Source organism: Ictalurus punctatus, chromosome 24 (genome assembly GCF_001660625.3).
Source record: "Ictalurus punctatus breed USDA103 chromosome 24, Coco_2.0, whole genome shotgun sequence".
Lineage (NCBI taxonomy): Eukaryota > Metazoa > Chordata > Actinopteri > Siluriformes > Ictaluridae > Ictalurus > Ictalurus punctatus.
Genome location: NC_030439.2, coordinates 15,973,599 through 16,117,777, shown reverse-complemented (window position 1 = coordinate 16,117,777; position 144,179 = coordinate 15,973,599). Strand labels below are relative to the sequence as shown.

Genomic DNA, 144,179 nt, shown 5'->3' with positions numbered 1-144,179 from the left:
TACACATCAATGCAACACATCTCTAGTAAACTTAAAAAACTTGTAAAATTTCTAGTAAACACCCCGTCGTCAATTATTACTTACGTATTTCTGGAAAATCGAAAATGCCTGTCAACTTGACGAAGTGATCTGGAAATCTAATGCGGTCAAGACCTGACTGGAATTACTTTAGCTGTGCATTTACTGAAAAATAACTGCACACCTCAGAACGCCTGTCACCCAATCAGAATCAGGAAATCAACAGCGCTGTGGTATAATGAAATAATCTTGTGGCATGCCTTTAATGATTTTAATCCATATCAAACCTTACAGGTATGTTCATCGCTCCTGAAGCACTGCCTTCTAAGATGCTTACTTGTGCGACAGTACACTTAGCAAGGCATCAAAGAAACTTCACCAAGTGTGAATCAAATATCTGGGTGTATATAGCAAAGAAACTGGAAACAAAAACCAGGTGACTTTTCATGCTGCGTTACAGCGTAACACACTCCGAGTAAAGCACTTTCTACCCTCTTCCGTATACAGGAGCTCATGGAATCCAGCGGTTGACTAGTGCCAGTTTTACGCCCTTGTCTCCCGGGTGAGGACAGCCGTGGCATTACTGGGGTTTTGACGATTTCATGATCTCCCGACGACGGTGATTGTCCAACATCCACACATCATCCTGTCAAATTTACGATCCGAATAGAGGCAACGTAAATCACAGCAGTACTTTACGTTATGTTCTAGGACAGGATGCTGCACACAAATGTTTGAATAAATCCTGATTTTCAGTAGGGTCTCTCACAGAGGGGTGAGATGACTAATATGATAGTATGTCACTGGGATAAGTCTTGAGAGAGGGTTTTAAGGAAGAAAAAGAAATAAATCCACTCACCTGTGTAATAGGAAATTCGTGAAATATCTGGAGAGAGAGAGAGAGAGAGAGAGAGAGAGAGAGAGAGAGAGAGAGAGAGAGAGAGAGAGTGTCAGTGAGTCAGTCATTTTAGCTTTTAGCACATTTGTAATAGACATTTGGTAGCATGTGGTTTTGTGGGTCAGCCTTAATCCATCAGGGGAAGCCTACAGCCAGACTGGCCTGGACACACAGCACCTCCCCCCATCCCACCCCCCACCTATGCTCACACTCACAAATCTGGGACACACCCACCAATTCCCCTTATTAGTTATGGCATTATTACATATAAAGATACTGAGCACAGTAAATAAATGTTCAGTATATAAGCTGCCTGTGAATACTAAACTGCACAGGCAGCAGGTTAAATGAATGAATGGTTGAGGATGGACGCCAAGTGTGGCTATCTAATGTCACTGTGGCTTAGCAACTTGGAGCTTGTTTATAAACGATTCAGGATGAACCCGAGCTACATGGACAGGAAGAAGAAGAAAGAAAAAAAAAACAGGTTACACAAAAAGCCAAAATAACGATCAGCCACAAACTAAAAGCCATGAGTGAAGAGTCACACAGTAACAACCTTCAACCTGTGTAGGTATGAAAGAGAGAGAAGCGTATAAGTGTAGGAAAGAAATAGTGTGTGTGCGCATGTGAGTGAGAGTGTGTGTGAGTGTGTGCGAGTGTGTGTTGGATAGAGACGGGAGGCAGTAAAACATCCATAACACATCCAAAACACATCCATAACACATCCATAACCCCTCCATACTGCAACCTTAATACTACAATAACTAACACAAATAAAAAGTACAAATTCTGTTTAATTATTTCATCCGGTTCAATTTAACAGTTATGTATCATTCTTTCTTTCCTTCCTTCCTTCTCTTTTCTTTCCTTCCTCTTTCTTTATTTCCTTCCTTCCGCTTTCTTTCCTTCCTTTACCTTCCTTCCTCTTTCTTTCTTTCGCCTTCCTTCCTCTTTCCTTCCTTCTCCTTTCTTTCCTTCCTTCCTTCTCCTTTCCTTCATTATCTCCTTCCTTCCTCTTTCCTTCCTTCCTTCTCCTTTCTTTCCTTCCTTCCTTCTCCTTTCCTTCCTTCCTTCTCCTTTCCTTCCTTCCTTCCCCTTTCCTTTCTTCCTTCCTTCTCCTTTCATTCCCTCCTTCCTTCTCCTTTATTTCCTTCCTTCGCCTTCCTTCCTTCCTCTTTCTTTCCTTCCTTCCTTCCTTCCCCTTTCTTTCCTTCCATTGCCTTTCTTCCTTCCTATTTCTTTCCTTCCTTACTTTCATCTTTCCTTCCTTCCTTCCTTCCTTCTCCTTTCCTTCCTTCCTTCCTTCTCCTTACTTTTCTTCCTTCCTCCAAGCCTGCCCGTTGGACTTCTATGAATGAATAAATGGTATGTTGACACATTAGACAGAAAAGAAAAGCTTTTGTAAATATGGAGATCTCTTCTCAGACCCTTGTGTCTACAAATCAAAACGAGAGTCACATGATCACGGCACCTAGTAGAAAGAAGAAGAAAAAACTGGGTCATACTCCAAGTGTAATAAACCACGCTCAACTGTTTGTTTAGCCCCAGCAGTAAATAACAATTTACATCTAAAAACACAGTGAAACACGTTACAGTGTACGTTAGACCGTGTGATGGAGAAACAGCATATTAAAGGAAAACCTGGGGATTTCTGTGCAGCACATCTGTGTGCAGCACATCTGTACTGGACATGTGAACACATTTCAGTGAGAAAGGAAGAGAAAGCTGCTCTCCGTAAACATACTGATAAAAGAAGTCCAAGCCACTCCACCCATAAAATACATTTCAGATCTAGGAATGTAATGCCAAGTGAAAAAGTTGCTCTCTCTCTCATTTTGTTGTTCTTTTCTCATCTCTCTCTCTCTCATTCTCCCTACTGTTTCTCACTTTTTTCTTACTCTTCATCTGTATCTTACATTTTCTTTCTTACATGCATTCATTCTTTCCCCATGGTTTCTTCCTTTCCCCCCATTGATTCGTCCATTCTTTCCATTATTGTTTTTTCTACAATACCCCATTCTTTATTTTTCCTTCCTTCATTTTTCCCCCTTTTCAATCCTTCCATCCACCCATCCGTCCATAACCCATCTTTCCTTCACTCGGTCACTTCCTGGTCCCTCTAAGCACTGTGTATTTCCTTCAGAGAAATGCAAATCTAGTTGTTGAACCCTTTTCAGAAAGGAAGAACGTATATTGTAGGCTTCTAGATAGACCATTTAAAGGATTCCTTCTGAGGGACAAAACTAAAGAAGCCTTTAGGTTTCTATATTTAACTTCCACCTCAGTAGAAGGACAGAATAGTACAGCAAAAAGCGGAGTAACAAACTAAAAAGACCGTTTGGAGAGAGCTGGTGAAGCTGCTGCATCCAGGTACATCACCATGTCGAAGGCTAAAGAAGGGAGGCTGTTTGCAGGCAGAGGCTGAGTGGTAAGTACGTGCACCATGAGACAGGTCAGGACTCTTTTCACAGACAGGATGGTCAGGCTCATTTCCTAAAACCTGCTATCTATCACACACGGAGCACTACACCACCATATTAATGGAGCTGAACTTACATTAAGGTGCCTCAATTATTTATTACGCAGACTCTCTCAGACTTCTTTATGAGGTCTGATATGGAGGCCTAATGGAAGGGAGTTTCATGTTCAAGCTTAACCCCATGTTCACCCTGCATGCAATAAAGCAATAAAGTGACCATTCATTTCCTATGCAAGTTGAAAACATGGAAGTGACGTAGTGATGAATGAATGATTTTATGCAACACACTACATGATAAAACAACAAATACTAACGGATTTCCTCAAACAATTTTTCCTATGACGCAGGTTTTCAAACAGCCCTTTAGTTCCCCATTCTCACAGCTTAGGGTTCCTCAAGAATTTTTCAGATAACTAATGGTTCTAGCTTATTAGCTGTTTACCACATTTTCTTCCACAGAGAACAATAATGATAATAAAGATAAAAATAATCAAGACATTTAGCCATTTCATTGAACCATGTGAATGGTTCACATGACCGTCCACAGCTCACAGGATTAGCTTAGCTATTATGTAGTGAAGATCTCTGACCCTCAGGATAGCTTTCCTTAATCAACTTCCATTACGGTTTGGCGTGTGCTGTGGTCTCCCTGGTGCACAGGCGAGGCGTGATATTTAATAGACTGATCACCGCTCTCAGAGTATGAACCCTAACCCCTGGACCCCAGATTGGCATATACATCAATAAGTGAAAACGAGGACGCTGACTCAGGGTCAGAGCAACACCCCGCCCGTCTGTTTGCCTCCCAGAAATCTGTCAGACTGGCTGAAACCCAAACAGCTGCTTCACAATCTGTCAGCAAGAGACCTTTCTTATACTCTCACATATTCTGTTTACCCTCCACCTCCATCTGATCCACACAGAAGGCATACGGCCGGTGAGCTTGGAAGTGTAACCGAGCTGGGGGAATACATGCTGAATACAAGCACGGCTTTGTCTTCGCTGTTGGAGCGTTCGGGCTTAGACTTCAGAAAAGAAAAATGCTGGAAGTATGAGGATCTGTGTAAAATAACTCGATGCATTTATCCTAGAGACACTCAAAAGCAGTGAAGTGTTTATCTGACAAATCTTTAAACGACTCATCATATGCAGCAAGACTAACGGTTAGTCCTCTGGGAGCAAGTCAAGCAGATGTCGGGGAAAATTTTTTTTAAAAATCAGTGAAAAATTGCAGTGATGTGCCAGCAGGGATGCAGTAGTTCCACACGGCAAGTGTTTGGCAGAGCAGCAAGACAAAAAAAAACCTCTTGCTAGTCCACCTGGGTTTTATAAGTGGGCCTAGTGATGGGCAGATATGGCATCTGGACAGAACTGTAGTTCAGTTATAAATGGTAAGTGGTTTATCCAAAGCTTTACACTGTGTCTCATTCACCCGTTCACACACATACCAATGGTAGCAGAGCTGCCATGCAAGGCGCTAACTTTGGGTTCAGTGTCTTGCCCAAGGACACTTCGGCATGTCACGTGGGCCGGGAATCGAACCGCCAACCCTACGATCAGTGGACAACCCGCTCTACCACCTGACCCACAGCCGCCCAGTTATATTAACATGAAAATGAATGATGTATGAAAGGTCCTCAGGCATGAACTACATGTAAACTGTTTTGCTTTCCCCCCCCTCATATTAGGGGTGGGAATATCTAGCCACCTCATATTTTTAACCATTTTTATTCCACGTACCACAATGCAATTATAACACAAGTATGAAGTATGAATTGTGTTGCATGTTTGTTTTTCCTCCTATAACATACACCATGATGTATCCCAGTATAACCACTTTTAAAATAAATTTCCACCCGTTGTAAACATACTAGGCATAACGCATTTTCATTAAAAAGCTGTCAGAAGGAGTTTTGCTGTATACTAGTTGAATTTTCACATTTACATATTCAAAGGCAAAAACAAATAAATAAATAAATCCACATTTCAATGTTCATGCTCTCATGTTCATGCTCTCTGATTATGTCATGTTGTAGTGTGATGCAGAATCAAACAAGAAACAGTTATTTTTCACAATTATAAAGTGAGCTAAATTTGAAGTCACTGTCCATGCTTTTTATTTATTTTTTTTATTTTTGAATTTCCCTCTTTTTGTTCCTAATTTGATCACCTACCAATTCCCTCCCACCAGCCAGCTCTCCTCACTCACTCAGAGAAAAGTGCTATCCATCCTCGTCCACATGCACGAGTTTCGAGGTGGCTCTCTTGGGCCTGTGACTGTACGTCTTGCCCGATAATATTTCCACCTGATAATCTTCTTCCCATTGCCAACATAACAGCTTTACACTACATACATACAACGCTATCACTAAGGCAATGTTTACAGGAATGCATGCCACCATCAGTCACATACTATTGCTACTTACCCATATGTTTACAACACCAAGATATAGCGTTAGCTAATAGTAGGCAAATGTAAAAAAACACAAAAAAACAAAACCCCACTAGTGCATGAAAACCATGAGTTAACTAAATACTCAGGTAACAATACAATTCTTATCTCAGTACAGATTCTACAAGACCTGGCTTTGTTAAATTTGTTAAATTATATAATATTATTATAATTATCTTCTCAAGTATTAGCAAGGGCCGAATCAGTGAATCCCTTGTTTCAATCAATCACTTGGGCTTATTTCAGGCTCAAACATATTTCACCCGTCTGCTCTCTCAAAGGATGCTGTGTGAAATTTTAGATAAAGTACAGCAAGTGACATTTTAATACACCACTTACAGTCAGCAGCAGCTTTCTCTGTGACCACAGCTTCTTTTATATTTTTCATTAGAAAGGGCCGGGTTGAGCTGAACTATTTTCTGTGACCTTCATAATGCTGATAATTTCTCTCGGACGCGTCTCTTAGGTATGCTGCTTAACATGTTCCATACAATTATAACACGATTAACCAGGACAAATTTCTCAAGGTCTCTTTAAAAAAAATTTTTTTAAATCCTTTTTGATTCCTGGTGATCAACCTGATGGTTTTCTGAACATATTTTTATATTATATATATATATATATATATATATATATATATATATATATATATATATATATATATATATATATATAAATAAATATAAACACCTTTTCACAATACGCCACGCAAAACATACAGCCGTGTCCTAATCGCACCTATATTTTACAGTGAAATACTACGAAACAAGGAACACTCATTCTCGTTCAAGGTCGTTTAGCCCTTTTCCAAATACAAGGTGCCAAAACTAATGCTTGATCTGGAAGCGTTCTGTGCTTTTCAACTTGGAAAATAGGTTGGGAGCGTGGAGATGATCATTTTGTCAGCATGAACCCACTCAAGCAAGTTTATTTTCATGGCTGTTGTAAAAACTTAAAAGAATAACAAAATGGAGCAAAAATTCAAAAACAGCTAAATGAATTGCAAATAAGGGTGTAATAATTCTTTTTTTTTTTTTTTTTTTTTTGATGCATTGATTAGAATTCCTACCAGAATCCCTAATGGCAAAAATCAACTTTACATACCACAGAGGCTATACAGCATTCGAGTGGTCCAGGTACCATTTACAGGCTAATAACAGATTCATAAATTCAGCTGATCAGCAATGCAGAAATATGCCTTCAGAATACATTTAAATACACTAATATTTTGTTGCACTGCCTTTAGCTTTGATTACGGCGTGTATTCGTCATGGCATTGTTTTGACAACCTTATGCGATGTCAACATTTATTTGCGTCCAGAGCTGCCGATCTCGTATTGAGGGTGGGAGATTCAAACCCCTCCCTAAAGTCTTCTCCAGCACATCCCAAAGACTTTCAGTGTAGTTAAAGCCAGGACTTAGAGGCCAATTCATGTGTGAAAATGAATCCTCCTGCTCTCTGAACCACTCTACCATAAGATTCATCAGATGAATCTTTGCATTGTCATGCTGGAATATGCCTGTGCCGTCAGGGAAGAAAAAAAAAAAAAAAAAAAAAAAAAAAACTCCATCGACCTGGTGTGTTCAGGTACAGAGCTGACTTCATTTTATTGCTGCATAATGTTTCTGAGCCTAGACCTGAACAATTTAAGCAACCCCAGATCATAACACTTCCTCCAGAGGCTTGTACAGTAGGCACTATGCATCACTTCATGTGCTTCTCGTCTTATCCTGATGCACCCATCGATTTGGAACAGGATATATCTGGACTCTTCAGACCACATGACCTTTTTCCATTGCTTTTTCCACAAATCCAATCTTTATGCTCCGTAGTAAACTGAAGTCATTTTTTCCCGATTAGCCTCACACTGATTAGACTGATTTAATCACCGATTAAACAGCTGTTTAGTCCCAATCCTGTAAGTTCTTGTCACATTGTGCATGTGGAAATGCTCTTACTTTCACTATTAAACAGAGCCATGAGTCGTACTGTCGATTTTTTACGATGTGACTTCCCCAAGCGTTTTAAAGGCCTTCGATCACGATCATTTGAGATTTTTTTCCGACCGCATTTCCTCCGCCAAGTTAACAGTTCGCCGCTCTCCGTCCAGGTTTTAATAATGCGTTGGACAGTTCTTAGCCCAATCCCAGTGACTTCAGCAATCCTCTTAGTTGTTTTCTTTGCTTGGTGCAGGCCAATAATTCTTCTGACATAGTTGTTTAAAAATGAGAAGCTACACACTGCATCAGTTAGGGTTAAAAGAATTGTTGCCAACTAAAACATAGCAAATCAGTGCAATAATGACTCAATCATAGGCTCTAAACTATTTGCTTAGTTAAATCCAAAGAGCGACCTTTTTTTTTTTTTTTGGCCAGGTGGTGTATTTCTCAAAGAAGCTTGAACCGCTAAACCAAACTGCTGTTCAGTGTACTGAATCGAACTGAATCTTAATTTACAAAATCGCTTCTGAATCAAACTGAAAGCCAATTCATCATGAATCGAATCAATTTTCACACCACTAATAGAAATGAACGCTCCGTGGGAGACATACTGGTCTTACTGGAAGATGTAACAAACTAAATAAGAGCTTGACTTTCAGAATGTGTTCAGAATGATTGTGAAGAGTCGATTCATGATTCATCGGTCTCAATCACGAATGTCTTGTCTTAATTGTAATCTAAGATAGAACGACGATGACTGACTTTGTACAGTTCTCATAGCCAAAAGTGCAATTTCACGAAGGGAAAAAAAAAAGGCCCTTCACAGTTTTTATTTTTTTTCCATTTAATAAAACAGCTCTCACCCCAAACAAGCACTGGCTCCATCAGCAGCACTGTGTCGATGAAAAAGTGAGAACTGAAAGGCACTCATTAGATCCCTCATTACTGTCCAGCGGCATGTTGCTGGCCTGAAAGAGCTAGAAACTAATAGCTCAGGGCAATTTAAGCAGCCGTGATTGATTCTCCTTTTGCGTTTGTAGACAGCGAGAGGCTTTGTTACTGAAGACAGTCTCCTACTTTGTGAGAGAGTGCACAACCCGGCAATTTCAGAGCCGAGTAATTACACAGGCGCACAGGAGAGCACAGGAAGAGTGAGTGCACACATGAAGCATGCCGTTGGTGATTTCATCAGCCTTTCATCGGCCAAGACGGTTTTGCAGGCAGAGGTTAAAACCTTCATTTTCCCCCCTCCCCTTCCCTTCCTTTGCCCTCGTCCTCTCACCCACTACAACAGAATGTGGATATTGAGACACAGGAATTCCCCTCCTCCTACCCAGACTAGCACTGCTGCAGAAGAGCACCATGTGGATCTGTGGAGATACCACAGGACTGAGCTCGGATACTGCAGCCTCCCGTGTGTGTGTGTGTAGGTCGCAGATACACCTCAGGTACACCTCACTAATCATCGATTCGATACATCTTACATGCTCGATGTAAAACTCTCTGAAAATTACTATGTGCCATCCAGGATATGCTAACTGAATGCCTGAGAAGCTCAAGGTGAAATCAATGCCACTATCGGCTACAGCGATGGTCCTTTTAAAGTGCTGATATGACACAGCGTATATATTCAGGAATTATGTTATTCAGTCATTGGGTCTCTTTCTGAAACCTTCTGGGCTTTTTAAATAAAGATTTAATTCAAAATCTTTGGATTCACCCCTCCCTAGTTTGATGCAGCCCTATCACACTCTTACTTTAGAATAGTAAGCATTCCTTTACAGATTTGTGTGTCTACAATCCAAGATCTCCGTTCTTGTCGAAGTGGTGGAGCAATTCTTCAAATATCTGCATCACAATGGCGCTCTGTACTTTTATGGCCATGAGAGAGTTATTACCAAGCTAATGAAATTTTCAATATTAGTCTTTTCAGCTAATAATGTTTAAACATACTGTGGGAACAAAGTGCTTGCCTCCATGCTAAGTGGTGCCTGTCCAAACCAAGCATTTTGGGTGACAGGGTGGTGTAGCAGTTAGTGTTCATACCCTACAGTGACCCTGAGCTTGGGTTACTGTCTGTGAATTTCTGTGTATGTCCTCCAGGTTCTCAGTTTCCCTTCACCTCCCAAAAACATGACATTAGGTAGACTGGCTACACCGAATTGCCCCTAGGTATGAATGATGGTAGGTGCTCTGCGATGGACTGGCACCCCACATCCGGTGTGTACTGCGGCTGGCGTACTGCGGCTGGCGAAAAAAAACGAAGAAAAAAATTTCAGAGCATGTGATAAAGTCAGCTTAAATGTTACGGCTCAGAGCAGAGCCGTGGGCCAACTGAACTATGACCGCAGCACTGAACTGCTCTGTAAATTACAACGTCCGCCGTGCCATCAGTCTCTCTCCATCTCCCTCGCCATCCATGCAGGACGCACCACAGAAGCAGTAGGACCCAATTTCCCAAGATCCTTGACCACAGAGGAGTGCTGAACCACCAGAGCTCTGACAAGGTCAGGCGCCCGAGGCCAGCGGCTCTGCGGCTGTGTACCGATCCACTCGGAGGAAGTGAAGAGACGGCGTCCTTCAAACAGCACAGATCAGCAGCTGCTACATTACACGTCATAACAATATCCAGGGTATTGAATTAAAGGATATTACTGTGACATTGCCTGAAATAGGACACTGCTGTCTACAGCAGAACGTTCGTCAATACTCCATGACTGAACTGCGCGATTTATTCCATTCACTCCAGCCCTGTTTTAGTCCAAATTTAGGTGACAAGAAAATACAGCAATTTTAGTCAGCAGCTATTGATCTTCAGATATAAAACCTACACATTAGACGATGCAGCAGATGTGTTTAACTAATATGCAACACAAACGGTCTTTCATCTCTCAGGGTATGTCCCAGAGGACTGTCAGAGTACATCTGACTATGTTAAACAACGTTTAAAAATGAACACACTTACAACCATCTCATCATGCTGGAACACTGATTTCATGTAACTTATCAGAATGGGTAAATCTTCATTATGGATTTGTGACACACACACGAGTGCGCACATGCGTTCGCACACACACCTTCCTCCTTTTGAGTATCTCTTTGATTCCAGTCCTTGAGGGCAGGAATGGGGGTGGATGGTGTGGTGGTAGAAGCATGCCTCATTCAAGAGACCTCCGACTGCTACTCCCACACTACCCTACAGGCTCCTAACACACACACACACACACACACACACACACACACACACACACACACACACACGAAGCACCAGGCAAGCAAAAGTGAATGTCATTACCCGGTCCTGTGCTTTGGGGCCCAGTGATCTTTTAACAGTTACTTGAACAGCAAAGAAAATGACGCTACATTTAACCGACTTGATGTGCATAAATACAACATGAAGAAGTCAACACAGCCAAAAGTGTTTGTGGCATTTGTCTAAGATGTGAATTCCTACATGAAGTTAAACGGTACATAATTTGAATTATGTACAAGATGAATTTCTCGTAGGGTTTTGAGGACAAAAGTTGAGTTAAGGTATGTTCATACATACAGTGGTTTTATCACTGCAAGTCGCAGTACTATAAAGTCACCAGTAGGCATTCCTACTACAGGTTGCCATTGTAACATTTATCAGTGGATGACACAGCTAGCATTGTACTTTTGACAACAAATCAGCTTTCTTCTGGCTAAAATTCAACTTTCTGGAGGGAGAGTGTTTGTACAGGGCATCTCAAAATATTAGAATAAAGAATTTATCATACAGAAATGTCAGCCATCTGAAAAGTATGTTAATTTATGCTCTCAATATTTGGTCGGGGCTTTAATCCTTTTGCATGAATTACTGCATCAGTGCGGCGTGGCATGTAGACGATCAGTCTGTGGCACTGCTGAGGTGTTCTGGAAGCCCAGGTTGCTTTGATAGCGGCCTTCAGCTCGTCTGTATTGTTGTGTCTGTTGTCTCACAGATTGTCTCATATGGGGTTCAGGTCAGGCGAGTTGGCTGGTCAATCAAGCACAGTAATACCATGCTCAGCAAACCAGTCACTAGTAGTTTTGTCACTGTGGGCAGGTGCTGAGTCCTGCAGGAAAAGGAAATCAGCATCTCCATAAAGCTCGTCAGCAGATGGAAGCATGAAGTGCCTGGTAGACGCTGCATCGACTCTCGACTTGAGAAAGCACAGTGGACCAACACCACCAGATGACATGGCACCACAAATCACCACTGACTGTGGAAACTTCACACTGGACTTCAAGCAACTTGGATTCTGTTCCTCTCCACTCTTCCTCCAGACTCTGGGACCTTGATTTCTAAATGAAATGCTAAATTTATTTTCATCTTCCCTATGATTGTAGTTGTGTGTACTGAACCAGACTGAAAGATTAAAGCCTCAGGAAACCTTTGCAGGTGTTTTGAGTTAATTAACTGATTAGAGCTTTTCTCAGGTTGACATTTCTGTATTATTAATTCTTTATTCTAATATTTTGAGATACCGGATTTGTTATTTCCATGAGCTGCAAGCCGTAATCATGGAGATTAAAACAACAACAACAACAACAACAACAACAACAAAAAAGGCTTGAAATATTTCACTTTAGGTGTAATGAATCTACAATATATGAAATCTGGACTTTTTGTATTAAAATACGGGGAAAAAATGAACTATTCCAAGATATGAAAGTGCAGGCGCTTGACTGTCTGGGTCCACAAACCAATCTGGAATCGCAGGGAGCATGACGCATCACGGATCCTGCGCGTTCTACTGTCTTCACTGCCATCGGTAGTCACTGCACCAAGTCGCTCCGAATTTAAACTTCAATTTAAACAAATTGAAAGTTAAACTTTTCTCAACTTTGTTTTGTCACTGGACACGCCCACACCTAGTCACCAACGATCGCTATCGCAGAAGTCGGCAGCTCTCATTGAAAATGAATGGTCTCCAGTAGCTTCGTTGCGGCGAGTCTCTGTAGGTCAGAACATAGCTTTAAACTTGGAGTATTACCCTGAAGCTATGTCATATGAGCGATCACATCTTATAAGCTAGCGAGGATTCATTTATGTTGTGTTAGCTAGCTGGATACATTAGCACCAAATAAAAGAAGTGCCATTTAACTTAATGAACAGTAATATAATTGAACTCAAAAGTCAGATGTGCATGAGGCAGTAACAAGAAACAGTACCCATGTCAAGGTACATCACTTCACCAAAAAGCGCAGGAAATAATTCACACAGTTACATTCAAAAATACATATCGAATGTTTAGCAAACTGAGAAATATGGGTTTTTCCTGATGGATAAACCACTCGGAAATACCCGTCCTATCCAGTGAACCGACTCTCTTCAAGCTTCTGTTAGTAAAACGTCACAAGTGTAACTGCGGTACACTTTGAGACGAGCCGTGTCCTGTTCGTGTGTAGGATCTGTGTGTTATAAATCACCGCACAGGTTCACGGCATAGAAAGTCAGTGGATCAGATCATGTATAATGTCAAATCCGGTACCATAATCTGGTGTTTCACTCCAATAATGCACTCCAGACTGCACATAAACACACACATTACCTCACATATGGACACGGATATGAAATTAAGATAAGATAATAAGATAATACTTAGGGTTAGGGATGATGGAGAAATTGCATGATGGAGAAATTGCATGATTCATAGCAGTTTTTTTTTTTTTTTTACTATAATTACAACGTAAGTTACTTTATCAGCACGGCACAAACGGCATTACTCGCACACAGCATCGGTGTGCAATAAACCCTTTGCAATAAATAGATGTTTACTGATATAATTTTACACTTCTCTGAACGATATTATTTTGTTATAATAACACCATCATTTCTATCAATCGCTACCAAAAATATCAAACCCTTTTAGTATCTGTATTTTGCAGACAAAGTTGAAACTTTAATGTGACTATCACGTCTCAGAATTTCTCGTCATGATCTCATTATGTGAATTCATGTCTATATTATCCATCCCTACCTGAAATGCAGTGCATTTAAAAGTCAATACTTTTTCCAAACAGCAGGTCTTTACCGTGTATTTCATAACGCACACGATACCTTCAACGTCAAGACTTTCATGTCTCTTACCTACACTCCTATGGAAAGCCACAGCTGCTGAAAAGCAAAACCATCAAAAAGACCGCTTGTTTTGTGAGAAGGACAAGTCTCCATCGAAATGTCAAAGAGAACAAAACAAGAAAAGCAGCATTAAACATTAACCAGGACAGAGAAGGATGCCGTGACTCGCCCCGTTAACTCCGTGTAATGCTTAAGAAACGAGAGAGGCTATCGGTCACGGTGACAGACTATTATTCACAGAGGTTGTAATGATGTAATCGCCACTTCAGCAAAGTAGATGTTACACACTCGATGGCACCGAGCCAAAGGAGGACAGATGGACGAACGAAGCAAGAGAAATCATCTTGCCACGGCTGGAGTTTTCCCACATCTACACTACTGAAGTGAGAAATCGAACAGTGGTGACAATCAGAGCTGGAAAAAGGCTTCAAATCCACATGAAAATCACCTTAACTGTCTGTGTTTGAACTGTGAGAAACACATTCAATCCTTCTCCGCACACACACACACACACACACACACACGGTAAAGCCATGGTCATGCTTTCACCTATATTCAGATGCGTCCCTTTCAGTGCGGTGCTGAGTGGGAGGGGAAAACGCTTACCGTGGTATAGTCCTTCCATTAAAGATGAGAAATCCGTTTGCTTAGAAATCCACCCCTCGGTATTATACGATCCCTCCAAAGTGTGCTTCTATACACACACACACACACACACACACACACACACACAGAATCCACGTTTCTGCACACAGCCTTTATATTCCACACGCCTTCACACTGCAATAACAGCAAAATCCTGCCATGCAGAAAAACCCCCCGGTCGCAGATGGACGTGAAGGTAACAGAGTGTATGCGTGTGTGGAGTTTGTGCAGCAAATGAACAGTCGGGAAAAGGGGAGAAAACGGTAGGGGAGGGGGAGGAGGAGAGTTGGGGTTGGGGGGGTGGGTAGCTGGCTCATTCAGTAGCAAAGAGGGGGGAGGAGAAAAATAGAAGGGGAAGAGCAGAAAGAAGAGAGGGAGGAGAAATAAATATATATATAAAACACACACACGGAGGGTGGAGCGCACCGGAGGACTCTAGGGAGACAAACAGAGCATAGCCTGGGGTTAATAAGAAAGACAATACAATGAGACTGAGGGACTGAACGTGTAAAAGCAAAAAAACGTGGAAATAATGCTAATTAATGCCAACCCATAAGGAAAGATGGATGAGTGTAATATTACCAAAAGCCATCACCTACAGTTTAGTCATTACATGAGTGAGACTAACACACATCTGTACGTGTGTATGAGTGCATAAGAGAGAGAGAGAGAGAGAGAGAGAGAGAGAGAGAGAGAGAGAGAGAGAGAGAGAGAGAGAGACAGACAGAAACAGAGGTGGTGTTTGGGCCCCTGCTCAGACAGTCATATAAATAAATGTGTCATCTGCAACGGCGGTGTCTATGGTAACCAACGGAAGCCATCAACATGGTGATGGGCTCTACGCCATTATCAACCCCCGGCGCAAACCCACAGAGACACAACATAACAACTCAAACAAATTAAAGCAGATTAAAGCAGTCGGGTGTCTAGGTGCTTCACCAAAATTTCCCTTACTCACCCTCCTCTCTCTCGCTCGCGCCCTTTCTCTCTCAGACACACACACACACACACACAAACCTTTCTGTCAAAGAGTTGCTCATGCATCAAGAGAGCTGAGCTGGTCAGACTGAGTGGAGGTTTGAGAGAGAGAGCGAGAGAGAGAGAGAGAGAGAGAGAGAGAGAGAGAGAGAGAGAGAGAGAGAGAGAGAGAGAGAGCGAGAGAGAAGGAGAGAGATAATATCAGTCTTCATGAAGTCTGCTGGAACGGGCCATACAGTGACGGATGACGAGAGAATAAATCACACACACACACACACACACACACACACACACACACACACACACACACACACACACACACACACACACACACACGGCTCGGGTTAAAGCGAGGGTGAGACAGAGCTTTGCACTGTGCATAAGCAAGAAATAATCGGTTTGGTTGTGAGAGTAACTCCTTCTTCTCTTCCTCCTCTTTCAGACTGGATCTGAAAATCACATCTTCAAATCAGTCATAAATATCAGCTGACATCAGGATTTTCCCCTCACCACTCTTTTACTTTTCATAATAAGTTATAAACTATTATAAGTTTATTATATGTAATTAGTTTTTCCTCGTTCCGAGAGCAACTCGGAGCTACTCGTATCTTGATGCACCTAATCTGAGTGAGACGGCACGTGCAGTCATTACTCTCACACCCTTTTCACTTCTTTCATATATCTAGTAACGATTTGTTTATGAATTGGTAGTTGAATATTTAGTAAATCTAACATTTGTTTAGGACAAATGTATTACTTCTCACTACAAGTGATCATTTGGGTCATTCAAAAATTCACTCACAGCTTCCCAACGTTGTTTCCCCCTTTTTTCTCCTGTAGACTCACTGAGCTTCGGGTGTGTGTGTGTGTGTGTGTGTGTGTGTGTGTGTGTGTGTGTGTGTGTGTGTGTCAGGTGGTACAATTTCTATGTACATTAGTCACAGTGGAGTGATGTGAAGGAGGAATGGTGGGGCTCTGTTTTATATAAATTATGGCTCAAGTGCAAAATCAATTTTTCTTAAATCAAAATGCATGGAGACATGAACAGAGATCACGTGAGATGTTTGATCATTCGATGAAATGAAATCCTTCAAATTTGAGGTCAACTGACGTCATACTGATTGATTTTGACATTATAAGAGCTTTAGTAAAGAAAATATTCACATTTGTCAGACTAAAAGGCTTCTCTATAGCAAAATATGTCTTTCTTTACAAACTCGTCATTTAACAGATGAACCTGAAGACTCATTTAAATTGTCCTTATCACACCCGAGAAATTAGAATCATTTCCCATATCATCCATATGTCTTTAAAATAATCGTAATGACATAATTTGATAAATGCCAAATATAAAATATGACAAACTGCGTTGATCTCTTATAGTCAGTGTTAGCTCTTCATACGGCCTAATGCTTCTCACTTAACCAGCAGCATTAATCAACGATAATTAACACGAATTATGGTGAAGATTATAGCACTGCATATTCAGCCATGCTCCAGCTCTGGCTCATCTTATCCCCAGCCTTCCCACAATGCCCTGCAGCGAGACAGAGGGGAGGATGGTAGACTCTTCTGTAAAAGCACATCAAAGCCGAGCAGCAGGAGACCTGTGACCTCCTTGCAGTATGGTAATGAATGAAATTGGGCACTCTACATATTTAATAAAAGCGTAAGATTCCAGAATAAATGATACTTCTCACTACATTGCTCTTTAAAGAACCATGATACGGGTGTTTGTTCCCGGTTTCTGGGAGCCAAACATTTGGTCTAAATAACATCCCACAGTGTCATAAAGAGCAGATGTAAGGAGGCAGCCAAACATCTTAATCCGGCATTCACGGCTTTTTTACGAGCATCTTCATTTCCTCAAAAGTCACTGTTTGACGTTCAACAGAAAGCGCCGACGTCCTGGAGCATTTCTGAAGCACATAAACAATGCATCAAAATCCACATCTGCAGATTGACCATCACATGTGGCTTCAGTTATACATTTCCACGTAAGTGTGTAATCTGCACACAAACTGACAGCAGACGTGAGGGTTTAGCGAACATGAGGTGAGGAGAGTAAACAGGAAGGAGGCACGGTTAAACAATACAAACTCCAGAGACGGTATCCACAACACAAGTGCCCTGGTTTTTACCTCGCCGTGGCCATCGCTGAGCTTTAATTACACACAGGCTGCCACAGACTCACTGCACAGTGCCAGAGAGCCTCAACATCTGCTACTCGCTCGACCTGATCCGGAACCAAACAGAGAAGACCTCAGAGAGAGAACGCCAGCCCTCTCCCATCCATCCATCTCTCCCATCCATCCATCCATCCATCTCTCCCATCCATCCATCCCTCCCTCCCATCTATATCTCCCATCCATCCATCCATACATCCATCCTTCTCTACCCATCCCTCCCATCCATCCATCCATCCATCTCTCCCATCCATCCATACATCCATCCTTCTCTACCCATCCATCCATCCATCTCTCCCATCCATCCCATCTATATCTCCCATCCATCCATACATCTATCCTTCTCTACCCATCCATCCATCTCTCCCATCCATCCATCCATCCATCTCTCCCATCCATCCATACATCCATCCTTCTCTACCCATCCATCTCTCCCATCCATCCATCCTTCTCTACAAATCCATCCATCCATCCATCCATCCATCCATCTCTCCCATCCATCCATCCTTCTCTACCCATCCATCTCTCCCATCCATCCATCCATCCATCCATCCATCCATCCATCCTTCTCTACCCATCCATCCATCCATCCATCCATCCATCTCTCCCATCCATCCATACATCCATCCATCCTTCTCTACCCATCCATCCATACATCCATCCTTCTCTACCCATCCATCCATACATCCATCCATACATCCATCCATCCTTCTCTACCCATCCCTCCCATCCATCCAATCCATCTCTCTCTCTCTCTCTCACCCCCCCAAAAAATCAAATTTTTAGATGCTTTTTTTTTTTTTTTTTAAACTCTGGCATGCAATTATAAAGCTGCCTGATGGGAGACAAGATGAAAGAACCTTGAAATGAGATGAGATTTTCCTAATATGTAAATTACCTCATACATTTTGGCACCATCAGAAGACCCCATTACTGAAAACGATCCGATTCTATCAGCCGTAAACAGTCACATTATCTTAAAAAATTAAGCATGATACAAAACTTTTATGGCAAATCTGTGAACTTAATAAACCTATAGTTTCATCCTAAACAAGCCTACAACATCTATGTAGGGAATAAAACACGTGGGGATGTGATGTTACGAAACGTGCTGGACGTTCGGTTAAGAAAATAATCTATGTTAAATACAATCTAATGATTAGAACATGAAACTTAACTGTGAGCACTTCATACATGCACATCATCATCATCATCATCATCATCATCATAGATCATACTCGAATCTTCCTCCATATTTACCTAAAGCTGGCCATGTAATGATTTATAACACAATCATCCAGTTCCTTTTTAACAGAATTAGACAACTAGTATAAATTTTTCATCCTTAAATCACCACATCAGATCACAGGACAATCCGATTTAAATTCCTCAAGGATGTGATGTCACAGAAGTGATGAGCTGAGGGAAAACAGACTAAAAGGTGTGAAGCTGCTGGATATCAGAACGCAAATGGATCTCTGCTTTACCAATGATCAAGACTTGAGGGGGGAAAAAAATAATAAAATTCAGCCACTCATTTCAGTCCAAGCTTAACAGCTTGTTCAGCACATTTGACTCAGACTGCTTTTTGTTGTGCAAGGCACAACATACTGCAGGGCGGGCTGTGCCAAAATGTAAAAAAAGAAATAAATAGAAACCTGATCACAAACTGATCTTCCCCTACAGCAATCCTGCACTTTTCAGTATGCGTGCTGATCATGAGTCAGCTTTACCTGGTGTATGGGATTTATAGATTAGAAAATGCACTTTGCTGCTTAAAACCATAATTAAAGGGGAAAATAATACAACCAGAACATTGTACAAGATGCGCCCAATATCTACATACCGCCAGATATTATACCACAATATCAAACTACACACATAGGCCGTTATCACAATATCAACTAGGTTTGGGACACTGAAGTACAACAGCGTCTAGTCGTGTGGATGGATTAGAGTATTGCCAGGAGCTTGGGCATGATAAAGGATTTATCCAGTGTGTTTTGAGGCTGGAGGTTTCTCATCATCGCACTATATAAAAAACATACTACTACTACCTTTATATAAAGAACGGCTTTGCATTCTGTACATTATACAGGCAGGAGAACTCTCGATGTAAACAGTGCATGCTCGCTGTCCATGTTCCACAATGTCAAGAAGACAACATTTGAAAAACACCAACAGCAGCAACACGAAAGACGTGGAGAGACGGAGAAGCAGTCTAGTCCCAGACAGACCGCCACATATCCTGTTTATGGGGTCGTATACAGCATACAAGTTGTACAACGTGTATTTTCTCAGTTTAGTAGAACGTATGTGCACCTCTAGTACGACAGACCGGCTTCAAAGGTGCTCATAGAACTTGTAAAGAAAAAGCCCTTTCTTCAAGCAGGATCAGGAGCACAAACATTTGTGCATAGGATTAAGAGCATAAACCTATTTTCAGTTTTAGTATATTGCATCTTTTCATGGCACAGGATTAATTCTTTTGCTCAAGATTACACTACCATCAGCAATCATTCAGATTCCAGTCTCTCGACAGAACTCACGTCAAAATTCTAGCAACGTTCTTTTCATCAAAACCCCTCCTAGTCCCCAGTGAGACAGACGTCTATAGATACATAGAGGTTAAGCGTGATCGTGAGAGACAGAGACACACTGCACGCACACTGCCGCTTATCTGTTTCGGTAAACCTCTGCCTGCAGGCAGTTCATCTCTGATTAAAGAGAACCTTGTGGTGCTTGGCTGGGGGTGTAGCGTAAACCCGCAGCACCCACTAGTGGCTACTGCAGCTGCGCTTTAGCTTTCTACAATCTGTCGGTCTCCTCCGGGTTTATCCAGCTTCAGCCTTGCCAGTCACAAAGAGCAGCAGAGCCAGACAGCTCAGAGGCATGTAGCAGACAGTGAGGAGACCGAGCAGAGCTCTGTTGGAGCCCTGAGGAATTCACTAGGTTTAACTGGAAGTTAAGTACTTCAACAGGCTACACTACCAAGCTCCAGAAAGAGTATGCTATACAATATATCACACCACCATCCACGAATAAGAACAGTGGAGTTAAGTATTATAATTATAAGGCTATGCTTTACAGTACATATACATAGTAATCAATGTAAATGGGCATGCACACACGACAGGCAACGCTACAGTTTTCGGCAAAGCAACCGTGTCTACTACAGAACAACAACAACACGGAAAAGGTTTTCATGAAATTTACTTACAATAGTAAGTCTAAGGGTAAACATAAAACTACATACAGCTGTTACACACTGTGACTCCTTTCACACCTGGCATGAACATGAGTCCTGGGTGATCTGATCATACAGTGCTAAGTACAGTGAACACGGTCCAATGTGTCTCGGATATGATCAGACTCAGACCACCTGCGTGCACTTGACCACATACATAGTGTGGATTCAAAAGCATCTCGAGGCATCCTGGACAGCGCAGAAGGACCACCTAATTGAGGGCATCATTGCTCTGCTTTTTCTAGCTCCTTTCTCGCAGTTACGTTAGCAGGCTACATCATCGAAATGTCAAACAGCCCATACATCCAGGTACATGAAATTGTTGGTTAGCACGTACGCCTCACACCTCCAGGGTCGGGGGTTCAAGTCCCACCGTGGCCCTGTGTGTGTGGAGTTTGCATGTTCTCTCCGTGCTGCGGTGTTTCCTCCGGGTACTCCGGTTTCCTCCCCAGTCCAAAGACATGCACGGTAGGTTGAATGGTATGTCTAAAGTGTCCGTAGTGTATGAATGGGTGTGTGAGTGTGTGTGTGAGTGTATCCTGTGATGGATTGGTACCCGGTCCAGGGTGTACCCTGCCTTCCTGGGATAGGCTCCAGGTTCCCCGTGACCCTGAAAAGGATAAGCGGTACAGAATGGATGGACGCGTTGGGGGACATTTCTGCACAAAAACAAACGCGGTGGAACTGGGACTGATGTGAGGAATGTGTAAAAATGATGTATGAAATGTACGCATTCATAGTGTCCGCTGTAAAAACGTTTCGGTTGTCCGGTTGTGAGCCGATCGCTCAATGACGGATGTTAGTGCCGAGGGTGAACAGGGCCTAAGGGTTGGAACACCTTGTATTTTGAAGTCATCTAGCACAGCTTGCAGTCAACGAAGTTCAAATGGGCGGCTTGGTGGTTAAAGCTCTGCGTTACTGATCGGAAGGTCGGGGGTTCAAGCCCCAGTGCTGCCAAGCTGCCACTGTTGGGCCCTTGAGCAAGGCTCCTGAAGCGCTGTATCATGGCTGACCCTGCACTCTGACCCCAGCATCCGAACATGCTGGGGTAGGCGAAGAAAAGAATTTCACTGTGCATATGTATACGCGATAAATAAAGACTCATCATCATCATCATCATCATTATTTAAAATCTCAGCACTGCCAAACTGCCACCTTGAGCAAGACCCTTAACTATCAACTGCTTAGTTGAATAACTGAGTTGAAAATTGATAAATGTAAGTTGGTCTGGATAAGGGCATCTGCCAAATGCCATAAAATGTAATAAATTGTTACTAAAATTGGCACAGTTGGCTTCGCTTGGGTTGTTTATTGCACAGGGCTCCCCACAAGGCTCCATTCAAAATAAGCCACCAAAAAAAAAAAAATGCAACATCTTATCGGTGTACAAGATATTCACTAATCAAAAACCATATTAGTGAGTATGTGCTTTTTTGAGTGCCATAACAACGCTCCTGAAGCTTGCTGTGCTATGTTTACATGCTGATGAAGGTGGTGGAGCTGTTTACCACACGCATCTAGGTGCAGTGACGCAGAGGAGCGATCAGGTCACTCATAAAGCCCCTAGTGTTTCTGAGAGCAGAATGAGAGACAGCCGTGTCATCCTGCTAAACAAATGAGTTACAGTGGAAAGACCACAAAATCCACACAGATAATCTCCACTCTTTCTCTCCCTGCATTAACATTAACAATGTCTTGCAGTGACAGCTTCCCTACCTCTATTACTTCTTTCTCTCTCCATTACTCATTGTGGAGTAATTATGGGGTCTGAGCAGGACTGAGTCACATGCTCTAGTGTACGGGTTGTTGGGAAATGTGGAGATACTGATGTTTCAGGGAGAGATGATGTGAGCGCAGATGCCCCAGAGACCTACTTTACACTGCGGATCATGTCATCAGAGAGAGACAGAGAGAGAGAGAGCGCGAGCGCAAGAGAGTGAGAGAGGGCGAGAGAGACAGAGAGAGAGACCATGAGAGAGAGCGAGAGAGAGAGAGAGAGCGCACGGGCAAGACAGGCAAAAGTAGGCAATTTAGTTGACGCTGATCTTCGTTAGTGTTACCGTACTAGTGTTACTAATCTTTTAAAACCCTAAGCAGGAAATGACACTTGTTTATTTGACCCAATCAGCTTAATTGCAGATGCATTACACATACTGACACAAAAAAAAAATGTATACTTAAAAAGCAATACTAACATCGTTAATTCCTGTTATCGCGACCACCACACAAAGCATGATGGCACATCAAATGTAGAAATGTAGAAAGACTCTCCCCTATAGTCGGTAGATGATGGTCAGATTATAAATAAAAAAAAATATTGTAAAGAATTCCATCAGTTTACATGTAATATAGAAAAAAGAATCTTTAGTCAGTTAGAGCTCACTGGGTTCTGTGAAGGTGAATTAAGGCCAGGGTTATACCCGTTTTTAACGATGCATGACCAGCTAAAAAAAAAAACATCTCTCTGTTGATGAGATGGGTTTAATGGCCAGATATACCCATGTTCTCAAGATACTCATTATCACACCCTCTTCAACACCTGCCATCTTCAATGTTTACCTTGTTGTGCAAAATCAGAACATGATCAAAAGAAGGTATTTTGGCTCGAGCGCGCATTGCTTCTAATCATCTAGATGTACAAAAGTCATGCAGGCGAGTGAGTTAACAGTCGTGCTGCTTACAGAGCACAGTGCTCCCTGACCATCATGCCGGCATGTAATGCATGTTCATGTTACACGTTTTTTAAATATATAACGGTGGTAAGGTTAAATGGTGGACTGTACAACTAATATTTCAGAGCACATACACGTGTAAACAGTTCACTGAAATGTGCAGCCAGAATAAATCCATTCAGATCGATAGAAAAATCTGAGTGTAAGCACAGCCTCTGGAAGTTTTCGAGGATGTTTCTCCATTCCTGGCTGATTAAAAGGAACATTTTTCCAGACTCTAAAGTAAAAGAAACCATTCTTCAATGAGAAATGAATGTTAAATTGGCAGTATGGAAGCCAGATGATGAGCTGGACTGTGTGGCCTCCAGCAGAGAGGCTGAATCTACACAGTAGTCCAGATGATACGTATCATGCAAAAGAAGTATCATGCAGAGACGAAATAGATGGACTTGGACTTATGTGAAAAACTCAATAACCACACAGACATGCTGACTCTGAGCATTGTATCTTTTTAGTCATGTAGTCAGCAGTCTCAGTGGTGCAGTGAAACGCGTGCACAGTCGCTTCATTCATCATGAGGGAGGGCCGCGACACGGACGCACTGATGGATTCTCTCCATGTCTCTCGCGCTCTTGCTCATCCATCTGTCTGTCTGTCCTTCACACAAAGCCACACCCCGAGACCACGGCCTTGCAAAGATATGAGACGGAGGTGGGGAAGGTCACACATGTACTGCCAGGGTGTTGGAGTGTGGAGTACAATGTGTGTGTGTGTGTGTTTTCAAAACCACAGACCAAGCAAACCCCTGAAGACATGGAGCGATACACGATGAGGTCATTTCCTCCCATTGTGATGAAGACTCATGACTTGCACCGACACACTGGAATGTGTACTAGCGATGCTAAACACAAACTAAAAAATGGAGGACGCAGATTCCTGCAAAATTTGGTCATTCCTTGCTCCCCTTCTTGGGTAGAGTTTGTACGGCTGAACGTGACAATAAAAATTCTGCAATTGTTGACACTTTATTTTACACCATCGAATGTGTTGTTAGTGCATATTAATAAATAAATAAATAAACAAATAAAGAATAGCTCTATGGCTCGAATAAATAAAGTATTATTACTGTACACATTTAAATACCATTCATGAAGTTTATCTGTACTGAGGGGTCCATGGAATAAGTTTTCCAGTTAAACGGGTCCTTACTCACAAATAGTCTGAGAACTTAGCTTTAAACGGGGTTTTAGCACAAAATCAAATGTTTATGACTATAGTGACACTTCCTTATATACCCACATTAGGTGTTATAGTAAAGTGAATATTATCTTGAGAAAGAATTGTGGAGAAAAAGAAGCGTGTGTGAGAGAGAGAGAGAGAGAGAGAGAGAGAGAGAGAGAGAGAGAGAGAGAGAGAGAGAGAGAGAGAGAGAGAGAGAGAGAGAATGACAGGATGTTTGGAGAAGAGGAAAATACCTGTATGCTTTCTTATCTCCCCAGACACACACACACACACACGCTGTAGTTTCACACTGTGCTGGATGAGCGTCTCATACCGATACATATAATCTCTACACACACTCCCATGTCTATCAAACACACTGACAGAGATAATGCCCTAAAGGATCTGACTGGACCTTTTGGGGAAACGTTGCCAAATGCTAGACATTATAAAAAGACACACACAAAAAAAGATAATAATAGTGATTGTGTGTAAATTCTAAATGTGATTTAACTGTAAACAAGAGAAGTACATGATAAGTTCCCACTGGAAAATTAAAGACAAAAACAAACCCTCTATTAGGCCTATGTCATTTAAATTTCAGCACACAGTTTAATCTTGCTTTGTAAAATTATCACCTGGTTTTCAGACTCAGTTTCCTCTTGCAGCAGTTCCTTTTATTGATGGATCTTTAACGACTTTAGCAGAAAACACTTTCACAGCAAAAATGTGGAAGGACCTTTGTGGTGCAAAATGCTTACTCATGGGGTTTTTTTTTGGTGGCTCCAGCATATGATGGTTAAAGCACTATGAAACAAAAAGGGTTTTAGGGAACTAAAAATGGTTATTCAGGTACTGAATCCCGGACTATTCACTACAATATCAGCACAGTCTAACTGCTTTACAAGGTTTCGGTGATAAAATCTGTCTAACTTTCACTCAACATTACTGTAATCTTTATTATTGACAGACGAGTCCTCTAGAAAACCCCTGCCGTGACTTGTCGCAGGTTTAGGAGCCGTTTTTAACATTAAAACCCTTACGAATGAGAGCTAGCATACCATTTTTAAGTTTCCTCTGAGTCGGACAGTCAGGAGCTACTTTTAGCTTTACGGTTTATGTTAACACAAATTCTGTTCTGAATGTCACCATTTTTCGTTGATGATCAATTTTGTGTTCAAAGATTATTTTCTGAATATTGGTGAAGACAACATTTTATCTGTCTGCACATTCGTCCTCCCTTCTCATAACTGCCTATATAAAGAAGAGGAAAGGAGGATGCATGTAATCGTGAAGGTGTCACCGATGGAACAGAGGCTGCTGGGTAAATCTGGATGTTGTGTGCGCGTGTGTGCGCGTGTGTGCGCGCGTGTGTGTGCGCGCGTCTTCTCGGCATCCTGTGCAGCTTTTATTTCAACAAACTGTCAGGGATCCAGCTCTGGACAGAATAGTTACAGAATACAACTGTCATCTGTTCTTCACGCGTAGCTGAGCGCTAAGCTTCTTATGGTCATTGCAAAAAGCTTAAAAATAAGGTTTCACCACTTGGCAAAATGACAGTTTCTTCACTGTCAAGCGTAGCAAGATGTTTCAAAACATACTGAGGCCAAGAACATGTCTGATCCAATGCTGGACATGAGAGATGTGCAAGAATGACACTGAAAAGTGCTAAACCTAGAGCTGCAAGAGGATCTGAGACATGATAACAGAGACCAAAGCGATGTGCAGTTTTAGAGAAATAATGACGGACTGATTGTGTGATGAAGACATAGGACGCAGGTGTGCATGGTGGTTTGATTTTAGTCGTCAACATGCTCCGGTACAAAGTCAGTCCGGTTTCTAAGGCAGCATTACCATGCACCCGTTTCCTATAACTTTTCTAGCCAAATTCGAATCCAGCTTGAAAAAAAGAAAGTAATTTTACACGATTTAACAATTCCAAGCATGGGGGATGAGACAATCAATCAAAGCTGGCGTGTAGAACCTGGTTCACGCTACGGTTTCCGTTTGTTGTCTTGTAAGAGTTATGGATGGTCATGTTGTGATATTTGAAGACATTACTGGAACTACTCGAACAAAATTCCAGTAGTATCACAATTACAAAACTATTAAATGAATCTATGGTTTCAATGATATTAAACAGGCAAAGAGAGGAAAATTATGCAACTGATACCAAAAGTAATATTAAAAATCTGTCCAATCCAATAAAGTACTGCTATAACTGATGTTACAAGCAATACACTTGCCTGTAAGTATATTACAACACATCACAATATCAGTATCATTTCATATATTGCTGAGGCCTACTGATAAGTTCATGAAAATGGACCAGGCAATTATTGTAATCTTATATTATAACATGACCACCATAATGACCATCACATTATTATATAAAGGTATATGAGTAGCTCCTACTTTTCATATATTTCTCAGTAAACAGGTACGTAACAGCATAAAGACCACAGCGTGATCACCGTTTCACAGGGTGCTTTGCGTGTGCGTTCCTCCACAGTGCTGAATGTGAACGTCTGGCTCTGTTGAATAAGTCATGCCGCATGCAGGTGCGAGGGCTCTTCCCACAGGAGCCATTGTGTTCACTACTACACTGTTATGCTACTCTTTATAGCATAAACGTAGTTCCTCCTGTTTCCTACAAACACCGTGATAAAAAAAACAAAACACCAAAAAAAAAAAAAACCAAAGCACCATGCCCAGCGGGAAAACTCAATATGCTCAAGTGGAAAAACAACCATAACAGAGAGGAAATTATTTCTAATTGTTATTGCAGGTCTTTCAGATGATGTAGTTTCCTCTTAATGATGGCAGGCTGTGGCAGCAGCAATACTTGGTTTTGTTTACAGATTCAATTAGAAAACCTTGGTAGTCTTGTTCTCGTTCGTTTATTTATCGATGCGTGTATGCACAGGTATATAGACAGAGGGACAGATAGAAGGACAAAGATATGGACAGAGGGAGGTAGGAACGAGCATGTGAATGGACAAAAGGCAGGTGAGACAAACATCTGGATGGGTGGATGAATAAATGTGGATGGACAGGTTGCCGTAAACATGTGAAGAGACATCTTGACGGAGGAAAACGAACAGACAGGTAGACAAATGTTATGAACATGTAGCCAGATGGGAGGACAAACAAAACGTGTATGGATGACCAGACAAGTGAACATGTCACTGTATGAACAAATGTGTGGATGAAGGAGTGGAAAAACTAACATACTGGTAGACGGACTGTTGGACAAACAGGCAGACAAACTTATGGATTAATGGGCAGACAACCATGATGACAGGATGGAGCACCTATATGTTAAGGGACAGGAAGACAAACATGTAGCCAGATGGGTGAAGAAAACATGTAGGGAGAAGGACAGGCAAGCGAACATGTGGATAGACAGGTGGACAAATGGATATGTCAGTGGACAAGCAAACGTGGATAGACCTGTGACTGACCAAACATTTGGATGAGCACATAGACAAACGTTTACGGACAGGCGGATGAACAGACAGACAAGTGAATTTACACATTTCGCGGTAATAGCACCGAAAACGGAAAACGAGCGTCCGAGAGAAATGCATGTATTTCGCCTACTATAAAGTAGGTAAGTATGCGGTATCGGACGCAGCCATGGTAACCGGCGGAGCTGCTGCTTTGGCTCTTGTTGCACGGTGCACCCATGAAAAGTTCCTGACTGACTACCTGTCTGACCCAGTACTACTGGTACTTATGAAACTCATGTACCGTCGACTTTTTTCTTTTTAGTACCGACTTGGTAGCGAAGTACCGGTACTTTTGACAACCCTACAGTGGACAAACAAACGTGGATAAACCTGTGACCGAACAAACATTTGGATAGACAAACGTTTACAGACAGGCGGATGAACAGACAGAAAAGTGAATATACCGATGGACAAATACACAGATGGATGAACATTCAGATGGACAGAAAGTGTATGAATGGATGGCTCTATTGATATATTAATATGTAAACAGTATGTATGGATGGACTTCATTAACCATTAGGGAGAATAATCTGTCCATTCAGTTCTAATATTCAATCTACACATGGTCCAATATAAAATATGTATAATACAATACCTGTTTAAACGCTCCACATGCGCCTGTTTGTCTTGAGTGACTTTTTAAACAAAAAAATGATCATCATATTATTAAATGTTATAGAATTTCTAGCATCCCGTGCAGGCGTGTGTGTGTGTGTGTGTGTGTGAGTGTGTGTGTATATTCACAGTTGCTTGTTAAGTTCTCAGCTTGTATAAATCACATTTTAAAAGAAGTAGCTCTTCTAGCAAAGAGCAGGTCTGCATACACAAATATAGGACTCCTAATCAAAACATTAGAAAACATGTGAGCAAAAATACAGGCAGTTAAACCGAGGTGTTTCGATATATTGGAGAACTAATTACACGCACATGACTGCATGCGAAATAGGTAGAGACAGAAGTGGCTGGATGTGAAGGAATTTCTTTTCTCCATCCTGTGTGTCATTTATTGTCACTTGGGTCACAAGTGTAAGCAAGATGGAAAGAGAAGTCTTTAAGCAACGCGCACACGTGCACACACACACACACACACACACACACACACACACACACACACACAGCCATCTCATACAAAGCCATGCCTCTCTCCATAAAGGGTCTATTTATGAGCAGCAATGAACTGGGCCATCATCTTGAATGGCTGCATGGTTACAGGTTTAAACAGTACTAGGTGATGCTGAATATAAGCTCAGCACAGGCCTGCTGTACATGAACACACTTTCCTAACTGAAAACTGAACATTAAAATGCAGCTATGCTGCCCGAGCACATCTACCCCAAATCCACATCACGCTTGTAAAAGAAACATTTGTGTAAGATGTTTGTGTAAAAATTCGGAGTGGTTTTAACTGCAGCTCGGAGTGTTAAGCTGGTGGTGAATGGAGCATTCATCAGCTTGGACACTGCAAATACAGCTCGATCAGGCCAAGGGGGGCTTTTCCATCACGCCAAAGCTCAATATACTTACTGCTCTTAGAATCACACACACACACACACACACACACACACAGTTAAAGGAATACTTCAGTGTTTTTGTGATAGGCAGTGTTCTTAAAACGGGCAATTGTTGATCAAATTTTTTTTTTTTTTTTAATTCATACCAGATGTGTCGTAGAAGGTCACAGCTGTGTCACATCACAACTGTCTATTCAATCCAACCTGCATGCATTATGCACATGCCATACAGGCATACCAGCACACCCAAGTATATAAACACATCAATGCAACGTAGACAACAGCCTTCAGGCCTGCAGTAATTACAACACAAACCCATGAATAAACAGTTTTTCTTCTGTTTGTCCACGAGTGTCACTATTGTACAAGCACTTTTCTATGAAGCTACAATTATGCTTGCACAATTGTATGTGTGTGTGTATATATATATGTGTGTGTGTGTGTGTGTGTGTGTGTGTGTGTGTGTGTGTGTGTGTGTGTATATATATATATATATATATATATATATATATAAAAATTCATAACCAAGTTCACAGCATAGAGAAATTGTATTTGTGTAAGTTTGATGACTAAGGTTTACACTTCACTTATACAGGCAAGTAAAAGAAAATAATAAAAATTAGAGATGAATATAACAAGGGCAGTGTAAGACTTGGGCTCAGGCTAATGCAGCTGGCATCGATCAAAATGCTTACTGATATGTCAAAAAAGTCTTAGGAGGAGACAGACATGAGATACGTTCTGACCAAAAGCCGTCCTTATGGAGTTCAGACACTGGAGCAATAAGTCATTTCTGTATAAATATAAAAATTTACAAAAGACATTTGACTGAAACATCCATAAGCATTTTGCATAACAAACATACTTTGACTTCTATCACTAACTTCAAGCAAACAGGCTCTGTGCTTTTCCCGGTGCAGGGAAATGTGCCAAAATGATCGCTTGTGCTTATCACCTACACATACGCTACACACACACACAAAGGATAGAGTATGTGTTTAAGAGCTCATATAGCTTAGGATACGTTCTGGGATATTAATTCAGCAGACTTTGATTACAATTCTATATACTGACACCTTCGCACACCGAGCCTTATTCTGAGTTTACAGTTTGTGTTTAGTGAGGACGCCTATTGAGGAGATGATAATTATGTCGACAGACTGTCATCTGGAATGATTCACAGCATGTTCACTTATGACGTGTGCATGTCAGGACTTTGAAAACATATTAAACAGAGTTTCCAGGCAATACACCGCAAAAGTCACTATGAATAGAAAACAACTGGAGAGGATTAGATTATTCTTGGAGTGAAACGCTAAGTTTTTATATTACACCCAGAGCGGCAATAGAGAAGGAGGAGGAAAGCTTTTACACTCCAAGCTAAATAAATAAATAAATAAATAAATAAATACTGCAGAAATGTGTAAGCTTCTGCCGGGCACAGATGTGTGGTTAAAGTTTAAAGCTCTGGCTCGAACACGTGGGGCCGTGCCACATGATAAATCTGTGCCACTTATTTGTTCAGCACATTCATTGAAGAAAAAAACAAAACACCATGACAGGACGAGACCTGAACTCAGAAAAGCAGATTTACTTCAGCTGTGTTAGGAAGATCTGACTCAGTTGTATAAACACACCCTCTTTCAGTCACACACACACACACACACACACACACACACACACACACACACACACACACACACAGTTGCCACGGCTGCTGGAAGGAAAAAGGCGTCTTCCTCAAGCATCCTGAGGGACACAGTGAGGGAGCTGAACAATTCAGAGTAAAATGCACCACTTACTGCACTACCCTACCCCCCCACACAGTCATTTAGACTTCCTGTTGTAAACACAACCCTCTTCCTGTCCATTTATAATCAATGCAACCTGAAGGATGCTTTCTCCAAATGAGTCCTTATCCTTTCCTTTAGGCTACACACTGAGCCAAGCCCTAAATAAACACCGTAAATAATCTCCATTGACCATGAGTTTTAGTGCAAAACTATAATTAATCTTAAACTCCATTCATGCCTGCATGTTTCATGTGTATCTGAATGGTCTCCTCATAAAGATTTTACACCACGTGCATTTACATATTTAGTGCAATACGTCTTTGGTTATCCAGATTGAAAGTTGATATCCATAATATATCTCATATGCAAATTAGGTCCTTATCAACTTTCTGTAACGTTCCTGCAAAAAAAAAAAAAAAAAAAAAAAAAAAAAAAAAAAAAAAGCTGCTGCATCCAACATTTTAATTTTGCATACTGTATTTAAATTTCATAAAGATGTCAACTTCAGCGGTCATAAACCGTGTGTGATCTGATGCAATGCATTGGGAGAACTTTAGCTGTCGAGATCTGGCTTGGACAGACGAATGTATTTGCACTTAAACACGTTCTAATTAGTTCGAGAAATCCGTTTGGCCTTCCGTCCGTCCACAGTGAGACAGAGTATTATTCCAGCGAAAAAGGGGTGGATAAATCTGAAAACACCATTTTCACGTTGTAGTGTGGACTGAGAAATCAGAGGTATTCAAAAACCATGATATATTTTTAGTCATGTGCCCCATTCAACTTAAGCAAACAAGATAGTGGGTGATGAACCAGAGTTATGCCATGCCTGCTATCCTGTTTCATAGACTTGTTAAAAGATTACTGTCACTTTGTGCAACCTTCAGATTCCCTTTTTTTTGTATTTCCTCATTTGTAAGTCGCTTTGGATAAAAGCGTCTGCTAAATGAATAAATATAAATGCAATGTAAACACAGGACGGAAATGACGCAGGCCAAATCTTCTTACCATTTTTTACGCATGCGCAGTATAGGGGTGCAAGCATTTTTTTTTTTATTATAGACGTTTCAGTGTAGACAAGCAATTTTGAAAACGCCAGTGTAGACAGATATGTATCCGGATTTTCAGATCTATCCGGATTAAAGTGGATGTAGACACAGTAACCCGAGCTCAGGATCGAACCAGACACATGACATACTATTGGTTAAAATAACAAATTTAAGAAAATTTGTATGAGGAACGGTAAAGATTTAACGACATATAATCTTTGTTTACGACATAATACTAACAAAGTTTTAAAAGTCATTTGCTTTCATGATTTCAGGTTGCCTTTACATGCAGTTTTGGGTGCATTCACACCTGCGGTGTTTGGGGATTGTGCTGATTTGGATATAATCCTGATACTCAGTATGAAACACCTCGTGTTCTATCAATCATTAGTATTTGTCCACTTTAATACTTATCAGAAAATACATATACAGGAAGCAAATTTTGACGTGTGGTCAGACAATACCCAGGCTATGAATGTATGCGTGTGTAAACGTCTAGTGCGCATGCGCAGAAACCCTTAGTAGGACGCCTGCACAAGCAAATTGTCATTACACCTGGTGTAAACATGGTCTAAAAGTGTAAGTGAGAATCTCAGGATGAAAATGACCCTTTTTGTGTCAACAGTCCTTCCAGTGGAGCTATTTAATAACTACTTTTACTTGATGGAATCATAAACAGAGTAGCAGAGAGCTTTCCAGGTATGAAATATACATTGAGTGGGAAATGGCAGGACTGGAGTGAAACCTTGAACGCTTAAGGCTATAAATAAAGCGGGCCTGAGTACAGCACCGCCCCGGGACACGAAGGAAAAGCAGGCGGCTTTCCGGCTCACATATTCACTCAGACTTGGAGAGAAAGAGGTGCCAGAACAAACCCGAAACCAACAGCTGAAGAAGGAGCTCGTGAAGAAAGAGCTTATCTAACTTTTACCTAGCGACAGGATTGCGCTCGTGACGGTTTGGGGGGGGACGTTATTCTGAATGACTAGGCACGCGCCTGGCTCAATTTGAAATGTTCTACAGTGTAACGGTTATTTAGAAACGACACACATTTACTACAGTGACATTCCATGAAAACCCAAACACACCGTCCATATTTTCACTCAAACTCTAAAATGGTTCAACAATGTTACAAAACAAAGTCCTGATTGTGTATTTCAACGCCGCTACTCAGGTTCCGTGATGTTACAGTTTAAAAAAAAAAAACAACAAACAAATAACAGCGATTCCTCAAAATCCACACATGAACTGAACCACTTTCTTTTCCATGGGTTTTCCCAAATAAACTACTTCTCTACTCACCCCCGTTTCCTCAACGCCCAGCAGGTATTCGGTCACCCCGGTGTCCTCTCAGGCTGATACAAGTGTAAAAGCAGTGATTAAATTCCAATATAACCCAAACCTGTGTGCGCTTCTCCAGCACTCCCGACTCACACTCTTCCTTCGTTCCCCCCTACTCTTCATCAAGAATCGAATATTCCAAAATGGCGGCCGGATAGCAACCCATCCTCTCCAGCTACACCCCTCTGAACAGCACACAGTGGACGCGTCCTATTTCTGATAACCTGGCTACTTATATTGTCATCATTCTTCAATGTTCATTATTCACATTTATACATCATTAATGTTAGGATACTATAATAAATGCGTTTGTTAAATAATTTTGAGGCAGGCTAAACAAAATGTCAATCTGAAATAATAATGTGTATTTCTAATTAAATAGTTTTTTTTATTACATTGGGGAAAAATCAAATATATATATATATATATATATATATATATATATATATATATATATATATATATATATATATAGGTAAAATGGTGGTGTATGGTTTGCTCCAGTTACTGTCTGTGTGGTGTTTCGCATTGTTCACCCTGTGTACATGTGGATTTCCTTCAGGTTCTCTGGTTTCCTTCCACATCCCAAAAAATGCCAGTAGGTGGACTGGCTATGCTAAATTTCCCGTGAGTGTAAATGTGTGTGCATGGTGCCCTGTGATGGTTTGGCGTCTCATCTATGGTGTGTTGAACACCTGTGGCCGGTGTTCCCACTATCCACTCTGACCCTGAACACATTGATTGCTGAATATGAATGAATGAAAAAAATATGCATCCTGTAGTACACAGCCTGTGTAGTAACACACATTTGGATTTCAAAAACAGTGTTTGACTAGCAAGTGTATTTTAATATTCAGTTAAAATCAGTTAACAAACCAGGTAAATAAACATACATGTTCTTACACAACAGCATCCTGTGATACAACTCAATCAGTCTTTCATGTGGTTTCCTTCTGTTTCACTATTAATCATAATAAAGGTGTGCCACAATCTTCCAGTAATTACTATCGAATGTTGGCAGTGCTTTCTTGATGTACTGTGCCCTACAGCAATTTGCTTGTGTTGGCTGAATTTAGTTCACTTCTATAAATCTCTGCTTATAACTGACCTCAGATCAGCATTATGCATACTCAACGGACTCAAATGACGGCTCAAAATAAAATAGTGTGGGTTGTAATCCTGCTGTAAATCCCATTATAGTATATAATATATACACATACAGGATATATATACACACACACACACACACACACACACACACATACACACACACAAACACACACACTAATCAGCCATAACATTAAAACCACTGACAGGTGACTGCCCATGCTGCCCTGTCCACGGCTGAAAGCACCTACAATGGGCATGTGAGCATCTTAACTGGACCGTGGTGCATTGGAAGAAGGTGGCCTGGTCTGATGAATCTGGTTTTCTTTTACATCATGTGAATGGCACAGTATGTGTGTATGTGTGTCACTTACCCTGGAAGAGAGGGCACCAGGATACACTATGGGAAGAAGGCAAGCCGGTGGAGGCAGTGTGATGCTCTGGGAAACCTTGGGTCCTGGCATCCATGTGGATGTGACTTTGACATGTACCACCTAAATATTGTTGCAGACCAAATACACCCCTTCATGGCAACGGTATTCCCTAATGTCAGTGGCCTCTTTCAGCAGGATAATGTGCCCTGACACACTGCAAAAATTGTTCAGGAACGGTTTGAGGAATATGAAGAAGAGTATAAGGTGTTGACTCTGCCTCCAAATTCCCCAGATCTCAATTTGATCGAGCATCTGTGGGATGTGCTGGAAAAACAAGTCGGATCCATGGAGACCCCACCTCACAACTTACAGGACTTAAAAGATCTGCTGCTAACATCTTGGTGCCAGATACCACAGTACACCTTCAGAGGTCTTATGGAGTCCATGCTTCGACAGGTCAGAGTTATTTTAATGACACAAGGGGGACCTACACAATATTTGTCAGATGGTTTTAATGTTATGGCTGATGGGTGTGTGTGTGTGTGTGTGTGTTGGCCTCTTTCACCTCATATCTGGCTGTGCAAAAGGCACCTGTTGTGTGTAATGCTATTCTTACTTTCCCATGGGAAAATCTAGCCAACATTTTATTTGTGTTCTGTCCCTTTCTAGCCAAAGCAAACAAATACTGGTATGTCCTTTCATCTATTAGTATTAATATCTCTGGCTGTGTGAGTGTAGTTGTGTGAATACAGTAATAATACATTTGTAGAGGTCAGCATTTTTATTTTCTTTCATTTTATTTAAGAAACAAAGTTTGACACAGGAACTACCTAAATCTAGCCCTTACCCTTAGTGACAGAGAATTTACATGAAGGCAGTAAACGAACCTCACCAGGAAAAAGTCAACTGGTATTTTATAACTTTTAAAAATATATATATAACTGGTATTTTGTAATTACAATATGCACGGTCATTTGAGAACAACATTATTAGAAAAAAAAAAAGCTACACTGACAAGCAAATAATATTCACTTTTATTGTATCAGTCACCTCAAAAACAGTATATTAAAAATTGTAGTGATTTTATTTATAGCTTGCTTGTAAATGAGATGAAATTGGGATGTCAAAAGAATAGAAAGAAACCCACTGCACAGAAGCATTGGCAATGCAGAGCCTCCTACAATTCAGAGCGTTTTAAATATTAAAAGAATGGATGCTATTAAGCAATGGTTCACCACTTACCACTTCAAACACACCACTTCCAATACCATTCCATCCCACACATCGCTCATGGCACACCCTCTCTCTAAAACACACACAAATACACACACACACACACATATAAATACACAGTTCACAGCACACCCACTCGGGTGGGAGTCTATTTACAGTATCAAAGAGACTCAACCAGCCTCAGCCTCAACACAAAGCAGTCATGCATATTCACTTTGCTGTTTTCTGTAAATATTCGGCCCAGTTCAGGACACTGTCTCAAAGATACAACTAGACTTTGAACTCAGCTTTGACAACCACAAGGTTTAATTGGATTTTTAAAAATAGTATACAACTGAAAAGTTAAAAAATACAACACCTTGGGTTGTATCACGTGGCATGAATTCATAGTGTAAAGCTTAATATAAACTTGTTTTCAGTCTGTTACTTGAGACATGTGTATGATCTCTTAAATTCTTACTATATAATAAAACCTGGATTAATAAAGATGGGACTAAAGAGAGAAAACATGATTTTAAGATCCATTATATTAATCATATATCTTAAACGTATTAGGTAAAATTAGCCAATTGTTTTCAAGGTTAACTCTCTATTGGTTAAGTAGACAGCTTAGACATTTGAATAATTTTTAAACTCTTTAAATCCCCGTCCACCAACTATAACCCAAGACCACACATTCACACACTACAGACACTTTGGACACGCCAATCAGCCTACCATACATGTCTTTGTACCCGGGGAGGAAACTGGAGTACCCAGAAGACACCCTGGCTGCACGGGTAGGACATGCAAACTCCACACACGCAGGGAATCGATCCCCCAACCCTGGCAGTGTGAAGCGAACGTGCTAACCATTAAGCCACCGTGCAACCAGAGTAATATTTATGTATTTATTTATTTATTTGTTTGTTTATTTATTCATTCATTTATTTTCTTTAATCATATTATGTAACAAACATTAATGTAAGTATGTGCTGCAGATCATTTCATTAGTTCAATTTTACATTTTAATTTACTGTAAAGGGCTTTGCTAAAATTGCCTATGTACACTTTTTTTTTTTTAGTTATCAAAACTAGTTACTTAATTGGTAATTTTAAAAGAATTACTAACAAGATTAACTTCTTCAATACAAGTTTACATTTTATTCGATACTCGAACATACCTAATTTCTATTCAAATTCCTGAAATAAATACACGTAGGTATACACTCCGTCCAAAAAGACAAGAGAAGAAATTATTATTATTTTTTTTAAACAAAACTGGCACCTGAAATCCCATCACAATAATACAGAGGTGACTTTTGAAATAACCTGTATATAAAACAAGAAATATATATAAACACTTTCATTACATTAAAATCCATCCTCTCAAATCAAAGTCCATCAGAGCCACAAAAACAAATTCATTATGTTTTGTTACACAAACACCCAAGATTATACTGGAATAGACCACTGAAATTAGCTTTTAAACCAGGATGGGATGAGCAATTCCAGTCCTGAGGACCACTGCACTGTCCTGCAGAGTCCAGCTCCATCACTAATCAAACACACCTGAAACATCTAACCAAAGTCTTGAAAATTACAGTCAGGTGTGTTTGATTAGCATTTTTATGAGTAAAATAACTAACCAGCCCCATAAATGAACAAATCAAACTTTCCCTGATGATGACTACATCACATCGTTTGTGGCAGAATGCCAGAAGATAAGCAAGGATTCTTTTAGGAGCTGACAAGCTAACATGATCTATCAAATCTGTGCCAAGTAAATTAGATCTGGAAAATGGGATGTCCTCACTAAAACTAACTAACTAACTAACTAACTAAATAAATAAATAAATATCCACATGCGACTCATTAACACTGCGATAAGTGTCAGCCTGGTGGTTACAGCACCTCAGCTACAACGTCGTATAATGAATTCCAGTCTTGACTGCAAGTCGAGGCCTCCACGTGGAGAAGTGAAGGGAAGAGGAGCACAGAAGGGGCGGGGCTTATGACTGAAGAGAATTCGCAGGATGTTTTCGCATCAGCCTTCATGTTTTAAATCATTCAAATAATGCAAATGATAACGGCCAATGAGTAAGAAAGCCCATTTTCTGATATATCTACTGTAATCTATCTTGTAAGACAATGATTTATTATGAAAATAAATCATTGTCTTGCCACGCCCATGTAGTTAACTCTGTAGATTAGAGAATCCGGTGGATTCCCCCCCCGTTTTATTTATTTACTTAATTAAGAATCTTTACACAGCGCGTCAAGAGCCTTTTAGTATTCTGCTTTATGGAAATCTGTTCCGCTTTTACGTCAGCTGTTAAGTGAAAGACCACGCCCCTGAGATTGAGCTCACCTGTTATAAAGTTAGCTCAGATGATTAACTAGGCAGAGCTGTTGGTAAGTAGCAATTTACGCTCATGTGTATGTGGTCTCTGCTATCCCTTGTATCGTGTGTGTGTGTGTGTGTGTGTGTGTGTGTGTGTGTGTGTGTGTGTGTGTGTGTGTGTGTGTGTGTGTGTGTGAGTGTGAGTGTGTGAGTGTGTGAGTGAGTGAGTGATTTTGCTTGGATTTTCTCATTTGTAAGTCACTTTAGATAAAAGTGTCTGCTAAATGAGTGTCTTTTTATTGTTTTGTTATTTTGCAGATCAATGAAGTTATTTCTGTTCTCTTTCACTTCATCACTGAATAAAATGGTAACATTACACATTTGATTATTTAAAAAAAAAAAAAAAAAAAAAAAAAACCTAATCCAGGTATAAATATTAGTACAAGTCTGACTGGTTTGTAATGTCCTGTATTTACAGAGGGAGTGTATCTCAGTGCACATTGGTCAAGCAGGAGTCCAGATTGGTAATTCCTGCTGGGAGTTGTATTGCCTGGAGCATGGCATCCAGCCTGATGGGACGATCAGTTCTGGCAACACCTGCTTGGTTGATTCTTCTTTTGGTACTTTCTTCAGTGACACCGGAGCTGGAAAATATGTTCCACGAGCTGTTTTCATTGACCTGGAGCCAACAGTTGTAGGTAAAATGTGTTACTGAGTCTATTTGCTTTAACTTTGCTTGGAGACATTTAAGTGACTTAGTTTTGTTCTGTGTCACCATGATGTCCTTTCAGAAATGGATTTCAGGGTTCTATATTGTTACATGGTTATTTTAATTTGTTGTAGTATTGATCTTGAAGCAATGCTTAGGTTCTGTATTTGTGCTAATAGACTGTTGTATCTGCTTTCTTACAGATGAGATCAGGAATGGACATTATCGTCAACTTTACCACCCAGAGCAGCTAATCAGTGGCAAAGAGGATGCTGCCAACAACTATGCCCGTGGCCACTACACCATTGGCAAAGAGATTGTCGACTCTGTCCTTGATCGGATGCGAAAAATGGTGAGTTGTGGTTTTATTAAGGCACATCATAAATCATTATTTAATGATTTTGAATGACCATACACAACACTCTACCTTCATTTTCCTGAAAACAGAAAATGCATCACAAAAATGCATTTTTTTTAAAAAGTTAATTCATTTAATTTTTTTTTTAAAAAGTGCACTCAAGACCATGTGACCTGTCAGGCAAAGTTTAATTATTATTTTGTCCTTTTGTAGGCTGACCAGTGTACAGGTCTGCAGGGATTCCTGATCTTCCACAGCTTTGGAGGTGGGACAGGTTCTGGCTTCACCTCTCTGTTGATGGAGCGCCTATCTGTTGACTATGGCAAAAAATCAAAGCTGGAGTTCTCCGTTTACCCTGCTCCCCAGGTTTCCACTGCAGTAGTAGAGCCTTACAACTCTATCTTGACCACTCACACCACCCTCGAGCACTCTGATTGCTCATTCATGGTGGACAACGAGGCCATCTTTGACATTTGCAAGCGTAACCTGGACATAGACCGTCCGTCCTACAGCAACCTGAACAGACTAATTGCGCAGATAGTTTCTTCCATCACTGCTTCTTTGCGATTTGATGGTGCTCTCAATGTGGATCTGACGGAGTTCCAGACCAATTTGGTTCCGTACCCTCGTATCCATTTCCCACTGGTTACCTACTCCCCTATTATATCTGCCGAGAAAGCCTACCATGAGCAGCTGTCTGTGGCCGAGATCTCTAATGCTTGCTTTGAGCCAGCCAACCAGATGGTGAAATGTGACCCTCGTCGTGGCAAATACATGGCCTGTTGCTTGCTCTATCGTGGAGACGTGGTACCTAAAGATGTCAATGCCGCTATTGCCAGCATCAAGACCCGTCGCTCGATCCAGTTTGTGGACTGGTGTCCCACCGGCTTCAAGGTGGGAATCAACTACCAGCCTCCCACTGTAGTACCTGGGGGAGATCTGGCCAAGGTCCAAAGGGCTGTATGCATGCTGAGTAACACCACTGCAATTGCAGAAGCTTGGAGTCGCTTGGATCACAAGTTTGACCTGATGTATGCCAAGCGGGCATTTGTGCACTGGTATGTTGGTGAGGGAATGGAAGAAGGTGAGTTCTCTGAGGCCAGAGAGGACATGGCTGCCTTGGAAAAGGATTATGAGGAGGTTGGAGCAGATTCTGTTGAAGATGTTGATGAAGAGGAGGAGTACTAAAATTGTTCTGTTGTAATGGAGGTATTTTTTTTGTAAGAATGTTGAATTAAATAAAAATTAGCATGTAGTCTGTGTTCTTGATTTACTTCAGTTGATTGAGGTGGCATACATATAGAGTTCAAACTCTGTTTACATGTGAAAGATTGGCTTGAAGTCTTGTTTATGGCCCACTGAAGAACCACGTACAACCATAAACATTTTGTCCAAGATTAACCAAAATCTAAACAGGCTGCAATAAGGTGTTGGTGGTTTTTATTTATTTTTTTTAATTATTACTTTTAAATAAATGACTTTGCAATTGCTGTTTAACTGGCATTGCTAATGTTCTTTGGCACAGGATTTGAGTTTTGGGGTGACTTTTATTTTATATATATTATTTATTTATTTATTTATTATATATATATATATATATATTTATTTATATTTATTTATTTATATATATATTTATTTATTTATATATTATAAAAAAAATTTATACCACCTCTTCCAACAGTTGAGTTAAGACTGATCCAAGAGAACAGTAGGTCTTCCTCTAATAGTTGTGCTTTGGCTGGTCTATACTTCTGTAGATCAAATAGTTATGGCCCCCTTTGCTTCTATAACTGCCTACACTCTTTTGTGAAGGCTTTCCACTGGATTTTTGGACCATTGCGGTGGGGATTTGTGCCCATTCAGCCACAAGAGCATTTGTGAGATTGGGCATTGATGTTAAGTGAGAAGGCTGGATGCACAGTCAACATCCCAATTTACCAATCCCAAATGTGTTTAGTGGGATTGAGGTCAGGGCTCTGTGCATGCCACTCAATTCCTTCCACACCAACATTGGCAAACCATGTGTTTATGGACCTTGTATTGTGTGCATCAGCATTCACACTAGATAAGCTTTGGGCCTTTTAATTCCAATGAATGAAAAATTAATGCTACAGTCTGAATACATGGTAGACAGTCATACTCCCAACTTCATAGTAATGGTTGGGGGAAGGTCCACATGTGACTGTGATGATCAGGTGTCCACATAAATTTGGCCATATACTATGAATCTGACCAAAAATGTTTCATGAACAAAGGACAAACGGTGACAAAGGAAAAGGCAATTGTGTCTTACTAAGATTGAGGACCACAAGTCTTCAGAACAGCTTCAATGTACCTTGAAATAGATTCTATATGTCTCCGGAACTCTACTGGAAAGATCAACACTGTTCTTCCAAAAGATTGCAACCACCACAATATGATTTACATGACTTTCATCCTTTATAAAAACCATTCATTGTGCCTGCATGCTGTGTACATGGGGACATTATCCTGAAAAAAGACAACTTGCATCAGGAAATAATTTGTTTCATTGTGGCACAAAGGTAAATCAGTCAGAATAACTCTAAATAAATAAATAATTTCTCTCCACTGCATAGAAGAGCCACAAAACTTTCCATTTAACTTCTCACCTGTTTGTATATAGGTTCTGTTTTAAAATTATGTTGACATGAAGTGTGCACTGTTTGTGATATGTCTGGTTTGTTCAAACTCAATTTACCATATCTGCTAGGTGCTGATCAGAGTTATATATTTCTTTTAAGATGTCAGAGAAGTAGCTTGCACAGTATGACTACAGTTAGACTGCACTGGTATGGTTTACCACGTCCTTACGTAAAAGAGAGAAAAAAAGTCTAATAAATGTAGTTATATTACTATGGCCCCTAGCATCTTCACAACCTGTGTCATTTTTGTTGGACCATTGGATATCTGATCACCCATACTTAATGCAGTAACTATATCTAATTTCACTATTTTTTATAAATCAGGAAATTGTATCTGAGGCTTTGTTTCAGGCAGTCAGTGTTTTTTTATTTATTCATTTAAAATATCTTTTATATTGGGAGACTATACATAGGTTGGGTATAGCTAATCTATTCCACACATAGCAAACAGTGTCTTCCAATCATTTAAGTGAAGCTACAAAACCTGTAGCTGTTTAAATAAACCTGGAAATGAATCGCCTGGAAGTCGAAACAGTACACTCTTAATGGTGAGCTGAGCCGATTGCTGTGACTCACTGGAATTATTACTATAGGAAAATGTCGCTCTTAAAGACATTTTCTATGTGGAGAACTAAAGATAAATCCCAAAAGGCTCTCTGTTGTACATGTAGAGTACCATGTAGACTATAGAAACCAATATTGTTTACTTTATTAAGAGTATTTGCATATGAAGTAAACGTTTTGGGATTTTGCCTTAAGAGACGCAGTTCCGCTTTTACTTCCGGTGTTAATTGAAAGACCACGCCCTTATAATTGAGGTCAAGTGTTATAAAGTTAGCACAGGTGGCTAACTTGACAGAACTATTTGAGCTAATAGCAGAGTTTTTTTGTTGTTTTTTTTTTGGTGTGTATCTGTAGCGGTTTAGCGAACTGTTTTTGTTGGCTTCTGAGGTGTTTGTGTTGCTTTACTTTGCAGATCAAATACTTTTATTTCTGTTTTGTCTTACTTCATCACTGCAAAATATGGTAATGTTAAACAACACTGGTTATTTTAAAAATATACAACACTTATACTTTGTGTATGGTTAACACAGAGTTCAGTGGTTTGTAATGTCCTGTATTTACAGAGGGAGTGTATCTCAGTGCACATTGGTCAAGCAGGAGTCCAGATGGGTAATTCCTGCTGGGAGTTGTATTGCCTGGAGCATGGCATCCAGCCTGATGGGACGATCAGTTCTGGCAACACCTGCTTGGTTGATTCTTCTTTTGGTACTTTCTTCAGTGACACCGGAGCTGGAAAATATGTTCCACGAGCTGTTTTCATTGACCTGGAGCCAACAGTTGTAGGTAAAATGCTTTTTGATTAACCAATTTGCTTTGAATCTTCCTTGAGACATTTAAATGATCCTATTTAACTCTGTTATGTTTCCAGGATGTCTTTTCAGAAATAAATATCTGGGTTCCACATTACTGGTTACATGATTGTTGCAGACTTGATCTCAAGGCAATGATTAGGTTCTGTATTTGGGATAAACAGATTATTATATCTGCTTGCTTACAGATGAGATCAGGAATGGACATTATCGTCAACTTTACCACCCAGAGCAGCTAATCAGTGGCAAAGAGGATGCTGCCAACAACTATGCCCGTGGCCACTACACCATTGGCAAAGAGATTGTCGACTCTGTCCTTGATCGGATTCGAAAAATGGTGAGTTGTGATTTGTTTTTTATTAAGGCTTTATTGATTTGAATGTCCATGCACAACTCACTTTCTTTTGAAAGTAGTAAATGCACCATTTTGTCATTGAGGGGTTCTGCTGTCTGAATTTTGCAATAATATTCACAAAGTATCAAAGTTGAGACTTGATTAGAAATCAGTTGGGGGTGGTTTGCTTTTTACAAAAGCAACGAATCTTTGCCGTTATCATTGGAACAGGTACACGTTTGTTAAATTATTTGCTTAGTTGGGGTAATCTTTCCCAAAAGGACGATGCTTTGTGGTGTTTTATATGGCACCTTTTAAGGCGGGGGTCTTCATCTGTAAAGGCCTGATGTGGCTGCAGACTTTCATTCCAGACAAGTAGAACATACACCGATTGTTCATTTGGAGACCAAGATGACCTGATTTAAACAAGAAGAATTGGACTTGGTCTTGCTTGCTTATTTTTAAAAAAATTTTAAAAAGTGCACTCAAGACCATGTGACCTGTCAGGCAAAGTTTAATTATTATTTTGTCCTTTTGTAGGCTGACCAGTGTACAGGTCTGCAGGGATTCCTGATCTTCCACAGCTTTGGAGGTGGGACAGGTTCTGGCTTCACCTCTCTGTTGATGGAGCGCCTATCTGTTGACTATGGCAAAAAATCAAAGCTGGAGTTCTCCGTTTACCCTGCTCCCCAGGTTTCCACTGCAGTAGTAGAGCCTTACAACTCTATCTTGACCACTCACACCACCCTCGAGCACTCTGATTGCTCATTCATGGTGGACAACGAGGCCATCTTTGACATTTGCAAGCGTAACCTGGACATAGACCGTCCGTCCTACAGCAACCTGAACAGATTAATTGCGCAGATAGTTTCTTCCATCACTGCTTCTTTGCGATTTGATGGTGCTCTCAATGTGGATCTGACGGAGTTCCAGACCAATTTGGTTCCGTACCCTCGTATCCACTTCCCACTGGTTACCTACTCCCCTATTATATCTGCCGAGAAAGCCTACCATGAGCAGCTGTCTGTGGCAGAGATCTCTAATGCTTGCTTTGAGCCAGCCAACCAGATGGTGAAATGTGACCCTCGTCGTGGCAAATACATGGCCTGTTGCTTGCTCTATCGTGGAGACGTGGTACCTAAAGATGTCAATGCCGCTATTGCCAGCATCAAGACCCGTCGCTCGATCCAGTTTGTGGACTGGTGTCCCACCGGCTTCAAGGTGGGAATCAACTACCAGCCTCCCACTGTAGTACCTGGGGGAGATCTGGCCAAGGTCCAAAGGGCTGTATGCATGCTGAGTAACACCACTGCAATTGCAGAAGCTTGGAGTCGCTTGGATCACAAGTTTGACCTGATGTATGCCAAGCGGGCATTTGTGCACTGGTATGTTGGTGAGGGAATGGAAGAAGGTGAGTTCTCTGAGGCCAGAGAGGACATGGCTGCCTTGGAAAAGGATTATGAGGAGGTTGGAGCAGATTCTGCTGAAGACGGTGAGGAAGATGTAGAGGAGGAGTACTAGAATTGTTCTTCTGCAATGGAGGCTTTTTGTACAATGTTGAATGAATGAATAAATGACAATTAGCATGTAGTCTGTGTTCTTGATTTAAGTAGTTGATTGAGGAGGTGGCATGCATATTTAAAACTGGTGTGGGACCGTCTAAAATGAAGTTTCATCAATTTCAAGTGTGCACGTCATGGATGCTTTGATATGTTGAAGGATCATGTCATCTTTCTAGCACATTAACGAACCAATGTACAATTGTAATCAGTATTTAGGATGAACCCAAAACTAAGGATGAGCCAAAATGAGCATGGTTTTTGATATTAGAAATGTTTACTTAAAAGGCCAGCAATGCAACCTACAAACCATACATTACAATCCAACATATTGATCATGTCCTAATTTCTAGATGTCATGTAAAGTTAGCTATTTTTATTTATTTATTTATTTATTTATTTATTTATTTATTTAGGTTATATTCAAATGAAAATATGCATGTTTATTAAGTACTATAAGATTACATAAGAAGTGCATGTTATTGGCATCTAGGGTTGTGCCAAGGTCCTTTAAATGTAGCATTTGATTTCTTAGAACAGCTAAGCTTCAGAGTGAAAAGGACAGGCTGATGGCTTACTAAAAATCTTTTAAAAATTAACTTATCTTTTAAAAAGACTGTTTAAAAAAAAAAAAAAAAAAAAAAAGTTTGCATTACTATGGGCAGGTTCTAATGTAAGTAACTGAGTTACTATGCTAATGTTAAGGTGCATTCTGATGTATGGCAAAATGTTATCCTGTAACCATGACAATGCTACTGTTATCTGCAGGATTCCCAATCATTCAGGTCCAGTTGTCATTTCCAGTAGGAATCAGACAAAAACAAACCCTTTTTGCTGTTAGTTTCACAGGTGTTCCCTGCAGCCTAACATTAAATTTTTTTTTTTTTTTTTTTTTTTTTTTTTTAAATATAAATGTCAGCGATTTTAAGATTTGGATGTAGCTATTTTCTGACATATTGGCAGATGCTTTATTTAATCTTTTGAAGTGCATTTTTATTTAAATTATTTTTTTTTTAATGGAGGCTCCGATCTTTAAGCCATCCATTTAAATGGTTATATTCTTTTGTGTACACAATGACTGATCAGGGTATGGACCTCCAGATCATGCTAACTGGTCAAGCTCACTGAGGCATTTGTTCATCAGAAATGTTTTGTTGCAACAGGCCTACCATAATTTCCCTAACTCTTGGTCTATGGTTTCTACCTGCAATTTCTTTTTTTTATGACCCTGACCTTGGCCACATGTTGCTACAATTTCCATTCCGTAGTTTCCATGCACTGAAAATGTCAATTTATTGGTCGCAGTAGACTCAGTCTGATATCTAATGCAGCCACACCAGTGAAGGTGGTTCCCTTTTAAAGGATTTTTTTTGACACTGGCTCAGAAAAACAGCCCACGTTCCAAGAGTTTTTAAGTGTACAACTGGTATATCGTTCATGATGGTCAGTATCTCACAATTATCTGCACTGGTCTGAGAATGGGAAGAAAGGAAAAATGCTATACAGTTCATGTTAAAATGCAAGATGCTCTTTAAAAAGGTCACTTTTTATGATAAAATCTGCAGAGGTAAGATGCCAAATATCAAACATTGTTTATATTCTATATCTCTCTAGAATTAGAGGTCACACTATCAAAGAGATTTTACATCCTCCAGTGAGCTTCAGAGTGGGTTTGAAGTCTCCAGATGGGTTTTTACTAGCAACTCTCTAATGCATAAGCCATGATGACAATCTTGTGTGAGGTGATTTCAAAACGGATTTGATCATTTACAGAAATTAAGTGGCATCGGGTTAAGAATATTTGTAAAGTCTGTGTAAATATAAGACAATTTAATGGATATTAATACTTAAGACTTTTCATTTACGATGGTTGGGAAACACTATTTCAAATGCTAAGACTTTTATTTAGTACCTGCATTCTTCTAGTCATTTATCTTCTGGTCCTGGTCAGAGTCGTAGTGGATCCTGCTCCTGGATGAGAATTTAGAGCTGCCAATCAACATAAGAGTTTGTTTTTGGAGGTGGGAGGAAACCCAATCACCACAATGTGCCACCATACTGCCCAGGTCCTGCATACACTCTAGTGAAATATATCACAGGTAAACTGCATTTAAATTAAAATCAATACATTTATAAATAATGGTTGCTAAAGTGTTAGCTAAAAATAGAAGTGCCTTTATTAATCAATCAACACCAGATTGATACTGACACCCAACAGTGAGAAAGATCATTCATAGAACAGTTCTACTGAGACACAACCTGTCCGACTGCAGCCTAGACTTTGCGGTCCTGCTACTGAAAGCTTTTGCTTTTATACTTATAATTAGTTAAATTCCATACTTTTAGTGGAATTAGAATAAGCTCAATATACATATAAATAATATTTTAAATGCATGAGTTGTAACAATATCTACCTAGCAGTTATAATGGTACATAAATAGCACACTACTGCCCTCTGGAGGTTTAAAAAACAAACTTGTTGAAATGCAGCTGTCTGGTTTTGTTTTCTTTACACGGTGTCCAAAGAATTAAGGCCCAGAATTTGGTTAACACCATGTCAAAATGCAGTACAATAAATAGATGAATGTAGTCTAAAACTGAGCCATTATGAATTAATAACCCTTTTAACCTGTGAATTAAAAAAAAAGACTACTCAAGTACATATAAATGATAAAGAATGAAAAAGATAAAATGTAAGTTAAATATACAATATAGTTTACAAGACAAAACTATAGTTTACAATATTAGCAAATATGAGTGAATATACAGTGCTTTGTATATGAAAAATTTCAGGAAACCAACAGTTTCTGAAATACTCAAACCAGTCCATCTGGTACCAAGAACCATGCCACAGTTAAAGTCGCAGAGATCAACTTAACTGAAGCTCTCGGCCTGTATCTGCATAACTTTATGCATTCTGCTGCCACATGAGTGGCTAGTTGTATAAATGATCAGGTGTACATGTGCTCCTTTTAAAGTGTACAGGGTCCAAGCACAGAATATACTGGAACCCTATTGTAATTGTTAGGATCTTTCTTCATTCTTCCTCCCTTCCTCCCTTCCTTGTTCTCTCAGGGTTATGTGCTACAGTTTGGTCTGTGGGGAGAAAATGTGGGCAGCAGGTGGAACGGTGGAGTGGCCACGATTGAGGAATATCCAGATGAAGATGTCTGGGGTGTAGTGTGGAAAATGGCGACAGAGGACATCACGTCTTTAGATAAGTATGAAAAGTTGTTCTTTCAGCCTGCTCCAGTTTACACAGTTTTATACAGATCCTGTATATAAAGTGCATTATTGGCAGTAAAATCTCAAATTTGGTCAAAACTCTTGGTTTCTTCAGTTTTGGCTGTTTGTCAGAATTAATCCACAGTGACATCTGATGGGTTTTCGCATTGCTGATGAGTTACTGCGTGGTTTTGGATGAAGCTAAACAAACAAGCCTGCTATTTTCATGTTCCTGTGAACCTGTTCTGAAGGATTACTTGACCATTTTCTTGGAAAAAAAAGCAGCTACAGTTAGTTTATCGTCCTATTGTTTACTTTAATTTCTCACATCCGTTTGTCTTGTCCTGTAATGATTCATGGCTGAATAGTCAATTAGTGAATCCTGTCTCCTGCTGATCTTCACACCCATGTAACATGCTCAGAGTGCACTCTGTGCTCTAAGTCATTTATGGATAGCGAAAATTATAACTCAAGAAGACTCGTTTTGTTTTATCCGTCAGACAGGAGAGCGTAGACAAGGGTGTCTACAGCCCCATGGAGGTGACAGTGGAGGCAGAAACTGGACCGCTTCTCTGTAGAACATATAAGATGAACAACTTCAGACCCTGTGCTCCATCACCACAGTACAAAGAGGTACATTTAACTTCAAACAATGAGTAACCAAACATTTTCACACCCCTTCCCTGATGTACATCATCAGAGCTTAACATAAACAAAAGTAACCAAGGCAAGTTTTACATGTGTAGTGTCTAGAATGACCAGTTCACCAAAAAAATCCTTAAATAAGATAATGTATTGTGTCTACTAATGATTGACTAGATAAGAGCACTCATGTAAAAGTGTAAACAGTGAGGCAGTTGCTTTCAGCTTGGCCTTGTAATCATTCAGTCGGTCTCCTGCACCTTCTAATAGCTCTAGCTAATGTTTCTCCACATGGGCCTGCCTTCATAAGATGGTTTCAAAAATACAGTATTAATTCTTAAGCATTTTTGAACTGCATATTGCTTTTGGAAGAGCAGGTCACGGTTGTTTCAGATCTAGCAATTATTTAATGAAACGATGTGCAGTAACAAAGACAAATTCCACATTGTGTCATTATGTTTTGTCAGCTGTCCCTCCCATACTGTAACTAAAAACTAAAAACCTCTGCTGTTACTCTTCTTGGATACTTGATAGGTAAAGAACTTATAGGTAAAGTTAAAACGGTGCAGACCACTGGCTGGTCAAATGCAATCATTACACATTCGTCCTGATTTCTGTCTCGGGCTACACTCGCTTTTCCACCAGACAGTACAGGAGTCTTCAGTAGTGCAGTGACTACCTGACAGCATTTCCTTCTCTTCTTATTTTCTTTTTCTTGTGGCTTTTGGAGCCCAAATTTATCCCCAAGTCCCATTTTATTATAGAAATGAATGTTTTAGACCCATTGAGACTTCCTTGTGTCTGTTTTATTTTATATCTTATAGCTACTGTATATAAATATGCATTTTTCTTCTTCTTCTTCTTTACATTAGTATTATTATTATTGTTTTGTTCCTCATCCTTTGCTGCTTTGGGACAATGTCCGTAGTTAAAAGTGTTACACAAATTGAATATCACTCAGCACGTGTGTCGTGGTGTGTGTTGCACTGTTCTGTGCAGTCAGTGAATAAGATGTTTAGAGCTGGGTGATATGATGATTAAATATCAGTGTCATGATAAATAATGTTAGTCCATTTTAGAGATATGTCATGGATATTGAAAAAAAAAACAATTTGAGCACCTTTAGAGAAGAAACTCTAGAAGTGTCTGATTTTGTGCTGAAGTTTTAAGCAATGTAAAAAAAAAGAAAAAAGAAAAAAAGATATAGATGTTTAGTATAAAAAGTTAAATTAGTTCAAATAAATTATAGCATCATCAAACTATTTTTTTCATTTATTTTAATTTAAGTTCAACACTTTGTTTTTGCTGGCAGTTTGATCATGATACTTGGACATTTCTATGATATTTTGTCATGTCACTTGCCCCAAAGTCGTTTTTCTTTTGATCTAATGCTGCTGGAACAGCTTTAAAACTATTAAAACTAGCCTGTAGTATAATAATGCCATTACATGGCTAATAGTTGTGATTAAATGATGAATGCTAATATTTTATTAATCCACATATACATTCACTCAATCGTGCCTTTCACATCTTCCTATTAGTGCAGCTCATTCCAATCTCTGTACAAACTTTATTTCACCTTAAAGTCCCTGTGAAGTGCCTTGAAACACCCAGCATCATTTGATGTGTTGACAGTTTCTAGTGAAACAGGAAGCAGGGTGGGACACTGAGTGGCTCCTCCCCCTTTAAAAAAATAAAATAAATAATAGCCAGTTGTTCAAGAACAGCAATTTCGTCAAGGTGATAAAAAAAAAAAATATATATATATTTTTTAAATGTTGGGGTGGGACACTTCAGATTCTAGAGAGCATTTGATTGGACAGAAAATCCGATGAGAAGCTGAAGTGCAAAATTGCATATAGATAACCTTAAGTCTAACATCTTCATACTAAAAAGTCACAAAACTTCGCTTTTGATTTCATGGGGACTTTAAAGACTGAATATAACTGCTGTTCTGTACGTCAATGTTTCGTTTTATTTGTGTATCTGTGTTTCTTATAAGTGCTGATGGTTTTAACTGCCCAGCTCATGGCCTGTACTGAAGCTGTTAAGTTAAACTCTTGTCCTCATCACAGTGGCTGGCCGTGGACGAGGGAGAGGACGCGGCAGAGAAAGAGGACGTGTCACAATTCGAGGTTGAGCCAGAAGCAGGTGCAGATAATGACATTTATTGAAGGAAACGTACTAAGAAACGAATACACTGACAACTTGGAAACACACAGCCTGAGACACTGAGACACACATGAAACAAACACTGAGACATAAACATGAATCTAAGACTACTTGGCAGAATACTGTGGCAAAATTAAACAAACTAACAAGATCAAGAAACATGGAACACAGGGGGTCTAAGACAACGAAAGACAAGCTAATGGTGCCGACAAGGACTATATACACATGAGTGCTCATTATCCAAAACATCAGGTGCAGGTGGCCATGTGACAACTAGAGCAGTGCAGTGGCTGATGGGGAGTCCAGAGTTTCCCGATACGTGACAGAACCCTCCCCCAAGGGCGCTACTCCCGGAGCGCCCAAAATTATACCTCCTCCATCTGGTGGTCCTGACTCCCTGGAGAAAATGTCCCCCGCAAAACCAGGAGGCCGGGCGGCTTCTACAATGGCACAGGGAGGCTGAGATATTTCCTCGGCAGAGCATGAAAGCTCCACGGCGACGTGCTCCACGGGACAGGAGAGGGGAGCGAGGTTCTCCGCGAGGCCCGGGAGAGGAGCGACGTCCTCCGCGGAGCAGGGAGGCGGAGCGAAGTCCCCTGTAAGGCCAGGGAGAGGAGCGTGGGTCTCCTCGAAGCAGAAGGGGGGAACGCTATCTGCCATGGGGCAGGGAGGCTGAGCGACGTCCATAGCTGAACAGGGAGGCTGAGCGACGTACTCAGCAGAGTGGGCAGGCTGAACGAGAGCCATAATAGGGGAGGGAGATGGTATTAGCCCCGACCACAAACTCCCACTTGTACCTGGCGACCTGCTGCTTTCGTAGCGCAGCTTGGTAATCTTCCGACTGTTGGCGTAACGTGGCAAAGTACTCCACTAACATCGGTGGCATCCTGACGCCCCAGTTATCCATCCTGGCGATCTGCTGCTTCTGGTTGTAGGTCTTTCGTTCCGTCACAATTCGAGGTTGAGCCAGAAGCAGGTGCAGATAATGACATTTATTGAAGGAAACGTACTAAGAAACGAATACACTATGACAACTTGGAAACACACTGTGGCATGAAACAAACACTGAGACATAAACAACATGAATCTAAGACTACTTGGCAGAATACTGTGGCAAAACTAAACATAAACTAACAAGATCAAGAAACATGGAACACAGGGGATCTAAGACAACGAAAGACAAGCTAATGGTGCCGACAAGGACTATATATACACATGAGTGCTCATTAACCAAAACATGAATCAGGTGCAGGTGGTCATGTGACAACTAGAGCAGTGCAGTGGCTGATGGGAAGTGGAGTCCAGAGTTTCCCGATACGTGACAACGTGGAAGAGGTGGACCGAGGAGATGAATCATTTAAGCGCCGCTCCTTTTTCCAGTGTGTACAGGACTTTTTTTTTTTTTTTTTTCCCATTTGGAAATATTGATTAATTTTTCTTTTGTACATTAAACTCAACTTTTTTGAGAAGTGCTTTTTGTCCATCAGTGATTTGATTGATGTGATGTCTCATTAATTAAGATTTGCATGGTTCTATTTTTTTTTTTGTTCTAGTGATATTCAAGATCAAAGTTCTGGGAATTAAAATATTAAAGGATTATCGTTTGATTTGTGTTGCTCTGAGCAGGAAGTCTCGTTTACATGTTTGTGTTCTCTGCAGTTGATCAAATGGAGGACTAGCTGCCTTTAATAATAAAAGGTGGAAGAAACTATGCAGAGAGAGAGACAGAGAGAGTGAGCGAGAGAGAGAGCGAGAGAAAGATGCAACACCTATAGAAATTTCCTCTTGGATTTTTTTGCAGGCTGCTGACTGACGCCAGCTTCTTCCTCATCCTCATGGTTAGAACACTCTGGCTCACTGTCTGTCTGATTTACTATTGGATTTTGTGGTCGATTTACAGGCTTTAGATTAGGAATAGCTGTTAAATGCAATAACATTGCAATAAGTCTGGATTCGGAAGAGGCAAACCAGACTTTTTTTGCAGGCTGCTGACTGGTGCCAGCTTCTTCCTCATCCTCATGGTTAGAACACTCTGGCTCACTGTCTGTCTGATTTACTATTGGATTTTCATCAGGACCACCAGGGATGGGTGGTTGGTTGTAAGTCATCACAAAAGTTTCGTAGTCGTTACTGCCATTGTTACCGTCACAAGACATCTTATCTTGCACTTTATGTTCTACTGATTCAGAGCTGGGCATTGATTGTCTGTTAACACGCTGAAGATTAGCCATATCACCAAAGCCCGGTGATATTTCAAGATCAAAGATTACTGAAGAGCCAAGCCTTGTTTTTTTTGCAGGATGCTTACCAAAGGCATCTCCTTGCCCAACCTCTTCAACATAAGGCCCTGACAGTTCAAGATGTTTTACATCTGAAGAGCCAAGCCTGGCTTTTTTTGCAGGCTGCTGACTGAAGGCAGTTTGTTCCTCATCCTCATGGTCGTCCCAGCATCGTTTAAGATTGCAGAGTGAAGTTTTACAGCAATGTGACTCGCTTTCTGTCTGATTTACCCTCATATTTCTATCAGGCCGACCAGGGACAGGAAGTTGCTGGCGAATCATTGCAAGGGGTTCGTGGTTGTCCTCATCATTGTCACCTTCACGAGGAGACTTGCATTTCCTCTTGACTTTTTTTGCAGACTGCTGACTGGCGCCAGCTTCTTCCTCATCCTCATGGTTAGAACAATCTGGCTCACTGTCTGTCTGATTTAATATTGGGTTTTCATCAGGACCACCAGGGATGGGCGGTTGGTTGTCAATCATCGCAAAGGTTTCGTAGTTCTTACTGCCATTGTCACCGTCACAAGATGACTTAACTTGCACTTCATGTTCATAAGGCCCACCAGGGCCATAAAGTTGCTGGCGAATCATTGCAAGGGTTTCATGGTTGTCATCATCATTGTCACCTTCACGAGGAGACTTGAACTGCCGTTTACGTGAGCCTGTCCTAAAGCTGGACTTTTGTCGTTCATTAACAGGCTTCTGTAAATGCACATCTCCTTTACTTGTTTGTATGGCAAGGTTGTCAAAATCTCTGATGCATGGAGAACGGCACTCCTCACCATGCACAGTGCTGCAGGTGTGGCCTTCTACATGAAGGAAAGAAATAGTTGCACATTAGTAACTTTAGCAAGAATTTATCTAACTCTTTATTATTCTAACTACATAAATATAATCCCTAAACTGTTTCGATAGAACATGTTTTGCACATACATGTGGCTTGAGTATTCATAATCACCTTCAGATAACCTTCGATATTTTTACACTTTATCTGACAATTTAGTGATGAAATGTTTAAAGCAGATTCTCAATGTTACACATTTGCTATACTTTTAAGCCATATTCTGTGTGTAGAACATCTCACATATACTGTATACATAAGACCAGGTATATAAGGTATTTATAACATTTCAAACATTTAAAACCGGGGGGAACTCTGACAGTGATTGGGGAAGAGGTAGGAGTTTCAGTTAGATCTTACCATGTATCTAAAAAATGTTCACAGGATCATTAAAAAATGAAAAATCTCTGCGAATCAGTTCTGGGACGTATCGATTGGTGTTTACATGGAACGCAAATTAAACAATATAGCCTAGTACAATCTGTGTTCATTTAGTGGTTTTTCAACCTTCATGCCCCCATCAAGCATCAAATGTGTTCACTTTAGATCAGACTTTAGACCCGATCATCAAGCCAACAACCTACAATTAAAATGAATGAGAAAATACCACATACCTGAGTTGTGCTTAGGTTGAAAAATATCCATCATTTAATCCTCTGGAAAATCATTTGTCTCAATTTGCAAGTCTGAAAATAATCTCCGAAGATCGCAGGTAAACTTAAAACTTTAGAAACTTACAACTTTAGAAGCTTAGAACTTTAGAAGCTTAGAATTTTAGAACTGGTTGCTATAGATACACTCAACGCAACTACTATGACTCTGACATCGATCCTCTTGGCATCCCAAATGGCTGGAAAATGGCTGGAAAATGCCATCCATCTGTCCGTCCGCCCGTCTGTCGATCTATCTGTCTGTGTTGTTATTCTTTTGTTAATAAACTGATGTTGTCGCAAGGGCGTAACCATGGTATGGACATTTGGGGTGGGGGGGGGGGGGGGGGGGTCCACTTAGTTGTCCTTAGCCCAAATGTAGTGTAAAGCAATGAAATGCTGTGCAACTTTCCTCACTTTCACTCTCATTTATAACAGATTCTCACAACGTGAGGGTTCACAATGAACTCGGTGGGAGGATATGCAAGTGAATGTAACGTTAATAGTCAAAAACTGGAACTGACGTTAGCCTAGCCTACTTCGTGGGTGTGCAAATATCAAAAGTTAATTGACGTTCTTAAGAACAAAACAAGCCATGGTATGATGCCTTCTATACTAAGCTAAGGTTACCTACTATTTAGGGATCTAGCTACTTACTGTCTGAAAAAAAAGCTTGTATGTTCTGCTGCACTTTTCTACACTTGGCTGCTGTCTCCATTTCTTACAGACTGAGCGGCGAAAATATATCAACGATCTTGCGTTGAGTACGGGCGCAACCAAGTGTACAATTGGGGGGGGGGGGGGGGGGGGCACAAAACTATTTTCCTTAACAAATGGAAATATATTAAAAAGGAATAGACATAAATAAATAGAATAGATGAAGAAAAGACAGATCCGTTGGCAGGGTTCATTAAAGAGGGAAAATATTTTGTACTTTATATTGGGGGGACGACCCCCCCAAAGAATGCGTGGTTACGCCCATGTGTTGTCGTATATTATTAAAAGTCATGTTTAATTCTTTTAATGGAGTTTTATTCAAAAACGCATACTTGTTAATTAGTGTTAACAATATAACATTGCGATGGGAAACTGTTCAGAATTTGGTCGGTTTAGGTGTAGACTAGATTTTGTTTGCTGTTTAATAGTAATTTTATGACTTCTAATTTGACTTATAATTATTTCTTAAATAATTATTAGTACCTATAAGCACTTTTCACTTGTGGCTTTCAAGTGTGACTTCTCTTACTCCGTACAAGATCCTACAGTGTGACATGGTTTACAGCGGGGATCATGTTCGTACACTCTGACAAGCAACAGTCGCAAAGGACTAGTAAAAATCACAGTGTGCACCCGGCTTAACTCACTTTCAGATTTAACTACCGAATGAGTATTTGTTATATCCTCACTCACGCCATTGTTGTAACCTGACACTTTATCTTAGGTCGAATCACACAGACACCCGATCACCCGATCTCATCATCCATCTTTATTCCGCTACCTTTTGTCATGACATCACGTTAATACATAACAATCAGGATGACATTTTTATTTCATTTAAAACCAAAGAAATTAATCTTTTGACATAACACAATATAGACAGCTGCTTGATTATAGTTCTGGTTCTCTCTTGCCTCACATGAGCAACCACCTGGTGCATGCGCAAATAAATTTTGCGCAAAGTTAATTTGATAGAAATGAACACAAATTGTTCTCTGAAAAGCTTTTTGTTAGGGTGACCACACGGCACATTTTTCCCCGGACACGTCCTCTTTTTCAGACCTTAAAAAAGCGTCCGGCTGGGATTTCTAAAATTGAGAAAATGTCTGGGATTCAGCTTTAGTTTCATTATGATGTGCTTATGGTCAGGCTTGGGGAGTAACAGAATACGTGTTTTACGTAATCAAGATACAACAAAACCGGTAACTGTAATCCATTACACAGTGACGTCAAAAAACAAAGTAATCAGATTACAGCTACATTTTGAAAGAAAATGGGAATACTATCAGGATTACAATTTTATTCATTTAAATAATAAATGTACACGTTATGATTAAAAAATTTGCATGTAATGTCTTTTTAATTGCGCGTTCTGTGAGGAGTAGCCTGCCACATAATTTGTTGTGTTGATGTGATAAAATGAGACGCTGCACATGAAAGTTTCAGTGAGGGGGGAAAAAAGCAATTTCACAGTTCAAATTCATCCAGAGAACCAAAATACGCACAGGGAAAACGAGGATTAGCTTTCTGAGTCAAAAAGACATGTTGAAAAATATCAGAGTTTTTCCAACAATCCTCATCTCTGTCAAGCACCAACGCTGATGGCACACCTGCTCATAAAAAACAGACTCCAGTTGTGCCAGCATGAGCGAGAGAAAATGATGGAGATATCTTTCCGTGTCAATAAATGAACACCCAGGTAAAAGTGCATAAAGGAATTTTAAGACTTCTTGGATTCAAGAGTTTGTATGGCTCAGGTATGATCGTCGCACACAGAAAATGTTTAGTGACTTTTGTTCCAAAGCGGGCAGAGAAATAGCCGGGAGAACGGATTTCATTACCATAATGTACCATTTCAGGAAAGAGACTGTGAGAAACACTGATGAGAAGCTGAAGTGCAGAATGATGTCATCAAAACTGTTGATCAGTAACGGTGGTCGAGAGAGACTGTACATTTTGAATGCGTATATCTTCTAAATGAGAATTTTGTCATTTAGCGCACACTCGCTTATAGATAACCTTAAGTCTAACATCTTCATACTAAAAGGCACAAAACTTCGCTTTTGATTTCATGGGGACTTTAAAGACTGAATATAACTGTGCTGTTCTGTACGTCAATGTTTCGTTTTATTTGTGTATCTGTGTTTCTTATAAGTGTAATAAGTGCTGATGGTTTTAACTGCCCAGCTCATGGCCTGTACTGAAGCTGATTAAGTTAAACTCTTGTCCTTATCACAGTGGCTGGCCGTGGACGAGGAAGAGGGAGAGGACGCGGCAGAGAAAGAGGACGTGGAAGAGGTGGACCGAGGAGATGAATCATTTAAGCGCCGCTCCTTTTTCCAGTGTTTTTTTTTTTTTTTTTTTCCCATTTGGAAATATTGATGAATTTTTCTTTTGTACATTAAACTCAACTTTTTTGAGAAGTGCTTTTTGTCCATCAGTGATTTGATTGATGTGATGTCTCATTAATTAAGATTTGCATGGTTCTATTTTTTTTGTTCTAGTGATATTCAAGATCAAAGTTCTGGGAATTAAAATATTAAAGGATTATCGTTTGATTTGTGTTGCCCTGAGCAGGAAGTCTCGTTTACATGTTTGTGTTCTCTGCAGTTGATCAAATGGAGGACTAGCTGCCTTTAATAATAAAAGGTGGAAGAAACTATGCAGAGAGAGAGAGAGAGAGAGAGAGAGAGAGAGAGAGAGAGCGCGAGAGAGAGATGCAACACCTATAGAAATTTCCTCTTGGATTTTTTTGCAGGCTGCTGACTGACGCCAGCTTCTTCCTCATCCTCATGGTTAGAACACTCTGGCTCACTGTCTGTCTGATTTACTATTGGATTTTGTGGCCGATTTACAGGCTTTAGATTAGGAATAGCTGTTAAATGCAATAACATTGCAATAAGTCTGGATTCGGAAGAGGCAAACCAGACTTTTTTTGCAGGCTGCTGACTGGTGCCAGCTTCTTCCTCATCCTCATGGTTAGAACACTCTGGCTCACTGTCTGTCTGATTTACTATTGGATTTTCATCACGCTGAAGATTAGCCATATCACCAAAGCCCGGTGATATTTCAAGATCAAAGCTTTCTGAAGAGCCGAGCCTTGTTTTTTTTGTAGGCTGCTGACTGAAGGCAGTTTGTTCCTCATCCTCATGGTCGTCCCGGCATCGTTTAAGATTGCAGAGTGAAGTTTTACAGCAATGTGACTCGCTTTCTGTCTGATTTACCCTCATATTTCCATCAGGCCGACCAGGGACATGAAGTTGCTGGCGAATCATTGCAAGGGGTTCGTGGTTGTCCTCATCATTGTCACCTTCACGAGGAGACTTGCATTTATTCTTGACTTTTTTTGCAGGCTGCTGACTGGCGCCAGCTTCTTCCTCATCCTCATGGTTAGAACAATCTGGCTCACTGTCTGTCTGATTTACTATTGGGTTTTCATCAGGACCACCAGGGATGGGCGGTTGGTTGTCAATCATCGCAAAGGTTTCGTAGTTCTTACTGCCATTGTCACCGTCACAAGATGACTTAACTTGCACTTCATGTTCATAAGGCCCACCAGGGCCATGAAGTTGCTGGCGAATCATTGCTTCATGGTAGTCACCATCATTGTCACCTTCACGAGGAGACTTGAACTGCCGTTTATGTGAGCCTGTTCTAAAGCTGGACTTTTGTCGTTCATTAACAGGCTTCTGTAAATGCACATCTCCTTTACTTGTTTGTATGGCAAGGTTGTCAACATCTCTGATGCATGGAGAACGGCACTCCTCACCATGCACAGTGCTGCAGGTGTGGCCTTCTACATGAAGGAAAGAAATAGTTGCACATTAGTAACTTTAGCAAGAATTTATCTAACTCTTTATTATTCTAACTATATAAATATAATCCATAAACTGTTTCGATAGAACATGTTTTGCACATACATGTGGCTTGAGTATTCATAATCACTTTCAGATAACCTTCGATATTTTTACACTTTATCTGACAATTTAGTGATGAAATGTTTAAAGCAGATTCTCAATGTTACACATTTGCTATACTTTTAAGCCATATTCTGTGTGTAGAACATCTCACATATACTGTATACATAAGACCAGGTATATAAGGTATTTATAACATTTCAAACATTTAAAACCGGGGGGAACTCTGACAGTGATTGGGGAAGAGGTAGGAGTTTCAGTTAGATCTTACCATGTATCTAAAAAATGTTCACAGGATCATTAAAAAATGAAAAATCTCTGCGAATCAGTTCTGGGTTGTATCGATTGGTGTTTACATGGAACGCAAATTAAACAATATAGTCTAGTACAATCTGTGTTCATTTAGTGGTTTTTCAATTAATTAATTTAGCTAGTGCTTCATGCCCCCATCAAGCATCAAATGTGTTCACTTTAGATCAGACTTTAGACCTGATCACCAAGCCAACAACCTACAATTAAAATGAATGAGAAAATACCACATACCTGAGTTGTGCTTAGGTTGAAAAATATCCATCATTTAATCCTCTGGAAAATCATTTGTCTCAATTTGCAAGTCTGAAAATAATCTCCGAAGATCGCAGGTAAACTTAAAACTTTAGAAACGTACAACTTTAGAAGCTTAGAACTTTAGAAGCTTAGAATTTTAGAACTGGTTTCTATAGATACACTCAACGCAACTACTATGACTCTGACATCGATCCTCTTGGCATCCTAAACGGAATAGTCCTGTCTTCAAGGAGGCTGGAAAATGACATCTATCTATCTATCTATCTGTCTGTCTGTCTATCTATCTATCTATCTATCTATCTATCTATGTTGTTATTCTTTTGTTAATAAACTGATGTTGTCGTATATTATTAAAAGTCATGTTTAATTGTTTTAATGGAGTTTTATTCAAAACCGGATACTTGTTAATTAGTGTTAACAATATAACATTGCGATGGGAAACTGTTCAGAATTGTTCGGTTTAGGTGTAGACTAGATTTTTATTCCGTTTAAGAGTAATTTTATGACTTCTAACATGACTTAAAATGATTTCTTAAATAATTATTAGTACCTATAAGCACTTTTCACTTGTGTAGGCTAAATAACGCACAAAGAGCAGGAATGGGGGAAAAAGAGCACATGAAGCACGGATTTATTTATTTATTCACTTTCATATGATTAATGATGAATTTAATTTAACCAGACACAAATACGAGCATTTATTTCAGATCAAATTACAAGCTACGACATCTTGGCATCAGGGGAGGGTTTGTGTAGCTACCTTTTGGTCTTTCTATATTCGTGTCAGTAACAGAAATAATAATAATAATAATAATAATAATAATAATAATAATAATAATAAAATGTGAATTATTATTTGATTGTGGTTTCAAAATCCAGGCAGGAAAGATCAGAAATCGCAGATAGGGCCTACATTTATAAGCAACGTGTATTTCTTTTATAAATCATTCATAAATAATAATAATAATAAAAATCGTACATAAACTAAAACTGAAAGCAACGCAAAAACGTGACGAAACGACAGCGCGCGCGACTCACTGAGTGCCTCAGAGTGAATCATTTACATGCTCGACTCACTGAGTGACTCAGAGTGAATCATTTACATGGTCGACTCACTGAGTGACTCAGAGTGAATCATTTACATGCTCGACTCAGAGTGGTTCAGAGTCTCTTTCTTTTCTGGACTGCTTGCAAATAGATTATACAGCGCCGACTGCTGGACAGCATGTTGTTGACATTTACATTAAGTACATTTACGGCATTTGGCAGACGCCCTCATCCAGAGTGATTTACACTTGAGGTCATACGCCTCAAAAGTTTACATCTGCAAAATGTTAAAAATGTGTCCCTGCATGATGTGAAAGCAAGGCTCTCCGTCTTTGTCTGACACATCGTCAGTCAGGATCAAACCTTTCCCATCGGCAAACAGTTCAAAAGCATTTAGCCATCTTGTCCATCGTGGACCGAATGTGGCTGGATTGCTAGCAGTCAAACTTGGGAACGGCACCGTCCATCTTTAACACATGCTGTCTATCTCAGACTAAACTTTACAATTAGCCTAGCTAAAATAAACTTGTCAGAGTGACGCACGCCTAAAGCTGGGTTCACACTTTACGATTTTGGACTCGATGTGTTCGTCTGAGACAAATTTTGCGAATCCTAAAAGATTCCTATAATCCTAGGCCAAAATCTGTAGTCTTTGATCGCTAGTTTCACGCGTTCCCCGACAGCCGATTAATGGCCGTTGAGATCAAATTTTTCCTCCGATTAAATTCTGGCAGAGTCAGAAGATTTGAGGCACAGTCCTGTAGTGTGGCTTCTCTTACTCCGTACAAGATCCTACAGTGTGACATGGTTTACAGCGGGGATCATGTTCGTACACTCTGACAAGCAACAGTCGCAAAGGACTAGTAAAAATCACAGTGTGCACCCGGCTTAACTCACTTTCAGATTTAACTACCAAATGAGTATTTGTTATATCCTTGCTCTCTCTCTCTCTCTCTCTCTCTCTCTCTCTCTCTCTCTATATATATATATATATATATATATATATATATATATATATAAATATATACTCAATATATATATATATATATATATATATATATATATATATATATATATATATATATATATATATATAAATAAATATAAAATTTACACATGTATGTGTGTGTATATGAGTGTATATATGCATTACTATTTATGGATGCACAAAAAGCACTGAATTAAACTACAGTTCTAAATGAATAATAAAAACTCACTTTCACTGCACCTTGTGATTTCTGTTACTCGTTGACTTTAGACATATTCTTTTACTTCTGTTTACTTTTGATCATAGTGTTTAATTAGACATTACAGATCTTACTCGCGCTCCCACTGTGTATCAGTGCATCTACACCGCATGTGAGAAGCAACACGGCCTGTTACTAACACATCATTTCCGTTATAATAAAGAACAGAAGTTACACTGATACAGCATATATTGACAATAAACTTGAAATAAGTAAACCTTTTAAGCAATTCACGACAGCATCACTGTCATGCTTCCGTGCTACACAAACTCTGCTTTATAAAGTTTGATCTTCTCTGCGGTGTTTAATATAAAATGCCCTCCTGCCTTAGATGACTTGGAAGTTGCACACTTTCTTCCTCAGTCACGTGACGATTTCGCCTCCGTCTGATGGTGAATGAGGTCATGTTGGGAATAAAAGGTAATGTTGACATAAACAGTAAACTGAAGAAAGTCATTGTCTGTGACTCTGGGTATTAGGCTAAGGCTAGCAGCGTTGCATTATGTGCGTATGACGTCATGCGCCACTGACTAGGAAGCGGCTTATACTTCCGGTTAGTACAAAACCCGCTAATGTTCCTTTTGAGATGATATTACCTTTCTAAACTTCACACACTAGACCTGTGGTTTACAAAGTGGGGGCCACCAGGGGGCACCCAGGGGGCCTCAACAATTTGATGTGAAAAATAAATTCTCACTCTCAGACAACCACACACACAAACACACACACACACACACACACACACACACAAACACACACACAATCAATTCCTAATGTAATGTAATGTAAAGATGTAAGATGTAATTGTTAATAAAAAAAAAAGGGGGATATATTTAGAAGTCTGTATTTTTAATGTGTTCTAAAGGCATCTTGCAAAAGGGGGCCTCGGTCAAATGTTAATGCCATTTGGGGGGCTTTGCCCTGGAAAAGTTTGGGAACCCCTGCACTAGACTGTGGAGTACATGGTGCATAGTGTAAGTGTATGAGACGCAACTTCAGTATTTACTCTCCAGAGCGTGTTATCAGAACAGAAGTAACGTAATGAGTAAACACGCATCGTGCCGCGCGCAGACCAACTAATCAATAATGAGATTCATTGACAAAGATTTCCAGTGTGTATTACTTCAAATTGACACACACAATCTTTTCCATTTGTATATTATGAATTAAAGGGATATATTCAGATGCATAAAGATATGTTTAAAAAATCTTAACTACTTAAAGTATACTTTTTCTCTATCAATTTCATTTAGTTTTTAAGCATGTCCTTGTTTATGCTTATGAATACATATTTTTTTGTTCACATTTATAAGTACAAAATCAAAAGATGTGTAAAAATGTAGTGGATATATGCGATTTAAGTATGTAAAATAACAAAAACAAGTGTCTGAATGCGTATTTCCCCTCACTCTACAACAGAGACCAAAACTGAGTCCACAACCAAGACATTTTTTTTCATCGATCAGGGTACGAGTACCTGTGGGATCCGAAGATTATTTGGTATTCATAGGGCTTTCATGAATACATAATTTCTTGTGTAAATGCTCATACTAATGGTTTATGCATGAATTCATTCGTATCCAGCTGGATTGCACTGCATTACACAGCTAAAACTGGTTGGCTAGAGCTGGTGCATTTCCTGATAGAGAGTGGTGCATCGGTGCACGCTTAGTGTCACACAGGGCACACACCACTGCAGTGTGCCACCAAGGAAAACCACCTGACCACTGTCAGCTTCCTGCTCCGGTGACCGGACAACAGCATACTAAATCTGCTGGAGGACAGGAAGGTAGGCCTTACTTTACATACGCTCTTTAGTCTCTGTAGTCTTTATTTTGAGGGTACTCTGTGCCATTGACAGTTCAGTTATTGAGATTCAGTTTGAGAGTCAGAGGTTTAAAGCAGGTTTTTGTGGAGACCTTACTTTCGTCCTCACTTATATTTGACTATTTTTTTCCTCTGGAGACACTGGAGGGCAGTATTTCACAGGACATTAGCTTATACATGCATTCGGGCAGGTATTAATTTCTTCCCTTGTTAACATTACACAGAGCAGTAATAATACAGTATACGCAAGTTTACGCCTCTGAGTATTTAATATTTACAGTCTCATATAATCTTCATATAGAATTTAGTAATATAGACATGCTTCTTCAAATTGTCAACGAGTTAACATTACCTTGATCTACTGTTTTACAATTTTCTACTGAATATCTGGATGTGGGCCAAAGGAGGCAGGCTCTGATTAGTGTTTAATCAGCTAGTATGAGGCGAATGTAAATGCTGCCAGATGCAAATGCGTCTTCCACATACCACGTCTTTAATGGCAGGTGTTTTTTTTCTTTCACATTTGGTCTGGCCTGAAAGCAGTATCAGACTTGAATCACTGTAGGTAGGGGACAAAATGAATAAATACTGTGGCTAACTTTGACTAATACCGTAGGTATTGCCAGCTCTTCATGTAGGCTGACCTGACAATACAGGGTGTCCCAAAAGTCTCCATACATAGAGGACTAGGTACGCAAGCACCATGTCGGTTGTGCCTTCGGCAGTGGATGTTTGTGGACGTCCACTTCTCTGTTGGTCTGAAACACTTCCCGATCTTTGCGACAGCTTCCCGATCCAGCCATGAGAATGGTTTCAGTATTTTCTTATTTTATCAAAGGTGTTCTTAGAGACTGTTTGAAAAAAGTATAATATAAACTAAGCATGAGAATTGTGGAAGGCATTTTGCTAAATTTTTGTACATTTCCCCAATGTATGGAGACTTTTGTGACTTATTTGATATTTTATGCTGTGTTTTTACTACATTGCACTTTGTGCTTGATCTGATGGTATGCGGGAGTCTAAACGATAACATTGCCCCGGGAGAGCTGATGCTATATTCAGCAGTTCCTCTGGCTGCAGCCGTGCGTCTGTCCTGGGCTCTAAGCTTGGCCTCTCTAAGGGAGAAAGTATGCTTTTTCGACCTGCAGGCTGCTGTATGCCACTGAGAGATCATGGCCTCTAACCTCTTAAATCTGGCCTCCAACGCTGAAGGTCTAGATGCTCGGCTGGTACTCAGGGCAGTTGACCACCAGGGGGCCAGCATGCTGGACTGTCTGATAGAAGCTAGGTAGAAAAATGTTGTATCAAATCCAGCAGTACAGAATTACCTGTCAGACGTGTGGTATGGCAATCTACAGTGGGACTCTGCTGATCTGTCCTCTGCTTTGGCTGGCCCTCTCACTTCCACTCAAACACAGGCACTCCTGACTAATTGTCCTAAACATCTGAATATGTACTACCAACTTTAATTGACTCCTTTCGAGTAAACGCGCAAGTATTTCCTTGCACATTTGTAAGAAGACACAGCTACCTCTATAAGAAAAGCCTTTACAATTAAATTCTACTTTAGATTCAACACCATTCCTATTGTGAAGTTGATGAGTCATCTGGTGTCCCACGTCTTTCTCCTGGCCCTATTCATCGTCTCAATTGTCTACCCACCTATTATTCCACCACCTGAGTGCTGGCTATATGCAGGATGGTGTGAGGGGCTTTTACTGAGCTGGTTGTGTGGAATGCTGTTATCTCAGCTCAGTCAAACAGCTGAGAATACAGGTTTGGCTTGGATCAGGGTCTTCCTCTTGGTCATCTCTGCGACTGCTCTTATCTGCCACTTGTTTGCCGTTGCCTTCCAGCTGAATCATAATTTTTTAGCCTGGATTCTTCTCTGCAACATTCAATTGGCGGTTGAAGTGGCAGTGGGGTTTATTCAGCTCTTGGAGTTCCTAATGCTCCACCACCTATTTGGGCCATGGGCCATCATTATCAAGAATCTCATGAAGGACCTAAGACGCTTTGCCATCATCCTGCTGCTCTTTCACACTGCTTTCTCTCTGAGCCTTACTGCTATCTGCCAACCTGTGCCTCCAGAAACTAGACATCAATGCAATTATTCAGTGAACAGCAGCAATAACAATGTCAGTGAGCCAGTGATGACCCCTCTGAATGTCTGTTTTGCTCTTTTTTGCTCTCTTTGGCTTAACCGAGCGAAAGGACATCTTGACATTTCATTCAGACCCCATTCCTACCTTGACTCATCTTGTCTTTGGAATCTATCTGGTGGTGACGGTGATAGTGCTGCTCAACCTGCTCATTGCCATGATGAGCAACACATACCAGCGCATCCAGTCTCAGTCGGACACGGAATGGAAGTTTGGTCGTGCTATCCTCATGAGAGACATAACCTGCAAGTCTGAGACTCCCTCTCCATTCGTTCAGTTTACCTGCCTCTTCTATATCATGTCCCTCTGCAAGCATAGAGGTAGGAGTCATCCTTGCATACACATAACAGTTAATCTCATGACCGGGCTGATTTTTTTGAAAGTACTGCATCAAAGTTGATCTGTTTAGTTGGTGTAGCAATGGCCCTAGAAATTGCAAAGATGTTAGTGCATGTATGTACTACTTTGGGAACTATACAGGGAAGATGTATTGTATGAAGCTGTAATGTATGTGACCAATAAAGACTCATTATCATTATCGTGTGCTCAGTTGAGAGGCAGGATCTTGTAAGGAAGAAGGAGGAAACAGAAGGTTTGCCAGAGATCATCTCTCTGTGCACAATGGCTCACACCGCCATCTGCCGGTTCAGAGGAAGACAAAGAACACAGATCCTCCCTGAGGGTGAGTACTCACATTTATAGGTTACATTTTCACATTTAGTGTGACAGTGGTGCAGCAAATAATTCTGAAATCTCACAGCTTCAGGGTTCCAGGTTCAAAATTGAGCCACCATCTGTGTGGATTTTCATGTTCTCCGTGTGTTCTCCAGTTTCTTCTCACTTCTCAAAAATATGCCAGTATTAGTAATAATCGGCTATGCTAAATTGCCCCTAGTTGAGTGTATGATTGTGTGCATGATGCCATACAAGGGTGTAGTCCCACTTTCTGCCCAGTCTTCCCAGGCTGGCCTCTATCTACCATAGCTTTGACCAGTATACAACTTTTAATGAAGATGGGTGTTGCAAAAGAAACAGTTTGCTTTGATTCTTTCATGCTACTTTTTTTTTATTTATTTATTTTTATTTTTATTTTTTTAAAGAAGAGAGTTCATGCAAATAACTGTAGAGAGCCATGATATTCTTTTCGATATCCTGTCTTCAATAGCCAAACGTAACAAACAAAAACATGGGTTCTGTTTCTCATGTGATACTATAAATTGTTTATTTCCTGGTCTAAAATTACCCTGTGGATCTTGTGCATGTATCCCTATTGTGATGCCCAAACTGGGAGGACAGGTGCACATAGAGAATGTGACTGACTGGACAGTGCTGGTACAGCGTCTTCTAGCCCTGCGTGGTCAAAAGGACAGAGAACCACCAGAGTCCAACAGCCCCCGTCATCAGTAATAAACCCACCTTGCTCAATGTAATCATGATTTCCATTTTTAACTTTTACCACCATTTCTTCCTGTTTACATTATAACCTTCACATTTTGGTGTTTTCACTGAACACGAGCCACTGCTACTGCCACTAGAACTGCTAGTGATTCATTCAAATGTTTATAAACGTATTATATATTTCTTTCTTTGTTCTTATCATGAATGTATAGACACAGGCACTGTATTACTGATGTGAAGTCAGTTTGCGTTGTTTGTTACTGAATTAAAAAAAAAACTGAATGAAATATATCAAAACATACTTTTTTTTTTTTTACCCATTTTTGTTGGTCTAAATTTATTGATAAATAAATAAATTGATTAATAAATAAATTGCTTTCTTTATCATCAGGTTAAAGTCTATTTCTATCTATTTTTATTTGTATTCCTGTAAGAATAAAAATTTTGCCTGAGAACTTGTCATACAACGCCTTTTCAAATTCTATTTCAATCTCTTAATTTAAAAAATGATAATTTAATTATTTTAAAATATATCACACTTTTAAAAAGCAGCCCTGGGCTGTCTGTAGTCTTCAAACTTTTCCTGTCCTGTTCCTGTCATGTCTTTTATAACCCTGGTTATGTGAGATGGAGTGAGACTAAACAGGTGTCTGCAAGTGTCTTAAATCCTGCCTTAAAGTATAAGATTTCCTGCAGTCTCATCTACGCTCTCAGGCCCCTCTGCAGGACATGCTTTCTGATGAAAGCTCAATGAAAACACAATGTTCTCTCAGTTCCTTCAGTGATTAATGGAACAAATGCTAAAACATTTCATAAGTTACAAGTTCAGGCACTCTGTGGAGTATAACTCTGGACAGGGAGGTGAGCGCTGGTGTAAACGCTGATTATAACACTGCATTTGTCACTTTTATGAGAAATGGAGTTTTACCCTAATCTTCCTTTTTTTTTTTAAACTTCAAAAGTAGGTGTGATATTCTTAAGCCCACTTTTTCTTATGTGTATTAAATTATGCATGTTTAAAAGAAGTCAGTATTCTTCAATGTGTTCAGTTTGCATTTTTTTTTGCAACTGTGACTTTGGGAATTCATAAATTTGCTTCTGTTTAGAATATTTTTTGAAATATCATCATCAGAATCTCTTTCTTTCTTTCTCTCTTTTTTTCTCTCTCTCTTTTTCTCTCTTTTTTTCTCTCTCTTCTCTTTCTCTTTTCTCTCTCTCTGTCTTTTCTCTCTCTCTTTTCTCTCTCTTTTCGCGCTCTCTCTTTTCTCTCTCTTTCTTTTCTCTCGCTCTCTTTCTCTCTCTTTCTCTCTCCTTTTTTCTCTCTTTTCTCTCTCTCTCTCTTTTCACACTCTCTCTTTTCTCTCTCTCTCTTTTCTCTCTCTTTATCTCTCTTTTCTCTCTTCTCTCTCTCTTTTTTCTCGCTCTCTTTTTTCTCACTCTTTTTTTCTCATTCTTTTTTTGATCTCTCTTTTCTCTCTTTTTTCTTTTCTCTCTCTCTTTTCTCTCTCTTTTCCTCCCTCTCTCTCTCTCTCTCTCTCTCTCTCTCTCTCTCTCTCTCTCTCTCTCTCTCTCTCTCTGTAATCAAATCTCCTTCTGCAAACACTCTTGACCAATCCTGCAGTTATCCTTTTTGCTTGCACCAATCAGCAATTTCCCAAAGATATAAACTAATGAGTTATTTAACCACAATGAGATGAATTCTATTGCCTGCTTCAGCTTGCATGTAAACATACAGAATGTTCAGTCATATTGAGTACCTTGTCAAGCCATATGGTATCACCAGTACCCCATCTGCATTCTTCTCCTTTGTCATGTCTTCATTAACATCTTCAACTGGTTTGTTGTATGAGGGCAATATTGACCAGGTTCCTAGAACATTAAGCACATATCAAAGTTGAGAGGAGTTAGTTATCATATTAGGTTACATCCTGACCCTGGATGATGTACACAAGGAAGATCAGTCAATCCATGCAGTATTGGAGTAGACATGCTTCAATTCTGTTAAAGAATTTCAGCACTTTCAGGAGTATGTCTGTGTTCACAAAAGACTCAAAAAGCTTCCGCACCATTGCTTCATATTTCCCTGCACTTCTCATAGGTGCATCACACAGATTCTTCAGGTTAATTTAATGTCCGTTTTATGCAGTAGGTCATCAGGCAATTCTGATGAGGAGGTGGTCATATATGCATTTGGTTCACTACGATTCCAGTATTGTAGTATTCATAATCATCTCCGCAATTTGGAAGGGCAGGTGAAAGTCAAGGATTATGCAGATTTCTCCAAAACTCATCTGCTTGCGTATTTCTATAAAAATCACTTTTTTGACATCTGTGGCACGTGTGGTCAAAGCCAGGAAGGCATTGTCTTCTTCTTGCTTCAATTCCACCTACCTGAATATACATACAAGCATCTATAGACTATTAGAGATGATTATGAACAAAGTTTTTTCTCTCAATTTAATGCAAGTATGAACATGACCTCCATAATACTCTCTAATTAAGACCATTGTGTTCCCAATAGCTTTATAGTGAAGAGTAGAGTTTTGTAGGATGACTGAGTGTATCCTAGCCATGTATGTGCAACTGGAGTCCCTTGCTCTTAGCACAACTATGTGTGTGCAGGAAAGTGGATGTTAAATACAAATTTTTAAAATAGGGAACTTAAAAGGCCAGAGCTGAAATATACCGGCCATCTGGGCTCTATCACAATGACACATGTTTAGAACATGAAGGCCGAAAGGTCCAGTCCAACACGAGTCAACTTTACAGGCATAGCAACAACACTGGAAGTGGTAGAATTACTGTGTGTTTGACAAATCCTGTCAGTTTTATACAAGGCATTTGTTTACGTTCAGTAGTGTGAACTGAGCCTACTGCACACAACATATGGGCTGTTGTGATAGAAAGCCCTTAAAGTTTTCATAAGGATGCGTAAAGATGAAGACAAACAGGATGGCAGACCACCCTGATCCTGTTTGGGCCAATCAGTCTCTTGCTCTCTAAGTGTGTCGCTCCAGAGTGGCGAAACATAACCTTTCAAAACAACAGCCAAGTGCTTAAGCCCTGTAACAAAACACAGGGAAGAGAGAATGATGTTGGATAATGTCTCCGCCTCAGTGTCCTCAACACTGCATCTGGGAGGTTGGAAGAAGAGACTCATAGAAGCAGCAAGCTTATAATTAATAAAACATTTCTTGTTACTTTTGACTATATTAGCTATGGGTAATGTTGGTATGAATTAATCTTCCCTAATAGAGGTCTGAGGGATGTCATCTGAGGATTACACAGCAAATGCTCAGATTGGATGGCCTTTTTGAAGATCTCTTTGAAGAATACTAATTGTGTATTTTGTGCTGCAAGCCATAGCTATAATGATCTGTATTTATACACTGAAGCCCTGAATCACTAAATGTTTGTAGTGTGTTAAAACCCGTGCAAACTTGATAACATCCTTAAAACATGTTGAGTTAGAAAGTTCATTTACTAAAGCCAACTTTACACTGTATCATTTTTGGTCCAATTTTGCTGTTGCAGAAAAAAAGAGCACATGGTAAAGCAAGTCTTTGGTCGTGAGTCAAGATTGGCGGTCTTAGAACACATAATGTGACTTGCTCACCAGTGGCCAATTCAGTACCACTGCAATCAAAGTGCAAGAAATGTTTCATCCAAATCTCAGGCTGTGACCTCTGCACTCATCTAAAAGCTACCAGTAAGAGGACAGCATAATCAGAAACTCAAGTGACAACTACAAATAAGGTAGTCGCAATGACAAGACTTAAACAACTCATAAATTACATAAAAGACTTTGCCTTTTAAAGAATGTTTTCACTGCATGTAAGATGACCACTAGTATTATACTGAGGGTTTGTGTTCGTTTAAGCAAGAATGGATTGTCCTGATTGACGAGGTAAGGAGAACATAGTAATTAATCTTTAATCACAGGTCTATCTTTAGTGGATCTTCAGAGTGTAATCTGTCGTGGAGAACAATCGTTATCACATAGTCTATCATAGACGTTGGCCAAGATTTTATTAGGATCCTCTTATACAGGGTGATAATCTTAAAAGCCTGCTGAATTCACACAATGGAAAACTGGCTTAACATTTTGTATGTTTGACATAATGAATATGCAATTCCTGGTGATTATACCTAAGGGATAGATTAATTTTACACTCATGTTGTGATTTACTGCAGTCTAAAAATGCCTTTGAGTACAGTGATTGTGTGCACAAAATAATACAGCTGGAGAGCATGTATTAAATTTGCATAAGCCCATTTCTGCCAGTTGAAGACAAAATTATAACATTTACCAAGTCGTAATAATGAGAAATTTTATCTAATTTAAGCTGTAGTAATTACGCTGGATATACTTACCATGCCTCCTATTTCCCCCATATATATGGAATATATAATGCTGGGATTTGCAAGTCATTTACTTAGTACTTGACATTCAACCCCTGTAAATTAAAATGATCTGTTTACAAAGAATCAGTCAGTCCACTGGAAAACTGAAAAACATATTTTGTCCAGGTGCGTTTGTCTAATATTTCTCATTTTGGGCCTATTATAAAACAAGTGCAAGGTTAAACAAATTTGAAACTATGTTATTCTATTGGTTGTTGCTTTTTTGGGGGGAAATAAATGCTTGAAATAAACACTATCTGCCAATGTGATATGCATCTAAAAATATTTTTTGCAGCGTATTTTATTTTTTGAATTAACACGAAACTACGATTCCCATCAGCCACTGCTCTACACATCATCACATTACATGACTAGTTACACCTGATTCCAGTTTTAGTTAATTAGCACCGGAATATAAGTCACGCTTTATACAGCACTCTTTGTTTTGTGTTGTGTTTATGTGTTATGTTTCCATGTCCTACAGTATGTGTATTGTCTCATGATTATATTAACTCATGTGCCATGAGTTCATATTTTATGTTTTGTGTTTTGTTTTGGTCTTTATTTAGTCTTTATTCTGGTCTTTATTCTGTTTTTGGACTTTAATCTGCACTTGCATCCAACTTGCCTCCTGTTTTGTGAGAGTTATATACTTATGTGCAAGTATTTCAAAAGTTTCAAATGCTCTTTATATCCAAATAAGTACAAAAGGGGAAAACATTAAGTGGAAATATGGGCTTACGCTTTCAACATGAGATTAACAGCATTCTTTTGACATTAACAGCATTCACTTTATTTCTGTCTAATGATATAATATGCATGTAATAAAGCATGATGTTGTATGCTGTTACTGGAAAATAAGTGATGTGGTCGTGCTGGGATGCGGCTTGATGCAAAAAAGGTATTATCACCCATTACCACCCAGAAGTTGATTACTTTCCAATGACAGTATGACAGTTTGACAATGACCTTTAAAAGAATAAAATAAATTTGGTAATGAACAACAAGCTATACTTTATAGAGCTAGATATCTTTTATAGCTACAAAAGAATTTAACTTCTGTTATCGCTTCTATTATAACGGCTTTCATCCTCTTATCAGCCTCTTGTTATAAGAGATAATAAGAGGGAGGAAATGCATCTTTTCATGTTAATGTCAAGCCAGAAAGCATAAAGTTCCCTGTCCTGACAATCCCTCTGCAACAGAAACTTTACTGACTGTCCCAAAGCTCGTAAACTGGAGACTTCTTCCATTTATGTTCAATAAACTTCTAATAAAACATGTATTAGTTATTAAGCTATTATATTATTTGTAATCTCTACCATACAAGTCCCTGTGTAAGTTGTTGCTATAGAAACAATAGACTGATTGTGATTGTGACACTATAGTCAGAGCTGCTGTTATAGAACACTAATCAGCATCATCTGACCAACTGGAATAAAGCATTTGATGCTGTTTAATTAAATATAATAATAAATAAATAAAACAAATGTTTTAATCCTGTAAAGCCACATATCAAGTCCTTGTTCATGTTTGAAACCAGAGATTAAACTTGTACATCATTTATAATTGGGATTAAGTGGATTTAGCACAAGGTTGAAAGTTGTCGTTTCTTGAAAACACCACTGTGTTTGATCATTCTTGTTTATATAAAATTTCTGTGTTATACCCCTAAAAGGCATTATAATATGCTTTATCGTGCAAAGACATTTGATCCAAGGAGAAAAGGCTTGATGTCAGAGCAGGAGTAAATTTGGGAAACTTTCTTCACAGTCAGAACTCAGGGGAAAGAAGATTTAGAGAGAACGAGAGAGAGGGAGGAAAGAAACAGAGAGAGAGAGAGAGAGAGAGAGAGAGCAAGACCCCAATCTCTGCACACATTCAGACATGGTGAAAGACTCAAAGAGACATCAAGACTTAGATTCTTGGATCAGGCAAAAATCTTATAGATGACCAGCACTGAAAGACCAACAGTGAAAAAAGTAGAGACCTGATTTACACATTATGTGACTTAAATTGTTAAAAGATAGAAGGTGCTTTTTAAGGGAAAGTAGGAGGTCATCAGGTTGGGACCGGTCTGGATTTCAACCACATTACATCCAGAACTCTTCTCTAGCACATGGTGTGAGTGCATGATGATCAGTACATATTGGATACTATGACTTTTAATAAGAGATGCTCAGTGACTCAGAAAACTCATCGGAGACCCATTGGACCACGATCCAAATGGTAAGACTCAGTTCAAAAAGGCTTCATCATTTCACATTTCATACCTCTTTTTTTAGAGTATAAAATGTACTTTATTAATGAGGGTACTGGTTTATGTGTACTGCATATCAACATTCAACTTAATGTTCTTCTCTGAATCTGAATTCCCCTGTGAGAGTTAGCTATGGAAGAATATTGTATAAAATATAAAGGAATGATACAAAGCTAAATAAATAAATATACAACCACGGCTCATTTTAAACATGCTCTCCACACAGAACAATAAGTTAAAATTGGATGAATTACCTGCTGTACTGGTTTAAGACTGACATTTCAGTCAGATATAAATGCAGCTAATTAGAGCATGAAGTCTCTTGCAAAAAAAATAAATAGTCAAAACCCTTAACGGTGATCTTTCCTCTGCAAATTCACGGTTTTGCATAGCTCTGTGCTGTTGTATACGCCAGCATGTTTAACGTCGTAAGTCTTCTTTTCATCCACAGAATCATAATGTAAACTACTGTCAAGGAAACCAGGGCTAAGAAAAAGAAACTATTCAAGAATAAATATTCCCAAAGTACAGCTACTACTTTGGTTACTGCCTCAGAACCTTTATGTTTGAGAGACAGTTTAAAAAACAAACAAACAAACAAAAAAAACCTTAAAAGGAAGAAAATAATTTTTTATCTAAAAATCTAGCACCAGAATGGTAATACTATACTTCTCTGATGAATGTGTCACAGTAACATCACACAGGACAAACAGAATAAATAAAGCAATCACACATTTTGTCTTATCTCATTTTTACAGCCTGTCATGAAGACCCTCCTCAGACAGTTTTTCAACGTCACTCCTGATCCTCCAGTCAACATCTCTTTCCGCCACTGGGGGGTGCCATACTTGAAGAGATTAGGGCATCTGGACGAGGCTCTCTATGAGGACTTCTACGGTCTGTGGATCACCCTCATGGTGGTCAACAGCATCATGTTCTTGGTGGGGCTCGTGCTAAACAGCTTGGCTCTCTATGTGTTCTGTGTGGGTACAAGGTCTCGCACGGCACCTCTTATCTACACCATTAACTTAGCTGTAACTGACCTACTGGTGGCGCTGTCTCTCCCAGCGAGGATTGCTCTGTATTACAGTGGGGGTAGCTGTGTGGCTTGTTCATATGTGCATACTTTTAGCTATTTTGTTAACATGTACTGCAGCATCTTGTTCCTCACGAGCATCTGCGTGGACCGTTACATGGCAGTGGTTTGGGCCGCTGGCACAGCAGACCGCTGCAGAAGTCCTGGTGTGGCTAAAGGTGTTAGTGCAGGGGTGTGGCTCTTTGCTGTGGTGGTCACCTACTCATTCCAGACCACAGCTTTGGAATTTGCTGGATCGTCCTGCTGCCGCCTGCCTGTGCTGTTTGCCATTACGTTGCTGGAGTTTGTGATCCCCCTGCTGGTCATTTTAACTTTCACAGCACGAGTTGCCTGCGCTCTCGCCAACGACCGTCTCATGGCACAGAGCCGTGGTCGAAGGGCGAGAGCTGTGCGCCTGTTACTGGCTGTGCTTATTGTCTTTGTCATCTGCTTCACGCCCTTCCATGTGCGTGAGGCCCTTGTGTACTTCCACCTAGGTGGTGGAAAAGAACAGCAAGTGGTTGCCTATCACACCACTGTGACCCTCAGTAGTCTAAACAGCTGCCTAGACCCCGTGGTCTACTGCTTTGTACCCGATAACTTCCGCTCTGCCCTGCGCCGCGCTTACAGGAGGAGGGAGCCTCAGCATTCCAGTGCAGTGGAGGTAACCAGCCCTCGCCGAAGCGCCAAAGGGTCCAGCACCACCATGGCTGTTGTTTACAGTATAGCCACTCTGGCACTCAGTCCCTGCACCGTGCCTCCTGCAGAGCTGTCTGCCTGACTGAGAAGAAGAGGAAGAGCAGGAGAAACAGAAAAGGCCAAAAAAAATCTCTTGATATACAATAAAAGAAAAATGAGAAATTTGGATTATCTCTCACTCTTTACTGGATAGGAACTAAGGATCAAAACCGATTTTGCCTTTTCCTGTCCAAGCTAGTGGGAAGCTTTATCATTACACAGGACTGAAGCCCACTATACTGTGTGTATAATATACAGTCCAGTTCTTTGCTAAAAAAAATGAATAAAATACTCCATGTCCCTGACTGACTGAGTGACATGTCCCTGATAGTGTGTCCAACATTGGTACAATGTGTGGAAGTTCCATCTCAACATGCAACTGGTTACCACAATGTCCTTCTTTTATGTTCTTATGATTTAGTGTCCGTCTTGCTTAGCCAAGTCAGAATATTTATTCAAATATATGACAGGAGAAAAGACCTGAATGGATACAGTATGGAAATAAAAATACATTGCCATCACATTGAGGTAGTATACAGAGGTGCTAACATCTTTGGTTTTGCCATAGCATTTCTGATTTTTTATATCTGGGAGCCAGTTCACTGAAGGGGAAAATGATGCAAAATATGGAAGACACATTTACTCCTGGTAGCTAGGTGAATTTTGACCTGTGAATTTGTCGAAATGTGGTCTATTTTCAGTAAAATCGAGAGTAGAATGTGTTGTTGTTTGCCAGATGTGCTGTTTGTCATGTATACTGTTAGTACAGAGATGTCTCGTCCACCAGCATTCAGTAATATCTTCACTTCCTAAGGGCTATTTTTGCAGGGGAAAGTGAATGCTAACATATACATGTACTTCCTTCAAGATAGATAAGCCCTCCACATCTTTTAGAAGATTAATGTGACAGGGCAACTGACAGTATACATGGATTTACTGATGCCCACAATTGTCTTGCTTTGTTAGACACCCTCCCACCCAAACAGCAGGCCCAGCTGTGCTATCTCGGCCACAGATGGCTATGGTTACTTCAAGATTTCCTAGTCATCATTTTTTGATCATGTGTTTCCTCCACATAAGAAACTGCCAGCATTGTTAAACAGAAAATCCAAGCAGGCAGATAAAACATGATTCTATCACAAAACCCTAAAGTATATTTAGGGAAAATATACTGAATTTTAAAAAGAATGATCTAATATTTCTTGTTATGTATTTATATGATTATATTTGATTGCTAACCATATTTATGGACATTTGTACTCATTTTGAGAATTAAATGATCTTATTGGTGGATAATTTTGTAAATGTGAAGCAATTATTTCAAGCAAAAATAAATAAATAAATAAAATAAATGAAAAGATCTGATATACTAATTCAAGCCAACATTGCTTGTTATAAAATAAACCCAAGCTTTAGTGTGCTCAGTCAAGATATTTTCACTTTCTAAGATATATATATATATATATATATATATATATATATATATATATATATATATATATATATATATATATATATATATATATATATATTTTTTTTTTTTTGCATGATCCATTTGCCCTTACAATAACTCTTATAGGTGTCTAAACTCAGCAAGCCTATACTTGTCCTCGGTTAGTATGCTATTAGGGTTTTAAAGTCAAATATTAGCAATGTTCAGCTAAACTCATCGTTTCTCTTAGAAGATGTACTTCACATCTCTTACTGAATGTTTAAGGCAAAGATACACTTAGACGTCTTTATACCTTACACAAAATTCATTTCCTATTCTGCATCACTTGATTTAATGGACCAAGAAGTTCATGTGTTTATATCTGTAAGGGGTGAAGATGGAAAATCAAACCTCTCAACATTCTCCATCGGGTGGCTTTTAGATGAAGCCATTTCCTGCCTTAGCCTCACACAGACCATGCACTAAAGCACTTAAATCCTCAGTGTTATTTGTTTAAAATTATTGTCCCATTACAGCTAATAGAAAACAGACTGCCACCCACAGAACTGTTTGGATTCTGTTAAACTTATTCTGGAGATTCAATAGAAAAGCCATTAAACTTTGTTCTAGCATTAATGGAGTTCTTAGAGCATGATTGTTTCTACAGCACACATTAGACCTCACAGCAATATTTCAATCAAATATTGCTGACGTTAACTTTCTTTTTCTTTCTATTTGAAATTGTAGCATTTCTCAGTACTGGGAAAATGTACGACAGATATAAACAACAATTTCCATAGATGCAATAAGTATTTAAATTTGCAGAACATGGCACGTTTGATATCAATGAGCTGTAATTTGGCTTTTAATTCATTCTCCACAAGAGGGCAGTGCAAGATAAACTCTGGGACAAACCAGCCCATGCTATTAAACAAGGACTTAAAAGAGTATGTCAAATTAAGTAACAAAGCATTCAGATAGTCAGTATTAAAGGTTGCACAGTCCATAATGCTGTGAGAAGATGCAGTATTTCCTAATGGTTTAAACAATACATTGGATACCACCTCCCAAACAAACAAACTGTCAAACAAACCGACAAATAAATGTTACTTACTAGAAAAGCACTGCATTTTGATAAAAAAAAATTGAACAAAATATGTAATGACTTTTTAATTAAAAATGTTTTATGCTGAAACATATTGCTGATTTTTCATAACGATTCTTCATTAGCCATTTTATACTGGTCAGGGTTGAGGTGGATCTTGGATGGGGATGCTAGTCTGTTGCAGAACACCACACACACACACACACACACACACACACACACACACACACACACACACACACATCCCCACAGCCCTTAGGGGCAGTTTATCGCAAGCTTTTGCGTTCCCTGGATGAAGCCGTATGGACACATATAAGACTACAACATATGAAACTCCAGATCAACAAACTCCAGACCCTGGAGCTGTAAAAAATACAACAACCCCCCCCCCCCCCCCCCCCCATTTTTGTTCAAATATAAGCAGTCATTTAAAAAAAGGAAATGGTATGATTTACACTGATAACCACTCTGAATACTAAATACTAAAATGACTGAATACTAAAACTACACTTACAGACACGTACATACAAGTAATAAATGACAGGAAAACAGGGAGGCTCTGTTATGCTGTGGGGGGAGGGGGACCTTTTTTTTGGCATGAATCAGAATCCACTTGCCTTCTTATAATGAAGCATCACTGCAAATCAATACATAGTTCTTCAGTGTTATCCTACAATGAAACACTTCTATCCTGATGGATGTGGTCTCATCCAGTTGACTTGTGTCATTGTCAGGACACAAGGGTCACTGAATGGTTTGATGAGAATGATAATGATTTAAATCGTATGCATATGGCCTTCACAGTCACCAGATCTGGATTCTCTTGAACACCTATGGAAGATTTCGGAGTGATGTGTTAGACGGTGCTCTTCACCACCATTATCAAAACGTCGTGAGGGAAAATCCTTTGGAAGTACAGTGTTCAATCTGTTCCATTACAGTCTTCTCCAGAGACGTGTAGACTCAGTCTCAATGTATAGTGAAGCTGTTCTGGATGCCGACACCTTACTGAGTCATTTTATGTTGTTTGTTCCTGTAAAATGTTACCTGTCTGTATTTACAGAAGTCTGTGTACTGAGACATGCTGTCTCACTGCCCTGTCATTGATCCTGGCATGTGTCAGTGTGGTTTGGTTAATCTGTGAGACATGCTGTTTCAGGATGTAAGCCTTGACTTGACTATTCTCTCACCTACTTCAGACACTGTTTGAGTTATGCAACAGTTTCCTCCTGTGCCGCGTAAGAGCCGTGTGACTGAGGCGGTAGTGTGTAAAAAAGACGCTCTCAGCATCTGCCACATCAGCATGTACAACTGCAAAAATACGGGAATTCCTGTACGTGCACTAACACAAGTAGATCTGTGTACACACACATGTATTCACTTCTGCCCACAGTCTGATTGATACTCACTGAGAATCTATCTTCTCTTCTTCTTTTTCTCCTTATAATTAATATTTTATATTATTATTATTATTATTATTATTATTATTATTATTATTATTATTAGTAGTAGTAGTAGTATAGTAGTAATAGTAGTAGTAGTAGTAGGAGGAGGAGTTTTATCAAGTGTACATACAATGTCTACAGTACACCACTCAGAAACACAGCAGTCTCAGGGTAAAACACAGCCAGCCCACATGTGAGCTTTTTATTTAAGCTCATGCCTCTGGCACATAATCAGTCAATAATTTAAAGCTAATCAACCCAAATAACTCAGCTGCTTTCCAGCTCATTTGTCACTTTCTGTCTGCTCTGCTCATGGGTACATATGCAAAAAGAGAAAGAAAGAACAAGTGATGCACTTATGACACACATTCTGCTGATGTGTATGGTCCTACATCGATACCCTCAAAATTAGCGCTTCCCAAAAATAGTTTATACATAACTCTTACATTTGCTTGACCTGGATACAGTGGATTTGAACTGCTGCTTTAGTCATAAAGACTGCCTTTGCTCATCCCATTATTCGCATTAGTATCTGCTCATACTGAACATCCTTTGGGATGCGCTGGAACACTGTCTGCATGACAGACCTCCTTGTCAGACATAAGTCAATTCCCAAGCAACAATTTGAAGGCTTCAAGTGTGGATGCTGTTATAGCAGTAAAGGTGGCCCAACTCCATATTAATGCCACGTCTATGGAATAGGATGTTCAACAAGTACACATGGGGTGTCATGTTCAAGTGTCCACATACTTTTGGCCATACAGGGTACATATAGCTCATCCCCCTCAAACACCACCCTCCCACTTAAACACTCCACCACCCAACCAACTTTTCTGATTTTGGGACTGAATGACAATTAATTTAGTTAATTAATTAACTAAAGTGACTATGAAAGAAGCTTTCCGACATCTAATAAAATTGATATTGCTTTCTCATGTATTGGGATCATTGTTTTTATTAATTACTGCAGTGACACTGGTGAGATTACAGTCATTACAGTAATATTACAATTGCTGATGAAAAATTCCAACTTTCTTTCTGTGGTACAGCTTTCTGGGATTTGAATGCCAAACACCACCGCCATCAAGCTATGATGGGAAATAACGCAAAAAAAAAAAAAAGAGGAAACAGAACAAAGTAGGCCAGGCACTCTTTCTGTTGCAAACGTAATATAAGACCAGAAACTGGAAGGAAGTTTCAAGGTGAATTATCAACAATGTAAAGACAATGCCCAGTCTGTGGGATTATTAGAGTTGGGTGCTTATCAGACCTCTGACCTGTGTGTATGTACTCTGGGAACAGGAGGATTGGTGTAATATTTTGGTGGTCATAGGGAAACTAACACAAAATGAGTCAAAGGCGCCTAGTACGAGTTTCCTGGTTTAATACACACTTGAGAATAACAAACAGTGGGAAATCTCCCAGAAGGCTTCCTGCTGCACAGTATCATGCTGCTAAATACTATCACGCGATCTCCGGCTACGGGCATCTGAGTGTCAAGATGACTGAGTGCACAATAATCTGCTGCATACAATGTGCCATTCAATGGCAGTACCCATGACCCCTATAGAGAGGTAGACAGGCAAAGAGGTTTTAGTGATGTATTTAAGTGTGTAGTTCAGCTGGCTCAGTATAAATGGTGGACAATATTGGTGCAAAAAATTGTCCACAATGCAGATCCAGTTGCCAATTTTATGCCATACATCCTTAACACAGATTTTTATCAAAGTAATAACTCGTTCTTTTATTAACAATAATGTAATGAAGTGTGAAGTCTTAAACTGAGCTTCCTACAGGTGCAATAATATTGAGTAATAGGCATTTCATTCATATAATCAGGATATAAAGGCTCAAGGGAGAAATCATATGTCTATGAGTATTTCAGTGCTTAAGAGTAATGGAGGGGCCAAAAGGAAACTAGACCATGGGAGGCCAGAGCCAAAACAAGGCTGTGTAGAGCAGGGGTCACTGAGATCTTCCCCCAGACGTAGCGTACAGAGAGGCCAGTCAGGAAGCCATTGTGTTGATATAGTGTAGAATGGAGGAACATGGAGTGCTGTGGCTGGCCTCTGCCCTGGCCTACCTCCAGACTGCTATTGTTCCTCTGTGTGAAGTGCTCCATTATCTACCGGGCCCATTTCACCTCACTCACTTTCACACCCGGCGGAACAGTGCGTGTTTATTGGGCGGGGGGACAGTGGACAGTGCTGACCAAACACGGTTCCCTTATGAAAAATCACATACAGTTTACACGCGATTATAAGCTTTTCCCATGTAATTATGTGAGAAAATACACATCAAAGTGCATTTTAGCATGCCCTGAAATTGCACATAAATGAAAAAGTATGGTGGGAAGTCTGGCTCTTTTCAGTGAGGCAGATCATTTGTCTCAGCTCACTGATCAGAACTGATTCATTCGGCTCCCAGATGGCGTGCTGCAATTTTTTAAACTTATACCCTATCTAGAATTTTAAAAATGTATTAAATAAAATAAAATGTAATTTAATAATAATAATAATAATTTAATAAAATGTATTTAGGGGGCATGGTGGCTAAATGGTTAGCGCGTTTGCCTCACACCTCCAGGGTTGAGGGTCCGAATCCCACCTCTTCCCGTGCTTCGGCGATTTCCTCTGTGTACAAAGACATGCGTTGTATGCTCATGCATTACTGAATTTCCCTGGGATAGGCTTCCCCATGACCCTGTGTAGGATAAACAATATAAAAAATGAATGGGTGGAAAATCTATTTAAATACTATTTCAAACTGCAAGAGAAAAATCATTGTCTACTGTACATAAAAAAGCCACATACAGTATGTGAATTGGCTCTCAATGTTCAACAGAAAGAACTAGCTCAAAGAGCCGACTCATTACTATTAGGCACCCACATAGTAGGTAAAGAGACTTAACAACTGGTATGTTAAGGGCTTTTTGTTTGTTTGTTGTTGTTGTTTTTGTTTTGCTTTTACAAGATTGCAGTGTCTTCTGGCAATTTACTGCAGACTGAATTATGTATTTGTGAAGAAACAGCTAAGCCTGAAGGCATGTTTCTGCAGAGCCCCACTAAAGGTGTGTAAGGTGTGCACTCATATTGTACGCAAACTCTTAGTATACTTCTACATAAAACCTTCAAAAGTTCTCCAATAGGGACAGACTAAAGAACCATTTTATCACATCACATATCATGATGCACGTTATATAAGGAATAAAAAAAACCCGGTGTGTGTGCTGTTATAGGAAAATCAACATGAAGCGGTTTAGTGATTATTTTCCAATAACGGCATGCATCAAAATGTTTTATTCCTCTTATACCACAGAAAACTACCAACACTGACATTTTTTGGTTTATTAAAGTATGACTTTGTGTACTTTTTATCCATTTATAGTTACGTTTAATGTCGTGGAACGTCGCAAAGCAATTGAGATCCTGTAATCTCTTCTATTATAACAACTATAAACAGTCGTTCCCTCGTCAGTCTTTTTTTAAACTCTCAACATTAATAAGACAAAAAATTTCCGAAGGCTTTCCTATGGAAGAAAACTTAAAGGAACAGCTTTACCGCTGACTGTTAAAAAGTGACAGTGGAGACTCCTTCCATGAATTTAAAATAAAAATATCTTCCCAGAAAACACCATACTGTATTACTATAACTATGCACATTTTTAATCCATTTATGTAGAGAATACACTGTACATGTCCCTGTGTAATTATTATAGAAACAATAACATATTACAATAAGCATGTTAATATAAACCACTGATTTGCCCTGATGCCAAACTAGAGTCAGAGCTACTGTTATAGAAAATTTATCAAAACCTTCTGACCAGACAGATTTGAGAATTCAACAGCGTTACGGTAATGACTTGTTGGGTGGAGTGGAGTGTTTTATATGATGCAATAATATACTACAAGACTCGTAAGGGGATCTACCTTAGACAAACAACTTATCAGTGTCTTTGTGTGTCTTGTTGTATAAGACCATCTGACTATGTGGATGAGTTTTTGACCGAATACAATAGTTCATGCAAGCAAGGGAACAAAAGTATGGATTAATTCTAGTTCTGCTTCATGCAATGCTCAGATTTTTTTTTTTACATGTTTTAAAAAAATGTTTAGTTTTTGTTTAGGCTCTCTCATATTGTATGAGTGAGGATCATTATTATTTTTTAAAAATATGTTTTTAATAAGTTCTGGTGAGGTCTGGTTAAAATAAATTGTGTTATAGCACATGTTTCACTGCCTTTAATTTTCATCCACCATCTTGATAAATTGGCATTCAGTGAATCAGATCATTTGATTCAGTTCACCAATACGAGTCTGCAAATCTCATGACTCCCAAACCGTTATTGCCTAAACCAGACCAGTCATTGTTTTTCTTTGCCCATGGTTGAAAGTGTTTAATAAAATCTTACTCCTTCTAATTACCGTTTATAGGAACAATTAAATCAGCAAAACACTACAAATATGCATATAAGCATCCCTGAATTAATGTTATTGTGTCTGTGCTTCTTTAATACGTTTCATAATTCTTTCATAATCGCATCCTCTAATACACAATCTGCGTAGAGTACTTCTTCAAGACGCAGAAGTGCAGCGGATTCTTCCTGTCACACTGCCTCATACACAGTTGTGAGTCAAACACATCTCAGCATTCACACTAATACATGACTCAGAGGCAATTTGATTAAACCACACTGCTAGATGAACAGCAATGCCTCCATTTATTTAATAAAAAAGAAAGAAAATAAAATGTTACTTATACATGCTTACATACACACACACACACACACACACACACACACACACACACACACACACACACACACATATATATATATATATATATATATATATATATATATATATATATATATATATATACTCAAGCATTTAAAAATAGACGAACGCATACATGTATGCACATTCACATACAGTATGTATACTGATATATACACATATACATGTTTTTGCCCATTTCTGTTTATATATTTTCGTTGTTGTTGTTATGATATATATTGTTATTATTAGCTCAGCATTTTGATGTAGCTGTATTCTTTTCTGTATGTTAATTTACTGTTCCCTATAACTTTGTGAAAATTTAACATTGTTTAGTTGGAGGCTTTAAATAAGCCCTTGTGGATTTTCTGCCTCTCCCGTGCACTGTATATTTGTATTCTTGATATTTTTCTTTCTGTGTATGTTTTTAATTGTGCAAAACAGTAAAAAGAAAAAGAAAAACGAAAAGAAAAACAAATGGCTAATGTATATGTGGTGGTCTGGGAAAACTCTTCGGCTATCCCCGTGTCTGAATTCTGGACCATAATATGAAAAAGCCAAAAATTGCATTTATTTCCTACCAAATAATATACTTTGAGATCTCTACATTAAAAAATAAATAAATAAATGAATCTATTTTAGCAATAAGTGTGTTTTCATCTGACAGAGATTTTCAAAATTTGCTCAAGTAGTGAAATGGGTATTTAATTTAATTCTATTACATTTTTATTTGTATAGCATTTTTAACAATGGACATTCCCACAAAGCAGATTTACAGAAATATTTAATTTCTGGATAAATTTTAATTGATAAATGTATCATTAGTGAGCAAGCCAGAGGCGACGGTGGCAAGGAAAAGCTGAGACAGTATGATGAAGAAACCTTCAGAGGAACCAGACTCAAATGGGAACCCATCCTCATCTGGGTGATACTGGATAGTGCTACTGTAAATAAATTCCGTTCTATAACTGTGTACTATAAAGTGCAATTGTGTACACAGGAAATTCATTATAGTTTTTACATGAAGTCTATTTTGTTGGTTATGTACTATTCAGTGATGGAGACTATGTGGAAAACTGTTCATGGCAATTGCAGTCCTGAGTCATCTTTATGGTTTCTAAGTGGTGGATATAGGCCTAATCACTCTCAACTGTAATCAGATATGAGCTGACAAATTGTCTCTGAAGCTCCCGCACCATCACATCATCATCATCAAGACAGAGAAGTATCCTTACACATTCTGTACAGATGACAAGAGATTTTAAATCTTTAAATGACCAAATTAAATGACATTAATAAAAAAAAAAATTAGCCAACAGAACAGATCTCACTGAATTGATCAGCAATTATTTCCCGTCCAGTGTTAGCATGAGCAGAGATCAGTGGAATGAAGAGACAAGGATGAGGCTTCTCTTTAAATGCTATGAGTGATTTTTACCACAATTGATGTGGCAGAGACTGATGTGGATGATGCCGATATCAAAGTGTCAAAGTGAGCACTGATTTCCAATTGCAAACTTTTCCCAATTTTTTAAAATACTTTTTTTCATTTGACAACAATGTTTTCCATTAAGGTTATAAATGTAGAGGTAGGTTGTGTCTTTCGGTGGACTTGGAATTAAATCTTTAAATGCAATTTTCTTTTTCCCTTCTGGAGGTAACCAGATTTAAAATGCTATAACTTGTGAGTGAGATAAGTGCAAATAAAGCCCTACTTGGATTGAATTGGTTTTCTGTGGGGAGATGAGGTAATGTAATTATGCCAGAGTATCTCTGGGATTCTAGTCACATCCAAATTCGTCATGTCAGTCATTTTTATGCATTCAGACATCTTAAGCCATGTTTCACCTTCTACAAAATGTCCAGTAGAAATAACCCCATGCTACATTATGGTCATGTGACGTACTAATGATCAAGCACAACTTGTGTATCCACAAGCCCTACAATAAGTACTAACAATAAAGGCCCAAACAATCACGTTATATTAAAATGAAGTGTCTCCAGTATACAGGTTGCTTACCCTAAGTGAATGTATCATAATGAGTACAGATGTCCTCATTATGACACAAACATCTGTCTGGAAATCATTTCCTGTCTGATTAGTACGTAAGACACTAATTTCAGCTTAACTTCAGAACTATAGTAGAAAATCTCAAAGTTGGACAACGTGAAGGGATTTCCCAGACTTATTCCATGAATAATACTAGCTGTCCCAAAAGTCTACGTACATAGGGCACTATGAATGCCAGCACCAAAACGGTTGTGACTTCATCAGTGGATGTTCATGGTCGCCCACTTCTTGGATGGTCAGCAACAATGCAAAAGGCATTCTTAAAAGCCATATGGAAAATATTAATATATGACCAGTATATATATATATATATATATATATATATATATATATATATATATATATATATATTTAAATTTTGGAGCCTTACAGCATAAGAGCATACTATTCCCGAAATGTCCGCTGATATAACGTATTAAGTCTGAGTTGATTTTGGTGCTTGGACCCTTAAATATAATAACTTTGATAATGTGGGCTGTGATTTCCACCACTGTAACAACATAAAAATAATACATAGCCTAAATATATTCTATGCTTCATGGACGCTTCTTGGGACCCTATTTTAAATACCACTGATATAAAGAATGCTTTTATTTGCATGGCATATCTCATTAGCATTAGCTGAGGTTGTATTAATTCTGGGAGTGTATAACACTTGTCATTATGTTAAAACAACAATCAAAAAATAGCAGAAACCTCCACTGAGACTATATTGGTCAATATTTCTGGTCTGTAGCTTTAAGCTTAAACCCCGCCCCTTATGCAAATCTGTTTAGCTGCGTCAGCGGAAGCGGTCCGTTTATTTCCGACTGATATTCCCTTTAAAGGCGTATTTAAAGTGGCTTTAACTGCAAGACGTCTCAGAGGATCAGTGCACCAATGCAAAATAAATAAATAAATAATAATAATAAAAAAAAACCCCGCACCTCCAGGGACTGTTGTAAAGACGCGTACTGTCAGAGGGACACACTACAGGGCACTGTGCACGAACACACGGGTTTCTGGGTGAGTATTTTATTTATGGCTAGTGCGTGTGGGTTTATTATACCGGAGCAGCATCTCGGGTCGCGCGCCTGACTCGACGCTGTCACTCGATACTGTAGCAGCGGTAATAATAAAGCTGCTGATTTGTCATCCTCGTTTTATTCAGTATAGCCATGTTTCTGAACACGCAGTAAGTAGCATGTGATCATTTGAGTGAAGTTGTAGATGTACTGAGTCATCGAGGTGTCCAGATCCAGAGAGCTGTCACAACAGTAAGGGTATCAGGTTCATGTTATGAACTCATTAGATGCTTGATTTAGCGGATATTTAGAAAACATTGATGATAATCTGAGAGTCAAGTGCACCTGGATTTTTCTTGGTCTTGTTGCCAGATGTAGGGACTTTCATAGAGGTGTATAATTTATGGGACCGCATCACTCTCTCTCTCTCTCTCTCTCTCTCTCTCTCTGTGTCTTTGCTGGCATCCGGGGTTCATTTACCAAAAAAAAAAAAAAAAAAAATGTAATCAGATTAAATAGTTTAAAAATGAATTCATATCATGAGCAGCCTATATATAAGCATGCCATCTTTATTGACTTTATTTTCAGGGTATTATTATTATTATTATTGGTGTTAGAGCTTATATATTTATTTATTTGTTTGTTTGTTTGTTTTTGTTTGTTTGTTTATTTATTAGTTTACACACAAACACAGAAGCCTGCTGGATTTAGTTGCCAGTTGCGTGCATTGCACACAGCGACATAGCCTATTTATTTCTGTTATTATTTTTTTCCCGACCCCTGGTACGCAGTAGGGTTGCCAGATTTACGAAACATAAGTAAATATATTCCCTGACTCCAAACCTACAGCAGTTCTCTAAAACGTGTAACTATAACTTTTCTGACTAGAAACAGATCCCATAAAAAATAGCAAAGTATACGAAACGCATCAAAGTCATATCTATAACTGTATATTAAGGATATTTAAAGTATTTAAAAAAATATGCGCGCAATTGGGCAACCTGGACTTCGCAGATTTAGGCTACTGTATTGTAGTCTATTGTAAGATATAGCCTTCTGAAGGTTCCAGTGAGTATGGAGGGGCATTATGGGAAAAGAAAAGTCACTGTGTCATCACTGTACAACCTGATGCTTTTTGGTACAGATGGTTCAGCTCACTGCTGAAATGCAATTACTGTGCTATTTAGTTAGTATAGATACTGTTTTAATGTGCTTGTAACCTTTTCAGAAATGAATCTAGAAAATATAGCATGTAAACAAACAAAAAATCTTGTAGTAAAAACGTATGGTGGTATGTGTCAGTGGACGTTCCATGCCACATAGAATGACAATAACAATATGACCATTTTAGACTTCCTTATCACTCTTTTGATAGAATAGCAAACATATAAACATTAACCTGTGTTTTAAATCCTTATCCAAGTTTAGGCTTTCTAAATATATGCTCTCCTCTCCACCGTGACTGAGATAAATAGTATTTGATAAGGAAGCACTAATCTCATATCTGACACTCTGATGCACTGCCACATTCTTAATCGATCATACACATCATTTTCTTCTTCTTCTTTTTAACTTTTTCTTTTGATGCCGCTCGGTTCGGATCGTGATTTCTACTTTGCATCTAGCTGAAAGAAAGTAATTGGAGAGAGGGAACCCTGACAGCCTTACTTTACTATCAGATTAGTATCATATGTTGAGAAACATTCAGAGATCTGATATCATATGAGTGTCATATTGCATGTGGGGAAAATATGATCCCTAGCTTTTGCATTTTTTCTGTATATTCCATCTAGTGACAATAAACCAGAAAGCACTCTTAGTGGTGATCACTTTCATTAAAGCAGAAGTGATTGGTGCTGATAAAGGGTTCTCACCACTGAGTCATGTGCGAGAAATATGCTGAGTTCATCATTTGCTGGTTTCGTCTGTGCTGCATTGAAATCAGATGCAAATATGACCTGTTTAGAAGAGCGTGATGCAAAGCATAAAGGGCAGAGTGCATTGCTGTTTTGCTCCAGAGTTCATAGAATACCTGTGGACTTGTGTATCAGCTGTTTCCTATGCTTTCCAGAGCTACATATTGACTGCTGGCATTTTGTTTGACCTTCCCAGGTGCCAAAACTGCTGCTTAGCTGGCGCACGGCTGATGACAGTGCAGAGCCACGTCTGTTAAAGAGTTGCTGCATGCAGGAACAGGAGATTTATGAAGCTTTCAAGGCCTTTTGGTGAGTCATCCGAGCCCTGATTCGGCCGCTGGGATATATTTGCGGTTGTGAATAGTCTATGCACCACACCCTCAAACAAACACACTGGCGATTAGGTAGTAAATCTACATGACTGCTTTTTAATTGATGCTTTCTAACTTTCTAATGTGAAAGTGATTCCCAAGAGGTGTATTCTGAAAAGAAGTCGCTAGTTCCCATCTCATTGTTATCGATTGCTCAATACTATTTGACTCAGCCGAGCCGTGCACATGACTTCTGAGAGAGATGATGTAAAAAGGGAACCAAAACTCCAGATGTCGGGACTCTTCTTCTACTTTTTATTAATGCGTTTTATGACATAAGATAGTTTCCACAACAAAATAAAGACTGTCTTTCATTTTGAATATCATTGCTTCTTTACAATACAATTAATATTGATTTATAGAGATGGCAAAAGATCTAAAATGTCAAACGTTATCCTATCTAAATGTACATCATGTGTGAAACATTTTGCTGAGTTTCTATTTATCACTGATGAGCTGAGCAGCTCCGCACAAGCCAGTTTATTAACTCTCGGTATTGGTTAATTGTCAAAAGCTGCAATTAATTCAGTCACTGGATTTCCCTGTATGGAGGTCACATGCAATAATAACAAGTGTGTGTATTAATCATCATAAACATGCAACACTGCCATCAATATTACACCAGACAGAGATATTTCACTGCGTGAATAGAAGTATGCATCACTCATAATCACGAAACGGAAAAGGGGAAAAAAAAAACCTCTTCAGCTCCTGCATTATCTACCTGAAGTGAAAAAATGAACTGTTGAAATGAAATTTTTAACCAAAACTAAAATTCTTGTCACACTGAATTGAAAACTGAGCCCTGAAACCAACTGCTGTATTTATTTGTTTTTGTTTAGTAATAATGGGAAGAAGAAAAAGCAACAAACAGTAATAAGCATTTATATAGGTGTATGGCTGTAACGATTTATTTAGCTTTTTACGCATATTAAAATTTAAACTTGTTAAATTAAAATCAATGAATGCTTCATTGAACAATCCACAAGTAAACCCAATAAATGAAACTCTGTATGATTGACATCCTTTCAATAGGGCATTACTCGAAACACCCCAATAAAAAAAACAACAACAAATATTGTAGAATATAAAACTGCTATATGTGATTTTGTAAATTTTTTTATTGACCGTGGTGTCATGATCATGATTTCACATGGGCTATCAAACCTGTAAAGTCTGCTGTTGAGACATAGAATGTTTTAAGGTTAAAGTTCTTTTCATTTTAAGAGCTTTATGAACAAACAGTAAAACCTTAACCTGGATCGTGTGATGGATACAGAGCCAGCACAGGGACATTAATCTGTGTTCTGCTTGAAAATTGTATATTTTTTTGGCCTTTTTTTTTTTTTTTTTTTTTTTAATGGAATCAGCCAATCAGAAGAAATGAATGCAATAGTTTATTTTCACTCTTGCCCCAATTGTTGTGGATCAGCCATGTTTCATGGATGACAATGATGGTGTCTTCTTTATCGGCTAATATAACTGAAAACCTTGTCTAAAAATATCTAATATCTAAAAACATGATCAAATCTTCACTATGTTGCCTTTTCACTCACTAGACCCTGTCTACCAAAGCTGGAAGATGGAAGTTATGCAGATGATGATAGCATTATGCTTTGAATTAAAATATATGGCTTGGTGGCTAGCACATTTACTTGACATCTCCAGGTTTGGGGGTTTGATTCCCGCCTCCGCCCTATGTGCATATAGTTTGCATGTTTTTCGGTTCTTCCTATGGTTCGGGGGTTTCCTCCGGGCACTCCGGTTTCTTCTCCCAGTCCAAAGACATGTGTTGTAAGCTGATTGGCATCTCTAAATTGTCTATATGTGAATGCATCTGTGAGTTTGTGCACGATTGTGCCCTGTGGTTGGTACCACGACCAGGGTGTCTCCCTGGGATAGGCTCCAGGCTTCCCCGTGTCCTGGGGTAGGATAAGCGTTACTGAAAATGGATGGATGGATGGATAAAGCTTAGCTAAAGCAAGATTTTGGGTTATCAGTATTAAGTTCATAGCGCCAGTGAAAAACCTAATAAGCAAGTTTTAGACACCAGACATGTCATGGCTGAATGACTGCACTAACTTTAAAAGATCTCAAATTTACTTGTGACCTTCTGTTACTTGAGACTTTATCCTGCACCTGTGTGCCTCTCGTATATAAAGTTTTTTTTACCAACAATACACAACACCTGGTTAAATATAGCTCTCTATAAAAAGTCTTTTTAAGAAACACTTTATCTTTCTCTGTATGGATGAGTACAGAGAGTCTCCGAGACTCTACTGACTGCAAGTCTCAGGGGGGAAAAAAAGCACCTACAATAGTAACCTACATTATAATTTCACCTAAAAACATCTCAGTCCTCAGCGCCCATGTTTTATCTTATACAGACTCTGACCACCTTGGCGTCACTGTTTTGTGTAGGGAAACTGTAAAGTGTTGTTTTGCAATCAGAGTTGTTTTTCATTACTAAGGTAGTGGGCGTCTTGAAAGTCTTCGTTCTATTTTTTTTTTCTTGTGGTGGGTATATTTTACAAATGTAGTCATCTATTTAATACAAAACAACCGATTGGATTTTTTTTTTTTCCATTAATAAACCGAATACCACCTCCTTTCTTCAGAGGACAAGAAGGACTTTGTTAGTAATAGATAAAATTACTTTTGTGGACAGTTAAAGCCTTTAAGAGATAGGGGGATTACATTAAAGGGAAAATAAATAAATATTATACACTTGTGCATGTACTCATCCACAAACAGCATTCTATACACACACACACACACACACACACACACATACACTTTTTTTCATATTAACTTTGAGAGAAAAACAAAGATGTTAGGAAACGACTGTTTATAACATGGGTGATAACAGGAAGTAACTTCTCTCATCATAACATTACACGTAACTATAAATTGCATTAAAAATGCATGAAGCATGCCATTGTTTCATTTATTATACTAAAATTAAAACCCCTTGGGGCATGGTGTTATTGGCAAATAATCAACTTCAGGGTGGTAACAGTGGTAACTATGCTTCATGTTGGGCCACCTTACACCACTTCGTTGTTGATTATTTTCCAAAAACAGCACGCCCCATTATGTTTTATTGCTTATCTAAGATTAGTCATTAACATTGCAATCCTCTGAAGCAGTAAAATGTTTTAGCTTAATGTTACTGGTTACAACTTGACTACTGCAGCATTTTTGAGTATTGCATGTGACTAGTAGACTATTGCCTACAAACATATTTCTAATATGTAGGATAAGCTGTCTGACAATTTATAGGTTTTGCTATCCAAGAGCATTAGCATGAGTTACCGTTTACATAAGCCATAGAGTGCCAAATATCAAGTGGGATCAGAGGTGGGTTGACTGCACATGCTCTCTTGATCGTAATGAGGCCTGCATCCTAGTGATGGAGCTTTGAGCTGCTTTTTTAGCGCATCACCCTCACATGACCTGTATTGTATTCTGATGTAGGATGAGGTGCGTGGGAGCACACCGAGGTGTTTCGATGGGAAAGGAACGGTTGTTGCAGCTTATCTCCCCACCCCCGTTCCCTGTCAGTACAAGGTCATTGTTTCCCTGTGGTTTTATTTCAAGCATTGGAATAAACCTGCTCAGGAAAGTGTTCTCAAATTACTGTCTTAGGAGTCTAAAATGCACCTTATCATCTTACTGTTTTCTTTGTTTCCTTTCCACTGAGCGAGACATCGCGAGGTTTTTTTTATTTTATTAATTATTATTATTTTTTTACACGTTGTTGTGTACATATAAATTGTCAAAAGGGTTTTGTGCTCAAAGAGAGATGCATGCATAATTTAAAGTCACGGCAAGCTTCTTGAGTGTCAAGTTAGCTATCTTGCTGACCTGGTGAAAAATTGGCAAAAGTCCAAGTATAACATTAGCACGAGGGCTAGCTAACGTCCTGCAGCTTGTTGTTCTCTGATGACTGTTTACGTTGTAAAGGTTTGGGCAGCTTCCATCTGTCAACCTGCCCTTGACAAGCTTGATGTCATCACTAGCTTTATGCTGAGTTGTTTGTTAGTATGGTTTAATATTTCATGGAATTATTGTTGGAAAAAGAACATATTGTATTTTTTTTTCAATGCACATGAAAGTTTGAAGCAAAAACTAACACTTATTTGAGTTTTATTGCTGTTCATTATTTCAACATGTTGTTAGGCAGGAGGATTTTCCACACCTTCTGACAGGACATTGATGAGCACCTGCCTGCTCTGCCATCCACCTCATGCATGCATGCATGACGCTCTGTGTGACATTCAAAGTTGATTAAAAAATCAAATATGGATGACTCTTGCATTCACGCTGCACGTTGCCAGGTCTGGCCAGATGCTTCTAGCTGCATAATATCAAGCTGGAGTTAGCTTTAATGGGCTTCCCCCAATCGCATACTCATCCAGACTGTTACTTCTCTTCTCAGAATTTGTGTCATAAATAATGCAGTGGGATTTACTTGAACACTTTCTTTTTGGTGCACACATTTAATTTAAGCTGTTGTGTATGGAATGTCTGATGTACAGTGGGTGGATTTGGTTATTCACATAAAATTTTCAACAGACTTTGTTATTAACTCAAACAAATAAAGAAATCCAAACAGTCCATAAATGAAGTTATGTGTAATAAAGCAGAATGAAACAGGGAAAAAGTATTGAACACGCTAACTGAAATGTATTTAATACTTAGTGGAGAAGCCTTTGTTTGTAATGACAGCTTCAAGACACTTCCTGTATGAAGAAATTAATGGGTCGCAGTATTCAGGTGTGATTTTGGCCCGTTCCTCTAAACATATTGTCTTTAAATCTTGTTCAATTGGATTCAACTCAGGTGACTGACTGGGCCATTCTAACACCTTGATTTTTTTTTTCTCTGAAACCAATTGAGAGTTTCCTTTGCTGTATGCTTTGGATCATTGTCCTGTTGGATGGCCCACCCACGTCTCATCTTCATCATCCTGATGGATGGCAGCAGATTCTTCTCGAGAATCTCCCGGTAAAGGGCTCCATTCATCGTTCCTTCAATTATATGAAGTCTGCCAGTACCATGTGATGAAAAACAGCCCCATACCATGATGCTTCCTCCTCCACACTTCACTGTTGGTGTAGTGTTTTTAGGATGATGTGCAGTGCCATTTCTTCTCCAAACATGGTGTGTAGTATGACACCCAAAAAGTTCAATTGTGCTCTCGTCTGACCAGACTGCACTCTCCCAGTATTTCATAGACTTGTCCAAATGAGTTGTAGCAAACATTAAACGAGCTTCAACATGCCTTTTCTTTAGTAATGGAGTCTTGTGAGGTGAGCATGAGCAGTGGCGTGCATTACCTATTGTTTTCTCTGTGAGGCACCTGTTGCCTCCAAGTGTTTCTGGAGCTCTTTCCGAGTGGTCTTTGGCTCTTGGGCTACTCTTCTGACTACTCTTCTGACTCCCTGGTCAGAAACCTTGCGAGGAGCTCCTGTGCGTGGCCGGTTGATGACTGAGTGATGTTGCTTCCACTTGCGGATAATGGCACCAATGGTGCTTACTGGAAGATTCAGAAGTTTTGAAATACGTCTGTGTCCGATTTCATCAATATGTTTTGCAACAATAATTGTGCGACGGTCTTGGGAGAGCTCTTTGCTTTTACCCATCATGAGGTGTTTCTTGTGTGACACCTTGGTAACAAAAAGACTTTTTTATAGACCATCAATTTACTAACCCAGCTGATATTAATTTGCATAGATAGGAGGTATAATTACTTTCCAACTACTTATGGATTTCAGCTGGTTTGTTGCCTTACCTTGCCTTGGAGTACTGCTTTTTCTTAGTGTGTCCAATACTTTTTTCCTTAGTATACATACCTTATTTATGGACTTTAATGCTGTGAATTCTTTACATTTCCGGATTTCTTGAGTTAATACTGATATCTAGTGAAACTTTCATGTGAATAGCCTCATTGGAAATATATTTACTGAAAACAATGTTGATGCATTCAGTACTTATTTCCCCCACTGTATATTACACACTGAGCTGGCTACAAGTATCAGATCATTTCTGGCTACAAACCCGCTGGTTATCCATTTGTACTTTCATGCACAGGTTTCCAGCGAAAACATTAACACTTTACTTGTTCATAAGGCATACAGTACAAAAGGCTACATGGCACCATCATAAGATTTTCCTAAACGTATACATAAACATTTACAAATGTTTACATAATCAGCTCTCTGAGTCAAGTGATTGAGTTGTATTTTAGATAAATCGTCACTTATTTTAGATCATCACAACAGTCGACTGTGTAGCTTAGTCTACTTGTAGTATGTCACATGAAGATGTGACATGTCAAGCATCAAAACTAATCTGCTGCTAACTCAGGGTCACATAAATTATACACAGATTTGGTATTACAGTGTCATGGCATTGATATAAGTGAAGAATAAAGCACAACATAGTGGAACATTTCACATAGTGGAACATTGAATGAAACAAGTTAGTTAAATTATAACCACTATACACAGTTGTTCCCTTACCAGCCTCTTTTACAAAGTTGTATTTATTTAAAAGGATTTTGTCCTCTTACTGAGAAAGCACAAAGTCCTCCATCCTGAAGACTCTCCCATGTCAGAAAACGTAAAGTTACAGTTACATAGTGCTGACACTGGAGACAGAAAACCTCACTATATGAACAATAACAATAACAATTTGTCTATATAGAGCATCCACCATACAAATCCCTGTGTAAGATGTTACTATAGAAACCATAATGTATTAGAATGTGCACATTAATACAGTATAAAAGTGTGATTTGAATTGCAGCCGACACTACTGTCAGAGCTGCTGCTATAGAAAATTGATTAACACCTTCTGACCAATCAAATTTGAGCATTCAACGGCTCTGTGCTGTAAATTATTATTATTATTTTTTTAAATAAAGAAAATCTTGAGTAAAGGACCAGAGAAAATATAGGTAAATAAAAACTCTTTGCTATTCCAGAAATTATTATAAGCATACAGTAAATCCGAAAAGAAAAAAAAAAGGTCAGCCATGGCACATGAGCAAAAGTTAGCCCAGAACACAGCCATAACTCATCTTTAGATCGTTAGATCACTTGACTCAGATAGATCGTTAGATCACTACGACTGCTGATATATGTTGAAATAAACCTTTATCAGCCTCTGTGTGTTTTTAAGTCAGTTGTTTATTTAGATTTAATACTATGAACACAATCCTTCAGCAACCAAACCAAACTGTTTGAATTTGACACAACGAGCTTTTCAGAGTAAGATATTACTAGCCCTAACCCAAGAGTTTGAATTTAATCTAAAAGTGTTAAAGGAAATTGTTTTCTGTGTGTCTGTGTCTGTCTGTCTGTGTGTGTGTGTGTGTGTGTGTGTGTGTGTGTGTGTGTGTGTGTGTGTGTGTGTGTGTGTGTACTGAAACTTATAACTAAGTAAATTCAGCACCCCCTCAGTACAGATTTATTTCATGAACATTATTTAGATATGTACAGTGTACACTACCTTAAGACTACATGGGAATCCCAGCCAAAATTTCATTCAAATGTGGCAATGAAAATTTATTGTATTAAATGTAGAAATGTGTCTATATTGTTCATCTCTTGGTGAAATTCAGTATTTTAGTGAAGCAATTTATGAAATGTCTCACTGCGTTATATCACAGTATGTTTGATTATTTGTGCTTGTTTTTTTTGTCTAGCTTGCTGTCAGTACCTTCTTCAGTGAAACTGAGCTAGCTAGTTAGCAGCTTTGTAGTTGGCAGGCACTACTGGCTACCAGTGGCACAGTACTATTTTGTCTATGTATTAAAGCCCAAGAGCTTTTTATTCCTGGACTTTCCACTGACAAAACACAGTAGGTCCAAGTTAACATTATTTATAGACCTATTTGTTTTGGAGTTGATATGGAGTAAACCCAGTCAATTCAAGCGACCAATCAAACAGGCTAATAATAATAGGAACTAATATAATAATAATAGATTGTGATTTTCACCACTGTAACTAAATTTAAAAAATCTCAGACCCCCTGGCCATGATTCACAGACCCCACTTTGAGAATAATTGGGCTACAGGAAAACTCTACTTTGTAAAGCTATACATATATAATGCATAGAAATGTCTGGTCATTAGTGTGTTTGCTGACATAATTGGATGATTGGAAAGCTTCAGCATTCTCTTCCAGTTTTCTCTCTCTTTCCATAGAGCAGTAGTAGCCAGGTTTCAGCAAATTATCATGTGAACATTTTTGCATCTGGTCCAGTGTAAAGCACTTTTTATTACCTTATTTTTTTTGAGTAATTGCTAGCAAACCAAGTGCTCTGATAGTTTTGTTTGGCAGAAATGGAAATGGTTAACACTCTGTGCCGTATATACACACAGCTGAGACCCATAAAAGATGCTTTGTGTACAGAAAGTGTACAGGGAAAGCTTCCAGTCCCCCCCTCTACTCTCCTGTGCAAATCTCTCACAACTGTATGCATACTGTGGGAGGGTGTGTGAGACAAAACGTGATACTGTGTGAAAGGGACCTTTTTGTCTCCTGTGGCTTGGGCATAAGGAGAGGCAAGGAGAATGGGAAAGTCTCATGCTGATAAGATAGAACTTTATCAGACCAGTGGGAGTGTGTATGGGAAGTGGGCAGCTCTACCACAGATTGCTCACGTTCTCTCCCTCACACACACTGGAATTTTCCAGTAAGTTTCACATGCTTAGGGTGGAGCAGTGTGAGAGGTGTTGTATAAGGCAGTGTGAATCTGTACCTGAAGAAGCGGAGACTTTCTCTCCCAGCGAGAATGACTGAAAATGCTAATCAGGGAGATTTCTTAGAGGTATTTTTGTTTAAAGCAAATGCAGACCTAGAGCTGAATATCCTGCAGTGTATTAGGGTTAGGCTTAGGGAGGTGCTTTGCTGGAGGTGCTACAGTTTGTATGTGATTTTTAAGGTTGAATACTGTGTCAGCACCTTGTTTCACAGCTGCAGATGGAATTCAGGGTTGTCAGGAAGAGTTATAGCTGATGAAGCCAGCTCAGTGTGATGCAACAGACATGTTTTTGCACCTGTTCATGGTTATGGTTGGCCTACTGGTTCATTATTGTTTCTCGTAGTAAGACTAAAAAGTGACACTATGCTTCCCGAGTGTATTTTCTACAGTGACGACACTTTCACGAAGCCTAGAGCTAAGTGGAAAAGTTTGACAACATCCTTAGGATGAATTGAAGAATACAGATTTGTTTTTAATAATGAAACGAGACATTCAGTGTTCTCCATTTCTTAAATTGCACATCCTAATTTCCTCGCTTCTTAGCTCCACCTTCTGAGCAAATGAGGAAAGGATGCAACGAAAGCAAACAAAGGCAGGACATATTCAAAGATTTTACCAAATGAGATGTCCTTGCTCAACCACTTTAAAGCAATTTAACTGACTTCACTTTTCAACATGACATGTCCTGTTGTATTAACTGAATAATGGATTTGTCCATGCAGAGCAGTAATTAGACCTACACACTAAATTAATCTTAATGGAAGCATTCGTGTCCACACACATATGTGAGTAAAGTAAATCTAGAAGCCTTCCGTGTCCTTGTTAATGGATTCCTCTGAGTGACTATTAAGAATTGGTAGGTCTTAAAAGATGGCTTTCCAGGTCAAAGGCTGAAGGATATAGGATCAGTAAATCAAGGACACATCAATTAGAATAAAAAAAAAAAACCCCAAAACTTGTATGAACACTCTTGACCTCTATAAATGCAGTGCCCTTCACTAATATTTTCACCCTTGGTAAATATGAGCAAAGAAGGCTGTGAGAAATTGTCTTTATAGTTTAACCTTTTAATCTTTGGTTAAAAAAAATTTAAAAATCACAAAAATACTCTGCTCTCATAGATATCAAACAAACACAACACAGTTTACCTTTTACTAAGAGCTTACAACTCTTTTACCTTTTAGTCTATACTTTGTGCTACCTCCCTTTGCCAAGATAACAGCTGAGTGTTCTCCTATAATGCCTGATGAGGTTGGAGAATGCAGGGCGAGGGATCTGAGACCGTTCCTCCATACAGAATCTCTCCAGATCCTTAAATTTTCGAGGTCCACGCTGGTGGACTCTCCTCTTCAGTTCCCCCCACAGGTTTTCTATGGGGTTCATGTCAGGGGACTGGGATGGTCATGGCAGGACCTTGATTTTGTGGTCAGTAAACCATTTTTGTGTTGATTTTGTGTACGTTTTGGATCATTGTCCTGCTGGAAGATCCAACTGTGGCCCATTTTAAGCTTTCTGGCAGAGGCAGTCAGGTTTTCATTTAATATCTGTTGATATTTGATAGAGTCCATGATGCCATGCATCCTAACAAAATGTCCAGGTCCTCTGGCAGAAAAACAGCCCCGAAATATTAAAGAGGCTCCACCATATTTAACCGTGGCTATGAGGTACTTTTCTATAAGGCTACCTCCCTGTGTGCGCCAAAACCACCTCTGGTTTTTATTACCAAAAAGCTCTATTCTGGTTTCATCTGACCATAGAACCCGATCCCATTTGACTATAAACTGAAGATGCCTGAGTTTGTTTTTGGATGAGAGTAGAGGCTTTTTTCATGAAACCCTTCCAAACAACTTGTGGTGATGTAGATGACTTCGGATTGTAGTTTTGGAGACTTTCTGACCCCAAGACGCAACTAATTTCTGCAACTCTCCAGCTGTAATCCTTGGAGATTTTTTGGCCACTCGAACCATCCTTTTCACAGTGCGCTGAGACAATATAGACACACTTCCAATTCCAGGTTGATTCAAAACATTTCCAGTTGACTGGAACTTCTTATTATTGCCCTGATGGTGGAGATGGGCATTTTCAGTGGTTTTTCTATTTTCTTATAGCCACTTTTTTGATAAACATGTGTTGTGTTTGCAATTATGCCAATATTAGTGGAGGGCACTGTATACGCTGTAAAATATATACATTCATATTTATTTATACATTCATATTCTATATTTATATTGTAGAGACTGTATTTTAAAGATAATTTTGTAAAATCCAAGTAAGCTTTACAGATTGTTATTGGAAAGGGTTTAAACAATGTTTTTCATGCTTGTTGAATGAACCATAAACAATTATTGCACCTGCACCTGTGGAACAGTCCTTAAGACATGAACAGTTTACAGGCTCTAGGCAATTAATCTCACAGTTACAATAACTGAGGACACTAAAGAGACCTTTCTACTGACTCTGGAAAACACCAGACGAAAGATGCCTAGGCTTCCTGCTCACCTGCGTGAACATGCCATCGACCTGCTGCAGGGAGACATGAGGACTGCAGATGTGTTCAGAGCAATAAACTGCAATGTCTGTAATGTAAGACGCCTAAGATAGCGCTACAGGGAGACAGGAAGGACAGCTGATCGTCCTTGCAGTGGAAAATTACGTATAACCATGGGTCCCCCTCCAGATGTGATCGAGAACTCGCAAATGCCTTGGTGGAAGAGTGGAGTAACATCTTGCAGCAAGAACTGACACATCTGCTGCCATCCATGAGGATGAGATGCACTGTAGTACTTAAAGCAGCTGGTGGCCACCACATACTGACTGTTAATTTTAATATTGACCACTCCCCCCCACCTCCTTTGTTCAGGGACTATTCCATTTCTGTTCATCGAATGTCTGTGAAACTTGTTCAGTTTATGTTTCAGTTGTTGAATCTTTTTAGGTTAATACAAATATTTACACATGTTAAGAAATTTGCTGGAAAATAAAAGCAGCTGAATGTGAGGGGTACAGTACAGTCTGTCACCCTTAGAGACAGATAAGCTGAGTTTGATTTGTAGACATTAGACACATCTGAGTCAAAACTGTCCCCCTCTCTCACAGACCAGCATTCAGGTTCTACATTTATAAGTCTGGAAATGCATGTAATCCAACACGCTGTCTGCCACACTGGGCTCCAGCCACCATCAACACCTCTGCTGCAACTGCCCCAACACCTGACTTCTCATGTGACTGGAGTTCAGCAGGCCTTCTGCCATCTACTTTCACAGGCTGGCAAGGTTAAATCTTTCAGCGTCTCCTCTCATGGGTTTCATAATATTCCATCGTCTGACCAATCGGCATTCTGAAAATGGAGAGAATAATGATAGCCGTTTGTCAGGAGATCAGTTTCCGAGAATAGTGATCAATTATATCACATCATCAGGTTTTGTCTTTAGTAACCTATTGAAGGCTCATATGCATGCATGGATAGAGAGCTAAACAAACAGTATCACAGCTCTGATGTCGGCTTTGGTGCAAAGCATTTTTGCACCTTTGTGGTGCAAACCTTCTGGATAAAAGCTTTGTGCTATTGCTGCTTCATTGATGAATGCTATAGCACTCCAGCTAAAAGAAAATTGAATGGCGCTGACATGAGAGTGGAAAAAGAAAGGACGGCTCTGGGTGGAATTAGGACGCTCGGTTCACGGATGATGGGCTTATTTTAGCACGGTAAGCTGGCTTGCACCTTCTGAAAGAGATAAACTCTAAATAATGGGTCATCTCAACTCACTGCTGCTGCTCTTTTCTTGTATATTTTACATTGTTTGACTTGACAGAGTGGCCTAAATGATTTCTTCTGAGGTCTAGCACCAGAAAATATCTCCTGTCTTTGCCATTAAATATTCTCAGCAAATCGCTTTTCACGTGTCAGCCCATCAGGGTCGGCACACGTCATCTTCAGAGAAAAAGACGACTCCGTATTAAATGCCGTGGCTGACGGAACACCTCTGTGGCATTGGCAGCACATATGATATGAAATTTGTTTTGTATCTTCTTCACCTGTGTTGTCACTGTGCATCTAATTCAATGCACAAATCATATCACAAAACAGTCTCTTTTGTTTGTATTATGTGTTATGAAATAATTGAGGTGGTACATTGGCAAAGCAAATAGCATTACTGCCTCGCAGCTTCAGTGTCTCCTGTTCGATACTGAGCTTAGGTTACAACCTGTGTGGAGTTTCGCAGGTTCTCCTCATGTCTGCATCGGTTTCCTCAAGGTTCTCTGTTTTCCTGCCACCTCCCAAAAAACATGCAGCGGTTACTGAAGATGAATGAATAAGAGTGTTGATGAGAGAGCTAACATTTAAGAAAATTATACCTAATGTTAGTGACAAATATAAATACGTGATTGCAGCATGTTTTTTTTTTTTTTTTATTATTTGTTTTTGCACAGTATAACTTCTAAACCGCTCTAAAGCTGAAGCAAATGCTTGGTCTGCAGGGCTGAATACTACTTAGGCTTAACTTGCGGTAGTCCTGCCTTAATGAGCTGATTAACCGGTGGAAAGCTGTGAAAATGAAAAAGCATTTGGCCTGGAATGAATTTTCAAATCCACTTTTAAGTTGTCAGTGCATGTATAATGGAAAATCATTTTGCAAGCTTTCTGTCATGCTGGCTTTAATAATGAACTTTCAGACGCTTTACTGGAGTGTGCAAATGTATAGAAGATAAATGGCATTTCAGTTATCTTTTCTGACACCATTAATGCATAATTATACGAACCCCATCCATACAGCTCGGGAAATGCGGTTTAATTTTCCAGGTTGCGTTTACATTTAAGATAGCTACTTATAAAGTGTCAAAATCTCTATGCAAATGCAATGTCAGTGCTGTTATGCTAAAGGTCTGTCGGAAGTCCCGCTGTGCTATTTTCAGACATGTAATAGCATCAAATAAATTAAGCACTTGCTCAGGACTATTTCTTGGAATTGCTGCCTTTTACTAGTAAGTACATTGTGCTGTATTCTCCATATTGATCTCCTTTTCACTCCATAGTGCCCTTTTTCTGGCCCCTGTCTTTTACGAGGCTTGATATTTTTAAAAACATAATTAAATATCTTTTGCTAAATATTTTAGAAAGAGCATAAGAGTAAAAGGACGTGTATTGCATCTATTCTATTTTTTTTTTTGAGTGCCTGAACCTCAATTTGATCTTTTGTGAGAAGCTGTATGTCTACAGAGTAAGTGTCAGTCTTTCACACTATCTCTCTCAATCTCTCTCTCAGTCTCTCAGCTTTCCAAAAGCCCCTCAATGACAGGTTCTATTATTAGACTCTGCCTGCCCTTTGAATGACACAGGAGAGAAGGCTGAGACAGCAGTGTGACTGGGTTGGACTTTTTTCTGACATAACATCCAAGACCCTTTCCTGAATTGTGTGCAGCTGGTGGAGAAATGCAGAGACAATGTGGGTGGATGACCTCCTAATAAGAGTTATCATGACTCATGCTGTTATGACTCCTCTTGCAAGTTGTATGACTGCATAATTATGCAGATGTTTATTGGACCTTTAGTGATATCAAAAAATGTGACATGAATAATAAGTATTATGCTGGGATTTTCGACCGTATGCACTGCTTTGTACAAATATTCACCCTACTTGAACTTTTCCACATTTTGCAGTGGAATTTTTACTTTTTTTTTTTTTTTTTTTTTTTTAAACATGAACATAACTTTTTTGATGGCTCCTTGGTCTTCATGATCGTGTTTGTTTATATATGTTATCTAACAAGGTTCTGGGAGCAAGTGCATCTATGTTGAGATCCTATGACCCTTTAATTGCTCATGTTAGGATGCCATTCCACTAATTATATAACACTTGAGGTCATCTGGTGGCATCAGGACTAATTTAGAGATTTCACAGCAACTGGAATGAACACTTGACACAACATTTTATGTATTTTATTCATACATTATTTTGCAAACTATATTGATATTTCCCGTTTAATATATTGGTGCATTTTGTCTAGATTCATGACATATAATCCCAGTTAAGTCTTTTTAGTTCAACAAAATGATTCTAGTGGGTAAATACTTATGCAATGTTATCCAAGCCCCTGCAGTAGTGTTTTTACAATGGATGCTTGGAGGTATAATGGTGTACAGAGGATGGATGGAGGATGGATGGATGGATGGCAGATCAAGATCATAATCTCAAAACTATTGCCTGCTTACCTCCAGACATCTTTCACCAGCTCACAGTCAAACCCACAGATCTTGTTATACTGTTTGTATTGCCACTTTTATCCAGAGTGGCTTACAATTTAGTTGAGCAGGTGAAGTATGAGGTCTTGTTCAAGGACCCAACATCGGCAGCTCAGTGGTACCGAGATTAGAATCAATATCAGCCTTCCGATCAGGAGTCCAGAGCACTACCGACTGTGCCATGATCGCCAACATGCATTCTTCTACATTCAACAACAAAGAGCATGGTGTAATCAGTTTGAACAGCTGCGAGAGTCAGGGCTTAAGCGCCTTGTTCACTGATCTCAAGCTGCTCACTCGCTCCAGTCAGCCAATGGGATTTGACCTCAAAATCTGAAGAACCATTGGCACAGATTCTGAAGCTTATGCTGTACAGTTTCTGTTGGCACACGTGGGTATATAGTCCTGATCTGGGGATGTAATGATTACCCACCCTGCCAGCTCAGGCACTTCTGGACCTGAACGCTCTACTGCAGTCAGCTGACTCTGCAGTGTGGGTAATTTGTATTTGTGTGTGTGTGTGTGTGTGTGTGTGTGTGTGTGTCCACATAGGCAGTAATTACTATGCGACCATGCACAGGCAAGCACAAATCAATTAAGCTTAATGCTTACCTGACACACTGATGAAATGTTACCTATGGACACTAATTTGCAAGCCTGTATACACACATACAACATGCATGCTTTTATTTGCCCTGTTTATTTTTAAGATCAGGTCCTCAGACTTTAAGAGGTGAAATTAACATATACACATAATGGGGAAGAAGCTAGGCCATGCTTTTTTTTCGTAGGATATGCAGGACCATCTTTTTTTCTTTTGTGTTATCTGGACATGAAACATGAGTGTGTTATTGTATACCAAAGTAGCACTTTAACTTGTGATGCCCTTTCTTTCAATGCCATACAATACTAATAATCCCACCTCTCTCTCTCTCTCTCTCTCTCTCTCTCTCTCTCTCTCTCTCTCTCTCTCTCTCTCTCTCTCTCTCTCTCTTTTTATTTCTCTCGCTGTCGCTAAGTGTATAAAGCTCTTAAGTCATAACTGGGCTTGGTTTGTTTAACAAGCCTGCCATAATGACAGAGCTAGACAAAATGGATTTTGATGCCATCTTTCCTTGTGCTATAATGAGATGTCCCTGAAGAATGCAAAATGCCAGGCTCATGGACGTGGAGTAGCCATGGTAAAATGGAACATGATTGGATGTCTGCATGTTTGGGATAAGTGTGAAGCATTTCTCTTGCGGTTTCTGTTTCTGCAGGATGATTTGTCTGTAATTCAACATTTCCTTCACTTATTTAGCCCTAATGGCTCATGTCACAAAGAAAACAACATGACTAGAACCCTCATGTGTAAGCTCAGACTCCATTACCAGAGACCTTCAAATTATACCATTAAAAAAATAAATAAATAAAAATCAATAACACAGTAATGAAGTTGCTTGAATGTCTTTAGTGCAAACTCATCTATAGGGCTTTCATTTCAACTCATCATGTAGTCACAACCCTTACACTGCACAGAGTTGGAGGACATAGTGTTCTAGTCAAAGTGTTCTTGTTACTGGATTAAGATTCCTTCAGCTCTTTGTCATTCCTTCCTGAATGGTTAAGTGCGAGAGAGTAGACACATAGATTGTACCTGACCTGTATCAGATCTGGACTACTATTTCACATTACACTGAGGGTGAGAGGAGTGCAAATCAGGTCTCATTGTTACAGCAGGTTTGTTTGACAATGTGTGCACATTGTCCACCTGATGTCCAACCCCATCCATTATGTAACTGTCCCAGCTCATTAGTTCTGTAAATGCCTTCAAAAGAATGGTGGAAATAGCTGGGTGTTTTCTCCCAGAGTATGGCTTTCAGGTTGTCCCTTATGCTCACCGGCATTAAACTCACAATTTCCAACCTGTTACTAGACACTAAATTACTCAAGGTCAGCAGAAACTCAAGGTCAGCAGAAACCTTGCATTACCTCCTCAATGGCATCACTCATTCCAGTTCAAATCAAACACCCCACTAATCATATCATATGAAATGGCAATTTAAGGTAATACTGCAACCGACTTTAGTGGTTTTCTAATGCGTTTACATGGAAGCCGAGTCCCATCTTCATGAAATCCTGCTTTCTGTAGATGCACTTTGGTGGAGCACAGAGACAGGAATTGAGTGTGATGGATGCTTTGCCCGGGTTGATGGAAACTACCACCCGCTTAGCTTATTCTGCAATTGAACTCATCACATTATGCAATGCTCTCGACTGCTCTGAAAGTGTAAAATCTACATTGATAACCTCATAGCATACCTATAATCTCCTAAGGAGAAAACAATGAATGATAGTTTTTGCTATCGTGGATGGCTAATACGCCCTATAAATATGTGAGCTCTGTTTGCAGTGAAACATGCTTTTTATTGAGATGCAGAAGGAAGCTGCAGTCCATACCAGATCCTCTCTCTGTCTCTGCGCTGACTAAATTATAGATTGAAGATGTCGAAGTACTGTCTTCCATACTAATGCAATACCCTGGAGCCTGCATGCAGTTGTCAAGATCTCCCTCATATTGATAGATCTGTGACAGGGTAGCCTTTCCACACTACCACCACCACTACAGTATACACTCAATACATTTCTCTCGTCCCTGTTTCTTCCCTCCTTTTGCCCTTGGTAAAAGAGATATTAATGGGGTTGTCGGTTAGTATTAGAACCTCAGTGAATCAAATATTTAACCCTGATGCTCGACAACTCATACAGTGTATACTTTTGTGTTCCTGCTTGTTTAGGATTCTGCTAACACTGCATCATTGATCATAATTAAACATTTGTGCAGATATCGACTATAGGACCGTAGAATGCATATTTACCACCATGAATTTCTCAAGAAAAACAGCTCACAAGAGAACTATGAAAACTAGAAACGAAAAATGGATGCTTCCCATATACTATGTGATTATCGTTTTATTGTATCTTAAAATCTTGGTTTTTCCCCAAATTGAAATAAGAGGCAACGTCTCTTCTCTAGTCCGGTGTCTCTCTGACCACTTGGACGCCATGTTGTCAGTGGAGCATGATCATATGACCATGTGACGCAGCCATCCGGGTTTGTAGAAAAGAGAACTCGCTAGAAACTCGTTCGTACTGTGGTAATTTCATTGCTGTCCAGATGCGAGAGTTTCAAAACAATATTACAGACATCTCCTGAAAAACTAATCTGATCCGAATATGGCTACAGTTCATTTAACAACATGGATCAATAATGTCACATCTTGATGATGGAGTCCTGCAGTATTTTAGCTTGAGAATCTCTAAATGCACATGATATTCCTGCATTCTGTTTCTGTTATAACTGACAATCTTTTCAATGTTTGTCTCAGTTTGCCGGGATCATATAGTTTCTTCTGTGCATCTGATAAATGTCTCTCTATTAGCAAAGTGCCTACCAAATTCTGTGTAACAAAAGGAAATCCCATTGGGATGTTGGTTACAGGAGCTGCAGGTGGATATCTGCGCTACCCAGTGGGTTCCCTACTCAAAAACAATTTATATAGATAGATTGGTTGCATCACCACTGGGAGGTGAAGCTGAGTCTCCCGCTGCTCAGGTAGCTGATGTGCTGGGGAGTAATTGAGACGTGTTATTTCCACCAGATAGCCGAGAATGGAAAAAGACCCCTGAGTGAGAAATGAGTCATGTTTCAGGTTATACAAAATACATATGCTGACAGATCAACCTTTTTTGCACTAGCATAGTTCATCCATTTTGTGCGCGAATACGATTTATATGATACGTTTGTAACTCGGACTGTGAAGTCAGACTGTGCAGGGTAAAACGTCCTGAATTATCTCTAGGATTAGACTGGCTCCAGTAAAAAGACCTTCAGATTTGACTTTAGAAATGATACCATATTCGAATGAGCGCATTAATAGAAACTTGCAGCTGGTACTATCATCAGAGCTGATGTTCTAGAAAAGTAATCAATGCATTCTGAGCAGAAATTTAGAGTTCAACAGTACTGTGGTATAAAAAGTTCTAAAACATTTGCTCAGTTGCTTTGAGGTCCTTTACTTAGTGTAGACCTTTCCAGTGGTGTTTAACTCCGCACCAAGCCAAGTATAGTCAACTAACTCTTATAAAGCTTCATTAGCTACAGAGTGCATGTGAGAAACCTGGCCAAAGTGTGTCCCTGGAGAGAAAGAGGCACGTGTTCAGATCTCCACATCATATCCATGTGGATTTGGTTGACCTGATTTTCAAGCGTGTTAAGAGGTTTAATGAGTGTATGCATGCTTTCACGTGTCGAGTATTTATTTGCAGGAATTGTTCCTCTGTAGGTTTTTACTGCTTTGTCTGTGTACAATCCGTCCAAACGCGCTAATGCCTCTGATTGTTCTGAGCCCGGCCAAGGGACTTTGGCTGATGTGAAGTAAAGACCAATTTGATCAGGAAATGTTCTCAAAGAGTTGCAGTGTTTTACTTTATCCGGACATCATGAATACAAATCCCAGTGATGCGACATCAGTCTGTGGATAGTTCGTGGGAATTTGATGTACACTGTAAATTGTAGAAGTTCTAGGAGGAACTGCGAATGATAAAAACTGCAAATTTAAAAACTGAGAGGTGAAAGAGGGGTGGGGTGAGGAAGTCAAAGAGAAGAAAACTAAGACAGGGACTGAGAGAAGAATAGACAGAGGGAAGATAAGGAGAGAAAAATTCATCAAAAAAAAGCATGAAGAATTATTCTCTTTAATATTATAAACAATGAATGAATGAATGGTATAAGAAAGAAATGATAAGGGATAAGAGAATGAAGAATGAATGGAAAAGATGATGAAAGAGGAAGAGAAAAAAAGAAGGACTAAGAGGGGAAAGAGGGGTAAGACAATGTGTCTCTCACTCTCTTGCGCTCTCTCTCTCTCGTGCGCGCTTTCTGTCTCTCTCGCTTTTTCTCTCTCTCTTGCGCTCTCTCTCGTGCTCTCTCTCTCTCTCTCTCTCATGTAACGCTCATTGGAACAGGTGGAACAGCTGAAATTCGAATTGATGAACTTTCTGTCTTTTGTATGTATGTGAAGCAGGTTGGGCTCAACTCATTGTAGAAAACTGATAGCAAATGAAAAGGAATGAAGAATAACACTAGCTTTGTGAGCACTGTAATGTGATGATTTTGAGAGCCCCAGAACATTAACATCTCGACTTCTCATTTCTCTCTCCCTGTGTGCGACAGATTGATAAGCCACTCGATGGGGATTCACCGGCGAGCTCCCAGCTGTGTGTCCTGCCCTGCGGCCCGCTGCCTGCCCTCTCTCTTCAACACCTCCTCCACCGAAATCATGAAACTAGTATTAACTGAATGGCAAATGATATGGATTTTTACTGTTTCTAATAGACAGTAAACACACACTTACCATTTACACGCACCACACACATACACTTACCCATTTACACACACCACACACACATACACACATATACACACACATTCATACCTACTGTCACTTACATACATATACACATACATTTACTCACACCAAAGGGAGTGACCTCATGACAAAGCCATATCTCCCTCACGGGTGCATACCAAAAATCCTGACACGGTTCTGCTCAGAGCTTCACGGCATGTCCTTGAGGAACCAAAACGGAATGTATTCTTCGCAGTAAGCGCTTGATTCCTTTCAACAGCGCACTTCAATTACCCAAAGGAGCTGCTTGGATTTTAACGTGCACCATTCATCTTTTGAATTGAGTTGGCTTTATTTTGGTTTTGCACATCTTTAAAGAGTGAGGTGTCCTTCCCTTGCCGATTGCATGCCGACGACGATGGCGCCCAAGAACACTGATGCAGATGCCATGCAGGTGCAGGAAGTCGTGGTGGTCCCTGCCAAGACGGCCAGCAGAGGCTCAGACAGAGGTGGAGGAGGGGACAAGGCTAACGCAGCGGGTGGAGCCACTGGACGGGACCAGGAGAGTCAAGAGGAGTCAGCAAGCGAGGGTTCTATAGACAGCATCCCCTTGCGCCAGTGGGTTATGAACGGAGCCATCATGTTTGGACGAGAGTTCTGCTACGCAATGGAGACAGCCCTGGTGACTCCCGTACTGCTGCAAATTGGTAAGTTCCAACCAGTGCAGAAAAAAGTGAATAGTTTTTTTATAGTATTTATTTATTTATTTATTTATTTATTTATTTAAATGGACAGATTTGGTTCTGAATGAATGCTAATGATCTTTTTCAAAGATTCCGGGAGGTTATGAAATGAAACGAGTTGATGCAGATGTACATGCGTACACATAAAGATTTTCTAAAAGTGATGTGGATGCAATGGTAATACTTTGCGAACACATCAGGCCCAGAGTAACAGCACATCTGAGATTTTTTTCCTTCTGTTTATGCCCTTAACATGGTACTCAGACAATAATGTAACATGAGGGGACATAAATATACATGGGACAGGATTTAGGTTTGCCACGTTAGACATTACGCCTCTAACTCCTCACCAAACAGCTCCATTTCTGTTCAGAGTCCCTAACTTCTACAGACAAATATTTCCTGCTAGGTTCAATGGCCTGTTAAGAAAAGTGATAAAGTTGAATATAACCATTAGCAACACTGGCATGATGCGGAGTTATGATTGTGAATCAGTGCCGGTCTTAGCTCATTTGGTGCCCTAGGCGAGATTCATCCTCAACGCCTCTGACCACACACACAAAAAAAATTATATAACACTAATTTCTCGTATAATTCTCAATAATATTTTACTTACTTCAGTAATACAAAATATTTAAAATTAGTCAAATCTGGCATCTGTGAATCTAAGATAGATGTACTTTTTGTTTTTCCAATTTTATCAGGTGTTTCCAGGTACATTAAAAAAAAAAATAAATAAAAAAGGCATCTGAAATTGTAAGTAATTAGTATTATAAGCATAGTCATAGCTATTTCCATATTTAGAACATGTTGTTCTTTGTTACTGCAGAACTACTGTACACTCAGTCAGTGCTAACTAGTGAAAACATCTCTGGCTTTGCTTTTAAATAGTTAGCTTGTTGCTTGCAGACAGCACAGTCTTACTAATAAGTAGTAAATATGTAATAATCATCTTTATTATCTAAATATATTAGTTGAGACTGCCTAGGGTCGGGTTTGTTGTTGGCACAAATGATCAGGGTGTGTGACTTCATTGATTGAACAGGTTAAGGTTAAGTCAAACATTCAGATACGGCACATCTATAACAGCATCTTATTATGGAAGCAAAAATCATTCCGTGGTGTGCTTAACCATTAGCATTTTTAAGAGTTGGACAGAAGTCAACCAATCCCGGTCTACATTGTAAATCCATTATCTAAATAATTTAACACCACAAAAATGACAGCTGATATAGAAATTGTAATTAGCTTCCTTTTGTTTTTGTTTTTTTTTTCGAATTTGAGTTCCCGATGGTTTTTGTCACTTCATTTTGCATCTCAACTAAAAATTTTGATTGCTAATGCCGGTAATACGTCAGCAGTGTTAGCATAAAAAATATGCCATGATCTTTATCGTCCATAAGGCAGCGGAAAAAAAACTAAATCATCGTCACTGACACTCACACACACTTCACAATCACACCAACGGTGATGACTGATAAGTATGATGCACTTTTTAATTTTATAAAATGTTTTTTTTTTTTTTTTTTTTTTTTTTAAATTAGATTAGTGTCTTGCACACACTTCCGCTTATTTACATCAGCACTAGAGAATGCCAACAAACCAATTGGACCAAACGAATTTTTTGATGTAATAAAACGCATGAGGAATGGGGCGGTGGTAGGGTGGCGGTGGGGCGGTGCCCAAAATATACTGATGCCCTAGACGGCTGCCTATGTCGCCTAATGGATTGACCAGCCTTGCTGTGAATAGTCATAAGAGGACATGTCCTGATTCTTTGGAAAGTTGTGTACTACTCCTGGAATTGTACCAATGCATGAAATCACAAGATCACAGCATCACTGATGGCATAATAAGAACGATGTGGGGCAATGTTTTACATACATAAAGGCAGACAGGCAGCTACAGTGAATGCATTACATTAGCTACAGCCTACTTGTTCATTTATACCAGACCCCCTGGTGGTCATTATGTAAGAACAGCAGTGTTTTGTGATTTTTTTTGTTTGTTTGTTTGTTTTTGTTTTGTTTGTTTGTTCGTTTGTTTGTTGTTTTTTTGTAGTCAATGCAACTAGTAATAATACAATACAAGTGAAGGAACATAAACCAGGCATTAATATGAAAATGATATATACTTCGAGGATAATGATACACCCATTTATAGTGGCTTGTAAATTCTACACCCTATGGTGTTATTAATAGCTTTTATATTTGGACCTGCTTAAAAAAACAAACCTTGAGTACATGCCTCCCAACATGTGGTCTTCTGAAGGTCAGATTTCTTGTTGGGGTTCGTTTGCCACATGGATCATTTACATGCCTCACTTATAACCTCACACAGAGGGATGAACTATATTCTTATAGGCTGCAGGGTCACCCTGCCTCCAAAACCTGCTGCTTAACTGGCTGAGAGAAGCATCAGTCACCTCACACTGCTTAAGTCCAACCCAGAATGTAGACTACAGCCTCCAGACTGTAGCTGGCCCACTGTAGACTATGCTTATACTGACTACACAGATAAATGTGGTCTTAGAAAGCCAATATATTTACCAAACACTTAGTTATGATATTTACTTGCTGCAAGTGATGAGTGTCAGCTGAAATCAATTCTGAATTCATTTGTAAATTATGATTATCCCTTGGTCATGCATTTGATTATTCATTTACATAATCTTATTTATAGGAGTTACTAATGCATATTTTTCATTTGCACTTCCATCCAACTTAACATCCATCTATCTATCTTTCTGAACTTTTAATGAAAATTCCATACATCTATCCATCCAGCTGAACTCACAACTGATATTGCATAAATCCATCCATCCATCTATCCACCCATCCATCCATCAGAATTTTTAACCAAAATTCCTCTCGTCCGTCCATCCATGTGTAGCAAATTAATTAAATGCCAAAACATGATGGATGAATGGATGGAGGTCATTGATTGATTGATTTGGGAAAGTTGGTCCCTGAGGGAAAAATTTGGCATAAATGAAAGACACAATCTGTGGTTATATAATCTAATTTTATTTTTCCTTGCATGTGTGTGTGTTTAAAAGGCCCAGAAAACTGGCATCACTCTCACACAGAGCAATTAGCAGATAGCTAATTAGAAATCCTGGAAACAGATCAATGAACACAATATGATGGCTAATTTTCAAGAGTTCCCTTTTGCACTGAAAGTTTTTGTGTGAGTCTTCAGTGTGTGTGTGTGTGTGTGAGAGAGAGAGAGAGAGAGACTTAAGTTGTAGAGGCATTATTAGTGTAACACTAACACTGAGAATTGCTCTAGGTGTTTTAGTGGGGTACATTGGGAGGCACGTTGGAGGGCACATGGTAAGGTGAGCTTGTGGAAATCCACTTGGAACTATATAGATAGGGTTACACTGACGCAAAAGAAGGCCTTTGCTGGCTTTGATACTTTGTGTGTGTTTGTGAGAGACTGGGAATCTTCTGTTTCACTCTCATGGTTTTCTCCAGCCAGAGGAAACAGTGACTACGTTTACATGGTAGTCTCTTAATCAAAGTATGGTCTTAATCGGGTTAAGAGTGGATTATTGTTGTCCATGTAAACACAGCTATTAACAGGGTTGTTGGGATATTAAATGAGTCACACACAGTTAACACAGACTCTGTTCAAAACCTGAAGATGTTTATTTAAGGAGAAAAGTGATTCTTTTACTAAATCTCTCTCTAGCTTGAAATTTCTGTTAATGTGTCATCAATAAGTTGTGTTGACTTTTTTTCCGCCCTCCCCCCTGAGGCCAGAACGTGGGAACTGCCAGTGCCTGATGCCCTCTTTGCTTTCACTGTGACTTTTTTTTTTTTTTTTTTAAGCAAGGATAACTGCCAAATCCTACACTTCTTAGTAGATGAATGACCCATGGTATTGTTGTAGGGCAAAGTCAAGGGAATATGTGCTAGTCTTTTGTGCAGGGTTTTTTTTTTTATTTGTATCGCTGTGCTGTAATTGGTTGTTCATTCTGCACTGCTTCTTTGTGCAAATTGTTTTTAACTGGTGAGTGCACCTGGCATTTTTTTTCTGAATAATCCTCACACTTCAAACGGAAACAACTTGGCTTGCAATTGAAAATTATAGCGGCCTCGTCGTATTTCGTATCAGATTGGTGCATTCCTAATAAATAAGGAGAGTGAAGTCCAAAAGTCTGAGAGAACTGGTGAAAATATTTCCAAGAAATATTTTCAAGAGTTTCTTATTATTTGGTACGTCCCGTTTTTGCTTTAATCACCGTTTGCACTTGAGCTGGAATGGATTCCACGAGTTTGCGCGTAACCTTATGATCCATTTTAGATCAAATTCATCAGAGTGTCGTCTGAGCATGTGCTTCAATAGAAAAGAGTAGGCACGAGGAAAATCTGACCTTTTGTATAAAAGGGTTATACAAAAAAAACCCTAAGTTATAAACTCCTTGCGAATTGTCATATCACTAGATGGAGTAAATAAGGACATTGAAATAGTACAGAATTTTGAATATTAAATATTCAAGATATTGAGCATTTACTTTCCTTGTTTTAAATATTTGAAACAATTTAATTACATTTTTACAAAATCCCAGATTTACAATGTGTTCTCAGACTTCTGGACCCCACTTTATGTATACATTCTTTGTATGTGCATGTGGATGTGCTTTCTTAGTAAAAGTGTTCAAAACAAGGGATGATCAAGGTGACATATGATAAGCTAATTGGCTGGCATAGCACTTTAGAGTTGTGTAACGGCTGTGACCGGATTAACACTGATGACATGTCAACAGCTGATGTCCATCACAAGATTAGTTTTTGTCTAGTAAGCTGAACCTGCAAGTGGCTTGTCTGATTTAATGATGCAGGCAGTTTGCTGAGTGTTGACTGTAGAAGCTAATTCGTCACACAGTGGAGATTTTCTTCTGCATTCGTATGAAATAGTACACTATTCACTATACACAAATGATACTTTGATGCATGGTCATTAAAGATGTTGTACCCATAGAAACAGGAGCTGTATTGTATGAGAAAAGTAGCAAGTATTGTTATCAGCCATTGTGTTGTTGTATTGTTCCAGCGCTTCTCATTAGTCCTTGTCCCATGTGAAATGTGAACTGGCACTGAGGGCAGTTTGCAGCATTAGACAGGAGTCTAACGTGACCTCGGGTGTTTATAGCAGTGAACAGGGAGGTGTACGTACATGGCCCAGGAAAATGTCTGATGCTTTAGCTATGATGGGAATGTGTTGCTCAGCTGATTTCTGGTTGGTTCTTGGCTGAGATGATGCGTTTTCCCATCCCACAACTCTGCTGACAAAGATGGGAGGCAGTCGTGGACTTTTTTCAGCGTGTTGTTTTTCTTCTAAGTAAGGAATGAGTGGTGTTTGCAATCCATCTTCATAGCCTCTTGGTTTCAAGCATTCCACACCAAAAACTGCCATTTTTAGCTATGCTTACTACTCCAGAATGACTGTTATTGGAACATTTCTGGCCTGCTGTCAGAATAGAACAGAATTTTTTTGAAAACCTTTTTATACATGACACAGATTGTACTGAGTGCTGAGCAAGAAACCTTTCTCTCTCTCCTTCTCTCTCTCTCTCTCTCTCTCTTTCTCTCTCTCCTATAAAAGGTATAAAAGCCTTGTACACTTAACCATCTGGACATCATCAAGTTGTACACCATTAGTGACATAAATGTATTAGGGATCATCCACACTACACAGACTGCCAGATAAGGTCCCAGGGATTGCTTTCTAATTAGGTTAATATTGGTCTTGTAGGAACACAGTATACAGATACACAGTGTAAATAATCCATTCCAAAAATGATTATATGTGTAATTTATTTACTAATACGTGACTTCTCGTCATCTTGTCTTAACAGCACAAGTTCTGGCAGGGACGCTTGTCACTAGTGTCTTCTGTCAATTTGAGCCCACTCTTCCTCTGACTCGCTGTACAGTATAGTTAGAGTTTGTGGTGCTTATGTTGATGTGGAGTTACTTGGAAACATTTTTTTAAATCTGGGAATGAGGTCTGGTGATTTTAATGGCTGGTTAAAGTGTTCCAGCATGATTTTTAAGCAAGCCACACACAGATTTGGCCCTACATACAGTCAACATTCTGGTACATGAAAGTGTCAGTAGCAGGAAAAGAACAGTACCAGGTCCAGGACCTTGTGTTCTGCTTGCGTATGTAGCACAAAAGATTTGTCCAGAGCTGTGTCCAAATATCCGTACTATCCTACTGTACAGTAAAGGAGTAGTATGTCCGAATTCTCAGTATTCATAAAACAGTAGGTGAGAAATACTCGGATGATCAACTGCTTCCACCGAGATTCTGCAGTAGGGAACCAAAGGACACTGCGCAATCCCATAAGGCAGCGGGACCAGTGTGGAAGAGCTGTCAGAACCAAAAATGGTGGAAGGCAGGGCGTCGGCTCTTTTTACATTTTTGCGGTTATTATGACGGTCACATGATACTGCCAACATGGCGGATGTAGTATGTTCAGATTGTATTCATACTACACACATATACTGATCAGTATGTACTGTATCAACAGCTGGGCAGCAGGTACTGAATCGAATGCAGTAAGTATTGACGTGATTTCAGACCCATGGCGGGTGTTCAACCTTTTTCCATTAACAGAATCCTAATGCTAGGGGAACTTGGTCGCTAAATTAATGACTATTTAATAGCTCTATAACTTTTTTTTTTATCCCAGATCACAGTATATCCATTTTTAGTTCATTTTGATAATTAAGCATGCAGCAATTTCAGCTGTTTTGTTTAGGCCCAAAGTTCAATAAAATAAATTAAACAAATAATTAATAAAGATTCATTTAAATATTCAACATACTTTATAATTTTTTAAAAATTAAAGACAGATTTTTTTTGTTTGTTTTAATGATGATGAGCTGACATGAATCATGTTAGATATATATTGTTCTTGGGTACAGGACTTTAATTTTGCTGGTATCTCTTGTGATTTGTTCCAAAACAGACATGAGATATATATATATATATATATATTACATTTGATGATATTATTTTACATATAATATCATATATGTATATATCATATGGGGGGGGGGGGCATTTTAAGACCCTAAACACATTTTCTTGTAATGTGTACATTAGTGAATTACATTGGAGCATTATGTTATTACATATATATAGTGACCCATAAGCATTTAGTACATTGGTTAAAAAAAAAAAAAAAAATCAAAATCCATATTTGCTATAATGTTATTCTCAGAGTCTGTGCAACATGGTATACAAAATTAACCTTTGGTTTTCTAGCAAAATAATGTGCTACACTTTAATGTTGAGAATACACAGGCTCATATTTCCAAGTAACCTGCAGCTTTATTCTCTGTTGTCTATCTCTGGGTCCACCGCTTTAGCTCTGTCATGTGAAACATCTCTGAGCTCTCCCCATAGATCCATTTGACTCAATTGGCTGTGAACATTTTGACATCTGGCTAGAAATCCAAGAGTTTTACAGGGGTCATGACATGATTGTTCATGTTTTCCTTCTGTTTGGGAGTGTAATGTATCTGTTTGTGCATGTATAAACTCTGCAAAGTCATAAAACTCATATTTTCCCGCACAGGGATTTAATCTATCTAACAGAGAACACTGCTCCAGACTACTCCAAAACGCGGCATTCGAAGTCCAGATTTACTTCTGATTTACTTTCATTTCTCTATGTCATGGCGTGTTTACCAACATAAACACGCCCAAAGGCAGCCACGAAGAAAGAAGGCAAGGCGTTAGAGAATTCAGCCGCCATTCCATGTGTGTTTCTGTGTGAAAGCAAAACCTCTTGCTTAGCCTTCCGAAAACGGACAAATCAGTGGTTACTGTTTATTTATAATGCTGTTTCTGAGCAGTACAACCCAAACGTTTGCTTGTGTACAGCACATTTTACGGAGGACAGCTTCCTGAACCTGGGCGAGTACAAGGCAGGCTATACACAAAGGCTACTCCTGAAAAGTCGAGCGATTCCCACTTTGGTCGGACAATCTTGAGCTTCTGAATGAGAACCTGTAAGTGTGTTTGATTATTTTATGAAGTATCTGCTATTGTCTGTTCAAATGCAGAGTTTTGTGTTGTGGCTCAGTTGTAGACCTCTGCTAACATGCTAGCTAAAGTTTTCTTTAAGTGTATGTTTGTATGTTGGTGGTCTGACAGAGATGTTGATTGTAGCTGCTGTTGTGAGTCGATCTTGAAACAGTTTATATCAATCAAATCACAAGAATCCTAGCTTTTCAATGGTATATTGCATGAGTACCTATGTAAAGCAGCTGTGTACAGCATAGTTAGTCCTGCCGGCAGGGTTGGAATTTACATTGTATCTGAAAGGTGAGAGTGTTACAAAATAAAATCTTACCATCCCCTTGATCATCCACATTTTCTGACTCGGGCTCGAACTGATACGGTAAAACCGACGACGTGTAATTCAGTGCGAGCAGCTCGAGCAGCGCAGGTGTGAAACAGGCTTTAGAGTTGCTTTAGAAACCTTGGAGGCTAACACTAACGGCCGTTACTTTTCTGACACACGCAATTTTTTTTGTCCAATCACAGTTCAGTGGGTCAGTTGGCCAATCAGAGCACTCTGGGCTTTTCGGAAGGAGGGGCTTTGGAGAAATCAGAGCATTTTATGCAGCCTGGCAATAGAAGTATTCAGTAATGTACAGTATTTGACAAGTAATTTGTTGAACATTTAAAGTATGTTAACCTATTCTCTTACAACCAATAAACAACATAATTAAAAATCATGATATGACCCCTTTAAGCACACTTTGGCTTGGGAAGATGCATTAATTCCTCTGATCCTACTGATGCAGACCAGTTTTTACTAGTTCTAGTCACAATTTCCTTTACCTATTGAATTGGATATTTATGTCTTACAAACTGTTTGGGACGCATTTGAAGCTTGTGAAACATGAGAAGCTTGGTGCAATCAGGACTCCTTTACACACATGCAACAAGTCATCACTTTGAGATCTCCAGCTTGTCCTCTCCAGTAAGTAGACGACCAGAAAGAAGGATGAGGACATGTTATGCAGACACAGCTCACGAACCAATGTGAGTCTTTCGCTATCACCCTGCTGCAATGCCTCATAGTTATGTTACATCTCACATACAGATTGCAAGAATTTAAGAATTTAGCAGTGTGTTCCTTACAGATCTTAAATGTCTATGGGGGTTTTGAAGGTTTGATAATACAATGTCGGGGGGGAAAGAAAACATATTTGATGGGCTGCACAATATATTGTTTTGTAATATTATGTAAGGAATAAAACACTTAGGGTTGTACTGTTTTATATATATAAACAGGGGGTGTGTTGGGATAAATTGTCGATTCACATAACTCAAGAGTAATCCTTTTTGTCAAGTGAATGCAAGACGATCTTTAACCGTGACACGTCACAGCTTCACCTCGCAGATACATAATCACAATACGTGTTATTGTCCAGATCATCCAGCTGTAGTGCTTGTGTATCTGCGCTATTTTGAGACTACTGGAAAGCAAGACGATTGCGTCATAACGACACTGCTGTTTGCTGTTCACATGAACTTCTTGATGATTGGATTTTCATCAGTTTTGCTAAAACAATGGCTCGGTTCGTTCGCCTTTTTAAATATCAAATACAGCCAGTGCCCCCCGTCACCTCCAGCCATCTGGAACCACAAAGGCAGGAAGCAGCGGGTTCTGTGAGAACCTGTGAGGTTTTATTTCTCCGTGGTCAGTCCGTGGAAGGAGGATTACAGCTCTAACTGCGACGACCGGACCGCTGCTCTGTCTTTCTACACTGCACTATGTTTTATAATGTGTATTCCCATTGCTCTGCAGCACTGTGTGTGTGTATGTGTGTGTAAGAGAGAGGGAGAGGTATTCACTGGTTGTACTGTTTATGCCTGATGTAGTGGTGCAGTGTTACATAATGGAGCTGACTCAGTATGACAAAGTATGTGTGTGGTGGTTTTTTTTTTTTTTTTTTCTCTTTTTCTTTTTTCCCCCTCTTGTGTGTTGCAGCCACATGCGGTTTTAATTATGCCCTATGGGAGGTGGAAGACAGGTCAGTTTTCTGCAATTAAAAGATGTTTGACTTTTGAAGGCAGGACATGATCGCTGCTGCATGCTGCATACACACTTGAGAAATGGAGGCTGTGAGCGTACTGCAGTAATGCTGAGATATCGTGTAATTTACCACGTCGTGCATGATATTCTCTCTTCATGACACACACCTTATCCTGGTATACGAGTGTGTGCCATCGTTATCTCCTACATCTAACTTGTTTGTTTTGCCTCAGTTCCACTTTCTCTATTGCTTACGCTTATCAAACCTGCTGTCTTTTTGTCAGTCTTTTTCTTATTCTCTGGCTTTCTTTTTATCTATCTACAGTGCTGTGAAAAAGTATTTGCACCCTGATTTCTTCTGTTTTCGTGTATATCTCATACTAAATTGTTTCAGAAATTAAAATAAAATCTAAGATCAAACAAACAAACAAAATAAATCAGGTAAATACTTTTTCACAGCACTGTATTTCCTCCTCTTGTTTTTCCCCATTTATACCTTTGCATTTTTATAGCATATTGTTGAATAATTAATTATTGTCAACACTAGAGACAGTAAGCTCTCTGTATTGTGATTGAGTAGCTCAGTGTTGAGCATACACTCACTCATGAGAACACCAATGTGACATCTCTATATTAATATTTCATTCCTCCATCTGCTGGATCAGAGCTCAGTTCCTGGTGAATGCAGTGAGTAACCTGAGTGCTTCCGTCTCCCCCAGCAGACTGCCGGTGCCCACAAGGTGTCCTATCCTGCCCGTCTGCATCACTGTCTCATGTACTCTGTTGTTGCCAGCTTAACCCCCTGTCCCCTTCCCCTTCTTGTACCAGTAACTGCTTGTAGGAAACCTTCTCAGACCAGAGGATTGGAAAAGCTGCAGAATGTTCTTAGCTTGTGAATTTGGTACTGATGTCTGAAATCTTTCTAGTGCTCAGAAACCATAGTTAATAGTGGATCTGAAAAGCTCCAGGGGGCAGGTTTTTGTCTCTGAGCCCTTTGTGTTGTCTATAGCTGAGAAGACATCCAGGCATGTTTGGCCAGCATGTGTCAAACATTTGGGAGTTCATTATGATTACAACTGAGACATGTTTACTACTAAATGCTCAACATTGGGGTTGAATCACCGTTAAAGCTTTTATGCCGAACATAATAACTTGGGGTTTCCCTGTCAGCGAGTGTTCCAAATAAAATCTCTTTAAATACCCCAAGAACTCATACATCCATCCATATTATAGGGGCAAGATGAAATGCCAGTCCATGGCAGGAACACTCAGGGACGTAACCTGACCTGGGCATTCAGGTATACGGGTAATAATTCTCAACTTGGAGTCACTACGTAACTGAACGTCAGTAAAAGAAAATGGAAGTGTTGTAATTTTGTATCTTCAGTGAATGGAGGCAAGACCAGTCAGAGAGTTTACAAGAAAATATGTGTAAATACTCGTGTCTTATTGGCTGACAGGTCTCAGTTCTGCTAAACACTAGCTCATAGTCAGTCAATGTGAGGGGGGAAATGGATATATGCTCATTTTCACCAGTAAAGGGGTGTAAACCCATACAGTGATAGCTTAGTTGTGCCTCCCCTTGGGTAGCAACAGCAACCTTGCCTAGTCTTGTGTTAGATAGCCAAAAAGTTTTATATTTTATTGGTCTGGTAGTATTGCAAACAGTGATAACCCAGATGAACACTTTTTGTCCCATTTTCACATTTTTTAAGCAATTATCCCTCACACGCAAGAAGCAAAATGCATGGAAACAGTCTATTTGGAACTGATTTAAAAAAAAAAAAAAAAAAAAAAAAAAAAACAGGGGGGGGGGGGGGGGGGGGGCTTTGGCAAATGCATACATGTAATAAACGTATCTGACCTCTTATAACCATCCATAGAGCAAGTTTTGCTCCAGGTAATAGTCATGTCATCTATGAGCATAAAACCTGTTTTGTGATATCACTAAATATGTTAAACAATTACATGGACATACACTTTAATAATTCTGGAATTGCCTAAGACATTTAGTGATGTACACTTGCTGAAAAAAAAAAATTTGTTAAAGTTAGAGAAAATGTAGAATATTGCTGAGAGAAAGGAATCAAAAACTCCAACACATAGTCACATGAATTTTCATGCCATAAAGTTTGAGCGAGCTATTAGTTATTCAAATCGAACCAACTCCTGTAAAGCCTGCGGCCACTTTAGTGTGAGTGTTTGACCCAGCATGGATACTGACAGAGAGGGAGAAAGGAAAAGAGAAAGCACCTGTTTCCTGCTGCTAATGTGTCTAATGGTCTGGTGAAGGAGTGCTTCAGGCTTCACTGGTCTCGCTTTCTCTCTCTCTCTCTCTCACACACACACACACACACACACACACACACACACACACACACACTCTGCAGTCCTGTATATCTTAACTCAATTTCATTTTCTCATAAACATGGTGTGAATAGAAAACATTTGGAAGAAAAGTTATGTTGATTGTAAGTGTAAGTGACTGCAGCGGATGGAAATGAGTCAGCAGTTAAATCACATGTAAGCATGAGTCTGATGGACATGCGTGTGCATGTGTGTGTGTGCAGTAGTAAATTACTCAGGTGTTCCTAGTCAGAATGGTCTTTAATTATGTGTGTGTACGTATTATAGCTCTATAGTTTGTGATCTATCAGTATCCCAGATATAAAAAGACATATGATGATGTGTGTTAGTAGATCCCTGTTGTGGATGGTTGTGAATTGCCCCTCTCTCTCCCTCTCTCTCCCTCTCTCTTTCCGTCTGCCACTGTGTCTCTCGCTACTTCCTCGAGTCCTGCGAGTCACTGTGCTCTCAGTATTGTTAGCCATTTTTGACCCGCCAAGGGAAAAAAAATCCTCCTGTCATTATTTACTACGATCTACGATCTTCCTGTTTGGATGTTTACTCAGTGCCGTTTTCGAGGTAAAAACAACTTGCTCACCAGCTAATTCCGATCTGTCCCATTTGTTCACAGTCTCTATGGAACATGAACAATCTCTATGGAACATGAACAATCTCACAATCTCTATGGAACATGAACAAAGACAAAGCACATGTATTAAAAACAGTTTTTTTGGGGTCAGAAGAGGAAGTGACTTGGTGGTTGGTGGTGCAGTTTTAGTGCCTGTGGGCAGGAAGTTCTCAGCTACAGAGTTAAGAAGGACCTGAGGTACCTCCGTTGGGGTATATGCACAACGTCACGTCTCTATGCTTCCACCCTGAGAAGAGCTTCCAGGAGGTTCTTCTCACAGCCGCTGAGCATAATGCCTGTAGACCCTGGTGTTGAGTACACACTCCAGCTCTCCCTACTTAGGGAAAAGTAATGTGCTGTGGTAAGTGTGGAACAGGTGCATTGGCTGTTTTCCAACAGCCTGTTGGAACAGAGCGTGAGACCTGTGCTTTTGTTTTCCCGAGTTTGTGAAGCAAGATCTGGTCTGTAGCTCAGCTGTTACATCGTTGACATTATTACATTTGAAGTGAGTGTCCATAACCTTTTGAGAATTTCTTGTACTCTCCTTAACAAGAACTATTCAATTCAATTCCTGGACAGGTTTCTGTTTTTCTTTCCCACTGTACTGTAGGAATGATCACAGTAGCAATGGTCAGTGGTAACTCAGTGTTTAAAGTCTCTGGGTTACTGTGGTCAGGAGTTCAAGCCGCAGAGTGGCAAGCTGCTGCCATCAACATTCCTACAGCTGCACTGTAGTGAGACAGAAAACCAAGAACCTGTCAAGGAACTGTACAGTTATTGTTCAGGAGATTTTCCTTAACCCTAAATTCTGACCCTAAATTCCTAAACTGTACAGAAACTGTGCCCTGGTTTTATTGATCAATGTTGGGATCAATGTTCCGTATTGGTTTTACTTTTTGTGAATGTCAACATTAACGCTAATGTAGATTCTACAACACAATGCACAGTTTATTTGTTTTTTTTGCTTTTCTCCGGTGAGCACTATTTCACTAAAATTGCGTATATAATATACTCGTGCCTGTAGAAAAGCAAGAGCTGCATAAGCCTTTCACTTTGCCATGGTGCTACATGTTTTGAAAAGCCAGGTAAGAGGTTTGAGTTGTCTGCCAAAAACTACTTACTCTGCAGGTGGAACTAAAAGGTTTCCTGGAAGAACTATATCCCAGAAAACTAAGATTAGCCACAGTTTCTCCTGAGTAAACATGCCTTAAGTTCATGAGCTCCTAAAAGCTCCTGCAGTGAAAACATGCCTATAATCAGCTCAGTAATCCTGAACTGTATTACAGTTTTAGCTCCTGTATGTACATGTAGGACTGTCACTGTTATCCACTACAATACAATAGCTGCGCACCATGTTAGTCCATCGCAGGTATATTGACGAGTTTGCAAAATGAGTGTACTGATGTACTGTAAAATCACTTCTCTCTAGGCTTAAAGCAGTACTGCAGTGTGTTACAAACTGATTTCTATCTGCCACATCTGAAGCACGTGCGTCAAGAATTTCAACTTTTCGTTACTGACAAACGAACAGAAAATCTGTTTACACTAATTTCACTTATAATGAACTAATAATCCAAGGGCAGTTGCTGAACTCTGTCAAGAAATGTTTAAAATGCATGACAGGAATTCAAAACTACAACTGGTACACGTAAGATTAAAGGTGTAGGGATGGGAGATATTATTGAACATCTTACAAGAGCTGTTTGTATATAGTGTTCTCCAGATTTCTAGCTTTCTTACACTGTTGTAGCCCTGTCCAATCAGGTAGGTAAGGCAATAGGTGCGTAGGTCAGACTGAAACTACAAATGTTTCCACCTGAAAAAGAATTGCTGCTTAATTTACAGATACTGCGGAATTCTACAACAATGACCTGAGAAGATCCGTTAAAATCAGCACATGACTGGATTAGGTCCTACACTGACTTTACCTTTCTAAATGTGCTACATATGTTGTATATACACACACCCCATGTTTATCACCCTCTGGACTGCGTTGTGCTCCACATGCTCGGTCACCCTCAAATGGTCTCTGTGTCTGTCTAAGGCTGCAGATACCAAAGTCAATTTTGGCTTCGGCGCTCATACTGTCAGCCAGCATACACACCCTATGCAATAACGATCCCATCTCATACCAGCCTTGGCAGCCTCCCTGGTGCCTCTATTGGTGTGTGTCCACACCACACCATCAGGAACATCTCAACTGCATAATGACAGTGCTTCAAAGCTTCCTTTTTGCCTTCCTGGTCGGCCTTGATTCCTTCTTCGTTTAAAAACGGATCTTTCTTATTTAAGATGGTGGAGATTGCAGTGGATCAACTTGCTAATTCAGCACGTGCACACATTTACACTGTGCCTCCTGAATCACTGTTACTATGCCAACATTCACACACCGAGAGCTCGCTGAATTAATTGGAAGAGGTCATGAATGGGTTATACAAACTCCATGTGACACGTGGAGCGAATAGTAAGGTCTGCCCTGTGTGAGTGGGTGCATATTTGTGTGGGTGTCTCTGTACTCGTTTTGTGCACGTTACATGATAAAGTGGCATGGAATGGCTTGTATTATTAAAGCAATGCTCCCAATGTTTTTCAATGTAATCTCTATTGGCTACATCTGTGCTATATGTGTGTGTGATTACCACTGACTAGAATTTCAACACCATTTCCAAGACCGGAGGGGAAAAAAAATAAAGATTGTTTACTAGGAAAACACTTATAATGAAAGTCCAAGGGCAGATGTTGGGGCTATTATGGGGAAACGTACTTTTTTGTTGTTTTTGTAAATCTCTTTTATTTATTTATTTTTGATCCTGTGTGTAAAACCACAGCTTTGGTACGATTTTGTCGAATACCTTTATTGTTAGTGTAATGGCTGTAGTTTTGAATTCTCATTACATAGGCATGCACTTTTAATATTTATTGACCAAGTTCAACAACTGCCCTTATACTTGCATTGTAAGTGATTTTTTGAGTAAGCTTTCTCAGTACAGGAAAACGTGTCAGTGCTTGTCCATGGTAATCGGACATCCACTACAAATGCAATGCATAGAGATTAGGTTAAAAAAAAAAAAAAACACTGAAGTGTTCCTTTAAGGTAAACAAAGCAATTTCTTCCTATTGCTATTTACCCTAACTTGCTCTTTAACTGCTATGCAAGAAATAACTGTTATTATACAGTGTTTTTTAAATTAATTAATTAATTAATTTTTTATTTTAAAAAGCTTAGCACCACTTACTTCACAAGTATTCAATAGTTTATCAAAACATATTGTGTTATAAAACCTTGTATCAATAGCAAACTCATTCAGCTCTTGTAGTGAGAAACAGAGGAACCAGGCTCACTTCCTCTCTACCACTTTGGCCTGTGATGAATGATTTCCCAGGTAACATGTTGTTATTGAGGTTCAATGAAGTTTACTATTCAGTTCCATGTATAATTTCCTTCTCTTTGAAAGACAAAAAGCAAAAACAAACAGGGCCTGGTCCAGTAACAAAGAGTGGTGTGTGTTTAATGGGAGAAATTTACAAGATTGCAAGTTTAATTTTACACTCTTTCTTATAATACGTTATTTAACACTCTGGTGCTGTGTGTTTGTGAGAATGGGTCGTATAATATAGTGTGCAAAACCTGTTTCTAGCTCTGTTAACCTACAGCCAGGTCACACTGATTTATACCTATGTATGTAATTATGTCATAGGACTTTAAGAACCACTCAGTAATCTAATGGCTAATTTAAGGTGCAAGACATGCATTACCCAGGTAAAACATACATATACTAAAGCTACAAAACATACACCCTTGATGGTACCAAGCCAGCGACCCTTTATTTCTGAGAGTGTATGACTAAATCAGTAATTTTCCCAATAATTTCTAAAGTGTAATCTAATATAATTTCTCAGACTACCTTTGATTTCAGTGTACTGTTGTGTAAATGTAGCAAATGAAATAACTCCTTTAGTAGTCCTTAAAAGCAAAAGAGTAAATCGTAGAGTGCTATACGTGTTAAAACATATAAGCATTAATGTACATCAGTCTTTCTTTGGAGAAAAATTGGGCAGTGTTTTGCATTGTAATTTGATTGCTTTTGGCAGCGTTTATACTAATAGTTTATGATTCATTGGTGTTGAAAATACAAGACAGTAATCAATAAAGAAGAAAAGCATTGTAATCTGAGTACAGTTATATCCAAATGGGTCATATTCTGATTACAGGTACTTGATTTTTTTGTTTTGTTAATGTTTTAGAAAATGTCAAAAGTGCAGTACTTTTATGAGGGAATTTATACAGCTGGTGAGTACAAGTATAGACATCATTTTAGAAAGTGCCAAATAAACCATAAAAACAGTGAAAACCAGAACCATAAACTTAAACAATGGATACTAGACAAAGACATGCAGACTAAGGACAACGCTGCGGCACACGACAACACAAGAACAACAAAATCTGGACAATAAGGTGCTGAAACAAAGGAACTTGTATAAAAGTGCTAATTAGGGTGAAATGAGACACAGGTGCAAGAGGTAGGAAACGTGATCTGGTGGGACTGATGGGTAACGTAGGTCAGCGCCCCTTTGTCACATTCCTAACAACTCTTGACAATTAACAATTAACTTTTGACAATTTAATGACAATTAAAATGTTAAATAGTCCAATTTTAAGAGTTGCAGGTATTTTATTTAAATAGACTGACACTATTTTAATTTTGAGAAGTCAAAATTAAAATTGTGTATGGATATAATATGTGCCCCCTGTAAAACACACAGGCGATTCGGATATTGCTAATACATTTATGTAGCTTACTTTTAAATAAGTTTGATGATAATTGGTGTTTATAGCAGAGTAAATTATACCATAACTTATTGATGCCGTTTTAAGCAACCAAGTGGTAAAAGTTAAATTCCAGGTGAAGACTTTGATTCTATATTGTATGTGAGTTTATGTTAGAACACTCAGCATATTGGGGAAACTGGTATAACCCCTTTTGCCTCGGTTCTGAACATCTAAACAGTTATTTTGTAATAGTATTATTCTGGCATTTTGACAATGTACATACAGTTCAAAATTATTCAAAATGATTCAACTCCCAGTGCAAATCAGGTTTATTTTCAATATTTACAGACTTCCAGCAATGAACAACTCAAACAAAAGCAATTGAAATAGTTCAACACAACGAATGCTTCAAGTTGTTTCCTCAAATTCAGCTGAAAATGCAACTTATAATGATTTCTCCAGTCACAAAATGATTCAACCCCCTGAATAGAATCCCTCACAACAGCACAAATATGCAAAACAGGTGTTGTCTCACACACACTTGACAAACCTGAGCAATGGGGGTTGAATAATTTTGATTGCAACTATAGAATAACTAATAATCTAATAATACGTAATTATGATATTGTGAGAACTCTAATTTATACAAATGCATACTCCTGTGTACATAAATTTACTACCCAACACTGGTCTGATGTCGGATCCTGCTTTCTCCCCAGCAGTGTGGGTTAAATCTACATGTAATGCACCTCTTTCCGGGTCTAATCTGAGAGCACACATCTGATTTGTGTCATATACTGTATATTAACCTGCACCTCTGTGCTGCTCTTTCTGCAGGTCTTCCAGAACAGTACTACAGCCTGGTGTGGTTCCTGAGCCCCATCTTGGGCCTCATGTTCACTCCTTTGATAGGATCAGCCAGTGACCGCTGCACTTTGCGCTGGGGTCGCCGCCGGCCCTTCATTCTGGCACTGTGTGTGGGTGTGCTCTTCGGCGTAGCGCTCTTCCTCAACGGATCTCTAATAGGTGAGCCCCCGGATGGGGGTGGAGCTTCTTGCTCAAGCCCCACAGGACATAAATATACAGCGATACTATAAATGCACAAAGAGGGCCTTGGAGGTGATGACCTAACCTTGTCTGACCTTGTTGTGCTGCATATGTTCTTAATAAGGTAGTCGTATTTATTTAGAATCAAATGCATCAATGCGTTTACTTGAGGAAATGACTTTCCTTGTGCGATCAGTTCAAATCAGAAATCAGTACTTAAATCGTTCGTTTTAAAAATGCACTTTTCCAGACTCACTTCCTGTTTCTGTGAGGTGTGTCATGTCTTTCTCAAAACCACAGTTTCTATTAGCAAGGAACAAAGTACCTGACACCTTAACGCATGACTTTCACATACTTATTGTAGTTTATTTGAACTTCAGTCAGGTTTACAGTAATTCTTCAAACAATAGACTGAAATGATAAATGCACTATAGCTATATGTGTCTTCTTTATCATTGCTGATGGTAGTATGAATCTCAAATCCCCAAACTACAACATATCCCAAAGTATTGCAGATGATAGACACACTCATGGGTTTATTAACCTAGTCTTAATCTGTTGCGTCTGTAGCGCATAGCCAGCATGGAGCCAGGAGTGGAACATTTTCTTACAATGGACCCCTGTGCAAGCTTTACATTTAGGCTCCATTCAAATAAAGAATTTGAATATGCATACCCCAACACATTCAAAAATGTCATTAATTAGTAACCTCGTAGCCCCGGTCAGTAGTACTGTCTACACCTGCTTAACATGGGTCAACACTAAAATCGTGAAATAGAAAGCAAGCATTGCTACTAATCAACAAGTCATTCACAGGGATGTAAATAATGACATTTACACCCGCTTCACTCTTTGCCATTGGACAATTTCAACTAATTTAGCAGTCTTTTCATAAAATATTTAAAGAGAATTAAGGTGTTTAAAATATTTTTAGGCTACACCTAAAATCACAATTTTTTAAAACAAATTTATTACAATGACATTTTCAGTGTACAGTACTTTAAAATAAACATTAGTTAGTTAATATTTGCAGTTGAATTACGACATGGCGTGTGAGCCAGCTTTGTTTCTGAGTGTGACCTCTTTTTACCCTTTAATAGCGGTTTTGTTTGTGATGGAGAGAAAGAGAAGGAGAGAGTAAACTATCTGCTCTCACACTACTCATAATGAGTACTTTGTGTATGTGTGAGTGCGAGACTGTAAACCCGGTCCGTCTCGGTGACATGGGAAAGGACTAGGAACCAGTTCACAGGGAAATATTTCCTGTTGTGCCCCATTTTACCTTTTATTGGCTATCTAGAACAACTTCCTGTCTCCTGTATCCAGCATTAGCTTGCTGTGTGCCGCTCTATTGTCAGGGGGTGGGGGGGTGGGGGGTGTCTTACAGCTCAAACATGAAAGTTAGACCGTTTCTCGTTCTTGCGTTCTTTCTGCCTCTCCTTTTGTCTATCTCTCTCGCCTTCTCAATTTTTTTTTTCTTACTCTCACACCATCAATGTCAAACATTATTTAAAAAACAAAACACAAATGTACCCTAGACATCTCAAACCTTTGTACCTCATGTGGATATTTGAGCTTCTTTGTTTAAGCCAAGCACGGAGTAAAGTTTGATTAATTCTATCGGAATTTGTCAGAGCCCGTCAACTGGTAACCATGAATGCTATGTTGTAAAAATACGAACAGTTGTGTTGTTTTTGATGACCGTTTCATCGCAGAATAATGAGATGTTTTCTAATAATATTGCTTTTCTTATAATAACAAGATATTTTCTTATAACATGATGTTTTCTTGCAATAACAGGATGTTTTTTGTAATAACAGGATGCTAGTAGAGATGTTTTTTTTTTTTTTTTTTCTGTGACAGTAATGTACTTCTGTAGGTAGGTACAGTAAATCAAGCCAGTGCTTATTGCTGGCTTGGCTTGTTCTCTTGTGTGCTCTGATCATGTTGTCCTGTTTGTGTGTGTGTTTGTGTGCTATGTGTCAGGTTTGGCTATAGGAGACGTGCCCAACAAGCAGCCTATAGGCATCGTTCTGACGGTGCTTGGAGTGGTCGTGCTGGACTTCTGTGCTGATGCAGCTGAGGGGCCCATCAGAGCATATCTGCTGGATGTGGCTGACACAGAAGAGCAGGATATGGCTCTCAACATCCACGCTTTCTCAGCAGGTACATTTATATATGTACACGCCTAAACACACATCTAAATACCTTTACATTTATTCATTTAGCAGATTGCTTTTTACAAGCGAAGCGATATATCAAGCGGAGAACAATACAAGTAGTGCTACCATACAAGATTAGGTTAAACTAACATGAGAGTTAGTAGGAAGTTAATCAGGACCTAATCAGGATTTACCAACTTTGTGCACTGTGATCAAGGTCATAATCCAAACTGCTTTACTAACCAGAGTGTGTATCTTTAGGACTGGGAGGTGCTGTGGGCTATGCACTTGGTGGTCTTGACTGGACAAACACCTTCCTTGGTCAGGCTTTTAAGTCCCAGGAACAAATCCTGTTTGTGTTTGCAGCTGTAATATTCATCGTCTCAGTGACACTGCACCTCTTCAGCATTGAGGAGGAACAGTATATCCCGCAGCAGGAACGACTGGATGAGGAGGCTGATGGGACAGCCTCTGATAAAATGAATGTCCTGTTTGGTCTTCCGACATCGCAGCAGCAGCTCGATCTGATGTCTGAGGATGTGCCCTATGAGCGTGAAGTCCACTCAGTTGAGCCAGAGCTGGACTTCCTGGATGTGGAGCTGGTGCGCAGTAAGAGTGACTCAGTGCTGGCCATGGCTGATGGCACACTGGAGCATGAGGCACTCTTCTTGCGCCAGATAGAGCCTTCCATCTTTCATGAGCGCTTATCATCCTACCACGGCAGCCAAGAGTTCCCACTTGGGCGCTTCAGCTTCAGCCGTCACTCATCCTTGGTGCACGAACCAGAGGGTGAAGAGGTGCCACTCCATGCGGAATCCAAAGCCCCCAATGGCCAACTAGCAGGGAACAGTGATACCGTCGGACATTCCCAGCCACTTCCAACAAATGCGCTCAAATCCTCCAGTGCTGGAGCTGCCATCCGGCGCCGGCGCCACACCTTCTACCGCCAGTCGTCCTGTACTTTCTCCTACTATGGACGCCTGGGCTCACACCGCTACCGCTACAGGCGTGCCAACGCCGCCGTGCTTATAAAACCATCACGCAGCATGAACGACATCTACGAGATGCAGCAGCGTCAGAGGAGGGGGCAGCGGCACAGGGCTCGGCACCAAAGTGGAAACACTACATCGAGCGGAGACACTGAAAGTGAGGAGGGTGAAATGGAGACTACTGTACGCCTTCTCTGGATGTCCATGCTAAAAATGCCCAAAGAATTACTGCGGCTGTGTCTTTGTCACCTGCTCACCTGGTTCGCCATCATCGCTGAGGCTGTGTTCTACACTGACTTTATGGGACAGGTCATCTACGAGGGTGATCCCACGGTGAGTTAATAGGCACATAAGGATGGCACAATAGTAACATTTTGAAGACATGTAATAGAGGTGTAACCATGCACTGACTTATATTGATTTATAACCCTGTGAACCAGGAAGTCATGGTTTTACAATTTCTTGTTCCTAGTCACTCAGGTGTACTAACAAAAGTGTAAAATATCAACGGGAATATACTTCAAATATATTTTTCTCATATGAATTCATAGGGGTGCCAATAATTGTTGCATACCTATATTTAACAACGATTTTTTTTATTATATATAAACCTATGTTGTGTTTGCAATTGTTTGATATCCATGAGAGCGGAGTATTTTGTTTTTAACAAGATCAAAAGGTTAAACAATAAAGACAGTTTTTCATAGCCTTCTTTGCTCATATTGACCAAGGGTGCCGATATTAGTGGAGGGCACTGTACATTTAATAAAAGTTTCTGGAGTCATAGCAAAAACATCTGGAATGTTTTCCACAAAGAAAGAGTGAAACATCAGTCTATTTTGTTAATTATTCATTGTTCAGGTTCTGAAATTGTCTTCATGTTGATTGTCAGTACGTTATGCATTCTAGATAGTTCTGAGTCCCTGTGTTTGTGCTCTTAGGCTCCTTCAAACTCCACTGAGCTGCAAAACTACCATAAAGGAGTGCAGATGGGCTGCTGGGGCCTGGTAATCTATGCTGCCACTGCTGCTGTCTGCTCAGGTCTGTTAAATACAATATAACAAATCTACAATATGATGAAGAGTCTCAGGACAAACATGCAAATACCTGGATGTAATGTAGTTTCTTGTTCTGATGAAAATAATTCTGTGTAATTCCTCAATCAGTGGTAGTCTATAGGTACGGCATAGGTTTCCCAGGATACACTGATATAATCTCCTATAGAGAATATAAAGGGATTCTGGGTTCTTGCTACAGTTCATGTTGTAGGACTTAAATGTATAGTATGTAATGTGGGACCAATCAGAGCATAGATAAGCGTATTCAGAAACAAGTTTAAAAAAAAAAAAACTGACCCATGGTCATATGTTCCAAATGAAAATATTGTATTTATATATCACGGTTATAAATTTCTGTAGATTTTATTCTATATCTGTTTGTTTCTTCTTGTAAAGCTTTACTCCAAAAGTACCTGGACAACTTTGACCTCAGCATAAGGATCATCTACATTCTGGGCACCCTGGGCTTCTCTGCCGGCACAGCCATCATGGCCATCTTTCCCAACGTCTACATGTCCATGGTGATGATCAGCAGTATGGGTATCATCTCCATGAGCATCTCCTACTGTCCATATGCTCTACTGGGCCAGTACCATGAGATCAAAGAGGTGAGATGGCACAAATTCAGAATAGAGAAAAAAAAAAAAGAAGTGATCTCAGTGGCTCTGTTTGTGATGTGGGTGTGAGTGCCAGATGGGCTGATTTGAGTATTTCAGTATATACTTGGCATTAGGCCAGGGGTGTCCAATCTTATCCATAAAGGGCCGGTGTGGGTGCAGGTTTTCATTCCAACCAAGCAGAAGCCACACCCGAGTCTATTGCAAGCCAAGATCAACTGATTAAACAAGTGGAATCGGGTGCTTGGTTGGAATGAAAACCTACACCCACACCGGCCCTTTGCGGATAAGATTGGACACCCCTGCATTAGGCAAATTATGCAAATTATGCATATTTTTAAATATCAATGTTAAAACATTGAAATGTGGGCCCCATTCCTATATTTTGCCTAGGGCTCCCAAATCACTAAACCCGCCCCTGCAGAGGAAAATGGTCAGACTTGTTTAAGCTGACAGAAAGATGAAAGTAACTTAAATACTATATAACTACCATTTATAACAGTGGTGAGCAGAAAAGCATCTCAGAACATGCCAAATCTTGCAATGTGCATGGGCCACAACAGCAACAGACCACATCAGATTCCACTCCTGTAAGCCAAGAATGGGAATCTGAGACTACAGTGGGCACAGGATCACTGAAACTGGATAGTTGAAAATTGGAAAAACCTCACCTGGTCTTTTTCCAAGTGGTTGGCTAGAGTGGAACCTGATGTGGTTCTTTGCTGTTGTAGCCCACCTGTATCAAGGTTTGGAATGTTGTGTATTCAGAGTGATTATTTGAGTTATGAATTAAGATGACACACATCTGACTGTATTTGCTGATACGGACTTGCGATGGTGGATTTTTCCTTTAAGGAACAAACAGGGCTTGGACCATACAATTCATTACCTATGATTCTTTTCAACTGTTCCACAGTATATCCATCACAGCCCTGGCAACTCAAAGCGAGGCTTCGGCATCGACTGCGCAATACTGTCCTGCCAGGTGTACATCTCTCAGATCATCGTGGCGTCAGCATTGGGTGCAGTGGTGGACGCAGTGGGCAGCGTGCGTGTCATCCCCATGGTGGCATCCGGTGGCTCTTTCCTGGGTTTCCTGACCGCTTGCTTCCTGGTCATCTATCCAGGAGATGGTGATGGGGAGAAGAGTGAGCAGAACAAAGCTCTCACTAATTCTAACAACAGAGAGAATGACACCAGCACAGAGAAGCCCACTGTCCTCAAGCTTACACGCAAAGGCACCACCACAACCTGCAAAGTGGAGTGCGAATCCACGCTGTAATGAAGATGAGCGGCTGTGGAGCTCACATTCCCTCTATCCTAACAGAGTTCAGCGTGCACTGGGGAATGATGTAGATTTAATTTGTTTCTTCATTTGTTTTGGGAGGTGGCATTGTCAGTCTTGATCCTCATGGCCACCAGGGGGAACAGGACACTCGAAATGACAAGGGCATTGTTGTCTCTCTTTCTTTCTATACATATATATTTCTCTATTTAAGCATGCACGTCATCCAATCAAAGATCCTACTTCCACTCCAAGTGCAAGACTTAATCCTGTAATCTAATCTAATTGAAATGAGAATTATTTGTGTAAGATAATCACTTGGATTCTAGGTTTTGTTTCCATTGACGATTGTTCCTTCATGTTTGATTGTTTGGTTTTATGGCCTCCCGTCCAGGAAGACGAAGTTTCCCAAGTACATTTACATTAAGTAATATTTACTCCTTGTTTTTATACGTGTCAACTCGTCGTGGCTTTATGTGAATGTGTGATCAGCAGCAAGGCACCCAAAGGTTTAAAACGGACTCAAATCCTTGTTTCTGTATTTCGTTAACCTTTCCATAGTGTTTTAGTTTGTGCAAAACTGCTAAAAATCTGTGCTGGGAGAAGGAATTGATTCTCCTTCAACGATTCCTACCTTTTCCAGGGTCCTCTGCTCCACCTATGAGCAGTACATATAAAAAATTTCAACACATATCCAAATCTTCCACCCATTGGTGGAAATGCTTTACTCCTTAACAAATAATGCCGTAACGAATCTCAATGCTGCGTCTGAGTCTTCATGGAGCGAACGAGTAAATATGTGAGGATAGTGGAAGATCCCCTGTGTATCTTTCAGTTCAGTTTTCATTTGTAACAGGATGTGATTGGAGTCAGCTCAGTGGTTTTGTAGTTTGAGTGCCTGAACGTGGGGCTTGAGGTGATTTGGTAAGGTGCTTGAGGAGCATTTCAGTGTCAGTGCTCACTGTTTTCACTTTTTGTCAGAACTTAAGCTGTGTAGTGAATTCAGTAAAAAAAAAAAAAAAAGTTGGTTTTAGTTTAGTTCTTGACCTTTCTGTGTGCTTCTCTTGAATGGAGGGTGCTTGGGACTGAAGTGCTGCACCATCACTAGTAATGTTTACATTCTCCTTCACTGCTGCATGTTGGAAGTCATTTTTAGACCCTTCCACACTGAGATCTCCCAATTTTCTTGTCATCTCTGGCACCTTGGCTCTTCCGTGGCCTCTGATTCAGTTCCAGTTTACTCCACAGCCGTGCAATACATCTGTGATGGTGGACGCTGGGGTGGTTGTGTGCTTAATCTTTCCAGCTGGTCTTCTGGGATTGTTACATTTGGTGTAAAGTGGTGAGATTTCTGACTTGCTAAAGGCTGGATGACCAGTCATGATCTTAAGTCAGGACCCTATTGGGATATTTACAAGACACGATATTTACTTCCATGTTGCTGTTTAGCATGTCAGACACTCTGAAGCATGTTGACAATGTTTGTGTTTCCCTCGAAGCAGATTTGTACTTATAGCAATCTTTATACAGTATTAAAACAAAGTCCTAAGCTGAAATATGTTTTTTTGGAATGTTGATTTAAAAGAAGAAGAAGAAGAAAAAAAAACAATGAACCAAACTTGAAGAAATATATATGTATACACACAGCTTATTTTCAGACAAATCAGACACAGTTGCAATAATAATGTTACTTGCCTCAGAACGTGTGGACGTTTGAGCGCTGAATTTTTCTACCTAGTGCATGAGGATGCTGCATCCTATATACTAAAGAAATGCAATACATTTTATGAAGGCCATTTAGCCTCTATAATGAACATGTAAAAAACATGTTATAATGCATTTATAAGGCATTGTTGTTAACATTGAATTGTTAAAATAACGTGTCAAGTATTAACAGTGTACCACAACGACACTATCTGTATCTCTAACTGTTCAGTTAAAAAACAAAAAATCCCTATCTATATTCTGTTTAAAACATGAAGTGGGTGTGGCCTAAACCAAATGTAATTTTTTCATTATAATATGAACCCAATCACAATGCTCCCAAAGGAAAACTCTGGACAAAATTCCAGAGGAAAAAAAATTAGCTACATCATTCAAGGTCATAATTTGTCGCAACTTGATATATGTTTGAGGGATTTAAAAAAAAAAAAAAAAAAAAAAAATCCTGCTCAGTTTTTTTTTTTTTTTTTTTTTTTTGTGTACCTATTAGTTTTGTCTGTACCAACCCATGTTATTTTCTTCCAGATTTACTTGGTTTAATTTCCCAAAGTATAAACTAACTAGTAGTCTAATTTAAACTACCACAACTCTGAGCAGGCAGTTACTAATGATGGATGAATGAACATTGTAAATGCACTTTGTTACTGTTCATGTTAATGAGCATGGTCTTTATTTGTCCCACAGGCTTTATATCTGTATTTATGTCCGTTTAACATTATCTGTCCTCTCCAAATACTGTATTCATATTTGACTATATACCGAATAAGAATTTTCAAAATATCTCACACTTTATGTAGAGCTGTCAAGTGCTGCTTTATACATTCTTATAAATAAGAAAAATAATAAATATTATAAAATATTTGAGTTATAGCAAAAAAAAAAAATAACGCTACAATACATTAAAAGTTTAATACATCTTGAGTTCAAGAAAATACAAAAATTGGAAAAAGTATAGTGCTCAATTTATCTGTTAAGCATAATATGCAAGCTAAGTTTCCTGGACATGTTATGTACACTACATTGTACTGTATTAACAATTAATAACGTAAAGTGCAATTTTCATTAATGATTATAATAATATGTACAGTATAATGCCTTTAAAATGTTTCATAACATAGATATGGTGGATATAGATATGGATATAAATATGGCCTTCATAGAAAGTGTTACTGATATGTACTCATTACTTAAAATATTAGAGACTTGGCATAAGTTATTGGACAGGTCTCCTATTTTTATTTTTATTTTTTAAATACTTGAAGTGTGCTGTGTTAGTTTTTTTCAATGATCCAAAAAAGTGTATGGTAAAGACCTGGATGAAGGGATGCTCGGTTGGACTTGATTTGGTTAGCTTTGCTCTATAAGGAGGTGTGTTCAAGTCACGTGAATGTAACTATTGTCATATTATTGTTTTACTATGAGCAAAAGATCTGACATTGCAAAGAACTTGCACACGGGCTGTCATCCCTGACTCGGATTATGCATAGTCTTGGACTACGAAGGATTTCCGATGAAGTTGCATCTTTTACTGTGCAAGTTAGTTCAAGACAAGGCTTAATCCTTGTCTTAAAGGATGCCCGCACAGAGTTTTAAGAATCATCTTGCAAAAGAAAAAAAAAAACTGTGGATATTTATTTTTCAGCGCTTTCATGTTATACAAAATGCTTTGGCTTTATTTAAGGAAGAAAATATAATTGCAGAGAGATCTATTATTAAGTGTTGTACTAAATGCAAATTAGTATGCGAAGTATGTGTTGGAAAAGATCAGAGAGCTGTGAGCGTGTGTTGTGTATGCGTGTGTGTGTCTGTGTAATGTCAGAATTAGACTTTAGCTTTACATTTCCTAGTTTACAGACATTAATTTAAAGCAAATGTCACTTAAGTCAATGATTCTCATTATATGTAGTTCAAGGTATGTGATTACTGAATAATCTTTTATCATTGCCTCATTATGATTGTGTCTTTGTTCCGTGTTCATCATTATAAAGAAAGTAAGTGGATGTTAACACTGTTACAACAGACAAAATGTATGAAGGAGAATAGAATATCTGCAGTGTACTATATGCCTCTTATTTGAAAGTTGTATATATTCCTTTGAAATAGCTTCTTTTGCTGCTATTTAAAAAAAAAAAATCTGATTATTTTTGTTAGTTTCATTTTCTAAGAAATGTACATAACATCTGTAAATATGCACAAGCCTTCAAATGTAGACTTATTCAGGAACACTGTATTGAACGCACCTTTAAAGAATCACTGAAAGAAACATTGCTGATGCGTCTCCTTTTTCATCTGGTCCTTTCCCTGTATAACTGCATGTATGGTATGAGTGATTTATGGCTACTATATATATATATATATATATATATATATATATATATATATATATATATATATATATATATATATATATATATATATATATATATATATATATATATAAAATTAGCGGAGTGCAAGGGTTTGCATGTGATTAGGATGAAGAAAACAAAGAACTATAATTTAGAGCAACAAAAATAACAAAAAAGGGGGTCAAATAGTGTTTACTAAGTGGAAAAATGTATTAACTGTGTGTGTGTGTGTGGGGGGAGGGTGTGTGTGTGTGTTGCATGTCCCTTTGTAATCTGTCATCATATATACCCATACTTTTATAACTGCCTCCAGTCTCTTTTGGATTCTATCAATTGCAATTTTCCAATTAATAATTATTGGAATAAATATAAGTATCTTTTTGTATTACATACCTTGAAATTTAACATGAAGTCACGATTCATTTTGAATAATGATTTATAACCTCAGATGTTTAGAATATTACATTCATTTATGTGTAAGTCATACGTGACCGACTCCAAACTGGATTATTAAGCTAATAAAATTCTTACTCTAGTCATAATTGACATAGGTCCTCACAGCATGTCAGTACAACAGGACATGGACTAGTAGAATCAGCACTTACAAGAGTGGCACGGTGGCTACAGCATCCCTGGTTCAGTTTACTGTCTATGTTTCTGGTCATGTTCTTCTTGTGTCTGTGTGAGTTTCCCCCCACCTCCCAAAAACAATGCAGTAGTTGGACTGGCTAAGATAAACTGCCCCTAGGGGTGAATGAGTGTGTGAATGTGTGTGCATCGTGCCCTGCCCCACATCTAGTGTTCCTGGGATAGACTCTGGATTCGCTGTGATCCTGACCAGGATAAAACAGTTACTGAAAGTGACTGTGTGAGAGCTGTTACAAGTCTAAAAATACACAATATCATAATGACAATGGTCAGTCCAATTATGTAACCAACTGGACAATGATAAAATGTGTATGAATAAATAATTGCAAGAAGATGCCATCTAGTGGTTACCTGAAATTTGGTTCCTGTAGTATTATGAATCAAACGTTTTTGCAAAACTAGAGTAGTGACCAGGATACAATCCATACACACAGGACAAATTAAAAAACAAAAATGATTTCTCATGGGTTCCCTCGGGGTTGTATAATAGGATCTGTTTAGTATTGTGTATTGGTGATTGCAGTGAAATAAATAATGTAAAATGGGTATTATGATAGAAAATTTGCATTTAATATGGTTTGTCATGTTATGTAATATCTGATTCAGCAATTTGGCATCATTTTAAAAAAAATTGTATCATATTTACATATTCATTACTTTCCACAACATATATTGTAAAAATATGTCAGACATTCTTCATATTTCAAGTAGTAGCTATGTATAACTCACTCACACTATATATAACACTCACAAGTATTCACCTCCAAAGCAATTTATTGTTCATTTACTTCCACCATCAAGACGCATTGTCAGGAGGGGTTTGTAATACAATTTATCCATCTATCCATCCATCCATCCATTTTCAGTACCGCTAATCCAGGGGAGCTGGGAGCTTACCCCAGGAGACTTAGGACACAAGGCGGGGGACACCCTGGACTCAACCCTGTGCCAACCCATTACAGGGCACAATCACACACGCATGTACGCACACCTGTATGCACACACACCACAGACAATTTAGAAATGCCAATCAGCCTACAATGCATGTCTTTGGATGGAGGGAGGAAAGCCCCCAAACGTGGACACGTGAGGCAAATATGCTAACACTAAGCCACCGTGCCACCCCACAATTTAAATGAAAGAAGAGTTAACTATAGTTTGTTCAAATATTTACGAGGAGCTATATAACTCATATCCTATAGCCTATATATATATATATATATATATATATATATATATATATATATATATATATATATATATATATATATATATATATATATATATATATGTATGTGCGTGTGTGTGTATGTATGTATATATATATATATATATATATATATATATATATATATATATATATATATATATATATATATATATATATTTGAAGGTGGCAAGGGGATATATCGAGAGTGGTAACTGAGACAGGATAAAAGTGAGCAGTTGAGGGTTAGGGTCTTGGTGTAATTAATCGGTATCGGAATTCTTGCTTAATGAGAAATAAGTGTATTTTTCTTGTTTGTTTAATGTTTTTTTTTTTATTGCAAGATTATAAGAAAAATATTTAATTATATGAAATTATATTCTATTTTATTATCTGATTAATTTATTAAAAATTTATATCATTATGTATTTATAAGGAATCGGTCCCTGAATCATGAAATTATCCAGACCCATGACATACTAAAAGCAGTGGAAGGCAAATGTGAAAGAGCCTACAGAGAAAACTGTATGATTGTGTTTATAAGCAGTATCTCTATTTTCCTTGCAAAAACACAGATGTAACCCCATTACACAAACATAATCCACTAAACGGTGTGCAAAAAAAATGTAAATAATTATTACAGCAATGCTGTTTATTGCATTTATTGACTTATTGTTCAAGTCAAAAAGGTTTCAGACACCAGGTGGCACTGCAATGCAAGGGATCTATATAAGGGGGACCACTGAAAAATCCAACCGTGGAATTAAAC

At 39.2% G+C, this 144,179-nt stretch overlaps 6 protein-coding genes across 13 annotated transcripts in view; 5 read left to right on the top strand and 1 right to left on the bottom strand.

Moving 5' to 3' along the window:
* Positions 1-34,165, bottom strand: part of ptk2aa (protein tyrosine kinase 2aa) — a 110,549-nt gene extending 76,384 nt beyond the window's left edge. Inside the window, exons 1-2 of one of the 3 annotated variants that reach the window (XM_053675504.1) lie at positions 33,999-34,165; positions 878-904 (exon numbers count right to left, since the gene is read on the bottom strand). Coding sequence is in view for 1 of the 3 variants with exons in the window: in XM_053675500.1 (XP_053531475.1) it covers positions 878-904; positions 14,486-14,504 (46 nt within the window). In the remaining 2 variants the exon portion in view is untranslated. Of the gene's footprint in view, positions 1-877; positions 905-14,485; positions 14,574-33,998 lie in introns of those variants that run through there. The other 2 variants (XM_053675500.1, XM_053675505.1) reach the window with 2 other exon arrangements.
* Positions 1-41,396, top strand: part of LOC108256914 (tubulin alpha-8 chain) — a 52,118-nt gene extending 10,722 nt beyond the window's left edge. The window contains exons 1-5 of one of the 4 annotated variants that reach the window (XM_053675511.1): positions 39,053-39,145; positions 39,393-39,441; positions 39,553-39,772; positions 39,987-40,135; positions 40,355-41,396. In XM_053675511.1, the coding sequence (XP_053531486.1) occupies positions 39,397-39,441; positions 39,553-39,772; positions 39,987-40,135; positions 40,355-41,329 (1,389 nt within the window). In that variant the 5' untranslated portion in view covers positions 39,053-39,145; positions 39,393-39,396 and the 3' untranslated portion in view covers positions 41,330-41,396. The other 3 variants (XM_053675512.1, XM_053675514.1, XM_053675513.1) reach the window with 3 other exon arrangements.
* Positions 41,397-43,658: 2,262 nt separating this feature from the next.
* On the top strand, positions 43,659-46,101 carry LOC128628737 (tubulin alpha-8 chain-like). The gene is made up of 4 exons (XM_053675515.1): positions 43,659-43,830; positions 43,932-44,151; positions 44,366-44,514; positions 45,052-46,101. The coding sequence occupies exons 1-4, from the start codon at positions 43,828-43,830 to the stop codon at positions 46,030-46,032; spliced, it is 1,353 nt and encodes a 450-aa protein (XP_053531490.1). The 5' UTR covers positions 43,659-43,827; the 3' UTR covers positions 46,033-46,101.
* Positions 46,102-65,130: 19,029 nt separating this feature from the next.
* On the top strand, positions 65,131-69,053 carry trpn1 (transient receptor potential cation channel, subfamily N, member 1). Its single transcript, XM_047150507.1, has 3 exons — positions 65,131-67,683; positions 67,914-68,045; positions 68,660-69,053. The coding sequence occupies exons 1-3, from the start codon at positions 67,368-67,370 to the stop codon at positions 68,680-68,682; spliced, it is 471 nt and encodes a 156-aa protein (XP_047006463.1). The 5' UTR covers positions 65,131-67,367; the 3' UTR covers positions 68,683-69,053.
* Positions 69,054-74,950: 5,897 nt separating this feature from the next.
* Positions 74,951-78,646, top strand: LOC108256848 (G-protein coupled receptor 20). The gene is made up of 2 exons (XM_017454071.3): positions 74,951-75,394; positions 76,184-78,646. Exons 1-2 carry the CDS (start codon positions 75,341-75,343, stop codon positions 77,279-77,281), a joined length of 1,152 nt encoding a protein of 383 aa, XP_017309560.1. The 5' UTR covers positions 74,951-75,340; the 3' UTR covers positions 77,282-78,646.
* Positions 78,647-88,873: 10,227 nt separating this feature from the next.
* Positions 88,874-141,523, top strand: LOC108257431 (solute carrier family 45 member 4). 3 transcript variants are annotated; one of them, XM_017455190.3, is made up of 9 exons: positions 88,874-89,074; positions 91,186-91,298; positions 111,593-112,474; positions 131,165-131,353; positions 133,361-133,540; positions 133,798-134,858; positions 135,467-135,566; positions 135,980-136,191; positions 137,117-141,523. In XM_017455190.3, the coding sequence occupies exons 3-9, from the start codon at positions 112,174-112,176 to the stop codon at positions 137,480-137,482; spliced, it is 2,409 nt and encodes an 802-aa protein (XP_017310679.1). In that variant the 5' UTR covers positions 88,874-89,074; positions 91,186-91,298; positions 111,593-112,173; the 3' UTR covers positions 137,483-141,523. The 3 variants fall into 3 exon arrangements, with proteins under 3 accessions (XP_017310679.1, XP_017310680.1, XP_047006397.1); XM_017455191.3 differs by lacking the exon at positions 88,874-89,074 and adding an exon at positions 89,111-89,243; XM_047150441.2 differs by lacking the exons at positions 88,874-89,074; positions 91,186-91,298 and adding an exon at positions 103,359-103,841.
* Positions 141,524-144,179: the final 2,656 nt, after the last annotated feature.

Coding starts and splice junctions, on each gene's coding strand:
- LOC128628737 (XM_053675515.1), top strand. Junction 44,152..44,365: donor CCTGGAGCCAACAGTTGTAG/GTAAAATGCTTT, acceptor GCTTGCTTACAG/ATGAGATCAGGAATGGACAT. Junction 44,515..45,051: donor TTGATCGGATTCGAAAAATG/GTGAGTTGTGAT, acceptor GTCCTTTTGTAG/GCTGACCAGTGTACAGGTCT.
- trpn1 (XM_047150507.1), top strand. CDS start 67,368: ATGTCTGTTTTGCTCTTTTTTGCTCTCTTTGGCTTAACCGAGCGAAAG. Junction 67,684..67,913: donor GTCCCTCTGCAAGCATAGAG/GTAGGAGTCATC, acceptor TCGTGTGCTCAG/TTGAGAGGCAGGATCTTGTA. Junction 68,046..68,659: donor AACACAGATCCTCCCTGAGG/GTGAGTACTCAC, acceptor CTGGGAGGACAG/GTGCACATAGAGAATGTGAC.
- LOC108256848 (XM_017454071.3), top strand. CDS start 75,341: ATGCTCAGTGACTCAGAAAACTCATCGGAGACCCATTGGACCACGATC. Junction 75,395..76,183: donor ATTGGACCACGATCCAAATG/GTAAGACTCAGT, acceptor TCATTTTTACAG/CCTGTCATGAAGACCCTCCT.
- LOC108257431 (XM_017455190.3), top strand. CDS start 112,174: ATGCCGACGACGATGGCGCCCAAGAACACTGATGCAGATGCCATGCAG. Junction 133,541..133,797: donor CATCCACGCTTTCTCAGCAG/GTACATTTATAT, acceptor GTGTATCTTTAG/GACTGGGAGGTGCTGTGGGC. Junction 134,859..135,466: donor TCTACGAGGGTGATCCCACG/GTGAGTTAATAG, acceptor TTGTGCTCTTAG/GCTCCTTCAAACTCCACTGA.